General features: G+C 42.1%; 1 protein-coding gene across 6 annotated transcripts; it reads right to left on the bottom strand.

Moving 5' to 3' along the window:
• Nucleotides 1-55,332: 55,332 nt before the first annotated feature.
• Nucleotides 55,333-143,916, bottom strand: LOC140201120 (regulator of microtubule dynamics protein 3-like). Of its 6 annotated transcripts, none has more exons than XM_072264740.1 (7): nt 143,382-143,916; nt 126,029-126,215; nt 115,054-115,197; nt 78,351-78,558; nt 74,124-74,226; nt 63,179-63,239; nt 55,333-57,954 (listed from the first exon to the last, which is right to left on the bottom strand). In XM_072264740.1, exons 1-7 carry the CDS (start codon nt 143,596-143,598, stop codon nt 57,810-57,812), a joined length of 1,065 nt encoding a protein of 354 aa, XP_072120841.1. In that variant the 5' UTR covers nt 143,599-143,916; the 3' UTR covers nt 55,333-57,809. The 6 variants fall into 6 exon arrangements, with proteins under 6 accessions (XP_072120841.1, XP_072120849.1, XP_072120876.1 ...); XM_072264748.1 differs by having other exon boundaries at nt 55,333-57,724; XM_072264775.1 differs by having other exon boundaries at nt 55,333-56,746.
• Between the last annotated feature and the right edge of the window lie 263 nt (nt 143,917-144,179).

Genomic DNA, 144,179 nt, shown 5'->3' with positions numbered 1-144,179 from the left:
GCAGTTGTTTTATTAATTACAGCTCAGCATTCAACACCATCATACTCTCAGTACTAAATCAACAAACTCCAAAACCTGGGTCTCTGTACCCCCTCTGCAACTGGGTCTTGGACTTCCTCATTAGGAAAATTGGAAATAATATCTCCTCCTCGCTGACAATCAATACTGGCACACCTCAAAGATGCGTGCCGAGCCCACTAGTCTACTCTCTCTATACCCACAATTGTGTTACTAGACACAGGTCAGATGCTCTGTAAATTTGCTGAGGACACAACTATTGTTGGGGAATTTCAGACAGTGATGAGGAAGCATATAGCATTGAGATAGCGCAGCTTTTTAAGTGGTGTCACAACAACAACCCTGCACTCAACATCAGTAAAGACCAAGGAATTCATTGTGGACTTCAGGAAGGTGAAGTCGAGGGAATGCACACTAGTCATCAAGGAATCAGAACTGGAAAGGGTGAGCAGTTTCATATCCTTGGTGGGGGTAACATCTCTGAAGATCCATCCTGGGCCCGACATACTGAGGCAATTACAAAGAAAGCACAACAGCACCTGTATTTCATTTCAAGTCTGAGGAGATTTAGTATGTTACCAAAATCTATCTCAAATTTCTGCAGATGTATCGTGGGGAGCATTCCAACTGGTTGTATCACTGTCTGGAGAAGCCACTGCACAGGATAGGAAAAAGCTGCAGAAAGATGCAAACTCATCTTCATAAGGCAAACACAAAATAATCTGCAGATGCTGGGGTCAAAGCAACAGTCACAACACGCTAGAGGAATTCAGCAGGTCGGGCATCATCTGTGCAAAAGATCGGTCGATGTTTCGGGCTGGAACCCTTCGTCAGGACTGGAGAGGGAAGGAGCAGAGGCCCTATAAAGAAGGTGGGGGGAGGGTGGGAAGGTTCCAGGTGAAAAACCAGTAAGAGGAAAGATAATAGGGTGGGGGAGGGGAAGCAGGGAGGTGATAGGCAGGAAAGATGAAGAAAGAATAGGGGAAAACACAATGGGTAGTAGAAGGAGGCAGAACCATGAGAGAGGTGATAGGTAGCTGGGGGAGGGGGCAGAATGAAATAGGGATAGGGGAAGTGGGGGGAGGGAATTACCGGAAGTTGGAGAATTCTATGTTCATACCAAGGGGCTGGAGACTACCTAGACGGTATATGAGGTGTTGCTCCTCCGACCTGGGTTTAGCCTCATCATGGCAGTAGAAGAGGCCATGTATGGACATATCTGAATGGGAGTGGGAAGCAGAGTTGAAGTGGGTGGCTACTGGGAGATCCTGTCTGTTTTGGTGGACGGAGTGGAGGTGCTCGACGAAGCGGTCCCCCAATCTGCGTCGGGTTTCACTGATGTAGAGGAGGCCGCACCGGGAGCACCGGATGCAATAGATGACCCCAACAGACTCACAAGTAAAGTGTTGCCTCACTTGGAAGGACTGTTTGGGACCCTGAATGGTGGACAAACTTCCACCCAGCCCTCAAATTCACTTGGTCTACCTCGGACATTTCGCTCCCCTTTCTCGATCTCTCAGTCTCCATCTCTGGAGACAGACTGTCCACTGATATCTTCTACAAGCCCACTAATTCTCATAACTACCTCAACTATACCTCTTCCCACCCCACCACATGCAAAAATGCCATTCCCTCTTCCCAGTTCCTCCGTCTCCACTGCATCTGCTCCGAGGATGAGGTTTTCCGTTCCAGGACATCTCAAATGTCCTCTTTCTTTAAGGATCATGGTTTCCCTTCTGCTGTCATCAATGATGTCCTCACACGCATCTCCTCCATTTCCCGCACTTCGGCTCTCACCCCATCCTCCCGCCACCACAACAGGGACAGAGTTCCCCTTGTCCTCACCTACCGCCCCACCAGCCTCCGGATCCAGCACATTATCCTCCGCAACTTCCGCCACCTTCAACAGGACCCCACCACTAAGCACATCTTTCCCTCTCCACCCCTCTCCGCCTTCCGCAAGGATCGGTCCCTCTGTGACTCCCTGGTCCACACGTCCCTCCCCACGGATCTCCCACCTGGCACTTATCCCTGTAAGCACAAGTGCTGCACCTCCTCTCTTGCCACCATTCAGGGCCCCAAATAGTCTTTCCAAGTGAGGCAACACTTCACTTGTGAGTCTGTTAGGGTCATCTATTGCATCCGGTGCTCCCGGTGCAGCCTCCCCTACATCGGTGAAACCCGACGCAGATTGGGGGACCGCTTCGTCGTGCACCTCGGCTCCGTCCGCCAAAACAGACAGGATCTCCCAGTAGCCACCCACTTCAACTCTGCTTCCCACTCCCATTCAGATATGTCCATACCTGGCCTCCTCTACTGCCATGATGAGGCTAAACTCAGGTTGGAGCAGCAACACCTCATATACCGTCTAGGTAGTCTCCAGCCCCTTGGTATGAACATAGAATTCTCCAACTTCTGGTAATTCCCTTCCCCTATCCCTATGTCACTCTGCCCCCTCCCCCAGCTGCCTATCACCTCCCTCATGGTTCCACCTCCTTCTACTACCCATTGTGTTTCCCCTATTCTTTCTTCACCTTTCCTGCCTATCACCTCCCTGCCTCCCCTCCCCCACCCCTTTGTCTTTCCCTTTACTGGTTTTTCACCTGGAACCTACCAGCCTTCTCCTTCCCACCCTCCCCCCACCTTCTTTATAGGGCCTCTGCCCCTTCCCTCTTCAGTCCTGACGAAGGGTTCCGGCCCGAAATGTCGACCGATCTTTTCCACGGATGCTGCCTGACCTGCTGAGTTCCTCCAGCGTGTTGTGAGTGTCATCTTCATAAGGCCACGCCTCAGAAAGGCGGCATCCATCATTAAGACTCCCAGCACCCAAGACATGCCCTCTTCCTATTGCTACTATCAGGGAGGTAGTACAAGAGCCTAAACACTCAATGTTTTAGGAATAGATTCTTCCCATCTGCTATCAGATTCCTGAATGGATAGTGAATGCGTGTCCACTACCTCACTACTTTTTTCATTTTTCTTGTTCTTTTTGTCACTATATATTTACACACACACACACACACACACACACACACACACACACACACACACACACACACACACACACACACACACACACACACACACACACACACACACACACACACACACAGATTCCAAACAAGTGGTTTCTATGTCTGCTTACCATTATCAAACCAGTCTGGTAGTTTTCCGAAAGGTATTGCCAGAGCTTCTACAAAATAATATTTCTTTAAAATACTATTCTAATATACCATCAGATAAAGCAACTTATATTGGATCTTTGATTTAACCAGATTGACTGACTTCACTGAAAAAATTAGAGAACCCCCCCTAAAAAGGACCCGAAATCCTTCTTTTAGATCACATCTAACCATCAAAGATGAAAATCTGCTTCTTCATCTCAAAGTCAAACTGATTGTCATATGACAAATACATTATTGCACAGGTGCAACAAAAAAAAACTTGCAGCAGCATTATGGTACCATAGCATCATATAAGCAGTATTTACAAGAAAAAACATGAATTATACACTTCTTTTTTTACAAGAACAAAGTCCATTTTAGTGCAAAGTGATCAAAATCTTCAATATTGTATTCTATCATCAGAACATTACTTGAAATAAAGGGTTACCCAAAACCACAGACAGTTGAGAACCGGATGAATTAACAGCCTCCAGCTTGTTGAATTCACATTCTAAAATGGGAGACGTCAAAACATCAGTGGTAGTTTAAAACTGTTCCATTAATTCAGACATAACAGGTCTCCTCCAGCGAAAAATTATCGAAGACAGTTTATATTCATTTGACCCAGCTGAAACAGTGCTTTTGATTCAGTTTACATATGTGACCTTCCACAACATTCAAATATTTAAATTTCAGATTTTGGTAATGGTCTTGGAAAGGATTCAGTGTTTATTTTCAATTATATTTCTTCTTTCACTGAATAAACTAATTTGCTTAGCACCAAAAGCAGATAAACATAACATGTAACCTGTTACAGGTTAATGCAACATAACATGCAGCTGCTGTGTACCTTTTACTCATTAAGACTATAAGATATAAGAGCAGAAACAAGAGAAAATCTGCAGATTCTGTAAATCAAAGCTACACATAAAAAATGCCAAAGGAACTCAGCAGGCCAGGCAGCATCAATAGAAAAGAGTAAACAGTCAAGGTTTCAGGTTAAGTCCCTTCACGGGAGCAGAATTAGGTCATTTGGCCCATAGTGTCTGCTCCGCCATTTCATCATGACTGCCTTATCTCCTGCCTTTTCCCAGTATCCCTTTTTTTATAGGCATCCGTTAGTCTCCATGAGACCATGGATTTGTGCCTTGGAAGGTTTCCAGGGCGCAGGCCTGGGCAAGATCGTATGGAAGACCGGCAGTTGCACATGCTGCAAGTCTCCCCTCTCCACACCACCTATGTTGTCCAAGGGAAGGGTACTAGGGCCGATACAGCTTGGCACCGGTGTCATCGCAGAGCAATATGTGGTTAAGTGCCTTGCTCGAGGACATAACACGCTGCCTCAGCTGAGGCTCAAACTAGCAACCTTCAGATCACTAGACTGACACCTTAACCACTTGGCCACGCGCCAACACTTTATGCCCGGCTTAATCAAGAATCTATCAACCTCTGCCTTAGATGTACCCAATGGCCTCCATAGCCGCCTGTGGCAACGAATTCCACAGATTCACCACTCACTGCCTGAAGGAATTCCTCCTCATCTCTGTTTTAAAGGACATCCCTGAGGCTCTGTCCTAAGTCTTAGACTTCCACTCCCCCCACCTCCATAGGAAACATCCTCTCCACATCTACTCTACTAAGGCTATTCAACATTTGATAGGTTTCAATAAGGTCACTCCTCATTCTTCTAAATTCCAGTGAGTTGAGGCCCAGAGGCATCTAACACTCCTCATATGTCATTCCTTTCAACACAGAATCATTTTCATGAACCTCCTTTGAACCCTCTCCAGAGTCAGCAGATCCTTTTTTAGACAAGGGGTCCAAAACTGCTCACAATACTCCAAGTGAGGCCTCACCATGCTTTATACAGCCTCAACATTACATCCTTGCTTTTATATTCTAGTCCTCTCGAAATGAATACTAACATCGCATTTGTCTTCCTCACCACCGACTCAACCTGCATATCAACCTTTAGGGAATCCTGCACAAAGACTCCCAAATCTCTTTATACCTCAGATTTTTAAATTTTCTTTCCATTTATAAAATAGTCTAACTTTTATTTCTTCGACTAAAGGCACGGATGTCACGGACCGATTGCAGGGCATCCTCAAGAGTGAAGGTGAACAGCCAGAAGTGGTAGTGCATACCGACATAAATGACGTCAGGAAGAGGAGGAAAGAAATTCTGCAGCGTGACTTCAGAGAACTCAGAAGAAAGCTGAAAAGCAGAACCTCCAGGGTTGTTATCTCCGGTTTGCTTCCAGTTCCTCGTGCTGGTGAGGGCAGGAACAGAGAGATAGGGGATCTGAATGTGTGGCTGAGGAGCTGGTGCGGGAAGCAGGGATTTACATTCTTAGACCACTGGGATCTGTTTTGGGGCAAGGATGAATTGTACAGAAGGGATGGATTGCACCTTAACAGGCAGGGGACCAGTATTCTGGCAGGCAGGTTTGCCACTGCTACATGGGTATGTTTAGATTAAGTAGTGGGGGGGGGGCGGAGGAGAGGATATATAAGGATGGAGTTAAAGGAAAAGAGAGAATAAGGAAAGTTAAGAAAAACAACAGAATTAACGGGGCAGAAAGCTCAGGAAGGGATCGGAGAGTATGGCAAAGTGCAATAGGAACTGATGTGAAAGGTGAGGGGAGTAATGGATTAAAAGTATTATATATGAATGCACGAAGTATAAGAAATAAAGTGGATGAGCTTGAGGTTCAGTTGGAAATTGGCAAGTATGATGTTGTAGGAATAACAGAAACATGGCTGCAAGAGGACCAGGGCTGGGAAATGAATATTCAAGGGTATACATCCTATCGAAAGGACAGACAGGTGGGCAGAGGGGGTGGGGTGGTTCTGTTGGTGAGGAATGAAATTCAGTCCCTTGCGAGGGGCGACATAGAATCAGGAGATGTAGAGTCAGTATGGATAGAACTGAGAAATTGCAAGGGCAAAAAGACCCTAATGGGAGTTATCTACAGGCCCCCAAACAGTAGCCTGGATATAGGGTGCAAGTTGAATCAAGAGTTAAAATTGGCGTGTCACAAAGGTAATGCTACGGTTGTTATGGGGGATTTCAACATGCTGGTAGACTGGGAAAATCAGGTTGGTACTGGACCCCAAGAAGGGGATTTTGTGGAATGTCTCCGAGATGGATTCTTAGAGCAGCTTGTACTGGAACCTACCAGGGAGAAGGTAATTCTAGATTTAGTGTTGTATAATGAACCGGATTTGATAAGGGAACTCCAGGTAAAGGAGCCATTAGGAGGTAGTGACCATAATATGATAAGTTTTAAACTACAATTTGAGAGGGAGAAGGGAAAATCGGAAGTGTCAGTATTGCAGTTGAACAAAGGGGACTATGGAGCCATGAGGGAGGAGCTGGCTAAAGTTGACTGGAAAGATACCCTAGCAGGGATGACAGTGGAACAACAATAGCAGGTATTTCTGGGAATAATACAGAACGTGCAGGATCAGTTCATTCCAAAGAGGAAGAAAGATTCTAAGGGGAGTAAGGGGCGACCATGGCTGACAAGGGAAGTCAAGGATAGTATAAAAATAAAAGAGAAGTATAACATAGCAAAGATGAGCAGGAAGCCAGAGGATTGGGAAACTTTTGAAGAGCAACAGAGGATAACTAAAAAGGCAATACGGAGAGAAAAGATGAGATACAAAGGCAAGCTAGCCAAGAATATAAAAGCTTCTTTAGGAATGTGAAGAGGAAAAAAGTAGTTAAGACCAAAGTTGGGCCCTTGAAGACAGAAACGGGTGAATTTATTACGGGGAACAAGGAAATGGCAGACAAGTTGAACAGGTACTTTGGATCTGTCTTCACTAGGGAAGATACAAACAATCTCCCAGATGTAATAGTGGCCGGAGGACCTAGGGTAACGGAGGAACTGAAGGAATTTCACATTAGGCAGAAAATGGTGTTGGATAGACTGATGGAACTGAAGGCTGATAAATCCCCAGGGTACTTAAGGAGGTGGCTCTAGAAATCGTGGACGCATTGGTAATTATTTTCCAATGTTCTATAGATTCAGGATCAGTTACTGAGGACTGGAGGGTAGCTAATGTTATCCCACTTTTTCAGAAAGGAGGGAGAGAGAAAACAGGCTATTATAGACCAGTTAGCCTGACATCAGTGGTGGGGAAGATGCTGGAATCAATTATAAAGGATGAAATAGCGGCATACTTTCGATAGCAGTAGCAGGATAGTTCCGAGTCAGCATGGATTTAGGAAGGGGAAACCATGCTTGACTAATCTTCTGGAATTTTTTGAGGATGTAACTATGAAAATGAACAAGGGAGAGCCAGTGGATGTAGTGTACCTGGACTTTCAGAAAGCCTTTGATAAGGTCCCACATGGGAAATTAGTGGGCAAAATTAGAGCACATGGCATTGAGGGTAGGGTACTGACATGGATCATAAATTAGTTGGCAGACAGGAAACAAAGAGTAGGGATTAACGGGTCCCTTTCAGAATGGCAGGCGGTGACTAATGGGGTACCGCAAGGCTCGGTGCTGGGACCGCAGCTATTTACAATATACATTAATGATTTAGATGAAGGGACTAAAAGTAACATTAGCAAATTTGCAGATGACACAAAGCTGGGTGGCAGTGTGAAATGTGCGGAAGATGTTGAGATAATGCAGGATGACTTGGACAGGTTGGGTGAGTGGGCAGAAGCATGGCAGATGCAGTTTAATGTGGATAAATGTGAGGTTATCCACCTTGGTGGCAAGAACAGGAAGGCAGATTACTACTTGAATGGTGTCAAATTAGGAAAAGAGAAAGTATAACGAGATCTTGGTGTCCTTGTTCATCAGTCACTGAGAGTAAGCATGCAGGTACAGCAGACAATGAAGAAGGCTAATGGCATGTTGGTCTTCATAACAAGGGGAGTTGAGTATAGGAGCAAAGAGGTCCTTCTGCAGTTGTACAGGGCCCTGGTGAGACCACACCTGGAGTATTGTGTACAGTTTTGGTCTCCAAATTTGAGGAAGGACATTCTTGCTATTGAGGGAGTGCAGCGGAGGTTCACGAGGTTAATTCCCAGGATGATGGGACTGTCATATGTTGAAAGATTGGAGCGTCTGGGCTTGTATACACTGGAATTTAGAATGATGAGAGGGGATCTGACTGAAACATGTAAGATTATTAAGGGATTGGACACGCTAGAGGCAGGAAACATGTTCCCGATGTTGGGGCAGTCCAGAACCAGACGCCACAGTTTGAGAATAATGGGTAGGCCATTTAGAACGGAGTTGAGGAAAAACTTTTTCACCCAGAGAGTTGTGGATCTATGGAATGCTCTGTCTCAGAAGGCAGTGGAGGCCAATTCTCTGGATACTTTCAAGAAAGAGTTAGATAGAGCTCTTAATGATAGCGGAGTCAAGGGATATGGGGAGAAGGCAGGTATGGGGTACTGATTGTGGATGATCATCCATGATCACAGTGAATGGCGGTGCTGGCTCGAAGGGCCAAATGGCCTACTCCTGCACCTATTGTCTATTGTCTAAAGTGCATGACCATACACTTCCTGATAATGTATTCCATCTGCCACTTCTTTGCCCATTCTCCTAATCTGTCTAAGTCCTTCTGTAACCTGTCTGCTTCCTCAAAACTACCTATCCCTCCAGCCTTCTTTGTATCATCCGCAAACTTGGCCACAAGACCACTGATTCAGTCAACCTAGTCACTGACATGTAATGTAAAAAAAAAAACAGTCGCAACACAGACTCCCTGTGGAACTCCACTGGTCACTGGCAGCCAACCAGAAAAGGGTGCCTGTTTTCCCCCCATTCTTTGCCTTCTGCCAATTTACCAATGCTCTATTTAAATGCAGCCTTGTTACTCAAAGTAGTTTAATGCATATCCATTGTGACGATATCCTGAGTTATTCATTATGGACTGTGCTTTTAAAAAGAGAGAGAGAGCGCGTGCAGCTGTACAGCACAAACAACTTGTTATGTGCGTGTGTGTGTGCATATGTATATATATATATATATATATATATATATATATATAGAGAGAGAGAGAGAGAGAGAGAGAGAGAGAGAGAGAGAGAGAGAGGGGGGGGATGGGGAGAGAGGGGGGAGGGGGAGGTGGGGAGGGACGAAGACTGCTCACAGTTTGTTTGGGATCTCTGCAAGGACACTGCCAGCTTCTGAGTTCCTACAGAGAGAGAAGAGAGGAGCTACTTGATGGACAGCTGGTGTTCAGCACAACAGTACTTAAACTAGTGTAATTGCTTGATTTGCAGGACACTCAGATGCACTAAGGTGTGGTGAAGTTACTGCTATTCTGTTCAGGTGCCCATGAGTGTGGGACTGAGGATCGATTGTGAGGGATCCATCTGTGATTATTAGTGCGTGAAAGAGCAACCCTGTGGAGTCTACCCGTGTGTCTAACCTTTGCCTGGGTTGGTAGACTATCGCTTGAAGATGGTGCTCTTAAGTTGGTCAAGTTTGGCTAACTTGGAAGTTTCGGAGGACAATGGGAAGAATCAACGGCATTGGCTTACTCAGACAACCTCAACACCTCTCCCTCTCCATCACTACTCAACTCAATACCACAAACTGAACTGAATTTTACCCATCATCGTAAGACTGTATCCATTTACCCCTAGGCTTGAAGAAGCTTGGTTTTTATATTTCCACACTTACAGATAATCATTGCTAACCTGTTTGATATATCTGATTTTTTATTACTGTATTGCGTGGTTACTAATAAATACCATTAGTTAACAGCAATACCAGACTCCAAGGTGTTTTCCATTTCTGCTGGTTCTTTAACCCATTACAGGGTACGTAATACCATTAAGAGAATGATTAAAGAAACAGAAAAATAATCCAGAGGCTCTTGACATCAGAATTGATTCCAAACTGGAACATAACTAGAGGTATCAGGAGCTAATGGACATATGGCATATCAATATAATTCGATATGTTGCAGGCAGAGAGTGTAAATCTCCCCTGTAAACCAAGTAAATAACTTTGTTCAGTGGAAATCTCCAGTAACTAGAGGGGACCTTTACAGCACGTTCACACTAGGCACATTTTGTGTATCTGAGATCAAAAACGGAACTAATCAATTAAAATATATGTGGTTAATAATCTTGAAAAGATCTGCAGATGCTGGAAATCCAAAGCAACACGCAGAAAGTGTTGGAGGAACTCAGCAGGTCAGGCAGCATCTATGGGAGAGAGTAAATAGTTGACACTTCGGGCCATCAGGACTCTGTAGTTTATGTTCCTTTTGTATTAGGAAAGTGAAAATGATTTACTGTATACACTATGTGCATCAATTCTTATTCATTCCATTAGACTTTACAGTACAGATATATATTACCAAAATTATGTTAAAGGAATGCAGGACCTCAGTTGTATAGACTACAGGGGTGCAGGGCTTAGATTGGTTTCCTTAAAAAGGGAAGGCTAAGAGAATATTTAACAAAGGTGTTCAAAATTAAGTGCTTTGATAGAGTAAATTATATGCCCTAATGACAGAACTGGTGGTAATTAGAAGCAAATTTGAGATAACTGGCAAAGGAGATCAGAAAGTACTTTATAAAATTAGAACTCATTGTATGGTTTTTGAGAAGGTGGAAGTGAGCAAAACAATAATTTACTAAAGGAATTAGAATTATATAAATACATGAAACAGAAAGTTTTGAGGTTTGAGGAAAGATCAGAGAGTAAAGGCTAATAATATTTTGGGAGGAAATGCAAAGCAAGAAGATACTATTCAAAGATTCCATACAAATGAAAGTATATCAGAAAAGATCACCAAAATCAATGACTGTTCTGATTTAATAGAACAAGTAGTAATCGCTACTTAAAGTAAGAAATCATACATCAAAACCAACAACAATGTCTGAACATCTTATACATTTCCTAAATGTCTCCAGCATTCTCTATTTTTGCCTCAGATATAATGATTCATTGCATTCAGAAGGCAGTTCCTATGTCAGAATTAGACCTTCCATTATGAGAACTTCAGACTTGATGTCAACACTGAGTACTTACAAGGAGTTTTCGTCTCACTAGTATACCAGTGTACTGTCACCTTTGCTAATATCCCCTACCTATGAAACAAGATGTATGCAGATACTAAGATGGAGAACTCTGGGACATCAATCACAAGCTATGATTAGCTGCTTGATCAAAACATAGAATACAAAAATGCAGTGTAAAGATGCTTGTGAGGAAGGCCTTGCAAGATTCACAAGTCCAGAAGCGATTTTGCTCTATCTGAAACTAAAAGACTGCAGAATTTAGTATAATTGAATTGCATGGTAAGCATTTCCGTAGAGAGTTGATGGTAGTTACATTCAAACAAAGTAGAGTAGTAACAAGAACATTAATGAATTAGACAGGTTTCAATGACAATCTTGTAACTTTATGGTTACCATTATTAGTGAATTCTGCTTGCTCTAAATAATAATGGAAAAGTATCTAATGGAAGAAAGGAGATGGAAGAAAGCAAATCCTATGGAATAAAGAAGTTAAAAGCTTATGTCAAAAAGCCAAAGAAGAATGGTTAAACCAGGAATGTGAGCAAATAGAAAGAATCCCGATTACTGATCCAAAAATGTTACATCAACAAAGGTTACATCAAGAATATCACTGGTAAAAAGCTCCTCTGTTCTTCAGGTGGATGTTTAGAAGCAAAGGATAGTACCATTATCATGGAAAAAAATGAGATTATGAACAGATGGACTGAGTATATTCAGGAATTGTTTGAAGATGATCGAGGTGAAAAACCAGAAATTAAGAAAAACATTGAAGGTCCAAGTATTTTGAAATCTGAAGTTCGTAATGCAATAAATAAGATGAAGAAAGGAAAGGCAGCAGGTCCTGATGAATTAGTAATAGAACAAATTATCGCCCTTGAAGATCATGGAATTGAAAAACTTACTGATTTACACATATGAGACTGGAAGAGATGAAAAAAACCAGTACTTATCACTCTTCCTAAGAAACCTGGAGCAATAGAATGTGAATTACATAGCACCATAAGTTTAATTAGTCATATCACCAAGATACTTCAAAGAATTTTGATTATAAGAGCTAAAAGTAAGATACAAGCTGAAATAGGTAAAGAACAATGTAGTTTTGTGAAAGACAAAGGTACAAGAAACGCAATACTGATGTTAAGGATACTATCAGGACGAGCTATTCAAGTGCAAAAAGATTTGTTTGTTTTATCAACTAACAAAAGCACTTGATAAAGTGAAGCACAATAAGTTATTTGAAATAATATAGGAAACTCTAGATCTAGATTCGAAAGACCTCTGCCTAATCAGAAATCTGTACTGGGAACAAACTGCCGCTGTAAGAATAGGTAGAGAAGTGAGTCACTTTACGAAAATCAAGAGAGGTGTAAGACAAGATTGTGTTTTCTCCTTTGATTTATTTAATATATACAGTGAAACAATATTAGAAAAAATAAGGACATTTTGGGATTCAAAGTTGGCGGTAAAAACACCAATAATTTCAGATATGCAGATGACACTGTCTTAATTGCAAGTACGGAGGAAGAACTACAAAACTTAATTGATATAGTTGTTGAAGAAAGTGCAAAAATGGGTCTATCAATTGCAAAAAGACAGAATGTATGGTGATATCCAAAAAGAAGCAGAATCCTATCTGCAGGCAGAGAATAAAAGGGGAAGACATAAAACAATTACAGAACTTTTGCTACTTAGGAAGCTGGGTGACATCAGATGGCAGGTGTGACATGGACATCAAAAGAAGAATAGGGATGGTGAAAGACACCTTTACGAGAATGAAGAGTATACTGACCAATACTAAACTAGGCATGACAACCAGCCTCAGAGTACTGAAATGTTACATTTATCCAATTACGTTATATGGCTCAGAATGTTGGACAATATCTAGTAATATGAGGAAACGAATTGAAGCAGCAGAGATGTGGTTTTTGAGGAGGATGCAAAGAATATCATGGACGAAATAAATATCTAACGAGGATGTCATGAACAGAGCAAACACAAAAAAAGAAATAATGTATGAGATCATGAAAAGGCAACGTAACTTCATTGGACATGTGATTAGGAAAGAGGAGTTAGAATGCATGGTAATTTTGGGAAAGATTGAAGGGAAGAAAGCAAGAGGAAGACAAAGACAAATGATAATGGAGACAGCAGCCAGACTACTGGAAATGAATACCAATGAAATGATCGACTTGACCCGAAACAGGAGTGTGTGGGCCATGGCAATCAAAGCTCAAACTGGGCATGGCACCCGATGATGATGATGATGATGATCAAAGCGCTGCTCTTATAAATTAAGTGGTAGGTCTCCAAGCTAAAACAATAATATACACTTAGTGGGCACATGACTAGAATCAGGAGTGGAATGCAGTATGGTTTTCTGCTGTGTAGCCTACCACTTCAAGGTTAAACGTGTTGTACATTCAGAGATGTTCTTCCACACATCATTGTAATGTGTGGTTATTTGAGCTACTGTGGCCTTCCCGTCAGCTTGAAGCAGTCTTGCCATTCTCATCTGACATATCTCATTAACAAGGTGTTTTCGCTTACTGAACTGCTGCTCAATGGATTTTTTTCTTTTTCGCACCACTCTCTGTAAACTCTGGAGACTGTTGTGTGTGAAAATCCTAAGAGATCAACAGCTTCTGGGATTCTGAGATCTGATACCAACAATCACTCCATGGTCAAAGTCGCTTGGATCACATTTCTTCCCTATTCTGATTTTTGGTCTGAACAACAACTGAACTGTAAGTACATGGTGGCCGATTAGGAAAAGGGGAGGTGCAACGAGACCTGGATGTTATTATACACCAGCCATTGAAAGTGGGCATGCAGGTACAGCAGGCGGTGAAAAAGGCGAATGGTATGCTGGCATTTATAGCGAGAGGATTCGAGTACAGGAGCAGGGAGGTACTACTGCAGTTGTACAAGGCCTTGGTGAGACCACACCTGGAGTATTGTGTGCAGTTTTGGTCCCCTAATCTGAGGAAAGACATCCTTGCCATAGAGGGAGTACAAAGAAGGTTCACCAGATTGATTCCTGGGATGGCAGGACTTTCATATGAAGAAAGACTGGATGAACTGGGCTTGTACTCGTTGGAATTTAGAAGATTGAGGGGGGATCTGATTGAAACGTATAAGATCCTAAAGGGATTGGACAGGCTAGTTGCAGGAAGATTGTTCCCGATGTTGGGGAAGTCCAGAACGAGGGGTCACAGTTTGAGGATAGAGGGGAAGCCTTTTAGGACCGAGATTAGGAAAAACTTCTTCACACAGAGAGTGGTGAATCTGTGGAATTCTCTGCCACAGGAAACAGTTGAGGCCAGTTCATTGGCTATATTTAAGAGGGAGTTAGATATGGCCCTTGTGGCTACGGGGGTCAGGGGGTATGGAGGGAAGGCTGGGGCGGGGTTCTGAGTTGGATGATCAGCCATGATCATAATAAATGGCGGTGCAGGCTCGAAGGGCCGAATGGCCTACTCCTGCACCTATTTTCTATGTTTCTATGTTATCTATATTCGGCATAGCATTGTGGCCGAAGTGCCTGTACTGTGCTGTGGGTTTTCTAAGTTTCTATGTAACTGCTTGACTATATTTTGCATGCTCTTATGCATTGAAATTTGACCAAGTATAACAAGATTAGTTAGCAAGTTAAAGGATTAAAGACAGGGTAAAAGTAGTAGATTGAAAGTAATGGAAAGAGGGATACAAGCAAGAAGTCCAAGGATTGAATTCTGGACTTAGAGATCTGGTATTGATATTAATGGAAGAACCATTAAAGTCTAGGATAATTAAGATTCCAGAATTGGCGTGTCTTAGGGCTAAATAAGATATCAGGCATAAACATAGGAAGACTTTGGAGGAATGCAAAAACAAAGATGGGAAGATGATTCGTCAGGGATCAATGTAGGTCAACAAACACAAAGTGTGATTGGTAGTAGACATATTGCGGCCAGTAAAACCTGAAAGGTCCAAAGTTTAAGGGAAATACAGGAACTGTCAAGAACCAAAGCAGCAAGGCCTGAGAACAGAAAACAAACTGAGGTATTATACATTTAAATTAATGCCAATTACTTGACTGAAAAAGCACTATATAAAAACAGGTCACATTTACACCAGTGGTAATCTAGGAACAGTAATCAAGTTGTATGATATAGTTCCAAGACAACAAAAATGTTATTGGAAAAAAGCAGAAGAAATTTGTTACGAACAGGTGTAAAGAACTCTAAAAATCAAACACGTGCAGCATAATTAATCTCTAAATACTGTAGTTTTGCACTAGCCTGGGAAATCTGTACATAGAAAAATGCTAATCATAATTCAGTAATTAATAATTTAAACTAAATGTATTGATATAGAATCAAAATAGTACAATAAAAATTTGTGCAGTAATTGTTGTGGAAACAAAGCAGTTTACAAATATTTCCTTTATCCTTTAAATTTTCATTCACTTGCTGCTCCTCTGTCCTATTGTTGAAGTAACAGCTATCTGAAAGAAAATAAGAGAGCTTGCAAAAACTACTATCTGACAGCTTAATACATCAATTACAGAAAAGATAACATACAATTTACAAAACAGACTTCTTGTTTGTGATAAAATAGAAAGCAAATTGCTCTTCATATAGCTTAGGATTCATGTATAGCAATATGCAGTACTATGCCCTGGTTTAGATAATCAATACACAAGACATACATGCTAGTACAAACAGATGCAAAAGAACAGAAGAGTTGCAAGAAAGACTAGATCAACTCAAACTTTCAGTAATCAAAATGAATAAACAAGAATAGATGAAGAATGCACTGAAGGTATGATGTCTGAAATCATTTAAGCAGAAATATAATGAAACATGAAGGGACCTTAAATATGTTTTTTTTTCCAATTACTCTTGCTCATCTATTCTGTAATCAACTGTCCCTTCCAACTTTTTATGAATGGTTACAAATTAATATTACGTATTCTCAAATTGCACCATTGAAAGGAGCTTCAACATGTCTGCCTTTTGAGGGTATAGATGGTTTTCAGCCATTTTTCTAAATGAGATGTATCAGCCAGGAAAAATGCCAACATCTTGTACTCCTTGCAAGGCTAGCATTAGCGTAGAACATCCTGTGATATATACTGTACTGTATATTCTCTTGCAAATTAAAGAAAATAATTTCATGATAACAAGATAGATAAAAATGAACAAGCACTTTCAGTTTAAATTAGCTCATCTAAGAAGAGACATCACTCCATCACTGCAGTCAAATGCTTTCTAAATGATTAAAGGCATCCCAGTAGCCAGTGGGAGATGGAAAAACAGATTTATAGACGGATTATGGAAAGATGTAAAAGCAACAGTATTTTGTCAGTGCATTCAAGAGAGTTTCTCAAAACAGTACAAGGATAGTCCAATGAAAGTATGGACCGTACTGTATCTTATTTTGGGATATGACCCTGGCTGGAAGATTGGCCTTACAGTGTGAGAGAATTTTGGAAACAGTGATCACAACAAAATTTTAAGATAGTTATGAATAAGGATAAGACTGGATCTTCTGGCAGGAAAAACTAAAATTGGTGAATGGCAATTTATGGCATTTATGGACAGGAGCTGGGAGCAGTGGTTATCAGACTAGTCCAAATTTGACCTGTGGGAGTTGTTTAAAGTCTAGAATTCAGGATCAGCATGTTTCAGTAAGGAGAAAGGACAATGAAATCTGGGATAATTAGAATGATTGTGAATTTAGTCAAAAAAAAACATATAAAAAGTTGAGGAAGCTCTAATCAGGGTCCTTGAGGAACATAAAGGTAGCAGTAAAGAACCCAAGCAGAAGAATGGAAATGCCAAAAGGAGACATGAACCATTATTAGCAAGCAGAATTAAAGAAAATCCCAAGGCATTTTATACTTACATTAAAAGCAATATTATAACGAGGGAGAGTAAAGAACCACTGAAGGATAATTGAGGACATACGATATTAGATAAAAGATCTTTCAGATATACAGTATGTATAAAAAGTAAGAGAGGCAAAAGTAGACATAGGACCACTGGAAAATGGTACTCGAAAAGTAGTAATGAGGAACAAAGAAATAACAGATGCACTGAGTAAATATTTGTATCAATCTTCACTCCAGAGGACATTAGCAGCATGCCAGATATTTAAGAGAGTCAGTTATGAGTGTAGTTGCTATTATTTGGGAGAGGGTGCTTGTGAAGCCAAAAGGTCTAAAAGACACTTAAGTCACTTAGACCAGACAGAGTATATCCTGTGGTTCAGAAAGATGTAGCTGAAGACCGTGGAGGCATTGGTAGTGATATTTCAAGAATCATTAGAGTCAGGAATGGATTTTAGAGGACTGAAAAATTACAAAAGGCTCTCCATTTTTTAAGAAAGGAGGGAGACAAAAGACATGAAATTATAAATCTGGCTAACCAGCCTCAGTGGTTGGTGAGATTTTAGAGTCCATTAATAAGTTTGAGGTTTCAGAGTACTAAGAAGGATATAATGAGATGGGCCCAAGTCAACATGACTACACCTGACGAATCCACTTCTAAGAGCCAGACATCCAAAAGGGCAGATGCAATAAGCTGTATTGCAGGTATAACACGCAGGTGTCTTCCTCTAGATGAACACATGCTGGCTGAGCGCAGACTTGAACGTTGACTTGGACTCAGGGCCTGGACTTGGATTTGGCTGGGACTGGGAGCCTGGACTTGGACTTGACTTGGACACCGAGCCTGGACTTGGACTTGGCTGGGACTCGGAGCCTGGACTTGGACCGGACTTGGACACCGAGCCTGGACTTGGACTTGGACTTGCCCACCGAGCAACCAAACCAAAGGACAGACAATTCATATCGCGGCTCAGAGCAGCGGCAAACGGCCTGCAGTACTCAGCCAGACACAAGATGACAAAAACAAACAACAGACAATTCGTATCGTGGCTCGGAGCAGAGGCAAACGGCCAGCAATACTCAGCTGGTGGCAAGGCGACAAAAGCAAACAAAGACAGACAATTCGTATCGGGGCTTGGAGCAGCGGCAAGCAGCCAGCTATACTCAGCCGGACACAATTCGACAAAAACAAACAACGACAGACAATTCATATCGCGACTCCAGGTAGCACATGAAGCGGCAAACGACCAGCAAAACTCAGCTGGATGGCAGGCTCTCAACTTGACCCAGGAACTGCGGACAGCAGGCTCTCGACTCAACCCAGGAACTGCGGACGGCAGGCTCTTGACTGGACTTATTCTCCAGGAACTGCGGACAGCAGGGTCTCGACTGGACTCATTCTCCAGGAACTGCGGACGCCAGGCTCTCGACTGGACTCATTCTCGGTAGCCCAGAACAAGCATAGCCGCACTGCTGAGGTGACGAACCAGCAATGAATAGATGTAAGCTGGAGTTTTTATACTGTCGGTTCGAATGAGGATCAGGTGCCCTAATCAAGGAGCCCAGTGGAACACGGGGAAAAGGAAATTAACTGAAATTGGGAGTCAACGGACCGGACCATGACAGGACTAGATTATAAAAGGAAATATCTAATGCTGAAATTTCATAAGGCATTGGTCAGACCATATCTAGAGTAATGTGAACTGTTTTGGGCTCATATCTACAAGGATGTCCTGGCATTGGAGAGGGTCTAGAGGAGGTTTGTGAGAATGATCATGGGAATGAAAAAGTTAACATATGACAAGTTTTTAACACTTCTGGGTCAAAGTTTTGAAGGATGAAGGGGCATCATTTTGAAACCTTCTGAATAATCAAAGACCTGAAGTGGACATTGAGAGGATGTTTCCAGTAGCGGGACAGCCTAGGACAAGAGAACACAGCCTCTAAATACAAGGACATCAGTTTAGAACAATGATGAGGAAGAATTTCTTTAGCTAGTGGAGGTGAATCTGTGGAACTCATTGCCATAGATGGCTGTGAAGGCCAAATTATTGGGTATATTTAAATTGGAGGTTGATAGATACTTGATTAGTAACAGCATCAAAGATTAGGTGACGGAGGCACAAAAGTGGGCTTGAGAGGGAAAATAAATCAGCCATGGTTCAATAGAAGAGGAGAATCAATGAGTTGTATGGTCTAGTTCTATTCCTATGTCTCATGGTCTTATGCTTGGACTCAGAGCATATGGGCGAAGTACTTCACGTTAATGTTCAACAAGGAGAAAAAAATAGAGGATAATCAGATTAGTGTCGGTATGCTAAATGTGCTAGGGCATTCAAATCAAGAAGGAGGTGGTGCTGAGTGTTTTGAAGAGCAGCAAGACGTAAAAGTCCTTGAGGCCTCATGGTATACATTCCAGTACATTGAAAAAGGCAAGAGAAAAGACTGCTCGGGCTTTGATGAAGATCGTTGCATCTTTACTAGAGTGGGCAATGGTTTTTTTTGTTGTTCAAGGAGGGTAAAAAGGATGATCCAGTAAATTGTAGGGAGACTAGTCTTACACCAATGGCAGGGAAGCTATTGGAGAGGATTCTCAGGGATAGAATTTATGTGCATTTGGGGGGGTGGGGGGGGGAGAAAGGCCTGATTAGAGACAGTCAGCATTGTTTTGTGCCAAACAGGTCACACCTTACAAACCTGATTATTCCATGTGATTCCAAGTCACATGGAATCCAAGGTGACTTGGTAGCTTGCCCATTGAACACAGAAGGCAGTGGCAGAAATGTATTATTTTCACTCCAAGTTCATTACCAGTGGTGTTCTGTGGGAATCTGTGGGAATCAGTGTTGCGACCTCTGTTGTTTGTGATTATATGACTGGGGGAGCAGCGGAGAGCATAGAGGGATATAACAGAATATAGCTCACTTACAAATATGGACAGAAAGTATACAATTAATGATAGGGCCCTTAAGTGTGCGTGTCACCAAAGTAAAAATGAAATGAACATGTTTTCCTAGGCTCCCGTGTTTTTCTTTTGACTAGTTTTAGAGTTTGAAAACATAACAGTGTTGACGAAACAAGTGTTGAAATGAACCCAAGACAACTGAAGCACTGAAGCACAGCGAGGTGGTAATTTAAAAAAAGCACAGCTCCTGTTTTTCTTTGGAAGGGGAGAAAAACATTCACATTTTTAAAAAAGGTAGAAAATGAACAAAATTCATGGGTTCATAAACAGTGTGCAGCGGGTGATAATAATCAAACAAAGTAACAAAACAGAAATGGCCAACTACATTGGAAAGACAGATGCATTTGGTTGCACAATAGATAACTGGATCATGTATACTGAATGAATTGAGCAATATTTTGAAACAAATGAAATAGCCAATGGAAAGTGAGTGCTAATTTTGTTGAGCACAATTAGTGGAAGAGCATACAGTTTGATTGCTCCAACCAAACCAGCTGAAATGAGCTTTGCTGATATCATGAGTGTAATGCAGCAAAATTTATAACTTAAACTATTGTTGATTGTAGAACGCTTTAGGTTTCATAAGCGGAATCAAAAGGCGGGGGAGTCCATTTCAGTTTACATGGCTGAATTGAAGAAATAGTCTGAGCATTGCCAGTTCAGTAACGGCCTTAATGACGCACTGAGGGATTGTTTAGTTTGTGGAATCTTATAAGAAGGCATTCAAAAATGGCTCCTAAATGAAGCACAACTTATATTGAAAAGAGCAGTTGAAGTTGCTGTAGCAATGGAAACATCAGTCAGAGATACAAGTGGGTTGCAGTCAGGAACAAAAGTGGATGTGAACAAAATTGCAAAGTCTAAACAGAAACCTGCCTGGCCAAACAAATTGCGTTACCATCATGGCAGGGGTTCACATACATCAGACCAATGCAGGTTTAAAAGGCAAAACTTGCAGAAAATGCAAAAAAGTAGGTTACATACAAAGATCATGTTGGGCAGACAAAATAAATTGATTGCACAGGGAAGAGCAAAAGATAAAAAAATCAAGTTGCAGTATCAAAAAGAACACTAATTTGCATGCTGTTGATGAACAATCTGACAATGATGAGAATGACACAGGACTGACTAGTCTTGAGATTTACAACGTGAAAACTAACAAATAAGCAATATCACTTAAACCAGAAGTGAACTGCAAATTAATTAAAATGGAATTGGACACTGGCTCAGCTGTTTTTATTATTCCACAAAATGAGCTTGAATGGCATTTCAAAGCCTACAGATGTCCATTAAGAACTTATAGTGGAGAAAAGACAAGTCCTGTGGGAATGGCATTTGTAACAGTGAAGTACAACAACCAACAAGCCACATTCGGTGCGTATGCTGTAAAAAAAAGATGGCCAGTATTGTGGGGTCATGATTGACTGAGGCAACTACAACTTGACTGGAGATCCACCCACCATTTGTATGCCACATCCCCTGCAACAGAGTCAACTGAAGGCGAATTAAGAAAAGTACGGGATGCTGCCACATCAGTGCTTAAGGATGGAATTGGAAAACTCAGATGTATCAAGGGTAAAGTAGTCTTAAAGGAAAATACCACAATCAAGTTTTACAAAGCCTGTCTGGTTCCTTATACCTTCTGTGATAAAGTAGTCAGTGAGCTAGATCACATGGAAGCTGAAGTAATTCTTTCCAAGGTTGAGTGGTGCAACCAAGAAGGATGGGTCTGTCAGGATGTGTGGTTATTCTAAGGTCACCATCAACCCAGTACTGAAAGTAGATTAATACTTCCTGCTCAGTCTAGAGGATATCTTTGCAAACCTTTCTGGAGAAAAACACTTCAGCAAAGTGGACTTAGCTGTGGCCCACCTACAGACAAAGATGGAAGAAGAGTCCGAAGTGCTTCTCACCATAAATACTCACAAAAAGCTTTATCACTAAAATAGGCTTATTTTTGGAGAAGCATTTCCACCTGCACTCTGACAGAAAGCAGTGGACAAGGTGCTTGTGCAAAGCTGCCCATGCACTCAGTGTAACCTGGGTGACATATTGTGAGGATGACAAGGAACATCTCCAAAATCTCAAGACAGCGTTAAAAAGATTAGAAGATTATGGGCTCACAGCATGACACAACAAGTATGAATTCTTTAAACTAAGCATCATTTACTGTGGTCACACTATTGATGCACAAGAATTACACAAGAGTGCTGAGAAAATTCAAGTAGTGGTGAATGCCAAATGACATGTCACAGTTGGGGTCCTTTTTATGACTTGTCAATTACTATAACATGTTTCTGCCAAAACTGGCTACTGTGCTCTACCCCTTGAACTCATTACTACTAATCGGGAAGAAATGGCAATGGACAAAACAGTGTGAAGTAGCTTTCCAAAAGACAAAGGAAATGGCAAAATCAGGCACTGTACTCACACATTATGATACACATTGATCAGCGAAACTTGCCTGTGATGTCTTGCATTTATGGTATAGGTGCAGTCATGTCACATGCTGAGTGATGAAAGTGAACGCACCACAGCCTTTGTATCACATTCACTTACTGCTGCACAGAAAAATTGCACACAGTTTGACAAAGAGGCCTTGAATCTGGTTTGGAGTCTGAAACACAAACAACAGGAATTCTGCAGATGCTGGAAATTCAAGCAACACACATCAAAGTTGCTGGTGAACGCAGCAGGCCAGGCAGCATCTCTAGGAAGAGGTACAGTCGACGTTTCAGGCCGAGACCCTTCATCAGGACTAACTGAAGGAAGAGTTAGTAAGAGATTGGTAACTGAAGGAAGAGTTAGTAAGAGATCTCTTACTAACTCTTCCTTCAGTTAGTCCTGACGAAGGGTCTCGGCCTGAAACGTCGACTGTACCTCTTCCTAGAGATGCTGCCTGGCCTGCTGCATTCACCAGCAACTTTGATGTGTGTTGCTTGGGGTCTAAACATTTCAACTTGTACTTGTATGGGAGAGAGTTTACCCTCATTACTGATCATCAACTATTAATGTCCATTTTCAATCCACAGAAGGGTGGTCCATTTAAAAACAGCAGCACGATTGCAGACAACACACATCAAAGTTGCTGGTGAACGCAGCAGGCCAGGCAGCATCTATTGGAAGAGGTACAGTCGACATTTCGGGCTGAATGGGCTCTGTTTCTTGGTGGACACAATTACAAGGTCGAATTCATGAGGATGATGACTCGTGGAAATGCCGATGAATTGTCCTATACATCCTTGCAAACAGAAGTACCTGAAAATTTTACAAGAAAAGGACATTCCTCTCAATGTATTCTCCCTAATGCAAATCAGAAGTCTCCCTATTATGGCAGAGATGATCCAAAGTAAAACCTGAAAAGACTCCATACTGTCTCAGGTCCACATGACCACCCAAAGGGCTGAAATGTGCAGCAGAAATACCAGTTCCACCATTTTTGCCAGCACCAGGATGAACTTTCTCTTGATGGAGGTTGCCTCATGTGGGGATTGAGAGTTGTTGTACCATCCCTGCTGAGAGCTGAAGTGTTGGAGGAGCTACATGCCAGTCATCTAGGCATGGCTAAAAACTTTGTCTGATGGCCTGGGATAGATCAGCAGGAACAGCTTCCCATGAAGTGTTTGGATGCCAACACTTGCAGAAGATGCCACGAGCAGCTCAACTCCATCTGTGGGAATGGCCTGCATTGCCCTGGCAAGGATTCATGTGAATTTTGCCAGACCATTCACGGGCATGAATTTCTTGATATTAGTGGATTCAGCTACGGTCAGAAGTATTTTCACTACAGCCTCGCAGAATGTTGATATGTTGAGAAGCCTCATCTCAAGGACTGGTGTTCCAGAACACTTAGTCAGTGACAATGGACTAAAGTTTGTTGCGGAATATCTTCAGACATTCCTGAATGGAGTAAGACATATCATGTCTGCACTGTACCGCCCAGCTATAAATGGTGTGGCAGAAAGGTTTCTCCAGAGTCTAAAGAACACACGCCACGGCGAGCAATGTCAGATGAACATGCTATATTGACACTGAATCAGAAAATCGCCAATTTCCTCCTTACATATCGCAATGCTCCACACTCTATATCCAAAAACTCACCAGCTATGCTGTTCCTGGGATGTCCTTTGCGCTCACGTTTGGATCTCCTCAAATCCAATCTCAGAAGTATGCAGGACAAACAGCTGAGACAAACTGAAGACTGCTCAAAAAAGCGGATTCGATGTTTCACTCCTGGACAAGAATTCCTGATGAGGGACTACAGAGGTAATCAAAAGTGGGTACTTGGAAAGATTAAGGGACAGAACTGGACCACTTTCCTACACAGTGGAGATTGTGTCTGAGGTCATCTGGAAACAACATATTGATCAATGAGGAAAGCAGAATCAATTGTTAGAGAATAAAGGTGTCCAGAGCTTTCCGAACCACTTCCAGTAGTCCCAGAGTCAACTCCTACAATCTCCATTGGGGTGGCCCCAGAACCCGAGATTGTTTCACAGCCATGTCTCAGCTGCTAAGCAAAGTGACACCCACTGGTCAGAAAAGACATTATCCAACAAGAGTAAGAAATCCTTCAGAGCTATTATATCTTTAGGCCTGAATGGGACAATTTAAAATTTACTATGCTGTGGATGTATATATGACTAGAGAACAATACGCTTCATATTTGAGTTGAGATGCATTTTCTATTGAGTTGGAGTTTATAGCTAAGCAGAGAGGTGTATTGTGTATTTAATATTTCATATTTGAGTAATATTGGAAATATATTGCTTGATTGATCATTCTTTTACTTAAATCATTACAGGTAATATGTAAAAGAATGTGAATAAGATATGTCATTATGCCACCATGTCATAAGTGCATGCCTCAGTAAAGTAAGAACAAAGTAGACCTGTTTTCCTAGCCTCCCATATTTTTCTTTCGATTAGTTTTCGAGTTATAAAACATAACAGTCAGAATCTTTTTCCTATTATAGAAAGATCAAGTACTAGAAGACATGCATTTAAGCTGAGATGGGTAAGTTTAAAGGAGATGTTTGGGACATTTTTTTAAAAATATACAGTAGTGGTTGCTTGGTATGGGCTACCAGGGAGGTGCAAGCAGATCAAACAGCAGCATTTGAGACTGTTAGATAAACATGTGAATCTGCAGGGAATGGAGGGGTATGGATCACGTTTAAACATAAGCGATTTGGTATACTTCATGTTTGGTGCAGAAATTGTAGGCCAAAGGGCCTGTTCCTATGCTCTGCTGTTCTATTCTACAGTCTGACATTCACTCACACTCTACGTAGAAATTAGTTCTCTGTTATGGATTTCACAATCTGCCAGTCTGGTTTCAATCTACTATGCTATCACTAAAACCTGATAGATTGTAGACAGGGCGAAATCTGTATCATGTGGCAGCTCGCCCACGCAGCAAGTGAACCGGCTCCAGCAGTCGCTGGCCAGCCTGCAACCAGTGGCAACCGAAAGGGCTCTGAGAACGAGGCAGACCTCAGCCCGGGAGCCGACGTCACTTCCGCCCCGTAAAGGGCGGGGGTTGCTGGAAGCGGGTTACTTAAGCGCGCATCAATTCAAACAGTAAACAGTTCAACCAGACCCTGCTCGACTCAGTGTGTTGCTTTCGCTCGTCATGTATCAGCGCAACTACATTGGTGACCCGACGGTCCAACGGCATTTGGATCCAACATAAATGACTCGGCTCTGCAGAATGCAGTTTCCCTTAAATTGCCAACCTTCTGGACCACTCAACCCCTGGTCTGGTTAGAGCAAGTGGAGGCCCAGTTCCAGGTCAGGCAAATTGTCTCAGGCGCCACCAGGTATTACTACGTGGTGGGTGCCCTCGACCAAGAGACAGCGGGCCGCATTATTGACTCTCTGCATCAGCCCCCGGCAACAGACAGGTACGAGGCACTCAAGGCCCTGTTAATCCGCACATTTGGCCTCTCCCGCTGCGAACGGGCCGCGTGGTTACTGCATATGGACGGCCTGGGCAGCCACGTGCCATCAGCCCTGATGAGCGACGTGCTAGCACTGGCAGACGGCCATAAGCCTTGCCTGCTGTTTCTTTTCTTTCTTTTTCAATCTTTTTATTAATTTCAGCACCATAAACATTACAGAAAATACAAAGGTAGATACAGAGCAATTGGGATTACATTATTGATAATTAGTTTATACAAGTATAAACTATGGGAGCCCAAGCACGGGAGAATGAACCCTGGGCGCCCTCCCAAGTCTATGGTCAACACGTTCCTAGAAGGCAGCGGCGTGGCTAATGGAGATGAACTGAACACACTGATGAGGGAGAGGGAAAAGCGGAGAGTCCGTCATCGTACCCGACAATGGCCCCCTAGGCCTGAGTCGACGTAGTAGTAGTATAAACTGAATTGACACATCATTAATGAGCTTCCCAAAATCTCAAAAAGTATAAATATAATACAGAAAAATATAAAGAGAAAATATAAAAAATAATGAAAAAAGAAACAAAAATATATACCCCAAAAGAAATAAAAATCTAAACCAACTAGAAAAAAAACTAAAGGGGAAAAAAAAGAAAAAGAATGGGCTATTATGATACCTTAGATAAGAGCATTAGGGTCGTTAACTCCGCTCCTCTCCTCTTGCATTGAAGTAACAAAATAGAATTGGAACTGGCACAACTCCTCAGAATCCAGCTCCACCAAATGACTGCTTACCACCCGCAGTCAACGGCCTGGTGGAATGTTTCCACAGGCACTTGAAGTCAACCCTGATGGCATGCCTCCAAGCGCCAGACTGGGTGGATGAACTCCCCTGGGTGCTGCTTGGCATCCACACGGCACCCGAGGACCTGGCCGCATCTTTGGCCGAACTTGTTTACAGTGCCCCGCTGACAGCTCCTGGTGAGCTCGTGCCAGCATCCCGTAGCCAGGAGGACACACCTGCTAGGGTCCTAACTAAACTCCAGGAGTGGCTTGGAACACTTGCTCCAGTTCCGACGTCCCACCACAGAACAACACCCTCTTTCGTGCCCAGGGACCTACAACAGAGCGAGTATGTTTTCATTCGTCGAGGCGTGCACAGACCACCCCTGCAGTGACCATACGAGGGACCCTACAAGGTGGTGTACCATAACGGAGCGACCTGCGTTCTCAACATCGGTGGTAATGAAGAGACTTTTACCATTGACCGTCTCAAACCGGCGCATCTAGACCTTGAACACCCAGTTGCGGTACCACCCCCACGACGTTGAGGCTGGCCACCTAAAAGAACTGAGAGTGTGCAGGCTGTGGACTCTGCACCTCCTATCGCCGGTTCTGCGGGAGGGGGAGTCATGTGGTGGCTCGCTCAAGCAGCAAGCGAACCAGCTCCAGCAGTCGCCGGCGAGCCCGCAGCCAACGGCAACCGAGAGGGCTCTGAGAACAGGGCAGACCTCGGCCTGGAAGCCGACGTCGCTTCCGCCCCGCAAAGGGCAGGGGTTGCTGGGAGCAGGTTATTTAAGCACACACTGATTCAAACAGTAAACGGTTCAACCAGACCCTGCTCGACTCAGTGTGTTGCCTTCGCTCATCGCGTATCAGCGCAACTACAATATGACAAAATCCAACTGTTTGGGTCTTTGTGACATCCAGAATATGACAATGGAGTAGAAAGACACAAAGTCACAAATTGTAAATGGATGCCTGCTGGCCAAGCTCAGAACTGGAAAAAGAGTTTCAAAAGGCCAAAGATTCAATTGTATCACATGACTTATTTCCATGACTAGCCAACTGTATCCAAATTCAAAAAGCATCGACAATATTTCTCTTAATACATACAAGAAGCAGTCTTCCAAATACTATATCATTCAGATCCTCTGATTCTGGTGTTCTATGCATTTTAATTCCTACATCCCCATTACCATTCTGAGATATCAGTCCATGGCCTCCTCTTCAACCACACAGGCTGGAGTAGCGGCAGCTCATATTCCAATGACAGAGTACAGCTTTACTGTTACCATTGAAATGGTTGTATTATCTATCTCGAAGCCTCATCTATCTTGTCAATATTTCCATGTATTCTTCACTTTTTGAAGAGCTTTCAGAAACAGTCAAAAATGTTTTTTAAAAGTTTAAACCTACTATCATTGGTTAATTTGGTATAACATCTCAATTAGTATTTTGCATTTCTTATAGACCATTCCTTGATTGCGTCAACGACAGATGCAATCTCAATGGCTCGCCACACGGCTTTAGACCACCTGGACAACACAAACACCTGTCAGGATGTGTTCATCAACTATAGCTCAGCATTTAATACTATCATTCCCACAATCCTGATTGAGAAGTTGCAGAACTTGGGCCTCTGTACCTCCCTCTGCAATTGGATCCTTGACTTCTTAACTGGAAGACCACAATCTGTGCGGTGATAACATATCCTCCTCGCTGACGATTAACACTTCACCTCAGGGATGTGTGTTTAGCCCACTGCTCTACTCTCTCTACACATGACTGTGTGGCTAGGCATAGCTTAAATACCATCTATAAATTTGCTGACGATACAACCATTGTTGGTAGAATCTCAGGTGGTGATGAGAGGGCGTACAGGAGTGAGATATGCCAACTAGTGGAGTGGTGCCGCAGCAACAACCTGGCACTCAACGTCAGTAAGACGAAAGAGCTGATTGTGGACTTCAGAAAGGGTAAGATGAAGGAACGCATACCAATCCTCATAGAGGGATCAGAAGTGGAGAGAGTGAGCAGTTTCAAGTTCTGGGTGTCAAGATCTCTGAGGATCTAACCTGGTCCCAACATATCGATGCAGTTATAAAGTAGGCAAGACAGTAACCTCATTAGGAGTTTGAAGAGATTTGGAATGTCAACAAATACACTCAAAAACTTCTATAGATATACTGTGCAGAGCATTCTGACAGGATCCATCACTGTCTGGTATGCTGGGGGGGGGCGGGCGGGGGGGGGGGGTGCTACTGCACAGGACCAGAAGAAGCTGCAGAAGGTTGTAAATCTAGTCAGCTTCATCTTGTGTACTAGCCTACAAAGTACCCGCACATCTTCAGGGAGCAGTGTCTCAGAAAGGCAGTGTCCATTATTAAGGACCTTCAGCGCCCAGGGCATGCCCTTTCCCCACTATTACCATCAGGTAGGAGGTACAGAAGCCTGAAGGCAGACACTCAGCGATTCAGGAACAGCTTTTTTCCCTCTGCCATCAGATTCCTAAATGGACATTAAAACCCTTGGACACTACCTCACTTTTTTTAATGTACAGTATTTCTGTTTTTGCACGAATTTTAATCTATTCAATATACGTATACTGCAATTGACTTATCTATTTATTCTTCTATATTATGCATTGCATTGAACTGCTGCTGCTAAGTTAACAAATTTCACGTCACATACTGGTGATAATAAACCTGATCCTGATTCTGATGTTCCATTATCAGACAGGACAGCAATTTTTCCCCAGCTTTCACTCTGTGCCTTCAACTATATTGGTTATATTTAAATTTTTCCTCCAAGGTTTACAATTCATCTCTAACAATACATATTATTTTAAATGATGTCAAGTGCACAGCAAAAGAGAGACTACACTCAGTCAAGAATGCAATAGAGAGTTCAAGAATTGCAAATGACTGCCAAACCATGACCTCCCCCCTTTCAACTTCCCCAACACCCAATTTATGGACAGCTCTGTATATGAATAAAACATAAAAATCCATCTTTTTTCCACTGAATTTGTTCCACTGAACGGTAGAGTTGGTTTCCCCTCCCCCTCCCCCCTTTGCTTTTGATGCCATTCATTACAAATTGTGGCAGTATAATTTGCATCTATTTTCTGACTTATGAACAAAACCAGCTTAAGAAAATCTGTAAAAACTGAACCCATTCATTACCCATGTACACATTTTCCTATGATAAATTATTAAATCAAGCAGTGTGGGAAAAAAATGTGCGGTTGCGGCAGTAAAGGAAGCTCTGACTGGAAGGATAAAAAAATAGCTGTGAAAATGACAGGAATTAAATGTTTGGAACACGCAAGAGAGCAATTATTCTTCTGCTGGGATCTGCTGATACAACTGCCGGATTATTCAATTTCCATTTTTTAAAGGGGGATGGGATAAAAGGTCTTCATCAAGGAGACTTTATTTCCTCTCCTTTGACCACAGAAGACATTGTTGAAAACTTTCCTTTGCTGGAAAATAAATACTTGTAGGGTTAAAACCTTACACAGCATTACATTATGTCGGAGTATCCATTATAAAAATTTGAAAGTAAAAGGCAGTCAGGATTGTGGTACACAGCTTTAGTTCTTGGGATGAATGAATCCAGTAAAACTGGCAGTTTGTTTCAGTGAGATTATTTGAAGGACATTAGAATTCCAATCATGAAATCACTTGTTTTTATTGCCCAACTTCATTTCCCTGAATGTTTCTCAACTTTTTTTTATTCCACCACTTACTATACCATACACTCAGTTAACAGGGATGCAGGGTTGGCTTAGTTTCAATATATTAAAGTAATGCATTTGGTTGCATAAAGTACCCCATGGGATATTCGAATCTCGTAAAGAGAACTTTGTACAAGAATTGCTTCATCATTGGAGAAGAACTTTCAAGATAACTGCAATATGGCAATGCAGCACACCTCGTCATCATCGTGGCTATCCCTCGAGGTCGAGGATGATGGTCTTCGTTCTGAAGAAGTGGCCTACAGAGTGAAGACGACTGTGCGTGTACTTGTTTAACATGTACTTAATCTTGCACTCCAAGAAGTACACGATACTTCACAAATCAACCAATTGATTCCAATGGCATGGAAACCACGACGACTGGAGCTGATGGATTTGTTGCAGCCTTCATCCGCCTTCACAGCCATTGAGTTCGAAGTAACTTCGTCCGCCTGTTCCACCACTGAGGTCTTGGTTGGATTGTTCTTTGTCAGGGACCTCACCTTCGACCTTACCGCCATGGGTGACCCTACCAGGAGCATAGCTCCAGACATATTCTGTAGATGCTGGAAATCCAGAGCAACACACACAAACTGTTGGAGAAACTGAGCAAGCTAGGCAGCATCTATTTCAGATTGTGATCCTTCATCAGGACCTGATCAGCACAAATCTGCAGGCAACAGATTTGTGAAAAGGGGTGAAAAGACAAGGGAATCATGGAGGGAGTTATCCCTGCAGATAGTGGAGAGTGTGGGGTAGGTGAAGATGTGTTTGGTAGTAGGATCTCGTTGAAGGTGGTGGAAGTTGTGAAGAATGATGTGTTGGATGTGGAGGCTCATGGGCTAGTAGGCGAGGACTAGAAGAACTCTATTCCTGTTAAGATGGCAGGAAGGAATGAACATAGATATCAGAGAAATAGAGGAGATGCAGGTGAGGGCAACATCAATAGTGGAGGAAGGAGGACATGTCTGATCTGGAAAGGAAATCCTTGTCCTGGGAACAGGTGATTAAGGGACAGAATAAAGGGAATAGCAATTTTAGAGGAGATGGTGGGAAGAGGTACAGTCAAGATAGTCATGGGAATCTCTTGGTTTATGAAAGATGTTGGTAGACAGTTTGTCTCCAGAGATGGAGATAGATTAAGAAAGGGGAGTGGAGGGTCAGAAATGGACCAAGTGAATTCAAGGGAACGGTGGAAGTTGAAGGAAAAATTGATTAAATTGATGAGCTCAGCATGGGTGCATGAAGCAGCACCATTGCAGTTGTCAATGTAGTGCAGAAAGAGTTGGGGAGCAGTAGCATGGAAGGCTTGGACATGAACTGTTCCACATAGCCAATGAAAAGACAGGCATAAATGAGGCCCATAGCTACCTCTCAAGTCTAGAAAAAATGGGAGGAGCTGAATGAGAAATTGTTGAGGGTGAGGACCAGTTCTGCCAGACAGTGAAGAGTGTTGGAGCAGGGGAACTGGCTCAGTCTTTTTTTGAGAATGAAGCAGAGAGCTTTAAGCCTTCTTGATGAGGTATAGAGGTGTATAGGGACTGGATATCATCCATGATGAAAATGATGTGGTCAGAGCAGGGATTGAGCACGTTTGAAGTGTTGTGGATGCAGGTGGGAAAGGACTGAACCAAGGGGGATAGAATGGAGTCAAGGTACGTGAACATGAATTCAGTGGGGCAGGAGAAGGCAGACACTGTAAGCCTACCTGGACAGTTACGTTTGTGATTCTTGGGTAGGAAGTAGAAATGAGCCCAGCAGGGTAAGGTAACTGAGCTTGATGGCAGTGGATGGGAGATCTCCAGATTCAGTGAGGTTAGTGATGGTGCAGGAGACTGCAGCATGATGGTTCGGAGACTGCCTGTTCAATTTAAACAGGAGTGAATGTTACTCAAATAAACATGGTGCTTGTTAACTTATTGATGTCTCAACTTCAATGTATTGCATTGATATCCTTTCCTAACTGTACTAGTGTCCTGTATGTTAGTTAGTGTTAATTGTTTTTTTTTAACTTACATTTTTAAGTCAGAAATATCTGGGTTATCCAAATGATAAAATTCCATGATGTTGGAATGTAATTTTTGAGTGACTTTAACTGCTGAAATAATGCTAATAATTTTGTGCCTGTTATACAATTTAAACAAGAGTTGAATGCTATTCAACTAAACAAATTGTTTGTTAACTTATGAGTGCCTCAACTTAAGACCATAAGACATAGGAGCAGGATTAGGCCATTCAGCCCAAAGAGTCCGGTCTTCCATTTCATCATGGCTGATCCCAAATCCCATTCTATCCTATACACCTGCCCTCTCACCATATCCCTTGAATGCCCTGACCAATCAGGAATCTATCAACTTCCACTTTAAACATATCCATGTACTTGGCCTCCACCACAGTCTATGGCAGAGCATTCCACAGATTCACCTCTCATTGGCTTAAAAAATTCCTCCTTACTTCTGTTCTAAAAGGTCGCCCCTCAATTCTGAGGCCGTGCCCTCAAGTTCTCGATGCCCCCAACAGAGGGAACATCCTCTCCACATCCATCTTGTCTAATATTTTCAACATCCAGTAGGTTTCAATGAGATTCCTCCTCCCCCCCGCCCCACCAGCATTCTACTAAATTCCAGTGCATACAGGCCCGAAGCTGCCAAATGCTCCTCATATGTTGCCCCCTTCATTCCTGGAATCATCCTCGTGAACCTCCTCTAGGTTCTCTCCAATGACAATGCATCCTTTTGGAGATAAGGGGCCCAAAACTGTTGGCAATACTCCATGTGGCCTGACTAGTGTCTTATAAAGCTTCATCATTATCTCCTTGTTTTTAATGTGCTATTCCCCTTGAAATAAAAGCCAACATTGCATTTGCTTTCTTTACCTGAGACTCAACCTGTGAATTAACCTTCTGGGAATCTTGCAAGGCGACTCCCAAGTCCCTTTGCACCTCTGATGTTTGAATTTTCTGTCCATTTAGATGATAGCATGCACTATTGTCCCTTTTACCAAAGTGCATTATCGTATGTTTCCCAACACTGTATTCTATCTGCCACCTTTTTGCCCATTCTTCCAATTAGTTTAGTACCTGCTACAATTGCATTGTTTCCTCTGCACTACCTACCCGTCCACAAACTTTGCCATAAAGCCATCAATTCCACTATCTAAATCATTGACAAACAATGTGAAAAGTGGCTGTCCCAATGCTGACCCCTGAAGAACACCACTAGTCACTGGCCCCCTTTATGCTCACTCACTGCCTTTTGCCTGTCAGCCATTCCTCTATCCATGCCAGTATCTTTCCTGTAACACCATAGGATTTTATCTTGTTAAGCAGCCTCATATGAGGCACTTTATCAAATGCCTTTTGAGAATCTAAGTAAATGACATCCATTGCCTCTCCTTTGTCCATCCTCTTGTTACTTCCTCAAAGAATTCTGATAGATTTCTCAGGCAAGATTTCCCTTTACAGAAACCATGCTGACTTTGACTTATTTTATCATTGGTCTTCAGAAATCCTAAAACCTCATTCTTAATAATAGATTCCAACACTTTCCTAACCACTGAGGTTAGGCTGGCTGTCCTATAATATGCTCTTTTGTTTTCCTCCCTTCTCAAAGAGTGGAGTGACTTTTGCAAATTTTCAGTACACTGGGACCATGCCAGAATCAAGTGATTCTTGAAAGATCATGACCAATGCATCTGTTATCTCTTCAGCAACCTCTTTCAGGGCTCTGGAATCTAGTCCATCTGGTCCAGGTGTCTTATCCACCTTAAGACCTTTCAGTTTGCCTAACGCTTTTCCCTTTGTAATAGCAATGGCACTCACTCCTACTCCTTGACACTCATGGACCTCTGGCATACTACTAGTGTCTTCCACAGTGAAGACTGAAACAAAGTACTTATTATGCTCATCTGCCATTTCTTTGACCCTTCTACTTCACCGGCATCATTTTCCAGTGGTTCAATATCAACTTTCACCTCTGTTTTATTCTTTATATAACTGAAAAAACTTTTAGTGTCCTGCTTTATATTATCGGCTAGCTTGCTCTCATATTTCATCTTTTCCCTCATAACTTTTTTTTAGCTGCCTTTTGTTAGATTTTAAAAGTTTTTCAATCATCCAACTTCCCACTCACGAAGGGTCTCGGCCCGAAACGTCGACTGTACTTCTTCCTAGAGATGCTGCCTGGCCTGCTGCGTTCACCAGCAACTTTAATGTGTGTCGCTTGAATTTCCAGCATCTGCAGAGTTCCTCGTGTTTACATCTACAGAATATCTTGTGCCTAGAATAGAGCAAAGTTTATGCAACCATTATAAAAAGGCTGCTTGTAAAGGTAGTCTGCATTATGGTACACAGCTTAAGTTCTTGGCAGGAATAAATCCAGTAAAATCGCCCGTTTGTTTCAGTGAGGTTACCTGAAGGGCATGAGAATTTCAGGCATGAAATCACTATTTTATTACTCATCTTTATTTCCCTGAATGTTTCTTAACTATTCTTTATTTTTCAGTTTACTGTATCCAACTGTGATTTATGTTTTTTCTCATTTCTCCTTTTAAGCCCCTGTTCTGTTGGCAGTTTCAAAACTTAGGCCTCTGTACCTCCCTCTGCAGCTGGATCCTCAACTTTCTTATTGGGACACCACAGTTAGTGCAGATCAGTAACATCTTCTTGCTGACAATCACTAAAGTTACACATCAAAGATGCACACTTAGCTCACTGCTCTATTCTCGCTACATTACTACAGCTGAAATGCCAACTATAAATTTGCAAATGACACTACTGCTGCTGCCAGAATCTCAGATGGTGATGAGCTGGCATACAGGAGTAAGACAGATCAGCTGTTTGAGTGGTGTTGCAACAATCTCCAACTCAACATGAGTAAGACCAAGAAGCAGGTTTTGGACAGGATCTATCTTGAGCCTAACATATTGATGCAACCATCAAGAAGGTACACCAGTGGCTCTACTTCATTAGGAGCCTGAGGAGATTTGACGTGTCACCAAAGACTCTTACAAATTCCTACACATGTATGAAAGACAGCATTCTAACTGGTTGCTTCACTGCCTTGTATGGAAGCTCCAACATGCAAGATAAAAAAAAAAGGTGGCAGAGGATTGCAAACTTGTCAACTAACATGGGTACAACCCTCCCCACCATTGATGAAAAAACAGTGCCTCAAGAAGACAACATTGGTCATTTGGGACATGCTCTCCTCTCGTTACATCCATTGGGGAATAGTACAGGAGATTTAGGACCCACATTCAGCATTTTAGAAATATTTCCTCCACCATCATGCTTCTGAACTAGCCATGAACCACTGAACACCATTGCATTATTCATTTATTTTACTATACATTCATTTTTGTAAGTTATAGGACTTGTGTCTTGCATTCTACAGCTGTTGCAAAACAAATCTCATGACATATGTCTATGAAAATAAATCTGATTCTGATTCTGCAGCAGGTGTACGGATACAGCAGAGCTTCCCAGATGTAGTTATCCAGGATTCTAGTTCAACTTCCAATAAAAGTTAGCACATTATTTAACCCAAACAACCAGTACATCATACACTCAAGTTAATGTCAACATAACTTCTCCTAAACATTTTCTCCATAACCCTTTTGGATACTCATTCATCAGAGTTCATTCTTTCTTAGAAACAACACATTGTTCAACATTTTATTTTCAGAGAAAGTATTTCTTCAGACCTGCAAAAAAAAATACTTTTCTTTCACCTGTTTAAATTATACCTTTTCCAGAGTCCACATTCACAACAATGTGCTGCAGATCACTCTATTCATGCACAACTGAATCACCAAATGTGATGAGGAGAGGAGAAGATGGCGACGCGACACAGCACGCAGCGGCCACTCCAGTGATGAATATCTGTTATTTATCAAGTAGGATGCCATGCACAATCCTGATTTGATGGAGGCAGATGTGAGAAGCACGGAGGAACATCTGGTGAAACTTCTGAAATGCCTGTTTCTTTGCTGCTGCTTCTGTGCGATCCAGAATCTCCGAAGGAGAAGGCCCCAAGTCCTCGGCTGCTTGTTGCTCGGTGGCCAGGGAGGGGTCAAAGCGCTCGGCAGGGATGGTGCTCAATGTCAGAGGGCTGGTCGGAGGCTCCGAGTTTTTGGACAGACTCAGAGTCGGCTGTGGTCGGGTGCTTCCAGGATGCTGCATCGGCAAGGTTTGTGGCGCTGGAGGTTCATGGCAGGGAGAGTTTCTCCCTTCTACCATCTGCGTGAGATGATGGGGCTATCGGGACTTTGAGACTTTGTTTTACCATGCTCATGGTCTGCTCTTTATCAAATTATGGTATTGCTTTGTACTGTTGTAACTATATGTCATAATTATGTGGTTTTCGTCAGTTTTAGTCTTGGTCTGTCTCGTGTTTCTGTGATATCATACTGGAGAAACATTGTATCATTTCTTAATGCATGCATTTCTAAATGACAATAAATGAGGACTGAGCGTCCTCATAATCTAAAAAAATCATACTTATATCTGTTACATTGGGTGCAGATGTGTTACATATTTTAAGACTGTGAATCAATAATTTGCTCCTGAGGTGTACACACATTTTCCCTTGTAATTAACAATATTATGGAGTCCAGAGCAAGATGGTGCCAGTGAATGACAACGTTCAATGCGATGTTCTGCAGGCTATGTACAATACTTCTAAATATACCTCTCTTGAATTAGTCTCACAGCATGTAATTTCCCTTTAAGCAAGACACTTTTTAATCAACTTAATCATCTACAGATTTCACAACCTCAGAGGACCAAGCAGGTACAGCACCTTTAATCAGATGAAGCTTCATTGCCATGGCCGGAAACGAGTCATGGGGTAGGGGTGGGGGTCCTCCAGGCTGAAATACAGAGGGATGAAGCCCCCTCTGTGCAGCATCTTGAATGTGAAGTCGCTGGAGAACAAAATTGAGGGCCTGAGGGCAAGATTGCTGTATTGAGGGAAATGAGAGATTGTTGTGTTCTATGTCTGAGCGAGATGTAGCTTTCACGTGGCATGCCAGATACAGCTGTCTGATTTCTCAATTTATTGTATGGACTGAACTGCTGATTCAGAAAAAAGCAAAAATTGGAGCTATGTGTTTTATTATAAATTCTTGGTGGTGCTCCAATGTGGCGACTTTGTCTAACTCGTGTTCCCTCGACCTTCTACACCCAACAGTCAAATGCCATCTTGTTTTATTTAGCTCGTGAGTTCTCCTCCATAATCCTGACCACAGTTTACATACCACCTGCAGCAGACTATAATGAAGTGCTTGAAATACTGCATGATGCCATCTCCAAACAACCGTCCATCTCAATGCATTTCAAATCACAGTCAGAGATGTCAACCAGGCTTGTTTGAAGAGAATCTTGCCCAATTACCATCAACATATAACCTGCAGCACCAGGGGTCCCAACACACTAGACCACCGGTATACTCAGATAAGGGATGCCTCCTGTTCCACGCCAGAATATATTTCTGCAAATTGGATAAATTGGTCGTTCTTCTCCTATCTGCATACAGGCAGAGGCTAAAGCACAAAGCTCCAGAGATTAATATATCAGGAGTGGTTGCAGGAGGCAGAGGAGTGGCTATGGGATTGCTTTGAGTCAATGGACTAGTCCGTGTTCAAGGACTCATCTGTGGATCTGAATGAATACACCATGATTGTCACAGACTATAGTGAAACAGTTGTAGATGAGTGTGTCCCCTCAGAAACATTCAGAGTCTTCAAGAAACAGAAGCCCTTGATGAACCATGAGATCCGCAATCTGCTGAGGGCCATATCAGAAGCATTCAAGTCTGGTGACTAAGAAAGTTACAAGAGATCCAGGTACGATCTCTAGAAAGCCATCTCACAGGTGAATTGGCAATCCCATTCTAAACTTGAATCAATGAAGGGTACATGACAGTTCTGGAAAGGGTTGAATACTATCACCTCTTATAAAGTTATATCAAGTGACGCAAGTGACAACAGGGCTTCACTTCTGCCACTGAGATCTTTAGCTTCTTGCTTCAGCAGTCTGAGGTACCCACCAGCTTCAAGCAGGTTTCAATTATACCGGTGCCTCAATGATCATCATCCAGTAGCATGTATATCCACAGTGATGAAGTGTTTTGAGAGGCTGGTGATTAAACATGTCAACTCCTGTTGTAGGAAGTGACTTGGATCCACTCTAATTTGCCTACTGGAGCAACAGGTCCACAGCAGATGTCTTATCATAGGCTCTTCGCTCAACACTGTCACATCTGGACAGCAAAGATACATACATTAACATGCTCATTATTGACTATAGCTCAGCATTCAATACCATCATTCCCTCAAAACTAATCAATAAATTCCAAACCCTTGGCCTTAACTCCTCCTTGTGCAATTGGATCCTTGGTGTCCTCACTTATAGATCTCAGTCAGTTCAGATTGGCTACACCATCTTCACTACGATCTCCATCAGCACAGGTGCACTACACGACTGTGTATTTAGCCCCCTGCTCTACTTGCTTTATGTCTGAGTGGCTATGCCCAGTTCCAATACCATATTCAAGTTATCTGAAGTCGTCATTGTGGTTGGCCGAATCAAAGGTGGTGATGAATCAGCATACAGGAGGGACATTGAGTAAGAGATTGTTTTGGCACCACTCAGCCAGATTTTCAATGTCAGCAAGACCAAGGATCTGATTATTGACTTCAGGATAAGGAAATCACGTGTCTATGTGCCAATCCTCATCGGAAGCTCAGAGGTGGAGATGGTCAGCAGTTTTAAATTCTTTGTTGTTATTATTTTGGAGGACATGTCCTAGGTCTAGCATGCAAATACAATTACAAAGAAGGCACGGCAGCATCTCTACTTCCTTAGGAGTTTGCAAAAATCTGGCATGACATCTAACACTTTGACATCCTTTGACATATGTGCAGTGGAGAGTATATTGCATGGCTGTATCATAGTCTGGTATGGAAACACCAACGCCCTTGATGGAAAATAGTTGATATGGTCCAGTCCATCACAGGTAAAGTGCCCCCCCACCACCACCAATGAGCAAATCTATACAAAACATTCTCACAGGAAAGCAGCATCCATCACCAGAGGTCCCCACCATCGAAGACTTGCTCTGTTCTCACTGCTGCGATCAGGAAGATGACACAGGTGCCTCAGAACTCACCCCACCAGGTTTAGGAACAGTTATTACCCCTCACCCATCAGGCTCTTCAACCGAAGGGCATAATTTCACTCAACTTCACTTGCCCAATCATTGAAAGGGTCCCACAACCTATGGATTCACTTTCAAGGACTGATCATCTCATGTTCTCGATATTTATTGCTTATTTATTATTTCTTTCTTTTTGTATTTGCATAGCTTGTTGTCTTTTACACACTGGTTAAGCGGCCAAGTTGTTGCGGTCTTTCACTGATTCTATTATGGTTATTATTCTTTCGTGGATTTATTGAGTATGCCAAAAGGGAATGAATCTCGGGGTTGTATATGGTGACATACATGTACTTTGATAATAAATTTACTTTGATCTGTTCTCCCACCCTCCATTTTGGAAATATCCTCTCTTTGCAAAAGTGCCTTTGACAAGATATATGGCAATAAATACTAGGCACTTTCCTCACTTTTGCTTGGCCAATATTCTGTTGTATGCTTCAAAGCATGCATAAAAATTGTTTAGAGCATCAGGGAGGGAGGCATCACTGGTACAGTTGACTTTATTTTTCCTTGCATTGTCAGTAATGCAATGCCCTTGATATTTTTCATTGCTGCCATTAGTGTAGCTAAGCTAATTTAGCAACATGGGAAATTTGGGTATGCAGATTTGGATATCTTCATGTTGCACTAGATGAGAAACTTGGGCCTATTAAGAAATGTGAAATATACTAATTTTCCGACAATTACATGTTACAGAAATGCAACTTAAACACTTTGCAAGAACACAATGAGAACTTTCCATAGTCCAGTTCTCATGGCTTATGATTGTATAATGCACTATACCACACTCTATGTCTTTATTAATATGTACATACAGTATTATTTCCAAAATAAAAAGAAAAAGAAAAAACTCCTGCAGAGAGGGGGCTCTTGTTTCTGGGTATGATGTTTGCATAATTTGGGATATAACATTTTCTGCAAATAGATTATTGAACTGTGCTTTAAATATACAGCAAGAGTCCATGCAGAAGCCAAACTAAAGATACAATTCCATGGTGACCTAGTCTGAGGACAGTACCACTTTGGTGCAGATGTATCTGGAGAATCTGTTTTTCAGCACATCCTAATATTGAAGCAGTGCTGTGGAACAAAATACTTTAAATTTTTGACCTCTAATATTGAAACTAGACATCCACAGTTCAGTAATTGAAAACATTTAATAACAATGCCAAATAACATTCTCTTTGCCCTGTCACATCTCAGAACTTTAGCAAGCTTTTTTACCCCCATTTCTCCAACAGCCTTCCTGAGTGTATCTGAATGCTCGAGTACTAAATCAATTGCCCAAATGTCAAGTTTTGATCATAGTTGTAAACGCATAACTTCTATAAGACGTATTTTAAATTGTTGTCTTTCATATCCAAAGTATTCAATCATGTTACAAGAGTTTTAATGTTTTCCAGTGATGCAATTTCAATGCTATCACAGCAAATAATTTTCAAGACATTACAGGAAATCTGTACCTCTTGTCAACAAGAATTGCACAAAATCACTGATACGCCAACACAAAAGTGAGGGTGGTTATGTACTGAATTCCCATTCTACGGAATTTAGTATAAAATCTCATCTTCAACACTGACAGGCTAACAGAGTTAAAAGTACCGTTTTTCATATGGGACACTGAATCAAGACTTCGCCTGCCCTCTTAACTAAACATTAAAAACCTATGGCATTTATCTGAAAAGGAAGAGTGGATTTATTTCTTTCTTTCTTTCAAGCAACACTGACAGTTAATGATTACATTCCTGGTTGGAAGGCAAATGAAGTTCCTCAAAGCTTATTTTTACAAATGTAGACAATTTTACAAAACAACCAATTTTCATTGCTGGACAAATATCCCAGTGTAGTTGTGCATGATATTCACAGGCACAACCAACAGGCAACATTGAACAATGTGATGTTCTGGAAGTAAATGTTACTTTTTATCTTACCTCTGGAAATGATAGGTTTAAAAGCTCTTCTGCCCCTTAGTCCAACCATAATGTCAATAGAAAACTTAATATTCACTGGCAGATATATTGCCTGAAGCAGGTGCATTCCAAAACTGCTGACCTTAAATAATGCCAATATACTTACATGGTGTACTGGTGGCATCTGGTGGTAAAAACCAAGTACAACTAGAAAGACATTTTCAAAAAAAGAGCTGTGAATTAAATTTAAAACAACAGAAAATAACTCATCAATTAGTAACTTATAAGTACTGAAGACATTTGCCTAATTGGCTCATTTGAGAGGAAATCTGATTTGCTTTTTATGGTTGATTTCCAACCTGAAAGGAATAAGCCATATTATACAAACAGATGTGGTACGTAAGAAACTATCACATGCCCTCATCTGGGCCTCTCTGACCACTTCTCCATAATGTTAGTCCCAACCGCTGCTGAAAATGGAGAAAACAGTCAAAAGGACAAATACTGTATGGTCTAATGAGGCACACTCTATGTTTCAGGACTGTTTTGAACAGATCAACTGGCAGATGTACAAAGAGACTACCATACACAGAGTAGGCACAAACTTCGACGAATATGCCTCATCTGTCATCAGCTACATCAGAAAGTGCGTAGACAACATTGGTACCCCAAGAACGGTCATCTCACGGTCCAACCAGAAGCCCTGGCTGAACGCACAGGTACATTCCATTCTAAAAGCCCAAGATGCTGCCTTCAAGTCCAGTGACAGAACAGCCAGGAGAAACCTTATCTCAGTGTCAAGAGGGCAAAGACTGTCTATGCACAAAAAAAATTCAGGAACACCTGGCACATGTGGCATTACTGACGATGCAAGGAAAAATAAAGTCAACTGTACCAGTGATGCCCCCTCTCTGATGCTCTAAACAACTTTTATGCATGCTTTAAAGCATATAACAGAATACTGGCCACAAAAGCTACCCCTCCCAGGTGAGCAGCCACTGTCTGTAACAGCAGCAGACATGAGAAGAGCTCTACAGAGAGTCAACCCCCATAAGGCAGTTGAAGGTCGGAGGGGATGGTAAAGACCTGGCATGGATGAGAGCTGGGAGGCTTGGGGTGAGAGGAAGATGGAGCCTCTGAGTACCCAGGAGCTGACGATGGGATCTGAGGGAGACAGGGAGACTCTGTCCTCAGTAAGGGCTTCAGCTTTGTCCCCCTTCGCCCACACCTCAGCGAGTTCCGCGTTCGCCATGATGCGGAACTCCTCTTCTGCCATCTCCGAGCCTACTTCTTCGGCAAGGACTCTCCCACCCCCACCGATGACCCCTTCTCCCGTCTTCAACCCTCCTCTTCTTCATGGACACCCCGCTCAGGTCTTCTGCCTGCTCTGGATCTCTTTATTGCTAACTGCCAACGGGACATCAACCGTCTTGACTTCACCGCATCTTGTTCCCATTCCAACCTCACTCCTTCTGAACGCTCTGCTCTCCACTCCCTCTGCACTAATCCTAACCTATTAAACCCGCCGATAAGGGGGGTGCTGTTGTAGTCTGGCGTACTGACCTCTACCTTGCCGAGGCACAGCGACAACTCACGGATACCTCCTCTTATTTACCCCTCGATCGTGTCCCCACTAAGGAGCACTAAACCATTGTCTCCCACACCATCACCGACTTTATCCGCTCAGGGGATCTCCCATCCACTGCTCAGGGGATCTCCCATCCACTGCTACCAACCTTATAGTTCCAACACCTTGCACCCTGCCTGTCCTGGCAGACCTATTGTCTCAGTTTGCTCCTGCCCCACCGAACTCATTTCTGCATACCTCGACACGGTTTTATCCCCCCTTTGTTCAATCCCTTTCTACTTATGTTCGTGACACTTCTCACGCTCTTAAACTTTTCGATGATTTTAAGTTCCCTGGCCCCTACCGCTTTATTTTCACCATGGATGTCCAGTCCCTATATACTTCCATCCCCCATCAGGAAGGTCTCAAAGCTCTCCGCTTCTTTTTGGATTCCAGACCTAATCAGTTCCCCTCTACCCCCACTCTGCTCCGTCTAGCGGAATTAGTCTTTACTCTTAATAATTTCTCCTTTGGCTCCTCCCACTTCCTCCAAACTAAAGGTGTAGCCATGGGCACTCGTATGGGTCCTAGCTATGCCTGCCTTTTTGTTAGCTTTGTGGAACAATCTATGTTCCGTACTTGTTCTGGTATCTGTCCCCCACTTTTCCTTCGCTACATTGACGACTGCATTGGCGCTGCTTCCTGCACGCATGCTGAGCTCATTGACTTTATTAACTTTGCCTCCAACTTTCACCCTGCCCTCCAGTTTACCTGGTCCATTTCCGACACCTCCCTCCCCTTTCTAGATCTTTCTGTCTCTATCTCTGGAGACAGCTTATCCACTGATGTCTACTATAAGCCTACTGACTCTCACAGCTATCTGGACTATTCCTCTTCTCACCCTGTCTCTTGCAAAAATGCCATTCCCTTCTCGCAATTCCTCCGTCTCCGCCGCATCTGCTCTCAGGATGAGGCTTTTCATTCCACGACGAGGGAGATGTCCTCCTTTTTTAAAGAAAGGGGCTTCCCTTCTTCCACCAGCAACTCTGCTCTCAAACGCATCTCCCCCATTTCACGCACATCTGCTCTCACTCCATCCTCCCGCCACCCCACTAGGAATAGGGTTCCCCTGGTCCTCACCTACCACCCCACCAGCCTCCGGGTCCAACATATTATTCTCTGTAACTTCCGCCACCTCCAACGGGATCCCCACTAAGCACATCTTTCCCTCCCCCCGCTCTGCTTTCCGCAGGGATCGCTCCCTACACGACTCCCTTGTCCATTTGTCCCCCCAATCCCTCCTCACTGATCTCCCTCCTGGCACTTATCCTTGTAAGCGGAACAAGTGCTACACATGCCCTTACACTTCCTCCCTTACTACCACTCAGGGCCCCAGACAGGGCCCCTGCCAGGTGAGGTGACACTTCACCTGTGAGTCGGCTGGGGTGATATACTGCATCCGGTGCTCCCGATGAGGCCTTCTATATATTGGCGAGACCCAACGCAGACTGGGAGACTGCTTTGCTGAACACCTACGCTCTGTCCGCCACAGAAAGCAGGATCTCCCAGTGGCCACACATTTTAATTCCACATCCCATTCCCATTCTGACATGTCTATCCACGGCCAGCCTCCTCTACTGTAAAGATGAAGCCACACTGAGGTTGGAGGAACAACACCTTATATTCCGTCTGGGTAGCCTCCAACCTGATGGCATGAATATTGACTTCTCTAACTTCCGCTAATGCCCCACCTCCCCCTCGTACTCCATCCGTTATTTATTTTTATACACACATTCTTTCTCTCACTCTCCTTTTTCTCCCTCTGTCCCTCTGACTATATCCCTTGCCTATCCTCTGGGTTCCCCCACCCCTTGTCTTTCTCCCTGGGCCTCCTGTCCCATGATCCTCTCATATCTCCTTTGCCAATCACCTGTCCAGCTCTTGGCTCCATCCCTCCCCTTCCTGTCTTCTCCTATCATTTTGGATCTCCCCCTCCCCATCCCACTTTCAAATCTCTTACTAACTCTTCCTTCAGTTAGTCCTGATGGAGGGTCTCGGCCTGAAACGTCGACTGTACCTCTTCCTAGAGATGCTACCTGGCCTGCTGCGTTCACCAGCAACTTTAATGTGTGTTGCTTGAATTTCCAGCAACTGCAGAATTCCTGTTGTTTGCGTTTTTAAAAACAAGGCAAAGGAGATGTTTATTGACTTTAAGAAAACTCGTACCACTCACACCCTCTTTACATCAGCGGTTTAGCAATGAAAATTACAAGCAGTTTCAAAATGCTGGGAGTGAACATCACATACAACCTCTCATGGTCTCAAAATACATCCTACACAGTCAAGAAAGCTCATCAATGTCTCTACTCAAGTGTGGCTTAAGAAAGCTGGACTTGCACATCCATATTCACATCATACTACAGATGCACAATAGAGAGCCTCTGAAAAGCTGTATCACTGCTTGGTACGGAAACTGCAATGTGGCCTTCAGGAAGGATCTATAATGGGTAGTCTAAACTACCCAATGCATCACTGGCACCAGCCTACCTGCCATCAAGGACAAATATACATAAAGATGGTGGAAAGGGGCTAGTAACATCATGATCCCACATACCCTGCTCATGGACTGTTTGTCCCACTCCCATTTAGGGAGGAGGCTACATAGCATCCATGCCAGGAACACCACACTCAAAAACAGTTACTTTCCCCAAGCAGTAAGGTTGATCACTGCTCCACCACTACTTTATTATTTCCCTTATGTACAGCTTAGTATCACTTTATGGAAATACAATCAATTTATACAAGCTATCTCATGTATTTATATTTATTGAGATTTTTTTTACTTTATTGTGCTCTTTATCTTTTGTGGGTTTTTTTGTGCTGCATCAGACCTGCGGTAACAACTGTTATGTTCTCCTTAAATTTATGTACAGGAAATGACATTAAACAATTGTAGCCCCCCTGGCCACCCTCAGGGTCGCTCGGCTCGCTGTCGTCTAGGGAAACAGCCTCGGCCCCGCCAAACTGGATAATTCGTTTGTGTGGATGCTGTGTGAGGTACCCCAACCCGCCCAAATAACAGACAATACACCAGACGCAATTAAATGATTTACAGTTTATAGATATTACTGGAACTATATAATTAAAAGAGAATAAAATATAAAAGGAAAATAAAAGGCGCCACACTTATCAAAGTTCAATCTCTTCGTGCACAAAAACCGTTGGAGCTCAAGGACCTTCTTCTTCACCCTGCGATCCCCTCGGACCACCTCGACCGGCCGCCTGGGACCAATAACGGTGGTCGACCAGACGCTCCATACGAGTCCGTCTCCGTCTCCTCTCCTCGCCGAACGTCCCGCTCGGGGTCCAACCCCGTTAGCGGACTCACAGCACCTGGTCCATCCTCTGTCTCGTTCTCCCGCCTTCTGCCCCCAAACCCCCTCGCAAACAGTATCTTCAAATACACCAAAACCATAACAACTATCCCAATTGGTTAATAGCACCCTCTTATCACCCTCTAAACCACAATAAGCTGCTAGCGCAAACTTTCTCAGCGTTAAAGCACAACAAAGCTGCATTCCCCAGATTGACATAACAAAAACGCCATTTTAATTGGCCTCCGCAGTAACATAAAAATCGAAACCCCCTTACACTCTCCCCCCACCAAATAAAGTCATGTCCTCATGACTTCTAAATAACTCGCCACCCAGTCCTACAGACACACAACACACACATACACAGATACACACAGTGACAGTGCTCCCCAAACAGTGGACCTTACTCCCGTCCCACGGGCGCTAAATAGGCCAACCTATCTGGGAGCTTCTTAACCCTCTGAGACCTCCGCACCCCCTCACCTAAACCCAAAAGGCTCAGATACTACTAGGGATACCTCGGGCCTGCTTGCCAACTCCTCTCTCACTCAGGCCACCACTACAGCTCGGAGCCCCCAGTCCCGTGTCCAGGGCCCCGCCTCTCCTCCTTCCCAATCCTGCCGCAACTCAGACTGCCCACAGCTAGCCCTCCCCACTACACCTGACTCAGTGGGAGAAGGGCCAAAGGTCTCTTCCTCAATCACAGGGAATTTAAAGAAAGGCAGAATGTTCCACATGTGCAGCACATCATCCTTCGAATCCGTATCCTTCCTCATTCCCTCGATCGATAGCTGCTGGTTAAGTTTCTCCAAACTGGCACATTTAGCCGGGGCTACCCCTTCAGACTCCTGCAGTCGAGACGTCAGCTTCTTCAGGGACTCCCTCAACTCTCGTCACAGCCTCAGCAGTTCTGACTCAGGGTTCCTGGCCATCTCAATCTGGGACGCAGTTACCCCACCAGCTTCTTCCACCCTGACCTGAAAAGCAGCAGTTAAAGGATGTTCAGCCTCCGGTTGTTTCTTCCTGAGGGCGTCTTCCAGGTCAACTTTCAGTTTTTCCACTTCATTTAAACTCGCGATGGTCATTTTCAGGTTCCTTTCAAGCGTCCGCCTCCCTTTTTCGAGATCTGTCCTCCATTTCTTTACCTCCTCGGGAGTGTAGTCAAACTCCCCTCCCTGGGCTCTCGGTTTTCTGCTGACCTCAGTCAGAACACTTCCTTGATCTTCCCCAACTTGTAAATCTTCCAATCTGTTCTGAATGGACGTCTTGAGTTTCTGCTGATCCCTTCGAAGGTGGGTCATTGTTTCTTCTCGCTGGATTAATTCGTCAGTATATGACCGCAGTGCGGTGCAAATCCCCTCTCTTCCCTGTGTCTCATTCAGATTGACGACCTGGGTTTCCATCCCCCGGTCCACCACCGTCTGTCCCAACACCAGGAAGTTCAACTGGTATGTCGGGTCATTTTCCTCACATTGCACCAAACTCCTCCGGCCAAAAACTCCTCCACATTTGACACTTCGCTTCGGTCGCCCGGGCTCAGCCACTCGCCTCGCCTCATAGTCCCCCCAGGCGAATCCAAGCTCTAGGCGGTCATCCACATACGTCAAAACTCCACACACCTTCACTTCCCCCATGGTCTACCTCATGCCCCGCAGGAAGGATGCAGGGGCTCCGGATATGCCCTTGGGCATCTTTCCGGATCGGAAGAATCCTAGGGAACTAGTAAAAGCCATCTTCGGCTCAACAGCCGCACTCCTCAGGATCTGGCAACATCCACCCCTCAGATGCAGCACATTAAACCACGTCGCATCATCCCCACACACGCTGCCTTCATCTTCCACACCGCTAGGGTCCAGTTGCCGCGACCTCTCTCTCACTGAGGTGTCTTCAGCGGTCAACTCCCCTCCCTCGTGGTGGTTCGGAGCATCTACTAAGAGGGTCTCACCCTCAGCTACTTTCCCCAAGCCGTACCACCGCCGGGTCTCGTTTAAATTCGGTACTGGCTCAAGGCTGCTACACACGTCCTCAGAAGCAACTCGACACACTGGGTGCCCAGACAATGCCCCCATGAACTCCAGGGTCATTAACCAATCATCGTCTTCTGGATAACTACTGCCACTAGTACCCAAAGTCTCCGGTGCCCTTGCGGTTGTCAAGGATAAATGCTTCAGACACCGGTTGTAAAACGAACTGTACAACAACTTGATCTGTGCCCCGGGGTCGAGGATAGCTTTAGCATCGCTTCCCTCTATCCATAGCGACACCCTGGGGCATGGCCCCTCTAAGCCTTCAGGAATAGGGTCTTTTCCTTTCGGAAGTTCATCGGTATGTTGCTGGGAACGTGCTTCCCCAGAGACCCGAAGCCGTTCCCCCACTGGGCCCGACACCTAAGTTTCCCGACACCTCTCTGATCAGCTGAACAACTGATCCCCTGAAATGATCCCCCTGGTACTACAAGCAATTTAACCGCCCTCCTCGCCAGAGAAGACACACTGAAAACTTTCCCCCCTCTTTCAAATAACTGACAGCTGTCACTACGGTGTAAGTGAACCTGACAGCTCTAACACTGTCACCAGCCCGCCTACTCAAACTTTCAACCAATCCCTGTCGCTCTCCCGCAACCAAGCACTGCCACTCATCTAACAACTGAGAAATCCACTCCGCCCATGTCTCACGCGCCTCCGCCCCTCCTGCGGTGGACACTATCCCCAGTGCCAGGCGGAGCCTGCCAGAGCTAGAACATTTGTTCGCAGACTCTACCTCCAAATCAGACCACTCTTTCCTCTCTCTCCCAACTGCATGGACAGCCCCGAGTGCCACCTCTAACTCGTCAATGCTAGTCTGAACTCGAACAAAGACCGCACCCACAACGCATACAGCAATCAACAGCAAGTAACCCACAGAGACACACATTACAGATTTAAACAGGGCACTCACACAGCATACCAACAGACTCAAGCATCCCAGACAAAGCCCCCACAATGTAGCCCCCCTGGCCACTCTCAGGGTCGCTCGGCTCGCTGTCGTCTAGGGAAACAGCCTCGGCCCCGCCAAACTGGATAATTCGTTTGTGTGGATGCTGTGTGAGGTACCCCACCCCGCCCAAATAACAGACAATACACCAGACGCAATTAAATGATTTACAGTTTATAGATATTACTGGAACTATATAATTAAAAGAGAATAAAATATAAAAGGAAAATAAAAGGCGCCACACTTATCAAAGTTCAATCTCTTCGTGCACAAAAACCGTTGGAGCTCAAGGACCTTCTTCTTCACCCTGCGACCCCCTCGGACCACCTCGACCGGCCGCCTGGGACCAACAACGGTGGTCGACCAGACGCTCCATACGAGTCCGTCTCCGTCTCCTCTCCTCGCCGAACGTCCCGCTCGGGGTCCGACCCCGTTAGCGGACTCACAGCACCTGGTCCATCCTCTGTCTCGCTCTCCCGCCTTCTGTCCCCAAACCCCCTCGCAAATAGTATCTTCAAATACACCAAAACCATAACAACTATCCCAATTGGTTAATAGCACCCTCTTATCACCCTCTAAACCACAATAAGCTGCTAGCGCAAACTTTCTCAGCGTTGAAGCACAACAAAGCTGCATTCCCCAGATTGACATAACAAAAGCGTCATTTTAATTGGCCTCCGCAGTAACATAAAAATCGAAACCCCCTTACACAATCTTGAATGAAAGGAAGACCCAGAGGAACTACATTGGTTTGATCATAGCATCAATTCAAAGGAACAAGCAGTTAACTTTACAATGTCCTCCACAGTTTCACTGTAACAGTGAAGGGTTTGTGTCAACATAGGAATAAAAGTTCAAAAGATTAATTATGAAACACATTCACAGGAGCATATTTATCAATGTCTCAAGAGTCCTCCATTCTATTCCTGAGTAGAGTACTAATGTACCAGAGTATAAGAACTCTGAAAAAGTTGAAACAGAAGGGTGCTAAAATCTTCAACAATTTAGTCCCATGACATCAGTGAGTATGAGTAAGAAAACCCTTAGCTGATTACGAAGTATCACTCTCCCTCAGTTAATGAATTACTACTTCCAGTTGAATATCACTTGGAAGGATCACACAGGAAGACACTCCATGGAATGTAGGAGTTCAATGGGCATTTCTAAGAATAGTTTGATATACAGCCATTGAGCAAGCTACACTAAATTCTAAAAAACAAAGATACCTACTAAACTAATAACAGATAATAAGGGCACTACCACATAGAAAAAATCTATTTCATATTGACCACATTAATCAACCCATACCAGATGCAATGAATGAAAATATTAGTAGAAATAACCATTGTGCAGCCTTTGAAGAGATAAAGTTTCATTTTTACTCTGTGGATACCATTAACTACCAGCATGCTCTAATGTCTCTGTATTCCAGCACAATCTGCACCACATGACCTACTTGTCCCTTATCCTATATGAATAAGTACTTAAATTGATGAAACTACTACATAAATGGAGTTAAAGAAAGAGGAAGCAGTTGCACAAAATCCTCATCATCAACTGTCAACACCCAACAAAAGAGTGCAAAAGGTGAAATATGAAGTCTAAAGTTCTTATAAACATCTTTAGCATAAGTGCCCAGTGAGATATTAAGTGGTTAAACAGAAGACACAGCAAAACAACAAGTCTTGACAACATATTGACTGCAGTACTCAAGGCCTATTCTTCAGATTTATTCACACTTCCAGCAAGTGCAACTATTAAGACATCTATCCAATAAAATAGAAAATAACAAAAGACATCATTTCGCTTGCAAGTCCAATTTGCCTATCAAATTACTCATATTCTTGGAGTGATGAAAACTATAATCAATTGTGTAACTGAGGGAGAATCTTGACACAGCCTGCCTGCTGAAGCTCATTTTGAGCTCCTTCAAGGAAACTCAATTCAAGACTTCATTACTGCAATTTATTAGCCCAATGGTGGTATAAAACATGGTAAAAAGAGAAGGAGGACAGTAACTGCCCTTGACATCAAAAGATAAAATGATAAACACAATAAGCCTTGCACTTCAGAATAAACCTGGGATACAGGAAGATGGTTGCCATTTTTGGAGGTCGATCTCAGCCCCGGAATATTATTGCTAGTGTTGCTCAACATAGCTTCCACACCAGCCACATTCAAACATTTTATAAATTACTTACCTATAACTTCAGTATAGAGAATGCTTGTTTATGATTGCATGACTTTCAGTTTTATTTACAACTCTTCAGATAATAAAACCATCTGTTTCAGAATACTCCATGACTTGGCTGACATCCAGACTTGGGCTTAAAACATTCATCCAAACAAGAGTCATACAATGACCATGTGCAGCCTGAGCAGGTTTAAGCACTTGCCCTCCACGTTCAGTGGTATTACCAATGTTATCCCATTTCTACCTATATCAACTTCCAGAGGTTCAGCTTATTTAAGTCTCCATTTAGACAATTCAGGATATTAAAGCAGCAGACCAGAGGCCATATAGGGCAAGGCAACTCTCAACTCTATAAAAATCCTGGTCAAGGGTGTACCAGAAAATCCCATTAAGATTTCTTCAACAGCACTTTCAGACCCAAAATCTCTTTCACCTGAAAGGACACAGGCAGTGGACAGAATAGGAAAACTAAAACAGTAAAGTTCACATGGAAATACACCACTTCAGTGCCGATGGGTTGAAAAGTTGAATGTCACTACTAACTAGCAATATAGAAGTGGTTGAATACATGGAATGGAACAGGTCAAAATGATGATCCATACCACTTTTCTATGGACACCTGCAGATGGGCAGCAAATTACATGACAGAAATTCCACAAATGACTAAAATATTAAGGTTCTTGCTAAATAGAAACAATAAGTTCCTGATCATGGCTGGGCAAATTATTGGAGGATGGGTGATGGGAAAATAAGCTACAGAATGAAGAAAAATTGAATGAAAAATAAGAACATGTACAGATTGGCTGTAAAAACAATTATTGAATAGCATCCAATATACAGTGCCTATAAAAAGTATTCACCTCCCTTGGAAGTTTTCATGTTTTATTGTTTTACAACATTGAATCACAGTGGATTTAATTCAGCTTTTTTGACACTGATCAACAGAAAAAGACTCTTTCGTGTCAACGTGAAAGCAGATCTCTACAAAGTGATCTAAATTAATTATAAATATAAAACAATTTAATTGATTAGTAGTAGTAGTAGTAGTAGTAGTAGTAGTAGTAGTAGTCATACTTTATTGGTCCCAGGGGAAATTGGTTTTCGTTACAGTTGCACTATAAATAATTAAATAGTAATAAAACCATAAATAATTAAATAGTAATTTGTAAATTATGCCAGGAAATAAGTCTAGGACCAGCCTATTGGCTCAGGGTGTCTGACCCTCCAAGGGAGGAGTTGTAAAGTTTGATGGCCACAGGCAGGAATGACTTCCTAGGATGCTCTGTGTTGCATCTCGGTGGAATGAGTCTCTGGCTGAATGTACTGCTGTGCCTAACCAGTACATTATGTAGTGGATGGGAGACATTGTCCAAGATGGCATGCAACTTGGACAGTATCCTCTTTTCAGACATCACCGTCAGAGAGTCCAGTTCCATCCCCACAACATCACTGGCCTTACGAATGAGTCTGTTGGTTCTGTTGGTGTCTGCTACCCTCAGCCTGCTGCCCCAGCACACAACAGCAAACATGATCGCACTGGCCACCACAGACTCGTAGAACATCCTCAGCATTGCATAAGTATTCACCCCTTTCAGAAAAGTATTTAGCAGATGCACCTTTGACAGCAATTACAGCCTTAAGTCTGCATGGATTGGTCTCCATCAGCTTTGCACATCTGGACACTACAATTTTTCCCCATTCTTCTTTATAAAACTGCTCAAGCTCTGTCAGATTGCTTAGGGTTCGTGAGTGAACAGCCCTTTTCAAATCCAGCCACAAATTCTCAGTTGGAGTGAGATCTGGACTCTGTCTTGGCCACTCCAGGACATTAACTTTGTTGTTTTTAAGCCATTCCTGTGTAGTTTTGGCTTTATGCTTGGGGTCATTGTCTTGCTGGAAATAAATCTTCTTCCAAATCGCAGTTCTCTTGCAGACTGTATCAGGTTTTCCTCCAGGATTTCCTTGTATTTTGCTGCATTCATTTTACCCTCTACCTTCACAAGCCTTCCAGGGCCTGCTGCAGTGAAGCATCCCCACAGCATGATGCAGCCACCACCATACCTCATGATAAGGATAGTGTGTTTTTGATGATGTACTGTGTTTGGCATACACCAAACATGGTATTTAGTCCAGTGGTCAAAAAGCTCAATTTTGGTTTCATCAGACCATAGAACCTTCTTCCAGCTGACTTCAGAGTCTTGCACATGCCTTCCGGCAAACACTAACTGAGATTTCATGTGAGTTTTTTTTTTCCCCAACAGTGGCTTTCTCTTTGTCACTAGTAAAGCACCTAGGCAACCACCACCATGCTTCATAGTAGGAATGGTGTGCTTTTGATGACGTGCTGTCTTTAGCCCAATGGCAAAAAAGCTCAATTTGGTTTCATTAAACCATTAAGCCTTCTTCCAGCTGGCTTCAGTCTCCCACATGCCTTCTGGCTAACTAGCCAAGATTTCATGTGGGTTTTTTTTTTCAACAGTGGCTTTCTCTTTGCCATTGTCCCATAAAGCTGCAACTGGTGAGGCACCCAGGCAACACTTATTGTATGTGCAGTCTCTCCCATCTCAACCACTGAAGCTTGTGGCTCCTCCAGAGTTGTCATAGGTCTCTTGGTGGCCTCCTTCACTAGTCTCTTTCTCACACGGTCACAGTTTTTGAGGATGGCCTGCCTTAGGCAGATTTACAACTGTGCCATATTCTTTCCATTTCTTGATGATTCACTTAACTGTACTCCAAGGGATGTTCAGTGCCTTACAAATTTTCTTGTGTCCATCTCCTGATTTGTGCTATTCAATAACCTTTTTGCAGAGTTGCTTGGAGTGCTATTTTGTCTTCATGGTGTAGCTTTTACCAGGCTACTGACTCACCAGTTGCTGGACCTTCCTGATACAGGTGTATTTTTACTAGAATCAATTGAAACACCTCAACTCCACACAGGTCTCCAAAAACAGATCTCCATTTAACTAATTATGTGACTTCAAAAACCAATTGGCTGCACCAGTGATGATGTGGTGTGTTATATTAAAGAAGTGTGAATACTTTCAATCAATTATTTTGTGTTTTATATTTGTAATTAAGATCATTTTGTAGAGACCTTTTTTTTCACTTTGACACCAAAGTTTTTTTCTGTTGATCAGTGTCAAAAGAGTCAAACTAAATCCACCGCGATTCAAAAACAATAATATGAAAACTTCCAAGGGGATGAATTTTTTTTTATAGGCACTGTAGGTCCAATGAGAAATATCAGAGGTATCTATTTTTGATCTAATAGCATGCAGCTTAGGATTTACTTTGCTCCAGAACTGAGCCTCTTGGCGCAGAACAAAATTTGACTGCAGAGGAAAGATCTGCATCTTAATTCTAGAAATAACCATAGAGTTACAGAGGGGAAAACACTGCACTTGCCAATGAAAACAATCAAGATTAGCAATGAACTTGGGGAATTAATGGGAAATGAATAAGCGATAGAGAGCAACCCCGAGTCTGCCAAGTAATTTTTAATTTTAAAACAAACTTGGAACTTGATAAGATCATATCTCTTTCCCTTTAATATTGAACTTAAACAAACAAAATCAATCCAATTGAAGAACATGACATGTTAGTCACATATTCATTTAAATTCACATCAAAACTGATTTAAACCAGATCAGTCCAAAATAAGAAAATGTACTACAAAAAGTATGTTATAATCATATCATGGAATGCAATAATGGCATACATATATAATAAGGTACAAAATCTCTATTGTTCCTTGTATCTTCAGCAAAGCTATACTATAGCTGAAGTAATAATACAGTACATGCAGGATTCTTTTTTTTTGCTTTCATTAACTCATAACAGCTCCAAGGATTCAGGTAGAATCCTGACTTCAGGTGCTGTGTGGGATTTACACACACTTCCTAAATTCGTGTGGGTTTCTTCAACATAACAAATAGTTGCTGCAAGTTAACCCTTTATAGAGATAAATGACAAAAAATAAAGGGAACTAATGGCACACAAGGCAGAATAAACTATAGGCCTACAGGGAAAGAAGAGGAGGAGGATTGGGACTGACAGTAACTAAGTTTTAAGGAAAACTGAAACTAGTCCTTGAAGTAAAGCTCCACCATATACAAAATTAAATATAGAGTATATTATGAATATTCAAAATGAATACTTTTATTCTCTGATATGCACATGCCTATGAAGACAATTCAAAGGATGAAATCAACATAAGAAGTGGTAGGAGTAGGCCACGAGCCAGTTTTGACATTCAATAATATCATAGCTCATCTGATCTTGGTTCTTGTTCCACTTTTCTATTTGTTCTCTGTAATCCTTACAGAGCAAAATCTATCTCAACTGTGAATAAATTCAAATACTCCAGCCTCCGCGACTATCTGCAGAAACATTTCATAACTTCCTGAGAGTAGAAATTCCTCTTCATCTCTCAAATGGATTACATCTCCCTTCTGAAACTATATCCCCTTGTTCTAGACTGTCCAAGAAAGAAAACATCCTCAATGTCTGGATTGAAACAAAAGACATAAAATACAACAAATAAATGCACGCAGAATTAGTTCTTAGGTCTGGATGGCAAATTAATATCGTATTTAATGAATTGGGAAATGATAGAAAATGTTTCATAGCAAACAGTAAGCAACTTTAAGTTCAAGTTTTTTGTCATTCAGCTGTATATATGTACACAGTTAAAATGAAGCAAGTTCTTTTGAGATCAAGGTGCAAAACACGACATATATCACATACAGCACATAAAAAATATGAACACAATAACATTAGCATGTAATAAAAATAATTCCGTAGATGTACAAGTTGACACAAGGTGCACATATGACAGATAGTTAAATATACCACAGTATAATGTTACTGGTGCTGTCATAATAATGTGTACTGGGGGTAGTAGGGTGTTCAGAAGTCTTACAGCCTGGACGAAGAAGCCTTTACTCAGCTTAACAATTCTCATTCTTACATCGTGGTACCTTTTCCTGGATGGTAGCAAGTCAAAGAGACTGTGAGATGAAAGGGAAGAGTTCTTGACGATGTTGATGGGTCTGCAAATGCAACACTTTTAGTATATGTCCTGAAAGGGGTGGGGAGAGAACAGACCCCAATGATTCACTCAGCAGTTCTCACAATCTGTTACATGGATTTGTGATCACATGCCTTGCAGTTCCCATATGAGACAGTGAAACCGTTGGGCAGAACACTCTCGATGATATTCTCGAATGTGGTTAGAATGGGGGCGGGGAGCCTCACTCACCTTAATCTTCTCAAGAAGTGGAAGCTGTGTTTTCTTGACTAAAGAGGAGGCCGTGTGATCCTCCTTGATGTGTACTCCAAAAAACTTAGTGCTCTTAACTCTTTCCACAGAGCAGCCATTGATGTGTAGTAAGGAATGGAGAGTCTGCACCCTCCTCAAGTCCACAATCATCTCTTTAGCCTTGTCCACGTTGAGACTCAAGTTGTTGTGTTCATTTCAGTCCACAAAACACTCTACCTCTTCTCTAAATGCTGACTCATCTTTGTTACTGATGAGGCGAACCACTGTTGTGTCATCAGTGAATTTAATGTGGTTAGAAATGGATCTATCACAAACAGGCAGTCCTGGGGGCTGGGGGGCAGTACTCACTGTGATAGAATTAGAAATGTTGCTGTCAACATGAAATGTCTACGGAATCTCCATCCAAGATCTAGTTACGGAGGGAGGTATTGAGACTTTTTACCCACTAGTTTCTGAGGAATAGTCATATTGAATAAAGAACTGGTCAATGAACAGCATTCAGATATAGGAGACACCATTCTCTAAATGGGACAGGCGTAAGTAGAAGGCAGAGGCAATCATATCATTGGTGGACTGCTTTGGGCAAAATGCAAACTGGTAAGAGTCCAATGTAGTAGACTGGCTGCTCAAAGCACCTCATTATCATTGAGGTCAGTGCCACTCAACAGTAGTCATTACGGCAGGTTACCATCAGCCTCTTGGGCACTGGGATGATGGTGGAGGTCTTGAAGACTGCAGGGACAATGAACTGTTTCAGAGAGACGTTAAAGATATCCATGAGAATATTTGCTAGCAGGGCTGCACAGTCATTCAACACCTGACTAGGTCTGTTATCAGGCCCCACAGCTTTGTGTGGATTGACCCTGACGAGGGCTTCCTTGAATCAGCTGTGGCCAGAGATTCCTTGGGGGGTGGGGGGGCGTCTTTCTCAACAGCACACTGTTCAATGCATCAAACAGTGTATAGAAGACATTCAACCTATCAGGAAGAGAGGTATCACTGTCATTGAAGTGCACGGTGATGTTATAGTCTGTTATGGAATGAATGCCCTGCCACATTTGCCAGCTGTATTTGGTATCACAGAAATGGTTGTACATTTACAGGAGTAAGGAATTGAAGCTGGAACTGGATGAACTCTGATTCATTTGGGAGGTTGAAGGGGGTGACAGATAGAACATATGGAGAGATAGTTATACCCAAGGTGCAGGACACAGAAAACTGGGTGACAATCAGGAAGGAGAAAGGAGTTAAGGAGCCTGTACAGAGTAAGTACCCCTGTGGCCATCCCCCTCAACATGTTTATTACTTTGGTTACTGTTGGAGGGATGACTTAACAGAGGCAGTTTACAGTGGTCAGTTCTCTGGCATTCAGTTTGCCTTGGACTCAGAAGGGAAGGGGTTAGAAGAAGCACACTGTGGTGATGGGGAATTTGTTAGGGGAATGGACAGGAGGTTCTGTGGGTGAGACAGAGATTCTCAAATGGTATGTTGCCTCCAGGGTGCCAAGGCCCAAGACATCTCTAATTGAGTCCTCAGCATTCTTAAGTGGAAGGGTGAACAGCCATGTAGGCACCAATGACATTGTTAGGATGAGTGATGAGGTTCTGCATAGGGAGCTTGGGGAGTTAGGTGCTAAGTAAAGGGCAGGACCTCCAGGGTTGTGACTTCAGGATTGCTACCCATGCCATGTGCTAGTGAGGCCAGACCTAGGAAGATTATAAAGTTTAATACATGGCTAAGGAGTTGGGGTAGGAGGGAGGACATAAGATTTTTGGATCATTGGGCTCACTTCCAGGGAAGGTGGGACTTGTACAGAAGGAATGGTTTGCACCTGAACTGGAAGGGGACTAATAACCTAGCAGGAAAGTTTACAAATGCTGCACGGTAGAGTTTAAACTAGAGTCACAGGGGGATAGGAATCAGAGTGCCAGAACAGTTAATGGAGAGGTTGTGGAGGCAGATCCTGGTAAGATCTCAGACAAAGTTAGGAGTCAAAAGGTTGAGAATAGTGCGACTAGTGTCCTGAGCTGCTGATATTTCAATGCAGGAAGTATCACAGGAAAGGCAGATGATAGTGCTGAGCATGGAAAGCTAGTTTATAAACTGAGGCAATGTGTACTGAGGAGAGGCTTTTGAAGAAGCAGAGTTGCGTCAACTCAAGATGACTTGCAACGTAAAGGGCAGACAAAATTAAAAAGGGTGAATATAGGACTGAAGGTGTTATATTTGAATGTGCGCAGTATACAGAATAAGGTAACTGAACTTATACAGTAGCACAGTTACAGAATGGCATGCATAATGTTGTAGACATCACTGAATCATGGCTGAAAGAAGATCATAGCTGGGAGCTTAATATCCAAGTATACACAATCTATCGAAAGGACAGGCAGGAAATCAGAGGGGGTGGTGTTCCTCTGGTGGGAAAAAAAAATGAAATCAAATCTGTTAGAAAGAGGTGACATAGGGTTGGAGGGTGTTGAACCATTGTGTATATAGCTAAGGAACTACAAGGGTAAAAAGACCCTGAAAGGAGTTATATACTGACCACCAAACAGTAGAGTGGATGTGGACTATACATTACAACAGGAAATAGAAAATGTATGCCAAAAGGGCAATGTTACGATAGTCATGGGGGATTACAATATGCGGGTAGATTGGGAAAATCAGGTTGGTGCTGGATTCCAAGAAGGGGAATTTCTAGAATACCTATGAGATGGTTTTTTAGAGTAACTCGTGGTTGAGCCCATGAGGGAATCAGCTATTCTGGATTGGATGTTGTTCAATGAACCAGAACTGATCAGAGAAAGCTTAAGATAAAAGAATCCTAAGGGGAAGTGATCATAGTATGATTGTATTCACCCTGAAATTTGAGAAGAAGCTATATCCCAAAGAGGAAGAAGTATTCTAAGGACAAAATGACACAACTCTGGCTAACAAGTGAAGTCAAAGCCAAGAAAAAAGCCAAAGAGAGGGCATATAATAGAACAAAAATTAGTGGTAAGTTAGAGGATTGGGAAGCTTTTATAAACCAACAGAAGGCAACTAAAAAAGTAATTAAGGTAAAAATGGAATACGAAAGTAAGCTAGCCAATGATATTAAAATGGATACCAAAAGTTTCTTCAGATACATAAAGTGTAAAGGAGAGGTGAGAAGGGATTTCAGACCGCTGGAAAACTATGCTGGAGAAGTAGTAATGGGGGACAAAGAAATGGTGGATGAACTGAATAAGGATTTTGCATGTCTTCACAGTGGAAGACCCGAGCAATATAGTGGAAGTTCCAGGTATCAGTTGTCATGAAGTGTGTGAAGATACCATTTCTAGAGAGAAGGTTCTTGGGAAACTGAGAGGTCTGAAGGTAGATAAGTCATGTGGACGAGATGGTGTACACCCCAGGGTTCTGAAAAAAGTGGTTGAAGAGATTGTGGAGACATTTGTAATCACCTTTCAAGAATCACTAGATTCTGGAATGTTTCCAGTAGATTGGAAAATTGCAAAAGTCACTCCATTCTTCAAGAAGGGAGAGAGGCAGAAGAAAGGCAACTGTAGGCAAGTTAGTCTGATCTCAGCAGTTGGGAAGATGTTGGAGTTGATTATTAAAGATGAGGTCTCAGGGTACTTGGAGGCACATGATAAAATAGGCCATAATCAGCATGGTTTCCTCCAAGGAAAATCTTGTCTGACAAATCTGTTACGACTTCTTTGAAGAAATAACAAGCAGGATAGACAATGGAGAATCGGTTAGTGTGTACTTGGATTTTCAGAAGACCTTTGACAAGGTACCACACGAGGCTGTGAGCCCATGAAATTACAGGAAAAATTCTAGCATGGATAAAGTAGTGGCTGATTGGCAGATGCCAAAGAGTGGGAATAAAGGGAGCCTTTTCTGGTTGGCTGCCCATGACCAGCAGTATTATATGTCAATGATTTGGATGATGGATTGATTGTTTTGTTGCAAAGTTTGCAGATGATATGAAGATAGGAGGAGGGGAAGGTAGTTTTGAGGAAGTACAGAGGCTACAGTAGGACTTAGAATAGGAGAATGGGCAAAGAAGTGGCAGATGGAATACGGTGTTGGATATTGCATGGTCATGAAATTTATAGAAGTAATGAAAGGGTGGATTATTTTCTAAATGGAGAGCAAGTACAAAAACTGAGGTGCAAAGGGACTTGGGAGTCCTTGTGCAGGATTCCTGAAAGGTTAATTTGCAGGTTGAGTCTGTGGTGAGGAAGGCAAATGCTATGTTAGCATTCATTTCAAGAGGACTAGAATACAATGCAAGATGTAATGTTAAGACTTTATGAAGCACTGGTGAGGCCTCACATGGAGTATTGTGAACAATTTTGGGCCCCTTATCTTAGGGATGTGCTGAAATTGGGGAGGGTACAAAGGAGGTTCACAAAGATGATTCCAGGATTGAATGGATTGTCATATGAAGAGTGTTTGATGGCTCTGGGCCTGTATTCACTAGAATTCTGAAGAATGAGGGGTGACCTAATTAAAACCTATCGAATGGTGAAAGGCCTTGATTGAGTGGAAATGGAGAAGATGTTTTCTATAGTGGGAGAGTCTAAGACCAGAAGACACAGCTTCAGAATAGAGGGGCATCCTTTTCGAACAGAGATGAGAAGGAATTTCTTTGGGCAGAGAGTAGTGAATCTGTGGAATTCTTTGCCACAGGCAGCTGGGAGTACAAATTTTTGTGTATATTTAAGACAGAGGCTGATAGATTCTTAACTGGTCAAGGCATGAAGGGATAAAGGGAGAAGGCAGGAGATTGGGGCTAAGAGGAAAATTGGATCAACCATGATGGAATGGTGGAGAAGACTTAATGGGCCAAATGGCTCAAATCCACTCCTATATCTTACAGTCTTATGGTCTAAACCTGGCATAAGGACACAAGTAACTCTGTGGCCCCTCAGATCAGCACTATATTCAATAAAATTTCAAGGTTGTAGACAGGTCATTTTCTGCATGGAGGTCGGTGACCAGTGGTGTGCCTCAGGGATCTGTTTTGGGACCCTTACGCTTCGTGATTTTTATAAGTGAACTGGATGAGGAAGTAGAGGGATGGATTAATAAATTTGCTGATGACACAAAGGTTTGAGGTGTTGTGGATAGTGTGGAGGGCTGTCAGAGGTTACAGCGGAACATTGATAGGATGCAAAACTGGGCTGAGAAGTGGCAAATGGAGTTCAACCCAGATAAGTGTGAAGTGGTTCATTTTGGTAGGTCAATTAAGATGGCAGAATATAGTATTAATGGTAAGACTCTTGGCAGTGTGGAGGATCAGAGGGATCTTGGGGTCCGAGTCCACAGGATGCTCAAAACAGCTGCGCAGGTTGACTCTGTGGTTAAGAAGGCATATGGTGTATTGGCTTTCATCAATCGTGGAATTGAATTTAGGAGCTGAGAGGTAATGTTGCAGCTATATAGGACCCTGGTCAGACACCACTTGGAGTACTGTGCTCACTTCTGGCCACCTCACTACAGGAAGGATGTGGAAGAATAGAAAGGGTGCAGAGGAGATTTACAAGGATGTTGCCTGGATTGGGGAGCATGCTTTATGAAAACAGGTTGAGTGAACTCCTCCTTTTCTCCTTGGAGTAACGGAGGATGAGAAGTGACCTGAAAGAGGTGTATAAGATGATGAGAGGCATTGATTGTGTGGATAGTCAGAGGCTTTTTCCCAGGGCTGAAATGGTTGACACAAGAGGACATAGGTTTAAGATGCTGGGGAGTAGGTACAGAGGAGATGTCAGGGGTAAGAGAGTGGTAAGTGCGTGGAATGGGCTACTGGCAATGGTGGTGGAGGCGAATACGATAGGGTCTTTTAAGAGACTTTTGGGTAGGTACATGGAGCTTAGGAAAATAGAGGGCTATGGGTAAGCCTAATAATTTCTAAGGTAGGGACATGTTCAGCACAACTTTGTGGGCCAAAGGGCCTGTATTGTGCTGTAGGTTTTCTATATTTCTATGTTCCTAACTGATCCTATACCTCATCACTTTCCTATCTGCTGGTCTTTCCTACAAAAGATTCTAAAAACCTGAACAATTGAAAATCTGCAGTCTCTACAGAACTTGTAATATTTACATTCCATTGAATTAAGATTTTTTTTTGAATCCTAAAGAAAAAAATATTCTATTCTGATTTACATGCAGTGAATATTCCTGTTTCCAGTATGGAGAGTTTTGTACATACCACTTGTGGCATTCTGCACTTGAATCATCCAGCTGAAGACCAGATTTTGCTGCTTCTTTTCCTGAATGAAAAATAACAAGACAGACATTTATCAGATGGAAAGTGAGCACTCCACAAGCTGAATTCATCATTGCTAAATTCCTTGAATTTGACAAATTTCAGGGCTACATCCAAAAGTGAATCATTCATACAAATAACAATTTGACATAAATTATGAGTTTTCAATACAAAAATCTAAATCTTTGTTTCAGTAAGATTGAACATTATATTAAAATAATGTTCTCAAAGAGTTGAAAAGCAATCTCATATTGTTCTTAAAAGTGTGAAACTTTAAATTAACCAACCCAAGATTCCCTCACAACTGACAACAGCGAAGGTGGGATTCAATAGGATTTTCTTCAAACCTGCTGTGTACATACATCTATTGATGCTTCTGGACACATCTTCAGTGATGTTCCTGGAATCATCGGGTGTTTTGAGTCTTTCAACATCATACAACCTCCTCCAGGTGACCCAGCCGGGGCGGATCAGACCCCAGCTTGTGTCCAGATGGCTAGCTAATTATGACCCCATGGCTCCCCTCTTTTGAGCCACAGCCATCTTGAGGCGCTCTCTGCCGCATCGGTGGTACTGCGGATGGCTCTCCTCTTCCTCTCTCCCTCGATGCCCAAAATGCTGAAGGCCCTAACTAAAGAACGGGCTATGAATCCCCTACAACCAACCTCCACTGGGAGACACCTTGCTCTCCATTCAGCCTGCTAACAGTTGCTGACCAGTCCTGCGTACTTGGAGAGCTTCCTTTCAAAGGCCTCCTCCAAGCTATCTTCCCATGGGACTGTCAGCTCCAGCAGCACCACTTGCTTAGTAGACTCAGACACTAGGACAATGTCTGGTCGCAAGGTGGTGGCTGCGATATGGTTGGGGAACTTCAGCTGCCCTTCGAGGTCCACCAACAGCTGCCAGTCCCTTGCAGAAGTCAGAATGCCTGCAGATGTTCTTTTGGCAGGTATTGGCTGCTCCCCAGCTCTGACAAAGGCAATGGTCTGCTTGGAGGGTCGGGATCGCTTCGCCCACTCAACTCCTGCACTGACGGCTTCAGCGATGGTCTTCAGGACCTGATCATGTCTCCACCTGTACCATCCCTCACCAAGTGCCCTTGCACAGCCACTGAGGATGTGCTCCAGAGTCCCTCGCTTGGAGCACAGTGGGCATGCAGATGACTCTGCCGTGCCCCATGTGTGAAATTTACTAAAAACAGAAAAAAAAACTCAGTGGGTCAAACAGCATCTGCAGAAGCAAATGGATGGTTGATATTTTGGGTGATAGCCAATATAAAGAGCTGAGAAAGAAGGATTATACAAGAACTGGTAGGTGATTGGTGGAACCAAGTTAAGTGGTGGATGATGGGCAAATGGAGTTAGGCGGGTGACAGGGCATGAAAAAGAGTCTGAAAGGTGATAAATGGAACTACTGAAGGGAGAGATTATGGGAAGATAGAACCAGATTGCAAAGCATACATATCTAGGTAACACAGAGAGAGAATAGAGAAAGCTGACTTCCTTGCTCTAACTTCTCATCTTTATTTCCAGTCCTGATGTAGGGTCTCAACCCGAAAAGTCAACTGTTTACTCTTTTCCATAGATGTTGCCTGGCCTGCTGAGCTCCTCCAGCATTTTGTGTGAAAATTGGAAGTAACATTATTACACAAGTTGGCAATTGATTGCAGATCAGGTGACAGCAAAGAAAAAGAGGTCAGTTCTCAAATCCATTCACTTTGTTTTGAGAATGATATATCAAAATATTTTCCTCATGATGACAGACCAAAGGGATAGGAGAAGCAAAGAGATTTTGGTTTGCTGTTCAGAGGGACATGGTTGTCTTTGTATGTGAATCACTTAAAGTTAACATAGTGAAGCATACATTCAGGAAGGCAAACAATAATATGTCCTTTATTGCAAGAAGATTTCAATACAAAAGTAGAAATGTACCGCTCTAATAATATAGCGTTTTGACAAGAATGCATCTGGAATATTGTGTGCAATGCTGGTCTCCCTACTCAAGGAAGGATATACTTGCCTTAGGGGAAGTGCAGAAAAGTTCCATCAGACTTATCTCAAGATGTGGGTTTGTCACATGAAGGATTGATCAGACTGAAGCTAAATATTCAATTATAGAAGAATGAGAGGTAATCTCATTGAAACATATAACATTATCTCAAGGCTTAGCAGGGTAGATGGAGAGATGTTTGGCCTGACTGGATTATTGAGAACCAATTGCAGCAATCTCAATATAAGGGGCTGGCCATTCTAGGTAGATGAGAAGAACTTCCTTCACCCACGGAGTGGAGAGCTTTGGAAGTTTCTACCTAAAAGTGCCATGGTACTCAGTTGCTGAGTATATTCAAGACTGAGACTGAAAGATCCTGTATTTTAAGGGAGTCAAGGTATATACGCTTAGAGCTGGAAAACGCACTGAGATAGAGTAAGAGGCAGTACTTTAATGATGGTGAAGTAAGCAAGAAAGATGAATAGCCTATCCCGCCTTTATTTCTTGCTCTTGTATGCGATGAACCCAAAAAAAAACCCTGAAAGCTGGTGTACAAATACAAATGTAATAAAAAATAACAATTCAATGGGTAAAATATATTATAGTTATATACTGTAAATGCACATTTGGAGTAGCCCATTCACTTTCAGAGATCCATTCTCAGGCCGGACAGAGAAAATTTCCATTCCAAGTATTAAACTTCTGAATCTGAACTTCAATAGTCTCTGCTAGGAAATAAAACCATTAAGATCTAGGAGCAGAATTCAAAACAAGAGAAAATCTGCAGGTGCTAGAAATCCGAGCAACATACACAAAATGCTGGAGGAACTCAACAGGCTAGGCAGCATCTATAGAAAAAAGTACATTTGACATTTCGGCCTGAAACAATGATTGTACTTCTTTCCATAGATGCTGCCTGGCCTGCCGAGTTCCTCTAGCATTTTGTGTGTTGCTTGGAGCAGAATTAGGTCTTTCTTCCCATCGAGTCTACACCAATCTATCCTTCCTTCCTTCCTTGAGCCCTTAACTCCTGGTGGAGTCGTCGGGGCGCCATCATGACAAGCTTTGCACCAGTCTGTTCCATCTGTCGCAGATGTGTGCCAGAGCCTGCGTCACTGCAATGTCCATTCTTTCCTGTCCATTCTTTAATGTTGTCCATCCATCTTTTCCTCTGTCTACCTCTCCTTCTTTTCCCCTCCATAGTTCCTTGTAGAACAGTCTTTGCAAGGGCACTGGATCTTGTTACGTGGCTATACCATCTCAGCTTTCTTTTCACCATTGTGAGAAGGTCTTCATGAGGGCCAATGTGGTGCTGGATGGTCTTGCGGACCTGCTCATTTGTGATGTGGTCCAAGTTTGAGATGCCCAAGGTGTTGCGATAGCATCTCATTTCCAATGCCTGTATCTTCCTCTGTAGCTCTGCTGTGAGGGTCCATGTCTCACAAGCATACAGGAAGATGGAGAATACCAATGCACACAGGAGTCTGATCTTGTACTTCATGGTGATATTGCTGTCCCTCCATATTGTCTTGAGTTTGGATAGTGCCGTCATTTTCTGTGCAGTTCTTGCCAGGACTTCTGGTCTTGATCCTTCATCACTGATGATTACCCCCAGGTATCTGAACTGCTGCACTGTCTCAAGTTTCTGACCATGGGCTAAGATGTCTGTTGTGATGCCACCGTTGGCATTTGCCATGAGCTTGGTTTTCTTGGCACTTATTTCCATTCCAAACTTTATGGAGGCTCTGTCAAGATGGCTGACCAGGTTGGCCAGTTCGTCCTCTTTTTCTGCAAGTCCATCAATGTCGTCAGCAAATCTTAGGTTTGTGATGTTCCTCCCTCTGATGCTGACTGTGCCCACATGATCTTCAAGAGCAACACTCTTGATTCGTTCCAGGAAGATGTTGAAGAGAGTGGGGGAGAGGAGGCAGCCCTGATGGACTCCTACAGAGGTATGGAACCACTCTCCGATGGTGCCCTGAGCGAGTACTGCACTGGTTGCCTTGGCGTACATACAATCAGCTTCTGCCTCATGTTGAATTTCTTCATGGTGGCCCATAAGGCATCATGCCAGACTCCGTCAAACGCCTTCTTGAAGTCTATGAAGATGTGGTAGAACACTCTCTGGTGCTGAAGGTGTTTCTCACAAAGGGTGCGGAGGTTGAAAATCTGCTCAGTGGTGCTTCTGCCCTTATGGAAGCCTGCTTGTTCCTCAGCAATTGCCTTCTGCCTGAGGACTCAGTCTGTTCAAGATAATTCTGAGCATTACCTTGCTTAGATAGTTTATCAAACTGATGGTACGGTAATTCTGGCAAAGTTGGAGATTGCCTTTCTTGGGAAGCACAGTGATCAGCAACTGAGTCCAAGGTGTGGGCCATTCACCTGTCTGCCAGATCTTATTGCAGATGGTGGTAAGCCTGTCTATCGTGGCCTCTCTTCCATGCTTCAGCAGTTCAGTAGGGATGTTGTCAACTCCTGCTGACTTCCCGCACTTCAGTGATCGTATTGCAGCTTCAACTTCTTCATGCATGATTGGATAGTCTTCCTCATTGGAAAATTTCTGCACATTCAGCACGCTTGGATCCCCTTTGTTCTGGTAGTTGCACAGTTCTGAATAGTACTCTGTCCACCTTTCCATTATTTCCTTTCCTTCTGTGAGACTTCTGCCATTTTTGTCTTGGATGGTGTTAACTTTGGCTTGTTTTTCTTTGGTAAGATCTTTCACCAGTTGGAATGCCTCCTTTGTGTTGTTGTTGGAGAGACTGTCTCCAATGTCCGCACATTGTTCAGCTATCCATCTTTGCTTTGCTTCCTTCATTTCTCTCCTGATTTCCTTGTTGATTTTCCTGTATTCTGTTCTTCCCTCTGCTGTGTTTTTATTTTTCTTTAATTTCCTTCTTGTGTCACACATATCACACAACCATTCTATCATGGCTGCTTTATTATCCCTCTCAACCTCACTCTCCTGACTTCAACCGGTAATTTCTGACGCCCTTACTAATCAAGAACTTAACAACTTCCACCATAAATATACCCCATAACCTGGCCTCCACAGCCATCTATGGCAATGAGTTACAGAGATTCACCACCCTCTGGCTTAAAAAAAAAATCCTCATCTCATATCTTTGTATTTTGAGGCTGTGCCTTCTGGTCCTAGCACAATTGGAAACATTCTCCCCGTGTCCTCTCTGTCCAGCAAAGACAGAATGGAAGAGAGGCAGATTCGAGGCCCGTCCACCTAAACCAAGAGCAAGGTTTAATCAATCTAAACGCAAGGCCAATTTGGAAAGGTTGGGAATGGGTCAAAAAGTGATGCTGGGGTCCAAGCCGAAAGCTTATCGATGTGACAGGGCCCGGGTCGTAGTGTGAGAAACAACCTGATGTTTGGACAATTTAAACGCTAGGCTAGTTGGACTGAAAAGGCAGGGTGTCAGGACAAGAGGCATGGGTCAGGCCGATTCTGCTTGCTGCTCTGTGATATTTACTCAGCTCTGTGCTGACCTGAAGCTGAGTCTGAGGCCTGCTCTGGGTTCCATGCCTGAAAGTTCTTCGATATTTACTCAGTTCTGCACTAACTGAGACAGAGGCTGTGACGTGCTCCAGGCTCTGTGACGCTTACTCGGCTCTGTTCTGAACTGAGGTATGCTCCAGGCTTTGTGTCTACAGACTCACTTTTATTCTGAAAGCTATTTGTTTACTTTTATTGTTTCCCTGATTTGTTCATTTTTCCTGGGTGTTTGCGGTCTGATTTTTTTAATGGGTTCCTTTGGGTTTCTTTGTCTTGTGGCTGCCTGCAAAGATATGAATCTCAAGGTTGTATAATGTATACATATTTAGATACTAAATGTACTTTGAACTAGAATTCTTAAGTCCCTTTGCACCTCTGGTTTCTGAATTTACTTCCCCTTGAAAAGAATATTCTATGCCTTTATTCGTTCTATCAAAGTGCTTGACCATAAACTTCCTTACACTCTATACCATCTGCCACTTCTTTGCCCAGTCTCCTAATTGGTCCAAGAACTTTTACAGAATCCCTGCTTCCTCAACACTACCTGCCCCTCCACCAATCTTTGCATCATTCACAAACTTGGTCACAAAGCCATCAATTCATATGTGAAAAGGAACAGTCCCAACACTGACCCCTATGGAACATGACTGGCACTGTCACTAGCAGCCAACCAGAAAAGGTTCCCTTTATTCTCACTCTCTGCCTCCTGCCTGTCAGCCAATCTTCTGAACATGCTAGTATTTTTCCTGTAATACCTTGGGCTCTTATCTTGTTTAGCAGTCTCACATGCAGCACTTTGTCACCTTTAGAAAATCCAAGTAACTCTGCTTTACCTACCCTGCCTGTTATTTCCTCAAAGAATTCCAACAGATTTGGCAGCCAAGACTTCCCCTTAAGGAAACCAAACTGATTTTGCCCTACTTAGCATGCGCTTCCAAGTACGCTGAATAATGAACTTAATAATGAACTCTAATATCTTTCCAACCACTGGAGTCAGGCTAACTGGCTTATATCTTTTGTTTCCCTCCCTCCCTTACTAAAGAGTGGAGGGACATTTGCAATTTTCCAGTTCTCTGAAAACATTCCAGAATCTAGTAGTTCTTGAAAGATCTTTAATATTGGCTCCACAATTTCTTTAGATACCCATTTCAAAAACATGGGGTGTAGTCCATCTGGTCCAGGTGACTTATGTACCTTCAGACTTTTCAGCTTTCCAAGCACTTTCTCCATACGATCATTCATTCACTTAAATAAATAAATCACAGGCATTCTCTCAAGCAAATCACAAAGCCTTGAATCTTGCAAAATTTCTTTCACAGAAACATAGAAACCCTACAGCACAATACAGGCCCTTCGGCCCACAAAGTTATGCCAAACATGTCCCTACCTTAGAAGTTACTAGGGTTACCCATAGCCCTCTATTTTTCTAAACTCCATGTACCTATCCAAAAGTCTCTTAAAAGACCCTATTGTATCCGCCTCCACCACTGTTGTTGGCAGCCCATTCCAGGCACTCACCACTTTCTACGTAAAAAACTTACCCCTGACATCTCCTCTGTACCTACTCCAAAGCACCTTAAACCTGTGCCCTCTTGTGGCAGCCATTTCAGCCCTGGCAAAAAGCCTCTGACTGACCACACGAGTGGTCGCCAATCTTTTTAAGCCCAAGATCCCCTACCTTGGCCTTAGTGAAAGGCAAGATCGACCTACTAAATCGTTTAGAGAAAAAACAGCTCAGGTTGTACTTCGAACTTGAGGCCTTTTATTTGGGCTAATTGTATTTGAATTACATAAAATGCTTTTATCAAACTTTCAAATTAATTCAGCCAAGAAAACACTGTAACTAGCATATCAAACAGGCCATAGCTGTCCTTAAGAATATTACAATACTTCACATCTTTAATTCTAAGTTTCACTATTTAATTTTATTTCAACACGAAAAATAAATGAACAAAAATTGACTGTTGTGCTCAGTGTGATGACTGGGGCTGAATACTTTCTGCTAGTTCCCTGAAATTTGGCTCATAACTACAGATAGCCAGTGTGAGACAGTCTGTGAGGTGTCTGTCAGTAAGGCAACTCCTGTACTTGGATTTAATAATTTTCATCTGTGAAAATGCAACTTCACACAGATAAGTTGACCTGAAGTAGGCACTAACTTTTAGTGCAAATGTGGTGAGATGAGGAAACTTCTCCCTGCTGACAAGCCCCCAAAAGTCACCGTCCCTTGATCTTGCTTTAAGCGCGATTCATTTTGCAAATCAATTATTTCCATTTCAATATCACTTGGCACACCAAATACTTGCTGGAATTCCGCTGCTATCTGTTCGATATTGATCGGCAGAAATGGGTTTGAAATAAATGCAGCAATATCTTTCATGACGTTTAACTCCCCAAAACGCTGATCCAACTCTATTACCAGTTTGTTTAGGTAAGCACAGTACTGCTCAGGGTGAAAAGCATTTTTTTCCTTGATGGCTTGCAACATTTTCTCCAAGTTGGGAAAGTGTGTCAGCCTCCCGTTCTTTAAATTTGAAATCCAAATACCGAGCTTGGCCTTAAACGCATTTACTGCACTTATCATGTGGCGCAGGTGTCGGTCCTTTCCCATGAGCTTGTTGTTAGGTGCGTTTAATTTAGTCGTTAGGTCTGTCAGAAACCCTAAATCCAGTAGCCATGCATCATCTAACAGTTCCTCGTGCTCATCATTTCTTGTCGACAGAAAAGTCTTTATCTCAGGCAGCAAGTCAACAAATTGTTGCAGCACTTTGCCGCGACTTAGCCACCGAACATCAGCATGAAGAAGTATGTCTCTGTAAGCGGCATCGAGTTCATCCAATAACACCTTGTAAAATGTAGCTTGTCTTTTTTATGTATACCTTTTAACTATTTCTATGAAACTTCAGCTAATTGGAGCCAGGATGCACTGCTCCCGATGTGTCTCAATTAACCAGAATCCACTGCACTAGCCATTAGATTCTTGAATTAGTAAGGGCATCAAAGGTTACAGAGAAAAGGCAGAAGAATAGGGTTGGTAGGAAAAATAAATCAGCCATGATCAGATGGTGATGCAGACACGATGGGCTTAAGAGCCCATCTGATCCTCTGCTCCTATGCCTTGAGGTCTTTTTCTTTATATACTCTATCCCAATCTGAAATCTCAATCATCCCCTTGTCTCTATAGATGCTGCTTGATCTGTGTTCTTCCAGCAGCTTGATCTAGATTCCAATATCTGCAGTCTCCTGTGTCTCTAACCTCTTTGTAATGTACTTCTCAGTTCTATTCATCTCACAGCATGTAGATGAGCGAAAGTACACAGAAGCACAAATAATAATACTGAAGGTCATTTATACTAAGGTAAGTTACTTTTTTGAAGAATAATTTGTTCTACATGAGAAGAAAAGACAATTTCTTTTTTTTTGGCATGTGCCTGCGTGCATGCGAGTCTGTGCGTGTGCATGCGTCCATGATTATGTCTTTTTCATGGCTTTTTACAAGGTGCAGAGCGAGAGAGAGACTGTGTGGCGCGCCACTCCTCACACAGACATTTTCTCAGTATTTTTCGCTTTTATCTTACGAGGTCGAGTTGTGATCTCGACACTCAACCCGGCACGGATGGAAAGCGAACTCGGGAATGGACCCAACTGGTTTCGAACTCGGGAACCTCTGCTCCCGGGTCCGGCGCCAATGTCATTGCACCACCAGCCGGCCTGGTAAGAACAGACAATTTCACAGGCGCAATCAACAGCTTCTTGGATTTGACAACCAAAGCTTACTCTTCCCCCTTCACTGGACCCAAGAAGCACTCCACATGATGACAAAATTAATCATAAGTTTAAAACAACATTTTATTCCCATCACGTGGCATCACAAGGAATAGTAATAGGAATAGGAATAAAACTGACAAACTGGAACAAATACAAATGGAAAAATGGTTCTCTTAATTAAGTTTGTCTCACTTTTGTTTCACTACTTAAACAAAACATTGCATATAGTGTAAATTGAGTAGAATTACAGCTTTGCCATTACCCATCTCTGAAGATGCACTGACCATGTTTCAGAATCAGATTTATTATCACTGATATATTTCAAGAAATTTGTTTTGTAGCAGCAGTACAGTATAAGACAGAAATTACTGTAAGTTACAATAAAAATAAATAGTGTAGTGAAAAAGAGGAATAGCAACGTAGTGTAAATGGATTCATGGACATTTCAGAAATCTGATGGCAGAGGGGAAGGAGCTGCTACTAAAAAACTTTTGAGTGTGGGTCTTCAGGTTCTTGTACCTCCTCCCCGATGGTAGTAATGAGAAGAATGCATGTCTTGGTGGTGAGCGTCCTTAATGATTGATGCCACCTTGAGGCATCGCCTTTCAATGATATCCTCAATGGTGAGGAGGGTTGTGCCCATGATGGAGGTGGCTGAGTCTAAAACCCTTCGCAGGCTTTTTCATTTCTGCACATTGAAGCCTTCATAGCAGGTGGTGATGCACCCATTCAGAATGCACCTGTAAAAATTTGCTAGTATTTAGTAACATACCAAACTTGCAATTATATATAGCCACTGCCGTGCCTTCTTCTTGATTACATCAATATATTGGGTCCAGTATGGATCCTCCGAGCTGTTGGTGCCCAGGAACTTGAAGCTGCTCACTCTTTCCACCACTGACCCCTCAATGAGGATAGGTGTGTGCTCTCCTACCTACTCCACAATTAATTAATAGTTCACAATTAATTCCTTGTTCCTTAAGAGTACAAGGTTGTTGTGACACCACTCAACCAGCTGATCTATCTTGCTCTTGTATGCCTCATCACCAGCTAAAATTCTGCTAACAACAGTGGTTACATTGCTAAATTTACTTGAGCTGTGTCTGGCCACACAGTAGTGGCTGTAGAGAGTAGAGCAGTGGGCTAAGAAGGCATCTTTTAAGTGTACCTGTGTTGACTGTCAGCAAGATGATGTTATTACCAATCAACACTAACTAGAATCCAGCTGTAATGGCAGCTACAGAAGCCCAGGTTTTGAAGCTTGTTGATTAGTACTGAGGGGTTAATGGTATTAATTGACAAACAGCAGCCTAACGTAGGTATTGTTGCTGTCTAACTGGTCCAAGGCTGAGTGGAGGACCAGAAGATCATGTTCCCTGTAGACCTGCTGTGGCTGTAGGCAAGTTGCAATGGGTCCAGGTCCTTGCTCAGGCATGTTTTGACCAAATTTGTCCATGAGCTTCTCGCATGCTCAGATAATGATCTTCCTAGGTTCCCCAGGCTCAATTTGTCCTGATAACAAGATATAGCTCAGATACTATGTTTGTTTAAAGTCAGCTGAATTACCCAAGGCAGCTTCGTAATGTCCCTTAAACAAGATGCAGTATCAGCCAAATAACTTACCTAGATCTAAATAGGATATCTTCTCACTTTCATTTATGGACATCTCTTCCATGTCAAAGTAGGCTCGAGCCAGTCGCCAACAGAAATTTGGCTTCATATTGTACTGTAAATACAAAAAAGTATATTTAATTTTTTTCAATAACACATTTGAAATCAAATTTAGCTGCTAGAGAATAGAACTAATTCTTTTGCTCTAAAGAATGTTATTGACCAATCATAATGATCTTGTACTGTATTGACAGATTTTTAGATCCAGACCACCATTCAGTGGGTTTCAGTTGTTAACTAAGTCAGAGAAAAGCAGGAGCTTAATTAAAGACAGCCAACAGTCTAACCACCTTGCAAGAAATGACACTTTATTAGGTACACCTGTCTGGTAACGCAAATATTTAATCAGCCAATCATGTAGCAGCAACTCAATGCATAAAAGTATGCAGACATGGTCAAGAAGTTCAGTTGTTGTTGAGAGCAAACATCAGAATGGGGAAGAAATGTGATCTAAGTGACTTTGAGTGTGGAATGATTGTTGGTGCCAGAGGTGGTTTCTTGGAAACTGGTGATCTCCTGGGGTTTTCACACACAATAGTCTCTATAGAGTTTACAGAGAATGGTGCGAGAAACAAAAAACATATAGTGAGTTCCCGTTCTGTCAGCAAAAGAATTTTGTTAATGAGAGTGGTCAGAGGAGAATGGCCATACTGGCTTAAGGTGGACAGGAAGGCAACAGAAATCAAATAACCACACTATACAACAGTGGCACGCAGAAGAACATCTCTAAACACACAACATATCTAACTTGAAGTGGATGGGCGACAGAGGCAGAAGAGCACACACATACAGAAGTACACTCAGTGGCTATTTTATTCAATACCTTCTCTACCTAATGAAGTGGCCACTGAGTGTAAATTACCATTTCCCATTAATTTATATTCCTTGGGGTACTGAAGTTTAGCTTACATTTATCAAAATAAACTACAGTTAACACAAATATGAATTAACAAGTTCAAGTTTAAGTATACTACCATTCAATCATACACATGTATACAGCTAAATGAAACATCGCCCCTCTGGGGTCAAGGTGCAAAACACAGAGCACAAATTGCTATGATCCAGCACATACAGTCACCAGATAATTTGAGCACAACTCCTTGTGTGGCATAGCCTGAAGATTGACAAGATGACACAAGAATGCACCTTGCACTTTATGTAATGCAACTGCCACTATATAATAAAACAAGCAATCATATAAATATGTGAAACAGCAGCAATAAAAGATGAGAAATACCCAGTGCAGGATAAGAGTATGTTAGTGAGTTGGGGAGTAAAAGGTGGCAGGACATTCAGACAGGGGTATACATGTGTATTGGATGGTAGCAGAGTGTTAAGAAGTCTGCTTAAAGATGGGCTACAGCAGCAGAAAACCAGGACGGGTTTGACTCTTGAACCTAATAAAGTGGCTATTGAGTGTATGTGCTGAATGGGGGGTGGAGGGGAGAAAACCTAACTATGTTTTCAGTAGTACTTATTATCTGCTGCAAGGTCTTGTGATCTGATACATTACAATTTCCATACCAGACGGTGATTTAGCTGGTCAGGGTCCTCTCCATTGTGCTCTGATCAGATGTTGTGAGAATTGGGGGGGGGGGGGCGGGGGGGCAAAGAGCCTTGCTTGCCTCAGTCTCCTCAGGAGAGTGGGGGCACTACTGTGCTCTTTTGGCAAAAGAGGTAGTGTTAGGGATCAGGCGAGATCGACAGTAATATGAAGGAAGTCCTTAACTCCGAGTGAAGTCATCGGGACGCTGTCATGACGATGTTTTTTTTTTAAAGCAGGTTTTCTTATTTTTATGAGGCCGAGTTGCTAGCTCAATGCTCAACCCAGTACAGATAGAAAGCGTGCAAGAGAGCCGGCCGGATTCAAGCTCGGGAGTTTTCACTCCAAAATCCGGCGCTGATGCCACTACGCCACTAGCCGGCCTTTGACAGTAATATGCACGTAAATAAACTTCATGCTCCTCACTCTGTCCACGGAGAAGCCGCTGATGTGCAGTACGGAGTGGTCAGCCTGCACCTTCCTGGAGTCCACAATCATCTCTTTAGTGTTGTTCACTGTGAGACTCAGGCTATTGTGTTTACACCAATCTACAAACTGAACATGCAGCCCTAGAGATCACCAGTGCTCAGATGATGGAGCCAGAGATGTTGGAAGTAGAATGTACTGGAAACAGTCAACGTTCTAGAGAGAGCGAGAGCACAAGAGCAAGAGAGCACGCGAGAGAGAGTTGATTGAAGCTAGAAAATAGATCAGTAAATAGCAAATTTATAAGATAGCAGCAATAAAGATCTGCAATCATTGAACAAAAAGTGAGTTTAAGTACTTAATTTGAAGAGGATTGTTGTTTCCCCCCCCCCCCCCAGTCTCCACTGAGCTTCGTTTATATGTTGTTGAGAGATAAAAGTGGAACTATGAGGGAGGATTACGGTGACAAGCAACTGGAACTTTAGGCTGTTTTATGATTTTGGTGTACAGAGGTAACAAACAGTTATGATACATTGTCCTCCCACATTTTAGAACTAAACACATGACAAAAAGCAACAAGAAACATGCACATCAACATAAGTGCATGAATCACACTACAGAGACACTACGATCAGGATGGATCATGTTGTAGTCTGACGCTGACAACCAACCAAGTAATGAAATCCGAAGCATTACAAATGGAGCACAGTCTGTGGATGACACAGTAGCATAGCAGCTAATGTAACACCTTAGTGCTAGAGGCTGGGGTTCAATTCCCACCTGTCTGTAATGAGCTTGTACATTCTCCCTATGACTATGTGGGGTTTCTCTAGGTTCTCCAGTTTCTTGCCACATTCCAAAGGCATAGGCGTTAGTAAGTTATGGGCATGCTATAAATGGCAACACTTGCAGACTGACCCAGCACATCTTAGATTGTGTTAGTTTTTGATGCAAATGACACAGTTCACTGTATGTTTCGACGTACATGTGACATGTAAAGCTAATCTTTATCTTTAGGCAGTTTGTTAGAAGTCTAGCATGACGTCTTGCACAAGCCAGAAATCTCCAACAGATATCCCACTCATCCTCTCAGTCAGATAATTGGAAGACAGTGTCTACAACTGAAGAATCGAATTAATACCAAATATTGTACATCTACTGTATAAAAGAACTAGAAAAATCAGCTGGGAATCAAACAAATCACTATCCAATTACTTCAACTACAAATTGATGAAAGAAATTAGGCGGGGTAAAATTGAAATAAACCATCACTAATAGTGCAACAGTTCTGTGTTTAAGACATAACAATCTGGAAAAAGAAGAAACCAGAGGACTTCTTCCATGTTCTGAACTATGTAAAAACAAAAGGCAACACCTTCTGAGGTGTAAATGAAAAAGAGAAAGACAACTACATTTTAAATAGTTTACATAAAACATGCAGCAACATTCCAATCAAGAATTCGGTATATATCCTCCATAGAAACAGAGAAAAAGGTAACAGATCTATGTAATTTTTTTCCCAATTACCTTATCCAAACTCCTTTATCCTACTCACCCTCATTCTCAGTATGTTATAAATTTTATGTCACCATCAATCAAGACAATCAGAACATAGTTGTTCATGGGCATTACACGTGTCTCGTTGCAAGATAGATAGCAATCCCATCAAGATTAATTCAATTACAAACTGAACCACAAACTACGGTCTTATACAGCTTACCCAAATAATGGTAAAATTCAACTTCAGTACAAAGCAAATTATTTTCTTAGAATACAGTTCCAAATCTGCTTTGCTAATACTGTTAAGAGTAATAGTTGCTCATTTTCTCACCTGGGACTGATTGTTAGAAAGGGCACAAGATGAATGGCTACATTAACTTGCATATTCTTATAATAGCAACCAGCAATGCATTGTAATTGAACACAGGGCCATAGCGAGATTAAACATTAAGAAAAAGTCATTCTCAATCCCAGTCACTATTTAATCCATTTGCCAGAAGTGTGCCTCCATTACAGATGACAATTTAATTCATAATTGTGTTTCAGCACTATTTGATTGATTATTGAGCAGGAGAATTCAGTCATAAATATAAAGTGACTATAATTATCAACCAGACAGGACCAGAATGGGCAATCTTTCTGGTCAAAGAGGAAAAATTGGGATTGACCAGTTGAGTATGCAAATTTGAAGGTAAGGTAAAAATACTTACTGTGGATTTCTTTTTCAAGAGCATCTTAAATCCTTTTGCCTTGTCCATATTTGAGCCTTCATGTAAGCTATCTGTAATACTTAAAAGTTGAAAGAATTCATCCACCTTTTTAGAAGATAGTCTTGGATCAGATGGATCTTTTTGGTTAGCTTGTTCATCTGCTGCTTTACCATATTCATAATCAGAATCTCCATTAGCTGTAGTATACCTGGAGAGAACGAATATGAACTATAGAGTAAATGTGCCAATTCTTCCTATTTATTTATTTATTTATTTATTGATTGATTGATTGAGATACAACACGGAATAGGACCTTCTGGCCCTGTAAGTCATGCTGACCAGCATCCCCAATTTAGCCCTAGCCTAATCATGGGACATTTACAACAATCAATTAATCTACTAACTGGTACGTTTTTGGACTGTGAGAGGAAACCCATACGGACATGTGAAGAATGCACAAACTCTTAATAGGCAGTGATGGGAATTGAACCTTGATCACTGGCATTGAAGAGAGTTGTGCTAACCACTACACTACCATGCTGCCTCAAGATAAGGTCTATGCTACTCCTCCTTCCAATGGTATTCAAAATTTGAAACAAGAGTAATATGACATGAATAACAAAGCAGAAGTAAATTCAAAGGAAACAGTAGAACCTGTGATAGTAACTAACACAATAGCAAACACGAGTAAAATTATCTCCAAACAGGAGATCATCATTATCCCACAGGACTCTTTAACTAGGGGCCAGAGAGGTGGTGCAACAACCCTTGATGAGTTGTTGCTCTACCTCTGAGTAGTACACAATGCATTCACAGTTTAGCAACTTCGAAGAAGTGGCAGCCTAGGCAGTAAAAGATGTGCAGATCCAGAGAATCTGCTTCATCCTAGATTCAGGTGTTGTTTCCATTACCCTTTACACTCTGGCATGCTGTCTAGATGGAGCACAGCCCCTTGGTGAATCAGGAGGCAATTACAATAGAACAGAGTTTCACACCTATAACATCCATTGCATTTGTTTGACTTATTTCAAATCTAGATGCCAGATTTCATGTGGAAATGGATGGCTGTATTGTCCGATGATCTGATTTGCAAATAGTTTCACTTTTGTCCCCAGGGTGATTTTAACATCATTAATCGATCAACTGAATAGAATTGTGGCTAAAACACCACCCCATGAAAAACTTGCATCAATGCCCTATGGCTGAGATAATTGGCTTCTTAACAAAGTCAAAGTAAATTTATTAAAGTAGAATTTAAACGCAAACAACAGGAATTCTGCAGATGCTGGAAATTCAAGCAACACACATCAAAGTTGCTGGTGAACGCAGCAGGCCAAGCAGCATCTGTAGGAAGAGGTGCAGTCGACGTTTCAGGCCTCACTCAGGTTGGAGGAACAACACCTTATAGTCCGTCTGGGTAGCCTCCAACCTGATGGCATGAACATCGACTTCTCTAACTTCCACTAGGCCCCACCTCCCCCTCGTACCCCATCTGTTACTTATTTTTATGCACACATTCTTTCTCTCACTCTCCTTTTTCTCCCTCTGTCCCTCTGAATATACCTCTTGCCCATCCTCTGGGTCCCCCCCCCCTTGTCTTTCTTCCCGGACCTCCTGTCCCATGATCCTCTCGTATCCCCTTTTGCCAATCACCTGTCCAGCTCTTGGCTCCATCCCTCCCCCTCCTGTCTTCTCCTATCATTTTGGATCTCCCCCTCCCCCTCCAACTTTCAAATCCCTTACTCACTCTTCCTTCAGTTAGTCCTGACGAAGGGTCTCGGCCTGAAACGTCGACTGCACCTCTTCTTACAGATGCTGCTTGGCCTGCTGCATTCACCAGCAACTTTGATGTGTGTTGCTTTACTAAAGTAGATTCATTTTATTAGAAATATAGACATAGAAAACCCACAGCACAATAAAGGCCCTTCAGCCCACGATGCTGTGCCGAACATGTACTTATTTTAGAAATTACCTAGGGTTACCTATAGACCTCTATTATTCTAAGCTCCATGTACCTATCCAGGAGGCTCTTAAAAGACCCTATCGTATCCACCTCCACCACCGTTGCCGGCAGCCCATTCCATGCAGTCACCACCCTCTATGTAAAAAAAAACTTGCCCCTGACATCTTTATTGTAGATATTTACAAAAAAAAATAGAATTAATGAAAAACTATACATAAACAAAGACTGATAAACAACCAATGTGTCAAAGACTAACTGTGCAAAAAAATACTGAAAATATGAGTTGTACAGTCCTTGAAAGTGAGTCAGTAGGTTATGGGCTCCATTCAGAGTTGAGGTAGGTAAAGTAATCCACACCAGTTCAGTAGCCTGATGGTTGTAAAGTAATGGTGGAGTGGGATCCAGGCTCCTGTGCCTCCTGCCCATTGGTAGTAGAAAGAACAGAGCATGGCCTGGAGAATGGGGGTCCATGATGATGGATGTTGTTTTCTTGTGGTAGACTTGTAAATGTGCTCAATCATGAGGAATATGTTGCCGTGATGGACTGCACTATATCCACCACTTTCTGCAGACTGTTCTATTACTGGGCGTTGATATTTCCATAGCAGACCATGATGCAACCACATCACATTGATGTAATGCAATGTATAATAAGTCCATCCAATAGGGATCATCCCTATGATCTCCTTACTGATGTCGTATGTGGCCCCTTTGGTGACTAACACAATCAAATTCTATCTTAAGATTAAGGGCAGCCAAACACATCTCAGTTTTGAAGTTACCTATGAAATCAGACAGAAGTTGGAGGATAGATGTTGCAAAACAGCTGTTTGCCAACCCTGCAGGGAGCCTACCAGAAAAGACATACTGCAATGATTTCACAGCACTTAGCTGGGAAGTTTTTCTGATAGCTAAATTATTGAAAAAAAAATCTGAGCAAAAGAATTAATCTACACTTTGAAAGGCAGGGGTTGATCAATAGTAGTTGACATGGCCTTGCTGCTGAAAAATTCTGTTGACTAACCTTGACTTAGCAAAATAAACCTTGGCTTTGCAATTCGCCTACCGGAACAACAGGTCAACAGCAGATGCCATCTCCCTGGCCCTACATTCCTCCTTAGAACACCTGGAGAATAAAGATGCATACATAAGGCTCCTTTTCATTGTCTACAGCTCTGCCTTTAATACCATCATTCCAAATAAACTGATTCCTAAGCTCTGGAACTTGGGCCTTAGCACTCAGATCTGCAGCTGGATCTTCAACTTCCTCTCAGACAGGACCCAGGCTGTAAAAATACGGGACAAGCTCTCCTCTATAACCACTCTGAGCACCGATGCCCCACAAGGCTGTGTACTCAGTCCCCTGCTGTACTCACTGTACACGCATGATTGTGTAGCCAAGTTTCCATCAAACTCAATATAAGTTTGCTGATGACACAACAATTGTAGGCTGTATCTCAGGTAATGATGAGTTTGAGTACGGAGGGGAAATTAAGAACCTGGTGGCATGATGCAAAGACAATAACCTATCCCTCAACATCAGCAAGTCGAAGGAATTGGTTGTTGACTTCAGAAGGAGTAGCAGACCGCACGACCCAATTTTACATCGGTGGTGCGCAAGTGGAACAGGTCAAAAGCTTTAAGTTCCTTGGGGTCAATATCACGAATGACCTGACTTGGTCCACCCAAGCAGAGTTCACTGCCAAGGAGGCCCACCAGCACCTTTACTTCCTGAGAAAACTAAAGAAATTTGGCCTGTCCCCTAAAACCCTCACTAATTTTTATAGATGCACCGTAGAAAGCATTCTTCTAGGGTGCATCACAACCTGGTATGGAAGTTGTCCTGTCCAAGACTGAAAGAAGCTATAGAAGATTGTGAACACGGCACAGCACATCACACAAACCAATCTTCCGTCCTTGGACTCACTTTACACTGCACGCTGTCGGAGCAGTGCTGCCAGGATAATCAAAGACACGACCCCCTCCTGCCAACACGCTTTTTGTCCCTCTTCCCTCCGGGAGAAGGCTCAGGAGCTTGAAGACTCGTATGGCCAGATTTGGGAACAGCTTCTTTCCAACTGTGATAAGACTGCTGAAAGGATCCTGACCCGGATCTGGGCCGTACCCTCCAAGTATCCAGACCTGCCTCTTGGTCTTTTTGCACTACCTTACTTTCCATTTTTCTACTTTCTATTTATGATTTATAATTTAAATTTTTAATATTTACTATCAATTTGTAATCCAGGGAGCGGGAAGCGCAGAATCAAATATCGCTGTGATGATTGTACGTTCTAGTATCAATTGTTTGGCGACAATAAAGTATAAAGTAAATTGAAGAGGATTATGTAGTCAATGTAAAATTTAGTAAGGCCATTGACAAGGTACTATATGGAAGACTCGATCAATAAGTGAGGACTGATGAAATCCAAGGCAATTTCGCAAACTGGATCCAACATTGACTTAGTAATAAGAAACAGGTTGTACGATTGAAAATATGTGACCAGTAGAGGCTCATTGGGGTCAAGATGGGACTCTTACAGATTTGGATGTGGATGCAGGAGCTATAATTAAGTTTGAAGATAACACCAAGAGAATAATTTTAGGTTACAGAATTACATTGATCTGCTGTTAAGATCATAAGACTATTAACCACTGGAGCAACATTAGGCATTCGGCCCGAGTCTGCTCCACTATTCAACAGCAGCTGATTTATTTTCCCCCTCAACCCCATTCCCCTATCTTATCCCTAATCTTTGACACCCTTACTAATTAATAACTTATAAACCTCCACTTTAAATATACCAAATCACATGGTTTCTACAGACATCTGGGGCAATGAATCTCTAAGATTCACAATACTCTAGCTAAAGAAATTCCGTATCATTTCTGTTCCAAAAGGACATCCTTCTATTTTGAGGCTGTGACCTATGGTTTAGACTCTCAAACTATTTGGTGCTTTCAATATTCGACAGAAGGTTGAAGGGAGAAGGAGATGAGTTATTAACTTCAAACTTTCTGCATAATCACTCAGACTTGAACTGCATGTGCGTGTAAGAGCTGTGTAACTCATCTCCTTCTACCTTAAGCCACGAACTTATCAATCACCCCTGCTGGGGACACTTTTTGGAGGTCCAAGATCCGTATGCTCCACAACCGCTGGACTAAGTGTGTAAATGTAGGAGGGAACTATGTTGAAAAATAAATGTGCTAGGTTTTTTAAAATTGACTCCTTCTACCTTAGGCCACAAACTTATCAATCACCCCTCGTATCTTAGCCTCAAACCCTTCAATTCCATCAGCTGGATTATTAACATAAAACCTGAAAAGTAGCTAACCTCAAACTGACCCCTGCAGAACACAACTAGTTACCAGCAGCCAACCATGGAAAGCCCTCTTTTTTCACAGCATTACATCTATAATTGTTGTGATGTGATTGCATCACGGTCTGGTATTGCTAGTCAGCCAACCTTCTATCCATACTAGTTCTTTTCTTGTAATACCATGGGCTCTTTATCTTGTTTGGCAGCGTCATGTGTGGCACCTTTTAAGACCTTCTGAAAACACTATACAACAAAGATTTTGGGCTGCTGATCATGGAAATCATCACAAAATGTCACTATCATGCATCATTTTTTTGAAATTGTCTATATATGTTATTTAAATTATCATGTGTGACACCAAGCAGAGCTACCAGACAGATGATGTCAATGAGAGAGATAATGGAAGACAATGGAGAAACATTCAAAATGCTATTAAGAGAGAAGAGCGAGATTAACCAGGAAGAAACACAATTCAGATATTGACAGACCAGTTGCTTTGAACTTGAACTGTTTGAAGTTTGATGGACAGGTGATACCCCAGCAGGGGGATAAAAAGAGCAGGTTTGCTAAGGCACAAGACACGCCACGAGACCCTGGAAAGAGCAGTGTGCCTCCACAAGTTGGTGGTAGTGTGGAGGATCGGTTTGCAGGAACCGATCAGACGCTCACAGGGTAGAAAGGTACGATCGGTGGGAACCTGGGGAGTGTGTCCGCCCTTGCCTGGGTGCCAGGTTCACCGCGGAAGAATGATCATATCCGGAACAGAGGGGTCACAGTCGGTGACCACAGCGGGATTAGAAGCCATCAAAAGGTCTGCCTGAAACCAACTGCATCTCTCACTCTCTCTCTCCCCAACGGTACAACAACAGCGACTACTTCGAACGGCACTAAACTGAACTGAACTCTGTTTCACTTAAGATTGATCATTTTACCACTAGGCTGCAATAGAGATTGGTTGATTCCTATTACCCCAGTTCTGTGTATATGTCTATAATATCATTGCTAACCTGTTACATTTATATCCTTACGATTAGTGTACTGTATTACTTATTTCTTTAATAAAACTTTATTAGTTCCTAGTAATCACAGACTCCGAGCGTTCCATTTCTGCTGGTTTGGCAACCCAGTTACGGGGTACATAACATAAGTGGGGGCTCGTCCGGGATTTTGAAAGCCAAAATTGGGACTGGGTAAATTGATTGGGTTAAAATTCCCCAAAGAAAAAAAAAGGGCAAACAGCAGAAATGGAGATTGAGGAATTTCTAAAGGCGCCGACCTTGGAGGCATTAGAGAATGCCAGGAAATCAGAATTGGCGACTGTTGCAAAACGGTTGAATCTTTTTAAGGGGAAGCCAACAATGAGGAGAGCGGAGATGCACAGAGCTATCATTGAGTATTATGTATCTAAAGGTGTGTTTCCCCACAGGGAGCTGGAGGTGGTGTCTATGAGCAAATCTGGTGGAGAAGCAGTGCAGCTGCAGATGGAAAAATTAAGACTTGAGCACGAGTTCCGAGTAAAGCAGTTAGAACAGGAAGAGAGAGTACAGCAGTTAGAATGGGAAGAAAGAGAGAAGGAAAGGGAGTTTGAGCTGGAGAAGTTAAGGATGACGCTAGAGAGGGGCCAAATGCCGAACCAAGGTGGAGGGTTCAGGGCGACCCAGGAGGTTAGGTTGGTTCCCCTATTTGAGGAGGCCGATGTTGATCGGTACTTTCTACATTTTGAAAAAGTCGCTGCAAGTCAGGACTGGCCGAGGGATAAGTGGGCTGTTTTACTTCAGAGCGTACTTAAGGGGAAGGCTCAACAAGCTTACTCGGCGTTGTCAGCAGAAGATGCCCAGAGGTATGATGTGGTGAAAGAGGCTATACTCAGGATTTATGAGTTGGTCCCGGAGGCGTACCGGCAAAGGTTCCAGAATGTGAGGAAGCAGTGGGGCCACACATATTTAGAGTTTGCCCGTGAGATGCAGATGTATTGTGAGCGTTGGTGCGCCTCGAAAGGGATCACTGGGAATTATGACAGACTGCTACAGCTAATACTGATCGAGCAATTTAAAGATTGTGTCCCTGAAGGTATGAGGCCCTATCTAGATGAGAAAGAGGCAGAAACCTTAGCCATGACTGCTAAGTTAGCGGATAAGTATGCGTTAACACACAAAGCAAAGTTTACCCCGAGTAACAGCTACCAGAAGGGTAGTCAAGAGGGTGGAGATAGTCCGCCGGAAAAGCCAGAAAGTAAGCCGGGGACTAGTGAGAAGGATAAGGAAGACAGGAAGCAGTTTGGTAGGAAGTCTCCTGGGGTCGTATGCTATAATTGTGGGAAAGCCAGTCACATTGTGTCCAGGTGTTTTGCCCCAAAGAAGGAGATGGGGAAAGGAAAAACGATGACTCTGACTGGCTGCATTGAGCCGGCAAACAAACCGCTAGGGGAGAAGAGGTCTGATAGAGCTCAGGAAGGGCGCGAGAAGTTTATTTCGGCTGGATTGGTGTCGGTGAAGGAGGGGTCAAACCCAGTTCCAGTACGGATCTGGAGAGACACTGGGGCTTGTCAGTCATTGATCTTAAGGAGGGTGTTAGACTTCAGTTCAGAGACCGATACTGGGGAGGTCAGTGTGATAAAAGGCATTGGGAAAGGGACTGAAGCAATACCTTTGCACCAGATACACCTAAAAAATGACTTGGTCTCCGGACCGGTCACAATAGGGGTGAGGCCCGAATTACCGATGGAAGACGTGGAGGTCTTACTCGGTAACAACCTTGCAGGTGGAGATGTGTACCCAGCAGTAAAGCTGACGAGCAAGCCTGCCAGGACTGAGGACCCGCCCATGGACTCACAGGTTTATCCCGTTTGTGCAGTAACTCTGCGCATGTCCAGAAAGGCTGCCAAAGCGAATGTAGATTTAGCTGAGACGTTTTTACCAGCCTTGTACCAGGAGAGGTTAGAAAGTGAGAAGAAGGAGCATAGTGGAGCGGAAGGAAGTGAGGGAGTTGAGGTAGATTTATCATTAGCGAGGAAGGAATTTATACAGGCACAGGAACAAGATGAGGAGCTGATGGTTTTGACGGAGACAGCTCTCTCCGAAGCAGAAATAAAAAGGGAACAAGTGGGCTATTATGTGAAGGAGGGAGTACTGATGAGGAAGTGGTGATCAAGTACCGTGCCCGCAGATGAGGAGTGGGGGGTGATACACCAGGTGGTAGTGCCAAAAATTTATAGGGACGGGATTTTTAACCTGGCCCACAAGATCCCCCTCGGTGGACATTTTGGGGTGAGGAAAACAGTCGATAGAATTATGAAAGAGTTTTACTGGCCGAACATGAGGAAGGATATTATTGAATATTGTAGACGGTGTCATTCCTGTCAGGTGGTAGGAAAGCTGAACCAGGTCCTGCCTAAAGCGCCCCTTTGACCGATACCCGCTTTCGGGGAACCTTTTTCCTGAATAATTGTGGATTTTGTCCGTCCTCTGCTCAGAACTGCGAGTGGGCGAGAGTATGTGATGACTATGATGTGCGCCGCCAGCAGGTTTCCGGAGGCTGTGCCTCTGGCAAGCGTCAAGGCTCCCGCAGTGGTAAAGGCGCTTGTGAAATTTTTCACTATGGTGGGGCTGCCAAGGGAAATCCAGTCAGATCAGGGGAGTGTCTTCACATCTCACACATTCTGACGGATGTTAGATGAGATGGGAGCAAAGCAGATTTTGGCCTCCACGTACCACCCGGAGTCCCAAGGGGTGTTGGAAAGATTCCATGCAACATTAAAGACCATGACTAAAATTTATTGTCAAGAGAACACTAGGGACTGGGATGATGCCTTGCCTCTTCTGTTATTTGCCATAAGGGACACGGTTCAGGAGCCATTGGGGTTCAGCCCATTCGAGCTCATCTTCGGTCATCGGCCCAGAGGACCCCTGACCTTACTGAAACAGCAATGGTCCAATCCGACCGTACAAGTCAATGTGATTAATTATGTTTTAAAATTTCGTGAGAGGCTTTAAAGGGTCTGTGACCTTGCCAAAGAAAATCTATGACACTCCCAAACTAAAATGAAACAGTGGTATGATAGACGTGCCCGCGAACAAGTGTTTCAAGTTGGCGATAGGGTCTTAGTTCTGTTTCCAGTGGTAACCAACCCCCTCCAGGTGAGATTCCACGGCCCGTACAAAGTGATTAAAAAGATAGACTCTTTGAATTATGTTATCGAAACGCTGGACAGACGTAAGCCAACCCAATTAGTACACATTAATATGTTAAAAGCTTACCACGATCAGAAAGCAGATCTAGTCGGCATTATCACGAAAATTAATGAGACTGGGGGTGCCAAATGATAAGGGGAAAACCCATCTTGAAAAGATAAATATGGTGCCGACTAGATTGGAGAACTCTATTGTTTTGGCCAACTTTGCTGATAAGATCTCTCACTTAACCCCTGAACAGAGCGAGCCGCTGATAAAGCTAATTAACCGGCATGCAGATTTATGTCCGGATGTCCCGAGACGATGCAAGGGGACGGTACATGATGTTGCTGGCTGATTATTGTTGGACACCTAAGCAAGAAATCTCAGACACTAAGTACAAGTGAAAATCATCATTGCAATTTTCTTGTCCTCCTGAACCAATCCAGAATCTAGTGAGTCTTGAAAGATCATACAATGTCACAGCAGTGTCTTCAGCTATGTCTTTCAGAATAATGGGCAGTAGTCCATCTGGTCCAGGTGATTTACCTACCTTCAGATATTTCAGCTTCCAAAGTAATCTCAACTACATTCACTTATGCCCAATACTCAAATTTCTGGCATGCTGCTGGTGTCTTCCACAGCGAAGACTGATACAAAATATTTATTCAGTTCATCTGCCATCTTTGTCCTCTATTACTAACACATCAGCCATCATTTTCCGATGCCCCTCACACCTTGCCGTTATACATCTGAAAAAACTTTTGGTACCAGCTGTTATTATTATGGTTAGCATACCCTTGTATTTCATCTTTTCTGTCCATATTACTTTTTTGATACCTTTCACTGGTTTTTAAAAGCTTCCCACTACCTTTTTCTATATTGCATGTCCTCTATTTTGCATTTTTGCTGTCTTTGACTTCTTTTGTCAATCATGGTTGCATCAAGCTCCCTTTAGAATGCTTCCTCTTCTTTGGGATGAACCAATCCTGTGTCTTCTGAACTACTCCCAGAAACTCCAGCCATTGCTGCTCTACCATCATCCCTGCTAGTATCCATTCACAATCAACTTTGGTCAGCTCCTTTCTCATGCCTCTGTAGTTAACTTTACTCAACTGTAATACTGATATATCCTATTTTAGCTTTACCCTCTTAAACTACATATTATGATTGCTGCCTCCTAAGGGTTCTTTTATTTTATGTTCTCTAATTAAATCTGGTTCATTACATAACACTCAATCCAGAATCGCCTTTTCCTTAGTAGACTCGACCACAAGCATCTCTAAAAAGGTCTCTCAAATTCCTTCTCCTGAGGTTCAGCAGTAATCTGAATTTCCCAATCTAGCTGTATATTGAAATCCCCCATTACCATCATAATATTGCCCATTTTACATATACGATAAAATATAACTGTTCTATTTCCTGTTGTAATTTGTATCCCATATTCTGGCTACTGTTCAAGGGTCTGTATATGACCCCAAACAGGGTGTTTTTTTTAAAACCCCTTGCAGTTTCTTAATTCTACCCACAAGGAATCTACATCTTCTGATCTTATGTTACTTCTTTCTTGGGATCCGATTTCCTTTTTTTTTAAAACCAATAAAGCCACTCCCACCCTCTCTGCCCACCAGTGTGTCTTTTTGATACAAGTATGTCCTTGGATATTAAGCTCCCAGCTGTGATCTTCTTTCAATCATAACTCTCTCTCATGCACTCCCCTTCCATTTTACTCTTTCCATACTTTTCCCAAGCCGTTGAACCCCACCCTACTACTATTTAGGTTGGGTTAAAGCCATAGTTACGTGATTCACCAGGACCCTGGTCCCAGCATGGCTCAGATGGAGCTAGTCCCATAGCAACAGTTCCCTCCTTCCCTTGTAGTATCGATATTCCACAAATTTGAACCCACTTCTCTCACACGAATCACTGAGCCACGCATTTAGCTCTCTGATCTTATTAACCTTGCCAATTTGCTACAACTCAGGTAAAAATCTAGAAATAATCATATTTGTGATTCTGCATTTTAATTTAGTCTCTAGCTGCTCAAATTCATTCAACAGAACCTCTTTCCTGTTGGGCAGGCTCAAGACTGAGGCTCTTCCAGCACTATCTCTTGAATCCCTCTGCTTGCCTCATTCATAGTCACACCCTTTTGTCCCCGGCCACAGACTGCATTTGAAGTTATAATCTAATGGGTTAGGTGCCTTGCCCTGATGCAACACAGTGTTTGAAGCTCAGATGTCACGGCATCATCTAAGAGCCTGCGTTCCTTGAATAATCAACACTTGGTCAGCAGAAACCGCAATAAGGTCCACCAGCTCTCACATCATGCACCTATAACACATCACCTGATCATGCATTCCTACTTTATTTAATTAGCTGTAATTTGGTACTTTTTTAGTCAACTACGATAAAATATAACTGTTCTTACCAGCTACACACCTATAACTCCTTGCTGAAGCATCTTGAGCCAAAGCTTCAGACGTTAGACTCCAACACTGTCCAACTCACACAATGGCTGATGCAACGTGGCACCTGGGACCGTGGCCTCCACTGCTTCTCATCGAAGCCTCTTGAGCCAAAGCCTTGGTCCCCCACTCTAACCTTGTCCACTCTGACAATGGCTGATCCCACAATGGGCACTCTGTGTAAACTTCACTTTTTATTGGCCCAAATGATGTTCACATGCAAGGTGACTTGCTATTTTCAGTGGGTTCTGCTCTCGTAAAGTTAAGTTGGATGGAGCAATGGTTGATTGAAGTTTATCTTGCTACATGTGAGATGATGCATTTTGGGAGTCTAATAAGTATACAGCGTACACCACGAATAGTACAGCCCAAGGGAGTGTAAAGGAACAGAGGAACCTAGGTGCACAAATGTACATATCTTTAAAGGTGGCAGCACAAGTAGATAAGGTGAAAGAGGCCTATGAAATGCTAATCTTCATTAGAGGTAGCATTGAAAACAAGAGCATGGAAATCATGTAACAAACTTACAAAACTTAGGTCAGGCTACAATCGGTAGTATTATATATAGCTCCTACAACCATATTATAGTGTTACATACCTCAAGGAGATCTTGTGATTTTTTTTTGAGAGAATGATGTAATGGTCTTTTGGAGGTCGCCTGATGTAGTTTTCCCACTGATGTGAGGTCACGTGATGACATGTTCACCCTCAACCCTATTCTCCTGCCTTTTCCCCATAAGCTTTGACATCCTGCCTAATCAAGAACTTATCACCCTCTGCTTTAAATATACGCAATGACTTGGCCTCCACAGTTATCCGTGGCAATAATTTCCACAGATTCACTACCCTCTAGCTAAAGAAATTCATCCTCATCTCTGTTCTAGATTGACGTCCTTCTATTCTGAGGTGGTACTCTGGTCCTACATCCACACACTATAGGAAACATCTTCTCCACATCCACTTTATCTAGGCCTTTCAATATTTGAAAGGTTTTTAATGAAATCTCCCTTCATTCTTCTAAACTCCAGTGAATACAGCCCTGGAGCCATCAAATGTTCCTCATACATTAACCCTTTAAATTTTCGGAATCATTCTTGTGAACCTCCTCTGGACCCTCTCAAAGGCCAGGACATCTTCTCTTAGATAGGAGGCCCAAAACAGTCCACAATACTCCAAGTGTGTTCTGACCAATGCCTTATAAAACCTCAGCATCATATCCTTGCTCTTACATTTTTGCCCTCTTGAAATAAATGCAAACATTGTATTTGTCTTTCTTACCACCAACTCAACCTGCAAATTAAACTTTAGGGAATACGCCACAAGGACTCTCAAGTCACTTTGCACCTCTAATTTTTGAATTTCCTCCCCATTTAGAAAATAATCTACATTTTTTTTCCTTCTACCAAAGTGCATGATCACACACTTCCTTATACTATACTCCATCTGCCGCTTTACCCATTCTCCCAATCCATCCAAGTCATTCAGCAGACCTCCTGCCTCCTCACACTGCCTGTCCCTTCACCTATCCTTATATCATCTGCGAACCTGGAGTCAGCCATCAATTCCATCATCTAAATCATTGATATATAGCATGGAAAAAAAAAGAGTGGTCCAAATACCAACCGTTCGAGAACACCACTAGTCACCGGCAGCCAACTAGAACAGGACCCCCTTATTCACAGTACTTGTCTCCTGGGGGTGTATGGGGTGTCAGAGAGGGGTAGCACCTCTGGTGGGGGTACATGTCACGTCCTTTTCCTTTTCCAATATTTTTATTAATTTACATATAAGAATACAGGAAAAAAGTAGACATCAATACATTATACTAAATCGCATATAAAGACTCCTTACCCTATATTCATACAAGTTAATCAATTTGTAACATTGAAATATAGTAATTTTATTATATAAAAAAAATCTAACCCACGACCAAGACCGAAGCTGATTAGGAAAGGAAAAAAAGGGAAAAAAATTATTAGTCATTATCTGTGCTTTAACAGCAAATCAAAGGTTTTGAAAATAATTCAGAAAAGGTCCCCACAATGTTTGAAAGTCTTGACTAGATTCAGAGATTGAACATCGAATCTTCTCTAAATTTAAACATGACATCACATCACGTAACCATTGGGCGTAAATAGGAGGGGCCGCATCTTTCCATTTAAGCAAAAGGGTCCTTCTGGACATAAGAGACATAAAAGCCAAAATGTGCAAGTCAGATGACTCCAAAATAATATACTTTCCTCCAACAATACCAAATAAAGTGGTCAAAGGATTAGGCTTAAAGTTTACTTTAAAAAGTATCGAGAAAGTTTGAGATACTTCTTCCCAAAATTTTCCAAGACTCAGGCATGTCCAAAACATATGAATGAGTGAAGCTTCTCCATTATTACATTTATCACAATACGGAGGTATATCGAAATAAAAATGAGACAACTTATCCTTAGTCATATGGGTCCTATGGACCACTTTAAATTGTCGGAGAGTGGCGAGCACATAATGATGAAGTGTTAACCAATTTAAAAATTTGATTCCAAGTTTCCTCAGAAATTGAAGTTTGTAAATCTTGTTCCCAAAGATTTTTAATTTTATCTAAAGGAACACTTCTCAATCCCAGCAGCATATTATAAATATTAGAAATAGATCCATTATAAAAAGGTTTCAAATTAAAGATTACATCTAGTAGATTCTTATCAGGACTTTTAGGAAATGTACTTATTTGAAACCATAAAAAATCTCTTATTTGTAGGTACAGGTGTCCCCCGCCTTTCAAACGTTCGCTTTACGAAACCTCACTGTTACCTGTTTTCGTTAACAGAAGGTGTTTTCACTGTTACGAAAAAAGGCAGCGCGCAGTAAAAAGCAGCGCGCGCCCCGAGTAGCCGCTCTTCCCCCAGATTCGGAACTGCATTCTCGCCGGCACTGCTTAAACACATGCCTGTGAGCAGCCGTTAGCAAGATGAGTTCTAAGGTATTGGAAAAGCCTTAAGGAGCTCATAAGGGTGTTACACTTAGCGTAAAACTAAACATAATTAAGTGTTTCGATCGTGGTGAACGAAATAAGGACAAAGTGAGTTTGGCTTGGGGAAGTTGACGAAGATGATGTTGAAGAGGTTTTGGCATCCCATGACCAAAAACTGATAGATGAAGAGCTGATGCAATTGGAAGAGGAAAAGATAACAATCGAAACCGAATACAGTAGCAAATGGACCGAAAGTGGAGTTGTCCAGGAACTGAACGTGAAGCAACTGCGTGAAATTTTCACTGCAATGATAAAGTACAACTTTAATTTTGAAGGGGTACGTCAGTTTAAGGCATATTTGCAGGATGGTTTGAGTGCTTACAAAGAACTGTATGATCTAAAAATGCGTGAGGCTAAGCAGTCAAGCAAGCCTTCCACATCAGCCACAGCAGATGATGAACCTCGACCTTTGACATCGAGGCAGGCAGACATAGAAGAAGATGACCTGCCTGCCCTGATGGAAACAGATGACACCCCAGTGTCCCACCACCCCAATCCCCGGGCCGCGGACAGATACCGATCCACGGAAAATGCAGGGGTAGCCGGGAGGCACCCAGAACATTTTTAAGAAAAAAGCCGAAATAAACAAGCTAATTAATTAGGTTTATTTTGGCTTTTTTCTTAAAGATGTGCTGGGTATGTCCCGGCTACCGCTGTACCCCTGCATGCTTCGCGGATCGGTATCAGTTCGCTGCCAGGAGGGTGGGTACCACTGCACCACCCCAACTTCCGACGAATCAGCCTAACACACCATCATCAGTGTGCTTAGCGCTGTCTTTCCGATTCCCGTCAGTGACACTACACTGTACATACATTATTTCTACTTTACATAGGCTGTGTATTTTTGTGTGTTATTTGGTATGATTTGGCAGCTTCATAGCTTAAAGGTTACTGGAGAGCGCTTGCGCCATGTTTCTGCCGAGAGCGCTTGCATGAGATTTTCACTATGGAGAACAGTGTGGCAATGATTGTGGAAAAGTATTTCTACTTTATATAGGCTGTGTATTCATCATATCATTCCTGCTTTTACAATATGTTACTGTTATTTTAGGTTTTATGTGTTATTTGGCATGATTTGGTAGGTTATTTTTGGGTCTGCGAACGCTCACAAATTTTCCCCATATAAATTATTGGTAATTGCTTCTTCGCTTTATGACATTCCGGCTTACAAACCGTTTTATAAGAACGCTCTACCTTTGGATGATGGGGGAAACCTGTATCAAAAAAAATGAGTTTTGGGTAAACTATATTTAGTTGACAGTTGTTCAAATGAAAAAAGACTTCCCTCTACAAACAAGTCCTGAAAGTATTTAATACCTAATCTATCCCATTCTTTAAAAGCCACATCAATCATAGAGGGTTTTAAAAAAAAATTAGACAAAATGGGACTTGAAGGAGACAATCTCAATAAGCCAAAGTATTTTTGGAATTGTATCCAAATTCTTATAGTGTGTTTAACTACCAGATTATCAGTTAACTTACTCAGAGACAAAGGGAGTGAGGATCCAAGAGGAGAAATAATAGGGAACTTATTAACAGAGTTAGCTTCTAAAAAACCCACATTGAGCAATCCTCATGATTTATGTAATATAACCAGAATGTAAGATTTCTTATATTAACTGCCCAATAATAAAATCTAATGTTTGGTAAGGCTAATCCTCCATTCTTTTTATCTTTCTAAAGATGAATTTTGTTTAATCTAGAATGCTTATTCTTCCAGATATAAGAAGATATAATAGAGTCAAGGGAATCAAAAAAGGACTTGGGAATAAAAACCGGCAATGCCTGAAAAAGATATATAAATTTAGGTAATATATTCATTTTGATAGAGTTGATTTGACCAATCAGAGATAACGAAAGAGGCGACCAATTTGATAGTATCCTTTTTCTGTGATTCAATAGGGTAAGAAAATTTTCTTTAAATAGACACTTATAGTTTTTAGTGATTGTTACGCCTAAGTAGGTAAATTGATTTCTTATAATTTTAAAAGGAAGGTTAGAACTTGTTGGTATCAAATTGTTCAAAGGAAAAAGTTCACTTTTATATAGATTTAATTTATAACCTGAGAACTGGAGAGTAAAGAAAGCACATGGGGTAATGAAGTCTCAACATTAGAAATAAATAGCATCAAATCATCAGCATACAGCGAGACTTTATGAATAGTGTCTCCCTTAAAATACCGGTGATATCAATAGATTCTCCAAAGGCAATGGCTAAGGGTTTTAAGGCTTAGTATGAGGAAGGGGCTAGAAAAGGTGCCCTAAACATTGCCTGCTTCATTACACCCTGGCCAGTTTACCACGTCTGGTGGGGATCCTATCTTGGTGGTCAAACACAACAATACGCAAGGTGACACCGCTCACCATTGGTACTTGGAACGTGCGCACTATAGGACAACCCTACAGCAAACAGACCAGAAAGATGAACAGCTTTAGTTGCCGGAGAGCTTGCAAGATATAACATTGACATTGCAGCCCTGAGTGAGACTCGCCTTGCCAACATAGGTCAGCTGACTGAAACTGGAGGTGGATACACTTTTTTCTGAAGTGGTCGTGGCAGCAATGAGCGTCGTGATGCTGGAGTTGGATTCGCCGTCAGGAGTCACCTTGTTCGGAAACTTGCCAGTCTCCCCAAGGGTGTGAACGACGGGCTCATGACACTACAGCTTCCGCTACAGAATAGAAGTCAAGCCACCCTGATCAGTGCCTATGCCCCCACGATGACCAACCCGGACGAGACAAAAGGCAGGTTCTATGAAGAACTAGACGCCCTACTATTAGTAGTGAGCAGCACTGACAAGCTGATCTTGCTCAGCGACTTCAATGCAAGAGTAGGGTGCAATTCTGCAGCCTGGCAGGGAGTCGGGAGTCATGGAGTGCGCAAATGTAACAGTAACGGCCTACTCTTACTGAAGACCTGTGCAGCACACGACCTCCTCATCACCAACACAACTTTCCGCTTGCCTACCCGTAACAAGACCTCCTGGATGCACCCCCGCTCTAAGTATTGGCATCTTATCAACTATGTCATTGTCAGGAAAAAAGACAGGCAGGATGTCAGAGTGACCAAGGCCATGTGCGGCACTGAGTGCTGGATGGATCACAGGCTCGCTGTCTCCAAAATGAAGGTCCGCATCAGACCCAAGAGGCGACCACAAGGAAGCAAGGCAATGAAAAGGATTAATGTGGCCAGGCTGAAGAACCCCAGCATTGCTTCAGCACTGGTTGAAGATTTAGAAACCAAGCTTGCTGACCTACACCTTGCAGGCAGCGCTGTGGATGACTGGGATCGCGTCAGGGATGCTGTCCATTCATCTGCACTGAAGATGCTAGGGCTCTCTACCCACAAGCAGCATGACTGGTTCGATGAGAATGATGAGGAGATACAGGGTCTACTTGTTGAAAAGCAACCGCCTTCATCATGCCGATCAGTCTGCCGACCTCAGTCTCTCGGGAGTTCCCCCCTCCTGAGTATAGATGGTACAACTCTCATTACAGAGAAGGTTCAGATCCTGCAGAGATGGGCTGAACATTTTGAAGCCCTTGTCAACCAACCATCATCTATTGACAATGAGGCGATAGACAGGATTCCCCAGGTTGACGTCAACAGCGCCATGGATGACCCACCGGTAGTAGCCGAAGTCACGAAAGCTGTCAGCCAGCTATCCAGCGGCAAAGCCCCAGGGGCAGACGCCATACCTGCAGAGATCTACAAAGCCGGTGGTCCTGTACTTATACAGAAGCTCACCGATTTGTTCCAGTCTTTTTGGAAGCAAGGATCCATTCCTCAGGAACTTAAAGATGCATCCATCGTACACCTCTATAAGAGGAAGGGCAATCAACCAGTATGCGACAACCACCGAGGAATCTCGCTGCTCTCCATCACAGGAAAAACCCTTGCAAGGGTCCTGCTAAATCATCTGGTCACTCATCTGGATCTGGGCCTGCTGTCAGAGTCACAGTGTGGCTTTTGCAAAGGCCTATTGGCATGATTTTTGCCGCGCGCCAACTTCAGGAGAAATGTCAGGAGCAGAATTGCGAACTCTACACAACTTTTGTTGACCTCACGAAAGCCTTCGACACTGTCTGCCAACAAGGCCTGTGAAGGATCATGTCAAAGTTCGGCTGCCCCGCCAAATTAATTCAGATGGTATGCCAATTCCATGATGGCATGATGGCCAGAGTGCTGGACGGCGGAGAATCCTCTAGGGCGTTCCTAGTCACCAATGGTGTCAAGCAGGGCTGTGTGCTCGCACCCTCACTGTTCAGCATGATGTTTACTGCCATGCTGAATGATGTCTTCCAGGACAGTGATGCTGGAATCAGCCTCAAGTACAGAGTGGATGGGCTCTTCAACCTGAGGAGACTTCAAGCTATTACCAAAGTGAAGGAGACTGTTCTCAGAGACTTCCTCTTTGCCGATGACTGCGCCCTGTATGCTGGCTCGGAGCCAGAGATGCAATATGGACAAATTCTCCATGGCTTGTGACAACCTTGGACTCACCATCAACATCAAAAAGACTGAAGTCATGCACCAGCCTGCCGCTCATGCACCGTGCACAGAACCCAAAATCACAATCAAAGGACAAAAACTACAGGCAATTGACCAGTTTACTTACCTTGGCAGCACCCTCTCTCAAGCAGTGACTATTGATACAGAAGTTAATTGCAGAATAGCAAAAGCAAGTTCTGCTTTTGGTAGACTGCGCTCCACCGTATGGGAATGCCAAGGAATCAGTCCAGCAGCAAAACTGAAGGTCTACAGAGCTATGGTACTCACTACCCTCCTGTATGCCTGTGAAACGCGGACTGTGTATTGAAGGCATGCAGGACAGCTCAACCATTTCCACATGACGACTTTGCAGAATATTAGGCTTCAGATGGCAAGATAAAGTACCAGACACTGAGGTTCTCTCTAGAGCAAGTCTACAATCAGTCCACACATTGCTGATGAGAACACAGGTGGGCAGGTCATGTCATCCGCATGCCAGACGAGCGCATATCCAAGCAGCTCCTTTTTGGGGAACTCTCTGCTGGAAGACGCTCGCATGGAGGGCAGAAGAAACGTTACAAAGACACACTAAAGGCCTTTCTGAAGTCACTTTACATAGACACGACCACCTGGGAAACGCTGGCACAAAACCGCCCTACCTGGCGCGGCCTTATCCACAAGGGCTGTCAAGCTTACGAAGCAAGGCGCATTGCTGGAGCACAACATAAGCGCGAGCTGCGCAAGTCCAGAGCCACCAACACAACAACTGCAGTGCCTACACATGTCTGCCCAACACGTGCCAGGACATTTCATACCCGAATTGGCCTGACCAGTCATCTTCGGACACACCGCATCCAGTCTCAAAGTGACTAATGGTGTCAAGATCTTCATCGACGACGATGCACAAACAACAACTTGTCTCCTGTCAATCAGCCAATCTTCTATCCATGTCCATGTTCGTATCCTTCCTGTAATAGCATGGGTTCTTAACTTGTTAAGCAGCTTCACGTGTGGCACCTTGTCAAAGGCCTTCTGAAAATCCAAGTGATACTGACTCTCCTTTGTCTATCCTACCTGATATTTCCTTATAGAATTCCAACAGATTTGTCAGACAAGATTTCCCCTTAAGGAAACAATGTTGACCTCAGCCAGTTTTATCAAGTGCCTCCAAGTACCCTGAAACCTTATCCTTAATAATGGACTCCAACATCTTCACAACTACTGGTGTCAGGCTAACTGGCCTATAATTTCTTTCTTCTGCCTTCTTCCCTCTTAAGGAGCAGAGTGACATTTGCCATTTTTCAGTCCTCTGGAACCTAGTGATTCCTCCACAATCTCTTGAGCTATCTCTTTCAGAACCCTGGGATTCAGTCCAACTAGTTTAGGCAATTTATCTACCTTCAGCCCATTCAGCTCCCCAAGTACCTTTTACTTGGTAATAACAACTACACTCACTTCTGTTCCCTCAAACTCCTGAATTTGTGACATACTGCTACTGTCATCCACAGTGACGACCTATGCAAAATACTTCTGCCATCTGCTATTTCTTTATCTACCATTACTATCTCTCCAGCATCACTTTCCAGTACTCTCCCTTCCCTTTTACTGCTTACACAGCGCATCTGAAAAATCACTTTTGGGATCCTCTTTTATATTATTGGCTAGCTTACCTTCATATTTCATCTTTTCTCTCCTTATGGCTTTTTAGTTGTCTTCTGTTGGTTTTTAAAAGCTTCTAAGTCCTCTAACTTCCCACTAATTTTTGTTATATTATATGTCCTTTCGTTTGCTTTTATGCTGTCTTTGACTTCCCTTGTCAGCCACGGTTACTTCATCGTCTCTTTAGAATGCCTTTTCATCTTTGGGATGTATCAATTCTGCACCTTCTGAACTGCCTCTAGAAATTCCAGCCATTGCTGTTCTGCCATCATCCCTGATTGTGTTCCCTTCCAATCAACTTTGGCTAGCTGCTCTTTCTGAGGATGAGGCAGGGGATGTACCTCTTGTAGCAGTTTGTAAAATTCCATATGCTCCAGAACATAATGTACAGGTGCAATTCTACACTGTCATCATAGAGAGCATCTTAACATCGGCCATGACCTTCTGGTTTGGTACAACATCCTCTCACAATATACAAAAACTACTGCGAAGTGTCAGGACAGCAGAAAAGGTCATTGGCTGTAATTGATCATCACTGCTGGACTTGTGTGTCTAGGACAAATGCAGGCAGGAAAAATCAATGTATACATTACCCATCCAGCAAACTGACTTTTCCAAAAGCTCCTTTCTGGAAAGTGCTATGCGAAACAAAACACCATTTAAAAGTTACTTCTGGCGGGCAATTAATCTAATCACCTATTCTCGTTAGCCAACCCCCACCATCCTCTATCTATTGCCTCAGTCACTGCACTGCATTGTAAACAGTTTAAACTACTTTTTACAATGCTGTTTATAATGTAAATATTACTTTTTTGGCTTAATTAAGCGCTGCCCCAATTAGTTGAAGTTTTATGGAAATAGTTAAAAAGGTATTAAAAAAAGACAAACTACCATATAACTGAGTAACAAATTATGTATTTAAATCAAACACAGAACAAATTGGAACTCTGCCAATACTACTACAGCATTATAAAATTGTGCATTAGTTTGTGATGTTAAAGACAGGGGAGTTCATTCAATGTATGCTGCTGTGTTCTTTTGATTGACTGTAAATGAACAAAATCAGTGCAGACAACTAGGGCAATATTTTGACAAGTGCCAAATCTTTTTGTGCATCTTGGCAAGGGTCTGAATTCTTTTAAGTCGAAAATTATCAAAAATCCACTGCTTTTTGAATCACCATCCATCAGCCCAAATGGATAACATAACACAAGCACACACAACTGATGCTATTTAAAAACTGTCTCCTAAAACCCTCACTAATTTTTATAGATGCACCATAGGAAGCATTCTTCTAGGGTGCATCACAACCTGGTATGGAAGTTGTCCTGTCCAAGACCGGAAGAAGCTGCAGAAGATCGTGAACACGGCGCAGCACATCACATAAACCAATCTTCCGTCCTTGGACTCACTTTACACTGCACGCTGTCGGAGCAGTGCTGCCAGGATAATCAAGGACATGACCCACCCAGCCAACACGCTTTTTGTCCCTCTTCCCTCCAGGAGAAGGCTCAGGAGCTTGAAGACTTGTACGGCCAGATTTGGGAACAGCTTCTTTCCAACTATGATAAGACTACTGAACGGATGCTGACCCGGATCTGGGCTGTACCCTCTGAATATCCAGAAATGCCTCTTGGTTTTTTTGCACCACCTTACTTTTCCTTTTCTATTTTCTATTTATGATTTATAATATAAATTTTTAATATTTACTATCGATTTGTTCTCCAGGAAGCACAAAGCGCAGAATCAAATATCGCTGTGATGATTGTATGCTCTAGTATCAATTTTTTGGCGACAATAAAGTAGTGTCTAATGGCCACACAAGTGAATGTGACTGTTCGTCAACCAGTTAAATGGCATAGTGTCCTAAATAAACAAAATGAATCCTGGCCATATTTTCAATTCGTTTTTTGTTCATTATGAGTTGTTGCAAATAAGCTGCTGCCCCAATTAACCTTTGTCCTAATTAATTGGAATCCACTGCACACACAAATGTACAGTGGATTCTGGTTAATTAGGACACATCGGGACCAGCACATTTTGGCCCAATTAAGTGACTGTCCCAATTAACTGAAGTTTCATAGAAATAGTTAAAAAGTCATATTAAAAAAACAAACTGAGTAACAAATGTGTTTAAATGAAATACAAAACAAATTAGAACAGTACCAATACTTCTACAGTACTATAAAACTGTATTAGCTCCTACTATTTATTGACAGAGGAATTCATTCATGTCTTGTTATTTTGACTGTAAATGAACAAAATCAGTAAAAACACTGGTGTAGCAAAAATGGACTGCCTTCACAGAATGCTGTTAATGATTGTATCCTCAAAGTCTTCATTTTCATTGTAATATTCAAGATTATTACCAATACCTTTAAATTCTTCATAACTTGGAAGTAGTGAAATCATTTCACTTTCAGTCCTAGATATTTCTGTCATTTCCCAAACCTGAATTCTTGCTGAAACGACAACTGTACTTTCTTCACATAGATGCTGCCTGACTTGCTGAGTTCCTCCAGCATTTTGTGTGTGTTTCTTGAAACAGTGATGAGCAGAATAGTTTTGAATTTTCTTACTACTCATTTCTCACCAACTATCAGTGATAAAAGTCACTGCTTTTTGAACACAGACACACAAAACTGACACTATTTAAAGACTGTTTGCTCGAAGCATGGTGTATGTCTAATGGCCATGCAAGTGCATGCGATTAATACTAACTAGAAACTGTTCGTCAATAGTCTCCTGCCCCAATTAAGCAGCACAGTATTCCAAATAAACAGCTACCCAGATTAACCCATGGCCCAATCAACCTAAATTCACTGTGTACGGTGAATAAAATTGATTCTTATATCTGTTAAGAAGCACAGCAAACTAATGATTTCACTCTAAGCACTGCAGGTACAAGGTATTAATTTTATTTATATTGAGTTGATCTAAAAATATTTAACTGTTAACAATTTGTTTACATTTAATGAACTGTAGATTTGTTTTTGAACACATGAATATTGGGACATTTTATTGTTGAGTGAAAGGTGGAATTCCGGGATCATGGCTTAATTTGTTTTCAAATCAATTTGAGAGTGGGCCTGTTAGTTTTGATAGGAAAATTCCTCTGCTGTACCTCGCCTTGTCTACCTGCTGGAAACTCAGCACGCCAGTTGAAAACACCATATTCAACAAATAGGCATCTATTTGCTGATCCGAATATCCCCATGCCTATTTTTTAACAGTGCAAGAAACAATCCACAAGGTTTTCTTTTAATACTTGTCCTTGCTCCTGTTTCCTGTCAATAAGTATCACCTTCTAGTCCATTTCCATGTTGTTCACTTCAACATGGTAGGTTTCTCAGTTTCCCATTCTCTAATTTCTCCAAGCCACTTTAAGATATCTCTCATTCTGACACAAAGTATTCCATTATCATGAGACTCTCAATCCGTCTTACAAAGAGTCACACTGCATAGCCTTCTGTTCCAAATGTATTAGCTGACCTTTTGACAGCCTTCATCCTATCAACACATTGCGACTGATCAATTGCATCAGTTGCTTTGGATCCTTACTCTTAATTGCTGCATTTTCTTACTCTGTACAATACTGGTGAAACTATAAAACTGTTGTAAAAACCACCTGAATTTGGCCAGAAAAGTCAATACTAGTGGAGATAACAGACAACGTAGCCCATCACAACAGAAACTTAATCAAAAAATAAGAAAAATGCCTGGTAAAGGTTCTTATAATAATTGCAAGGGCCACAAACCTTGCTAGACTAATTTAAGGGATGAGTTCAGAGAAAGAAACAATGAGTTTCTAAATTGTTTCTAAAACGATGTCATAAGATCAACTGGGGCAGGCTAATCTTGGGTAATGATACAAAAATTAGTTAAAAATCTCATAATAATGGATCTTCTAAGTAAAAGTGCTAACTATCTGACAATTTGTTTTTACAAGAGATATTTAGTCTTGATATTAAATAAACCCAGTTGATCTGGGTGGATTGGGACATTAGATTAAAAGGTTTCCCAGTGGAAAAAAGTTTGAAAATCTTTAACTACCATGCACATCACTATAAAATAAAAAAATCCATGAGTAAAGTGATCCAGCTGATCACAAATTTTCTAGCACCACTGCAGATATTTGGATATTAAAACTGCAAAGAATGTTGCAAGTGTGGCGCGAGGAAGACCAAAGGCACCTCAAAGGGATTTAGCCAAATAAGATATTGAAGAAGAATATCATTTGTGAAAGCATGGAGACTTAATCCCCGGTTAAAGAATAGCAAAGCAATTTTATTTAAACATAGCAGGAAACTTGTAAATAGTGTATAGCAAGCTCTTGGAGGGTTGTTTCAAGAGTATTAGGTATTGGTCAGGCCACACTTGGAGTACTGAGAACAATTTTGGGCCCCTTCTCTAAGAAATGATGGAAAGGGTCCAGAGGAGTTTCACGAGAATGGTTCCAGGAATGAAAGGGTTAATGTACGAGAAGCATTTGATGGCCTTCAGCCTGGAGTTTAGAAGAATGAGATGAGATCTCATTGAAACCTATCAAATATTGAAAGGTTTGGATAGAGTGGATGGAGGTAGATGTTTCCTTGAGGATGAGTGTAGGACAAGAGGGCACAGCCTCAAACTACAGGGACATCCATTTGCTGAAAAACGGCTTCTTCCCTAGGGCAGTTGCGCAGCTGAATAATGATACACCCCAGCTTGCCAATACCCTTCAAGTATTATTGACTACCGAAGTCACTAGTTGCATGTAAAATGGGATTTTTAAAAAAATATGCTGTACCACATGATTTGTAAATATCTGTTTTGCAGAGACTGGAGTAGCGCTGTAACCTCATTGTCTTATGCAATAACAATAAAATTCTATTCTATTCAAGAACAGAGATAAGAAGAACTTTCTTCAGCTAGAAGGTAGTGAAATATGTGGGACTCATTCCCACAGGTGGCTGTGGAGGCCAAGTTATTTAGTTCTTGATTAGTCAGGGTGTCAAAGGCTATTGGGAGAAGGCAGGAAAATGGGGTTGAGAGGAATAATAAATCAGCCATGATGGAATGGTGGACAGACTCAATGGGACGAATGGCTTAATTCTTCTCCTATGTCTTATGGTCTGAGAGGGAATGTTGTCATACATCAAGAATGTAGGTAAAAGTAACTCCATGCAGTTGGTCAAAGTTCTGCTGTAATTGCATAGGGCTTTAGCAAGAGCATTATTTGAAATACTGAGCTAATTTTTGCTCCTCCTACCTAACTTAATATACACATGCATTGCAATCAGTGTAATACAGATTCAATAGAATGATTCCTGTCCCAAGAGAAGTGAGCACCTAATCTTAATTAAATGTGAAAGAGTGATAAATGATACTGAGATGAAAAAGGATTCTAAGAGGTATTGACAAACAGAAGTCAAGAGACACTTTTCTACAGATGGCTAGTTCAGAACTATCCAGTTGTAGAAAATATTCTTAATTTTTACATCTTCTGATGATATAATATGGTTAGGCTTTGAAGAGTTATTTTTTGGAAACTAGGAGAATGAGGAAATAGGATCAAGGAGGAAAATGGAATAGCTACAGAATAAATCATCACCTTATTGAAAGGCAGAGCAGGCTCAAACAAACACATAACCTGCTCCTGACAAAGGGTCTCGGCCTGAAACGTCGACTGCACCTCTTCCTAGAGATGCTGCCTGGCCTGCTGCGTTCACCAGCAACTTTTATGTGTGTTGCTTGAATTTCCAGCATCTGCAGAATTCCTGTTGTTTGCTCCTGCTTCTGTTTCTTTTGTTATACCCTTGTCTTTCAGAGAAGGAAATCTACCATCCTTATAGGTCTGGTTTATAATTGATTCCAGACACAGCGATGTGATTAACTTTTAACTCCCATCTAAGAGACCAAACTTCTAGTTTAGGACCAATGAAAGGCTTACAATAAATGTTGTCTTGCCAAAAAGAATGTCATTTTGGAAAACAGCTTGCTTATTGAGAGCAGGAAATCTGTATCAAAACATGATTTTCAAAACCAAAAACTATGAATATTAGCAAAAAACAGGCTCATGAAAAACAGCACGAGAATCTGTCTTAAATATAAACACCTCAATTAATCACTGCTGAAAAACTTTTAATTAATCTCTTTATTGTGGAAAAATTGAACTTTAACACATTCATTTGCTCACTTTCACAGTGAGAAGCTAAGAAGGAATTTAAAATGTGTCTCTTGCTACTCTAAGGTTTTAACATATGAGGGAACAAAAACACTGCACTTCCCAATGGAAGTGACTAATATGTGCAGCTCAGGCACACATCTTTACTTTCTCACTACTGCCCATTACGCAGCTGGCACTTCTGGCAGCAACGAAGGTCCTCCATCTCTGGCAGTGTAAATTCCGGGTGGAAACTCAGAAATAACATCATAGTCAGATGTAGAAGGATTCTTCATTGCTGTTTCTGTAACAATTTTGTTTTATCTGTCAGGGTTGTTAACCCTGAGCTGAACCCCCCCCCCCCAACCAAACCTGGAGGACCAGTGGACCACTCTTAGTCTGGCACTTACCCTTTGCCCTGTTTGCCATGGGTGACCCTACAAAGAATCAAAACATTAAGTCCCGACTCCAGCCAACATAGCTCTCCAGGTCGCTGAGGCATAAAACCTCCAAACTACAACAAGAATGTAGTCCTCTTGAAGCACACATTGCACTATATCCATATTTTTTTCTTATGAATCTGTTATTTTTTTATTACTAATTTGCAAAAAATATAAATTACAGAACCATAGCACATAGAAATAGGCACTTTTAGTTCACTTCTTCCATGCTGTGATGCACATCTATGCTAATCCCATTTGTCCAGTTAGGCTCATCTCCCTCCATGTCTTTACTGTCCAAGTCTTATAAACATTGTAATTGTACTGGTCTCCATCACCTCCTCTAGTTAACCACCATTGTGTATATGAAAAATATCCTTATATCTTCTTTTAAATTTCTCCCCCATCATCTTAAATTTGAGATTTTTTTTAAATGCAAGACTTCATGAAAAATGATTTTATCTATGCTATCCATGTGCCTCATAATTTTATAAACCTCCTTAAGGTCACTCTTCAGCTTCCCACATTCCAATGAGAATAAACCCAGCCTATCCAATCACTCCCTATAACTACAGCCCTCCATAGTCTCCACTCTGCCCAACTTTCCTTTGATCCATATCTTCTTGTATCTTTGAGTAACCTTTGTTATCTATGACTCCAGAATTTTTTTTGTCTTGTCTGCAAACATACTAATCTCCTACATTCTCAACCTAATCAGGTTGAAACTCTCTAATCCAGCATTCCATAGTCCGGCAACTCCCATGATCTGACAGGTTTTGCATGGGGGTACACATCTCTTCAATTAATTAATTTTAAGTAAAATCTAAATGTAATTAAAATCAATACTAATCTATGGCTATTTAATCTATCAATGTAACTTTTGCAATCTCAACTGACTATGATCTCAGCTGACAGCATTCCCAACTTCCTGGAATGTTTATGTGAATGACCCAGGGAATGTCAAAACTTTATAAGTACATTTATCCTGCTCAGAGCAAAATGACTGGGGCAATTTCTGTGGTCCAGAGATGCCAGACTTGAATGTTTCAGCAAACAAAGATACCACCACCAATCAATCCCTGTTGTTATGATCTTCCAGTCAGAAAAGCACCCATCCATCACTATCCTGTCTCCCATGCCAAGCCAGTTTTGAATCTAGTTTGCCAAAATGCTTAAAATCCTTTATGCCTTAAGTCATCGGACAAAATCTTAAATACTTCCAATTTCAAATTGCATAAACCACAAGCACTGGAAATAACTGACAATTCCTTCCCACTCCACAAAGAATTCCCATTCTGGCCAAACTCTTCACTCAGACTATTTAAATACATTCTGTGCAACAGCAAGAACTGGTTTATGCATCTTTGTTGTCAGAAATGATATAGTTTTTGGCTTACAATGAAGACTCCCTCTTCAGAAAAACTCTGTTATGCCTTTAAGAAGTAGTTTTAAGTTTGCTGAAATTAGTTTTTTCACAATTTTTTAAAATTCAAGTTCAATTCAAACTGTTAAACTCAGATCTATTATCCATGTATTAATTTCCACTCTGAACAGATTCTCAACTTAATACCAGTTAAGATAATTTATACTCTATAGTCAAGGATATGCAGAATCAAAGTTTATAGTAGGAAATCAGATGAATCTGGCCAACATTCACTTTCAGAACAAAGTCTCTTTCTGTAAATGAACAACGTTCTACTTCAAAGGTTTAACTATTCGAATTCTTTAAAAGATGCTTCAACTACGTCATGGTCACTAAGTTTCAGTGCAAAGAAATTCAATCTAACCTCTGTCTGACAATTTCGCTTAGTAGCCTGTAGTGACCAACACTACAGAGGAAGTGGTCTTTCCATAATTATTAGAACAAAACCTCACAAATTTAAAAAAATATTTTTTTTGATTTCTCATGGTGAAAGAACAAATGAATGCATTATAGTTTAATGTTTCCACTATTAAAGAACATTTATTGATAGCATCCTGTAATGTTTTTCTGTAGTGATTTTATGAGATATTTGATACACAGACATTAATTCACATCCTGTTTTCAAAGTTGAGCAGAATATTTTCAATTCTTGGTTTTGAAAATTATGTTGTGAATACAGATTTCCTGCTTTCATAACCTCACAATAAGAAAATTATTATGCAAATAAAGAAATGATTAGAAATAGAAGACTGGGCTACATCAGCAGCTTACTATGGGTAATGGCAAGAAAATTCAATGATTCCCTCTTGTTCTCAATTTCCTACAAAGTGAACATTGAAACTTGCATAACAATTGCAAAAGTGGATGGATTACAATGGAAAGGTCAATGGGATAATAAAATTACTGATGGAAGTCAGTTACCAATGCCAAATAAAAAAATGAAAACTCCCCCTATAGGTCATTTTATTTTGGTTTCTGATAAGCAGCACTGAACAACTATTACTGATATATATACACACACACATTTGACATTTCTCAGTCAACTGTAAAAATGAGAGTGAGAATGAGAATGTTTTGCATTAATGCACATCAAAATCAAAGAGCTAAACACATGCAAAAATCAGTATCAGCATTGATATTAAGTGAAACTAAAATTATAGAGGGAAACTAATTGAACAGAATACCTCAATTTCTTGTATTCTGTCTAAATTCATTGATTATTTTGCCCGGTAATCAGCAATACTTTATCCAGTTAATGTTATTCTGTCAAATGCATTGCATCCATTAAGTCATTAATAGGATCCCATTCTTATCATCTGATTTTTCCCACTTTTGAAAGATCAGAATCAGAATCCTTTATTATTGCCAAGTACGTGGGCACATACAGGGAATTTGATGCTGGTTTCCCTGAGCTCTCGCTGTACAGAATCAAAAAGCAAACAAAACAATCGTGCAAATAATCCTGAACTATATACAATGAGGTATACCTGTGTATGGACAGGTGGACTTGGTTTATAATAGACTAAAATTCAAGTGTTCATAAGACTGATGGCATATGGAAAGAAACTGTTCTTGTATCTATTTGTCCTGGCATACAGTGATCTAAAGCACCAACCAGAAGGAAGGAGTTGGAACAGGTGATGTCCAGGGTGTGATGGGTCTACAATGATGCTGCTTGCTCGCTTCCTGACTCTAGATGCATATAAGTCCTGGATCGAGGGTAGCTTCACATCAATAATCCTTTCCGCAGCCCTGACAGTTCTTTGGAGTCTATTCTTGTCTTGTTTGGTAGCTGATCCAAACCAGACAGTGATGGACGAACAGAGAACAGACTGGATCATTCCTGAATAGAATTGAATCAGCAGCTCCTGAGGCAGGTTGTACCTCCTGAGTTGACACAGGAAATACAACCTCTGCTGAGCCTTTTCGATCAGAGTGTCCACGTTGGGTGTCCACTTCAGGTCCTGGGAGATTGTGACACCCAGAAACCTGAAGGTCTCCACAGCAGACACAATACTAGTGAGTATAATGAGTGAAAGATGTACAAATCAGGAGTGGATCTTCAGTTCATTTACTTTCTATATGTAAGACTAGCACTGTGGACAGTCTGGCATATATTTAAAACAAAAATCATACATATAAAAAAAATTCAATTACATAATATGCCCTGTGCACATATCCAAAGTCAATGTTATGCCTTGGTGGCAAACTGGAAACCTGTCCCTACATTTATCAAAGCAAGACTTTTAACTGTCTATATTTATTGTGAATCACAGTTGACCTGGTTCAAACATGAGTGTAAGAAATACTTTTCTACTTGTTATCTGTATTCTCTTCCTGCAGATATTGACACAATTGCTAGCACAAATTTCCTAAGCACCTTGCCAAAACTGACACTGATCATATCAGCATTTGGTTCATCAAAAAGTCATTGGTCTGTGTTCCAAACTGAAACCAAAGCTAGATTTCTTCTGCTAATTGTTCTGTCCCTAACCTCTAAACTAACTGAGATTAATAACCACTACTCAGGCCAGATAGAGAACCTGGAACTTAAGTAATACTTATGGCTTTAAACCAGGTTACATAATGATTTATGACTAATGATTTAGAGTCTGAGCTGACTGTAAGCTTTAAGACATTTCAGTAGATCTTGCAGCACTGTGTTAATTCAATACATTAAAACTACGTCAGTAACAAAGAAATTTGATCAGATTTTAGCAATTAAGGAACAGCAATCTAAACATTGTTTATCATTTAAATCACTTCAGTATTAGCTAAGCTAAATGCTTCTATGTGGTAACCAACTTTAAAAAACATTTAAATCAGCGGTTAATCACTTTCATGATGTGAACAAAAGGCCAAGTATTAGTTCATCTTACTCACTGCATAACCCTTAAACGCAAACTCTCACAAGAATCTAATTCAGACAATAAGTAGTAAAACCATCACTCAGAAGACTGCAAATTCAAAATAAGTAACAGGATGGCAGAGGGGTGCGAATGGGGTTGTGGGTACATCTATCCATGTGCACTGCATGTTACTCTCATAAATAATGGAAATGTTCTGCCAATGTGAAAATAATTGACTCCATAATGAAAGACATCAGTAAAATCATAACTAGTTATTTGCACACTATTGATGGATTAATACCAGAAATATTGCTGCTGTGAGCTACAGGTAGTAATAGAAAAAGAACCAGAGAATGAAAGATATTGGCACAATCCAGAGAGGTGTTAACAGCAAGGTATTTGTTATGATGTAGTAGATGCCATTACAGCCCATGAAGTTGATGTCAACTTGCAGAGCAATCACATCGTCCTGGAACCTATTTTTACCAAGAGTCCCAGCAACTCCCTCCACGTCTCAGCAGTCACTTACACACTAGGGGCAATTTACCATGAGCAATTAACCTAACAACTTGCAAGCCTTTGGGATGTGGGAGGAAACCACAGGACCAAGTAGAAATCTATACAGTCAAAGGGAGCATGCGCAAATCCCACACATAATACTGAAGATCACGATTGAACCCCAGTCACTAAAGCTGTGTTGAAGCAAGTTGTACTGCTGTGTAATCTTAAATGGGGGGGGGGTGGAGAGTGAAAAACAGAGGGGATAGGATCACAACTTTTTTTTAAATGTTGCCTGTTTAAAATGTAGAGGTGACTTTTTGCAACTTATACCAGGTATTTATTTCCTTCTCACTCAAATGGTTAGACACTTTCTCAAAGGGCGGTAGAAGTGGTGTCATTGAATATACTTAGTACAGGTTCAAATGGAAATTAAGCAAAAGGGGTGAACATTACCAGGGTAGGCAGTAATGTGCTTAAATTACATCCATATCAGCCACGCCCTATTAAACATCATGCAAGCAAAAGAGGCTGACATAATCTCTGAATTCAAATGTTCTGCTGCAGAACACTATAAAAAAAAACTGCCTGGAATTTCACAGGAGCTTTCTCAAAATGACCCAAATAGATTAGATTAGATTCAACTTTATTGTCATTGTGCCAAGTACAGATACAAAGCCAATGAAATGCAATTAGCATCTAACCAGAAGTGCAAAAGAATAGTGTTATTTGCAAAATAACTGCAAATAAAAAATAAGTGCTACAGTATACAAATATAAAAGTACTGAGACAGTACAATATGGGTGCAGTACTGCTTAACGCTGTGATGTGAGGTTCAGCAGGATCACAGCCTCAGGGAAGAAGCTCTTCCTGAGCCTGCTGGTGCAGGAGTGGAGGCTCCTGTAGCGCTTACCAGATGGGAGGAGAGTAAGAAGTCCATAGTTAGGGTGAGATGCACCCTTGATAATGCTTTTCGCCCTGCCCAGCCAGCATTTATGGTAACACAAGGAAATCTGCAGACGCTGGAAATTCAAGCAACACACAGAAAAACTGCTGGTGAAACGCAGCAGGCCAGGCAGCATCTATAGGAAGAGGTACAGTCGACATTTTGGGCTGAGACCCTTCGTTAGGACTAACTGAAAGAAGAGATAGTAAGAGATTTGAAAGTGGGAGGGGGAGGGGGAGATCCGAAATGATAGGAGAAGACAGGAGGGGGAGGGATGGAGCTAAGAGCTAGAAAGTTGATTGGCAAAAGGGATACGAGGCTAGAGAAGGGAGAGGATCATGGGACGGGAGGCTGAGGGAGAAAGAAGGGGGGGGCCTTCTATATATTGGTGAGACCCAACACAGGCTGGGAGACTGTTTCGCTGAACACCTACGCTCTGTCCGCCAGAGAAAGCAGGATTTCCCAGTGGCCACACATTTTAATTCCACGTCCCATTCCCACTCTGATATGTCTATCCACGGCCTCCTCTACTGTCAAGATGAAGCCACACTCATGTTGGAGGAACAACACCTTATATTCCGTCTGGGTAGCCTCCAAACTGATGGCATGAACACTGACTTCTCTAACTTCTGTTAATGCCCCACCTCCCCTTCATACCCCAGCCCTTATTTATTTATTATTAATTTTTTTTCTTTCCCCCTTTTTTCCCTCTCTTTTTTCTCCCTCTGTCTCTCTCACTATAACTCCTTGCCCATCCTCTGGGTCTCCCCCCCCTCCATTTCTTTCTCCCTAGGCCTCCCATCCCATGATCCTCTCCCTTCTCTAGCCTCGCATCCCTTTTGCCAATCAACTTTCCAGTTCTTAGCTCCATCCCTCCCCCTCCTGTCTTCTCCTATCATTTCGGATCTCCCCCTCCCCCTCTCAAATCTCTTACTATCTCTTCTTTCAGTTAGTCCTGACGAAGGGTCTCAGCCTGAAATGTCAATTGTACCTCTTCCTATAGATGCTGCCTGGCCTGCTGCCTTCCACCAGCATTTTTTGTGAGTGTTTATGGTAGATGTTCTCAATGGTGGGCAATTGGGTGCCGATAATCCGCTAGGAATACCCCTATATTCACTCACAACACGCTGGAGGAACTCAGCAGGTCGGGCAGCATCCATGGAAAAGATCGGCCGACGTTTCGGGCTGGAAGCAAAGAGTTCCGGCCCGAAATGTCGACCGATCTTTTCCACGGATGCTGCCCGACCTGGTGAGTTCCTCCAGCATGTTGTGAGTGTTGCTTTGACCCCAGCATCTGCAGATTATTTTGTGTTTACGATCCCCTATATTCACTAGTGGAAAATTGTGGCATGTACAATTTGAAGTCCATAACAATAGGCTCATCATGAACATTAAAATCAACCAAAGGGATAGCATAGCAGCAGTCCCTTCCCACCCCATTACCATCCCAGAGGCCCCAAAATGCATATATACATATCAAATGGTCAAAATCTAATACCTGCAATTATAGTGAGGAAGACTGTTTAAAAACCAAAATGGTGCACGGAGTATATGATATTACAGTCTGGAATCTTGCCAAAAACAAATCTAAAGCCTTGCATTGTTCCTATCAATGGAAAGATCTCTGACTTTGGTGGATGGACACAAGATGATTATTTTTGCCTTCTACCTTATTCAAGATCTTTCCTTTGTAGTTTCCCCATCTACCAACCATAACCTCCTCAACTGCATGTACTCAAATATTTCCACCAACTCTACTTAGTAGAAAATACTTAGCCTTCAAGTTAAAATTCTAATATTTTTGGATTCTGATGAAAAGTTATTGACCTGAATAATGCCTTACTCTCCCCAGAGTTTCCTAACCTTGGGTAGGGATACTTGTTAAGAGATCGAATCATCCAAACTTCTGACTTCATCACCTGACAAGGATTCCTGATGATGTCTTTGAAATAATGCTTAGTCCATTTCTTAAAATAAAGTCTAATTCTCTACCTTGATACCCACAAATGCTGAAGAATCTACAGGTGAATCTCAATTCAAAGGCTGTCTATTTCTACGTTTCCTTCCAATGCTCCTTGGAAGAAATAATCGTTTACTATTAAACTTGTGAATCATCTCATTTCATTCACCCTTTCCTCATTTCCATTCCTAGTGTTGCTCATTTACCTCAGCAAGACCTTCCTGTTCTAACTCCATATACCTCCATTCTCTTAATATCCAAAAACGCATCGATCTTATTTTAGACATATTTAACAATTAACCTTACACAAATCATTTGGGTTGAAGAAGTTCCTTCTTAAGGTGTTTGTCATTTAACACCGAGTTATTTGAGTTTGTGACCCCGGTTTGATACACTTCAGACAAGAGAAACATTATCCCTGCATCAATATTACTGGAAATACTCAGCAAGTCAGACATCAGTGTTGTGGACTTCAGAAAGGGTAAGATGAGGGAAGACGAGGGAAGACATACCAGTCCTCAGAGGGGTCAGAAGTGGAGAAAGTGAGCAATTTCAAGTTCCTGGGTGTTAATATCTCTGAGGACCTTACCTGGTCCTAAAATATCAATGCAGCAATAAAGAAGGCAAAATAGCAGCTATATTGCAGTGGGAGCTTAAGGAGATTTGGTATTTCACCTAAGACATTTGCAAATTTCTATCGATGTACTGTGGAAAGCATTCTAACTAGCTGCATCACCATTTGGTATGGAGAGGCTACTGCACAGGATCAAAGTAAGCTGCAGAGAGTTGTAAAATTAGTCAGCTCCATCATGAACACTAGCCTCCATATTATCCAAGACATCTTCAAGGAGCGGTGCCTCAAAAGGGCGGCGTTCATTATTAAGGACCCCTCTGACCAGGACATGCCCTCTTCTCTTTGTTACCATCAGGAAGGAGGTACAGAAATCTGAAGGCACACACTCAACGATTCAGAAACAGTTTCTTCCCTTCTGACATCCAATTTCTGAATGGACATTGAACCCATGAACACTACCCTCGCTACTGTTTCCTTACTTCTGCTTTTGCACTACTTACTTTAAAAAAAAGTCAATGGGTTCTAATGAAAGCTCATTGAACTGAAACATTTTTTTTTCATTTCTTAACCAGCTAAATATTTTCACTCTCTTCTGCTTTTACAAATAGCCCACTAGTACTCAGGCTGAAAATAAAGCAGTGTAAACGTTATTATAATGGTCACATACGCCTAACAGTATGAAATAATATTACTGAATAATTTTGTATTTCTCAGTCCATTAACTTGAAATGCACATAGGCGCACATTTGATCACAATTCAGTGTAATACTTCACTCACCCTTCTTCACTCTCTGTTTCAGCATTGCTCTTAGTCCTAGTGTTGGCTGTGAAATAGATGGAATTTGATTGAACAGAATTACTTCTTTCTCTGCTAGATCCTGTTTTCTTCGCTGGTACTTTATGGTATCGCTCTAAACTTGACCTTTGTTAAAAAGAACTTATCTTAGTGCATAATCTTCTTACACACTATCTTACATAAGAGCCTGCATAATACTAGAAAGGAAACTTCCTATCTTAGTCTGGAGAGTCTTAACTTCCTAATGAAGACAAGTTGCTCATTAGAACCTTGATAAAAGACACTATGGAGACTTTGTTAGAAGTAGCTTTCATTTAATTAAGCCATAGCAACTAAAATGTTGAATATTCTTCTTTAAAACTAACTTGTAGTTTTGGAAAAGGTAGTCAAACAACATTAAACTGCATGACACCCATCAACCTGATTTTTTTTTTAAATTGCCAGTTATTTAATATTTCATGTTGGAAATACTTGAGTGTTTAAATTCATAAGAATATTTCTGTCAAATGTTTTAAAAGGAACCTAAAATACTATTCCTTCTTGCACTCTGAATTTATGAAACAGTGTGACACAGTGGCCAGGTTTGAAGCACTCAAAACAGTACACTTAATTTTGTTCTATGTTTGGATATTGCCAACACCCATTGTTTGAAATGTAGAAGCAAACCATTGCAAAGATAGCTCAACACATTAAAAACTGGAGGAACTCAGCAGGTTGGGCAGCATTTAGTAAGGTAAGTGGACAGTCAACTGGTCCACGTGAAAGATCTTGACCTGAAATGTCGGTTTCCTATTTCACTCCATTGATGCTGCTTGACCTGCTGAGTTCCTCTAGCACTTTGAGCGTTGCTCCAGATCTCAGCATCTGCAAGTCTTGTGTCTCTTTTGCTAATTGCTGCCCATTTATAAAAACAACACAAAGAAAATGGGCTAGATACAGGCAAGGCACAGAATTAACCTCAGCAACACAGCATAAAACATCAGGAGTAGGTTAAATGCATCATAAGCTTGAAACATAATCTGCAATGAAACATTTAATTTTAAAATTACATTAGTTAGACAATTTAATCTAATAAAGATCTGAAAATGAGCAAAACACTGCATGTGAAAAAGTGTTGGCAGAAAGATGCGGATAGCGGGCAGTTGAAATTTAAAATACAAACATTATGTATTCATAACCAGTTTGCAGGACAACATCTTAGAAATACTTTTGACAGCAGTGGCTGATCTCAGCAATCAAATATCCACTTGGAAACTGATTTTTGGTTAGTGGAACTTATAATTTGTACATCAATGTCAGACAAGTGAAAGAAGCAATTGTTATCCCCAAGTTACAGAGAATGACCCTGCTTGGAACACTCTTCTCTTACCGATTCCAGACAGATCCCAAATTGCTTTCTCTTAATTTCCACAATCTGTATCCAATCTCTAGTTCAAAACACAAGGGAGCCTGTCACTGGCAATATGTGAAAATGCAGCTGTGCAAACCAGATGCCAGCAGAATCCTTCACCTGATTTAGTTATTGAAAGAAGGGATAATTCAAATGTGTTATTTAAACCATCTACCTAAAGATGCACCCGGTCCCATTTTTTTTTATTAAGATGCTGTGTTGATAAATGAATGTGGATGTTAAATGTACTTGCAAGAATGAGAAACCGAAAGGAATAAGTATTAGTCCAAAAAAAAACTGTATTAAAGGAGTTGGTGAGCTTGAAAGCTGAAATGTTCGAAGAATCCAATCATTTTATTGAGGGTGTTAAAAAGAATGATTTTAGAGATAGTGGATGCGCTGGTTATCTGCAATTGTTCCTGTGGATTGGAGAAGAGCAAATATGATCCTACTATTTAAGAAAGGAGGGAGGGAGGAAATAAGGAATTAGCAACCTGTCAGTTTACTGTTAGTAGTAGGGAAAATCCATTAATCTATAATGAAGGAAGGAATGATAGAACACTTTGAAAAGAATAACAGAATTGTGCAGAATCAACATGGACCTATAAAAGGAAAATTGTGTCTGAGTAACCTACTGGAATAGATAAGAGGGAACCAATGGATGTCATGTATTTGGGTACTGGAGGGCTTTGTACCAGGTGTTACAGGGGAAATTAGTTCACAAGGGTAGAGCACATGAAAGATGGAGCAATGTACTGACATAGACTGAAAATTGGTCATCAGACAGAAAGCCGGAAGTTTTTTTTGAGCAGCGGCCAATCAGAGATCTGAAGCACGAGAAGATGTAGCTCACTCAGGTTTGCCGAATGAGTACATAAGGCATAGACTCATAGTAGCTTGGCATTTTGAACAGTGGACAATCAACAATTGGGATTAATTGGCAAGAACAAATTAAAATAAGGCAAGGGCAAGCAGAACAGCCATCTTTGGAGCGGACAGATTTAGAGTTGAGATTTTGAGGCTTTAGCTCTTCAAGGAGGAGGCTTGTATGAAAAAAAAAGTTGTAGGTAGATTCTTCCCAACCACGCCCCCCCCCCACACACACAGTTTATTTATTGTTTTCCTTCTGCTACTCCCATACTATAAAAAGACTAGATGGGATTAACTTTGTCCAATGTGTTCAGGAAAGTTTCCCTCATCAGTACGTAGAAATCCTGACAGGAAAGTGGGCGATACTTAATCTCCTATTTGGGAATGAGAAAGGGCAGGTGACAGAAGTTTGTGTAGGGGAACACTTTATATCCAATGATAATAATGCCATTGGTTTTAAAGTAAATATGGAAAAAGGTAGGTCTGGTCCTTGGGTTGAGATTCCAAATTGGTCAATTTTGATGGTATCTGAAAGGATAGGCTGTTTTCTGGCAAAGTTATACATGATAAGTGGGAGGCCCTCAGAAGTGAAATTGAGAGTACAAAGGCTGTATGTGCCTGTCAGAATAAAACAAAGATAACAGGTTTAGGGAACCTTGGTTTTCAAGATATATTGAGCCCCCGGTTAAGAAAAAAAGAGGTGCATAGCAGGTATAGGCAGGTAGGAACAAATGAGGTACTTAAGGAGTATAAGAAATGCAAAAGAATACTTAAGAAATAAATCAGGAGGGCTAAAAGAAGGCACAAGGTTGCGTTAGCACATAAGGTGAAGGATAATCCTATGGGATTCTATTGATATGTTAAGAGCAAAAAGATTGCAAGGGAGAAAATTGGTCCTCTGGAAGAGTAGAATGGTTATCTATGTGCTGAACCAAAAGAGACGGAGGAGATCTTGAATTGATTTTTCTCTATTTACACAAGAGAAAGACACAGAGTCTATAGAAATGAGGCAAAGCAGCAACAACTTCATGGACCTTATACAGATTACAGAGGAGGAGGTGTTTACTGTCTTGTGGCAAGTATGGGTGGATAAATTCCCATGGCCTGACAAAGCATTCCCCCGAACCTTGTGGGAAGCAAGTACAGAAATTGGAGGGACCCCAGCAGAGGCTAATGTTCTGCTGTTTAGAAAGGGTCTAAAAATAAACCAGGAAATTATAGACTGGTGAACCTGACTTCAGTAGTGGGAAAGTTAATGGAAGGTATTCTAAGGGACCAGATTTATGAGTATTTCAATAGACATGGACTGATTAGGGATAGTCAGCATGACTTTGTGTGTGTAGGTCATGTCTAACCAATCTTATAGAGGTTTTTCAAGGAAATTACCAGAAAAGTGGATGAAAGTATGGCAGTGGATGTTGTCTATGCAGACTTTAGCAAGGTATTTGACAAGGTTCACTCTGAGGAGTGCTGTAGAACAAAGGGATCTGGGAATATAGGTTCATAATTCATTGAAGTAGTGTCACAGGTAGATAGGATCATAATTAAAGCTTTTGGCACATTGGCCTTCATAAATCAATGTATTGAGTACAGGAGATGGAATGCTATGTTGAAGTTGTATAGGATGTTGGTAAGGCCTAACTTGGAGTATTGTGTGCAGTTTTAGTTACCAACCGACAGGAAAGATTCAAATAAGGTTGAAAGAGCACTGAGAAAATTTACTAGGTTGTTGCTGGGACTGGAGGATCTGAGTTATATGGAAAGATGGAATAGGTTAGGACTTTCTTGGAACATAGAAGATTAAGGGGAGATTTGATAAGATATACAAAATGAGGGATAAAGAGAGGCAGGCTTTTTGCACTGAGGTTGGGTGGCACTACAACTAGAGATCATGGGTTAAGGGTGAAAGGTGGAACGTTTAAGCGGAATATGAGGGGAAGCCTTTTCACTCAGAGGGTCATGAGAGTGTGGAACCGAGCTACCAGCGCAAGTGGTGCATTCAACCTCAACTTCAATGTTTAAGAGAGATTGGACAGATACATTGATAGTAGGGGTTTGGAGGAATATGGTCCCAATGCAGATCGATGGGAGTAGGCAGTTTAAATGGTTAGGCAAGGACTAGATTAGTCAAAGGGCCCGTTTCTGTGCTGTACTCTTCTATGCCTCTAAGAGTGGAATTACACGGATATTTCTCAAGGTGGCAGGATACTAACTAGTGGGATATGGTTAGTAATAACCATCAGTGTTTGGGCCCCAACCTTTCACAATCATAATCAATCATTTGGCTGAGGGGAAGAAACATCAGATTTCCAAGTACCCCAACAATAATAAACTAGATGGAATGCAAGTATAGAGGAAGACGTAAAGGAGTTGTGGACGAACTAAGTGAGTGGACAACGAGGAAATAAATTCTTACGTTTACCATCATGAAGTGCTTCAAGAGCTGGTCATGCCTAGACAACTTCAGCCCACTGCAATTTACATACCACCAAAACAGGTTATGGCAGATGCCTTGGCTTTACACCCATCTCGTGCATTTGGATTGTAAAGACACTTAGGTTAGATTATTGTTTATTAAATACAGTTCTGCCTTTAATACTATAACACCAAACTCAGTTTTGTGAATCAACACCTCCCTCTGCAACTGGATCCTTAACTTCTTGAGCATTAAGTAAGGATAGGCAGCAACACCTTGGGCAATTATTATGAACACTGGCATTCCACAAGGTTATGTCCTCATCCCTTTACTTTACTCATTATACACTCACAATTGTGTGGCCATATTCTGTTCTAACTCCATTCACAAGTTTGCATATGATACCGTCATAATGGACCACATCTCAGATACTGATAAGTCAGAGTACATGAAAGAGCTGAGAGCTTTGCAACATGGTGGCATGACAGTTTCCTTCAGTGTCAGCAGAAAAAAAAGATGCTAATTAACTTCAGAAAGGGGAGCATTGCAGATCTCCTGTCTATCTCAATGGTGTTGAGGTTGAGAGGGTCAAGAACTTCAGGAAATAGGAAAACTCGCAAATGCCTTTAATTTCTCAAAAGTTAAAAGAAATTTGGTACATCTCAGTTGACAATTACTAATTTTTATAGATAACATTCTATCTGTTTGCATTATGGATTGGTATGGCAACTGTTCTGCACATGACTGCAAGAAACCATAGAGACTTACGGACACAGCTCAGTACATCACAGAAACCAGCCTCCTTTCCATGGACTCTATTCTTCTTGCTGTCTCAGAAAAGCAGCCAGCATAATCAAAGATTTAACCCACACCGGACTTCCTCTCTCTTCCACTCTTCCATCAGGCAGAAGAGACAAAGACCTGAAAGCTCATACCTCCAAGCTCAAGGACAGTGTCTCGCTCATTGTTAAAAGACTATTGAATACTTCCCAAGAATAACAAGATGGTCGCTTGACCTCACAACCTGCCTCATGGTCTTGCAGATAATTGTCTACCTGCACTGCAATTTCTCTGTATTTTGTTACACTTTATTTAGTATTCTATTATTATTTTACTTTATACTACCATGATGCACTGTGCAATTCAAAGATTCAAAGTACATTCATTATCAAAGTATGTATGCGGTTATATCACCCTGAGATTCATCTTGCCATAGACAGCCACAAAACAAATCGTGCAAATGGCAAAAAAATGAGCGAAAAACACATAATATAAAACATCTCAGTCATTAAATCAGTCTAGGAATGTTCAGTTTAGTTCAATTCACTTCAATTCAATTCAGTGCTGTGTTGCCTATTGATTGCAGCCCACAGAGCCAGTCTGCCCAACAATATCGTAATAAAAAAGGAGTAACCAGAAACCAGAAAAATCATAACATAAACTACAGAGTTCAAACCACGTCAATTAAAACTTGCCCAAGACTCCAGCACCATTGAGCAAAAGGGAGATAGAGGCCAGTCAAATGCAGACACCTTCCTCTGGGAGCAGCAAACAAACCTGGTCAAACACCAGTAGACAGCGCTGAACACCCACTTGCTTTCCGCTCTCGTCCTTATTGATTTTAATCTTGCTCGACACTTTAATCAGCTAGATCAGCAAAAAATTAGTCGATCATGGTCTCGCATCTCATCTCCAGGCTTCTTTGCCTCCAGGCCACATACTCTGCTCGAAACCTCACCAATCTCCCTCGGACACAGCAAAGCACTAGATTGCTCAATTGGCCCAAAGACACTCCATCAAAATGTAAAGCACAGGTTCCAGTAGTAGCAGAATCATATTTTAAAGAAATAGTAGTAAAAGCACTAGTTTCGTGATCTGTCTGAAGGATGTCACCTTCGGTCACGTTGTGCTATCTTCTTCCAACCTGTATAATTAATTGATCAGTATGAACGATATGTAAGACAAGCTTTTCACTGTACATGTGACAGTAATAAACTAATTCCAAACAATTCTAATATGGCTACAATGAAGAACAATTTGAGGTTATCCACTTTGGTGCATTTAACCGAAAAGCAGATATTTATTATAACACGGGGTTGGACGGTGTTGATATTAAAAGTTCCTCTAAGTCTTAGAATTAGAGGGTACCCATTTAAAACAGAGATGAGGAGAAATTTTTTTAGGCAGAGGGTCGTGGATTTATGGAATTCATTGCCACATACAGCTGTGGAGGCCCAATCATTGAGGGTGTTTAAGGAGGAGATTGATAAGTATCTAATTAGTCAGGGTATCAAGGGATATGGGGAAAAAGCTGGAAATTGGAACTAGATGGGAGAATAGCTTAGCTCATGGTGGAGTGGCGGAGCAGACTCAATGGGCCAAATGGCCTACTTCTGCTCCTTTGTCTTGTGATCTTGGTTGATAGAATCCAAGACCTTGACATACAATTAAGCTTCCATTCCAGGAATATTTTAGGCCTGATAATTTTCTTCTCTATCAGCTGGTCATTCTCATCAATCTATTCTTGTCCTGTTTGATAGAAAAGCCAAGAGTCCTTTCATAAATTCCAGAACCCATCAAAACTGTTACGATGTATATGTTGCTGGCACCTTTGCAGTCGGTCATTCAGAAGATGTAATTTTATAGACATCAGATGTTTGTAGCAGTTGTGTTACCATGTTAGCTTATGTTTGTTCCTTTGACAAACCAAGGCTGATCTCCAAGTATTTTGTAGACAGAGGACTGTGCTGATGTTAACCTTCTTGACCCTTTATTGCTGATCAATGGCCTCCCTTGCCACCATAGCTTTGAAGTTGCCCAGGTGGATTAATTTGTCTTCCTCTGGGATATGGACCACTATCTTTCCAAAGATGAAGTTACTCCATATTGGAGTACCCTAATCCTACAATCATACAATGTTTACAAATTACACAGGGGATTGTTCAGATGTTGTGCAAACTTATTCTTGTTCAGATGCTATTCAAGTTTCACTCTGAAGACGGTGTTTCTGCTCCAAGTTGTCCTCCTAACGAGAGCATAACCTCTGATTAAATTGGACATCTCCTCCTGTCATGTTTTGCTCAGTGTGCCAAAATTGAAGTGTCTGAATTTACAAATGATGATAGCAGAACATATTCAGATCTCTCACTGTTGGGACTGTGTCATAACATTTCAGGCCGCAAATTTCATTTTGTGGAGTTGAAGTTGCCTGGGCGTGATTTCTCTCAACAGGACCAGCTATTGTGAGACCAAACATACACTAGGCAACCTTTTGGCAGAGCACTTGCTCTCAATAAACAACAGCAATCCTGAGCTTCTGGTAGTACATCACTTGACTTCCCTTTCATATCCGTCTTCAGTTCTTCCACTACCATGGTAAGGCCAAACGTGAACTAGAAGAGCATATTCTGCTTGGGAAGCCTACAGCCCAACGGGATGAACACTGAATTTTCATGCTCTCAAGTCCATCCCTTCGTTCACCTTTTTCATTCAGTAAAATGTAAAGAGGATGGCACGGAAGCCTGGCAGTTAAGGTAATGCTATTACAGTGTCAGTGTCCCTGATTCAGTTCTGTCACTGTCAGTAAGGAGCTTTTATATTCTCCCTATGACAGAGTGGGTTTCCTCTGGATGCATCAATTTCCTCCTGCATTCCAAAGAAGTCCAGGTTAGTAGGTTAATTGGTCACATGGTTGTAATTGGGCTGCATAGGTTCATTGGGCCAGAAGGTCCTGTTACCATGCTGTATTGCTAAATAAAAATAAAGAAATATAAAATTAAAAGATACAAAGACGAGAAAGGCGGCAGATGCTGAAAATCCAAAGCAACACACACAAAATGCCGGAAGAACTCAGCAGGTCAGGCAGCACCTGTAGAAATGAATAAATAATCAACATTTCAGGCTGAAACCCATCTTCAGAGCTAAGGAAGGGGGAATATGCCTGAATAAAAAGGTAGGGAGAGGGGAAAGGAGCTTCCAGGAAGGTGATGGTGAAGCCAGGTGGGTGAGAAAGCTCAAGGGCTGGAGAAGAAATAATCTGATAGGAGGGCGGGTACTGTACTCAGAATGTGTGTGGCACAATTGGCAGGTGTTTACTGACATTTTTAATCTCACCTTCTCCCAGTGTAGAGTGCCCTCCTGCTTCAAAACATCCACCATTGTCCCTGTACCTAAAAAGACCAACTGAACAACTGGTGTCCTGTCGCACTCACCTCAATAATTAGCAAATGCTTTGAGAGGCTGGTCAAGGACTACATCTGCAGCATGCTACCACCTGCACTGGACCCATTACAATTTGCCTACTGACACAACTGATCGACAGATGACACAGTAACCACAGCTCTACACAGCGTCCTTACACATCTGAAGCATCCCCCTTCTCATGTGAGAATGCTGTTCTTGGGCTACAGTTCAGCATTCCACATCATAATTCCCTCCAGGTTCAACAAGGTGGTCCGAGACCTCAGCCCCATGCCTTGTGCAGCTGGATCCTGGACTTCCTGTCAGATCGCTGGCAGGTGGCAAGATGGGCTCCTTCACTTCTGCCCCTCAACACAGGAGTCCTCCAGGGCAACACACATCAAAGTTGCTGGTGAACGCAGCAGGCCAAGCAGCATCTGTAGGAAGAGGTGCAGTCGACGTTTCAGGCCGAGACCCTTCGTCAGGACTAACTGAAGGAAGAGTGAGTAAGGGATTTGAAAGTTGGAGGGGGAGGGGGAGATCCAAAATGATAGGAGAAGACAGGAGGGGGAGGGATAGAGCCAAGAGCTGGACAGGTGATAGGCAAAAGGGGATACGAGAGGATCGTGGGACAGGAGGTCCGGGAAGAAAGACAGGGGGAGGGGGGACCCAGAGGATGGGCAAGAGGTATATTCAGAGGGACAGAGGGAGAAAAAGGAGAGTGAGAGAAAGAATGTGTGCATAAAAATAAGTAACAGATGGGGTACGAGGGGAAGGTGGGGCCTAGCGGAAGTTAGAGAAGTCGATGTTCATGCCATCAGGTTGGAGGCTACCCAGACGGAATATAAGGTGTTGTTCCTCCAGGGCTATGTCCTAAGCCCCCTCCTTTACTCTCTGTACACTCATGACTGTTTGATTGATTGGCCTTATCTCAAATAATAATGAGGCAGCCTACACAGAAGAAGTCATCACCCTGACACATTGGTGTCATGAAAACAACCTTTCCCTCAATGTCGCAAAAACAAAGGAGCTGGTTGTGGGCTACAGGAAGAACAGAGACAGGCTCACCCCTATTGACATCAATGGATCTGGGGTTGAGAGGGTGAACGGCTTCAAGTTCTTTGGTAACACATCACCGAGGATCTCACTTGGTCTGTACATACTGGCTGTGTGGTGAAAAAAAACACAACAGCACCTCTTTCACCTCAAGAGGTTGAAGAGGTTTGGTATGAGTCCCCAAATCCTAAGGATTTCCTACAGGGGCACAATTGAGAGCATCCTGACTGGCTGTATCACTATCTGGTATGGGAACTGTACTTCCCTCAATCGCAGAGTGGTGTGGACAACCAAGCGCCTCTGTAGATATGAACTTCCCACTATTCAGGATATTTACAAGGACAGGTGAGTAAAAAGGGCCAGAAGGATCATTGGGGACCTGAGTCACCCCAACCACAAACTGTTCCAGCTGCTACCATCTGGGAAATGGTACAGCAGCATTAAAGCCAGTACCAACAGGCTCCAGGACAGCTTCCTTCACCAGCCACCAGACTGATTAATTTACACTGACACAATTGCATTTCTAAGCTATATTGACTGTTCTGTTGTATATCTTACTGTACATACTATTTATTACAAATTACTATAATTTACACATTGCACATTCAGACAGAGATATAACGTAAAGATTTTTACTCCTTATCTATGTAAAGGATGTAAGAAATAAAGTCAATTCAATAGGAGAAAAGGAAGGAGAAGGAAGGAGAAGGGGACCAGGGAAAGTAATGGGCAAGTGATAAGAAGAAAAAGGTCAGAATGAAGAATCCTATTAGATTCTTTCTTCTTCAGCCCTTAACCTTTCCCACCTATCTGGCTTCACTTATCATCTTGCAGCTAGCCTCTTTCCCCTCTCCCCAACTTTCTATTCAGGCATCTTGCCCCTTCCTGCTAGGTTCCGAAAAAGGGTCTCGGTCTGAAATGTTGACTGTTTACTCTTTTCCATAGATGCGACCTGACCTGCTAAGTTCCTCCAGCAACATGTGTGTGTTGTACAAGATACAAATGTTATTGTGCATGGGAAATTTTTAAAACAAAAAAAAAATTACCTGACATCGTCGACAATGTGATCTGTCATCCCATTCAGGCACTCCCGAAGTTCTATCACCTCTTCTTTTAGTTCTCTCACACATTGAAGTATTACATCTAACTGTTCCCATATTTCTAGCTGCTGTGCTTTCAGTGTTTCATAGTTGCTGTAATTATCTGCCAATTTTGTTCGACTTTCCATCTTTACTAAACAAAAAAAAAGTAAATGGTTGAATAACATTAAATATGCTGTTAATCTTTTATTTAATGTGAAGTTACAAAAGAACTAAGATTTATATTCATTTAATGACACAATATTTGCATTGACTTACTGGCCCATTAAGTTTGAGTGTTTTTCGCTATAAAAAAATTCTCAAATGTCACTGTTTTTACATACAAGAATAAATGGAAATTTCACAACAGCAATTCTCAGACCAATGGGTGTAAATTTCAGCATGTTTTTTTGGCTTGAACTATCAGGGTCAAATGAGAGTGCACGACTTTCAGTTTAACAAGTCTGAAAGCCAAACTGTGCTTTCACAGAGGGTAATGGTGGAATTATCCTATTTATTAACTAATAATTGCCTTGGGTTATTAGAGATATGAAGCCTTCACTTTATACCAGTTTGGTACTTATTGTAATAATGATGTGAGACAAGGTTTCCACGACATTGATGAAGGACATCAAAGGAAGAATGACAGCTGTCAAAGGCAAATAATTATGAATTGATGAAAAATTTTAGGTGACATCTACTTGATGTTAGTACACCTACCTTTTTGCTGAGTGTTTAATGACAATTTAAGAAAATAATCAAATGTTGTGTCACATATGATCCCTAGAATTTAAAGTGCCACAATTGTATTATTAGACTATACAAGCTGCATCAGTTTGAATCAGTGTCTTGGGATGAAGCTTAATATTACACAATAGTCACACAATAGCACCTGATGTAATGGCAAACAAGTGATTGATGCTGAAGGAGTTGGCAATGGTTGCACCAAAGGCACTTTCCTGAGGTACACCTGGTGAACTCATGAACTACAATATTGATATCCTAATGCACATCAGTTTTTCTACAGTCTTCTTCCAATATTATAAATTCCAAGTCCATTGCCTTCAGATTCCATATTTTTAAAAAAACTCAGTCACTAAACTCATCCTTCTCCCTGTATAACATTATCAGATTATTCACAATTGGTCACCTATCCAACTCAGAGAAAAGCTTCTCTTCTCACATCCTCCCCATTATTAAACCCATTAATTAACAATTTCATGTAATGATCTCACATGCCATTAAAGCCGTCAATTCTGCCTTTGACAAAAGTAGTTTAAGCTATTCCAGTTTTTCAAGTTAGCCTCTTATCCTTTGCCCTCTGGAAATCTGGGTTCATCCAAATCCGAAGAGCAGAGCTTAAACATAAGACAAAAAAATTTTGCCTTGTTTTAAGATCTCCAGAATGTTTTGTCAACATCTCCCTGAAATTTTGAGCTTTTGCGCATCAATTTCCTTTACAGCATCATTGGTGGCCTCCTCCAGCTGAGGCTTTGCACAAATTGCTTTCATAATCACTGTACCATTCTTCCATTTATATGCTCCTGTGCTGTTTCCTATGCTAAAGGATATAAACATAAATATAACCTGTTAGTGCAGGATGAGGCTGGTGCTCTGCTCAATTAGCTTTCAAATACACCATTGACAAAGACAAATTTGTTTCGGCTTTCCTCTGACATTCAGTTCAGATATTCATGTTTCTAGAAAAGTAGGGATAAAGTCTGGAGCCCAGTGGCTCAACAAAACATAAAACTGGAAGAATTCAGCAGCTCAGTCAGCATCTGTGGAAGCAATAGACGTAAATTGGCATTTCAGGTTGAGATTCTGCATCAGGACGAAGAGTCCAACTGTTATTGTTGTTTGGGTAAATAGATTACAACCATTTTCATGGGAATTTTGAGGAACTCTGCCCCCACGCCCAGTCTAAGGTTGATATTTGGGATGAGATAGTTGTAGCATCAATATATGTTCAAGATACATTGAGGCAACAGGCCTGAACCTGTCTTTGACATCACTGCTTGAGTTCTTGATCATGATCTTATTTTGAAAGGAAGGGAGACCATTGAAGCCAAGCCTGATAAATGTCAATACATTGGTTTATGCAGCTAAGTCATTTGGTTGCCAAGAAATTAAAAATCTGCAAAACATCAAACAGCAACAGGTCAAGGTCAGAGGAAGTAAACAAAACTTCGTGGATGAATAAATGGAAGCCATTATTTTGTGAGATTGTTCCTGCATCACCATTTTGTGAACTGGTTCCTGCTCAGCAATGGCTAGAACAGGGTAATGGAAAGTATATATAATCAAACCTCTACTGGTAACCTGCAGACTTGTGAAAGAGCAACCTGTGTCTGAACTGAAGTAATCTGAGCTCAGTGTCTGAGCTGATCTAGCTGTAACTGGTCTATGATGAACCAACTCAGGAAAAATCAAGGAATGTTAAAGGCAATACAAACCTAATCAGGCTAGGCCAATTGTCTCTGCCTGCTCCTGCCCCACTGAATGCATATCCTCATACCTCAACTCAGCCTCTCCCCAACTATATCTGTGACACATCACATACTCTCAATCTCTTCATTTAATTTCAGTTCCCTAGCTCTGGTCTCATTTTCTCCATGAATGTCCAGTCCCTAAATGCTTCTATTATCCATCAAGAAGGTCTAAAGCTCTCTGCTTCTTTCTCAATGAAAGAACCAACCAGTTTCCCTCCTCCCCCACCTCCCTCTTCCGTAAGGCAGAACTGGCCATCACCCTAAACAATTTCACCTTTGGCTCCTTGTACTTATTCCAGACTCGAGGGACACCCACATGGGCCCCAGCTATGCCTGCCTATTCATTGGCTACGTAAAGCAGTTCATATTCCAAGCCATATTCTAGTAGTGCTCCCAAGTTTTTCCTGCTCTATATTGATGACTGCATTGGTGTTGCTTCATGCTGAGCTTGCCAGTTTCGTTAACTTTGCCTCCAACTTCCACCTACCCTTAAATTCACTCGATCCATTTCTGATACCTTCCTCCCCTTTCTCAATCTCTGTCTTCAACTCTGGAGACAAGGTGCTGACCAACATCTTTTTATAGGCGTACTGATTCTCACAGCTATCTTTGACTATACCTCTTCCCACCATGTATCCTGTAAAAATACTATTCCCTTTTCTCAGTTCCTTTGTCTCCACTACATTTGTCCCCAGAATGAGGCTTTCTTTCCCCAGACATCCACACTCACCCCATCTTCCTACCACCTTAATCGTCCTAACCTACAATGAGCCTCCACTTCCAACACATCGTTCTTTGCAAATCCGCCATCTCCAAAAGGATCCTACCACTAAACACATCTTTACCTCCCCCACCCCCACTTTCTGCAGGATCACTCCCTCCATGATTTCCTTGTCTAGTCATCCCTCCCCACTAATTTTCCTCCCGGCATTTATCCTTACAAGCAGCCAAAGTACTACACCTCCCTCACAATTCAGGGGCCCAATCAGTCCTTCCAGGTAAGGGAACACTTCACCTGCAAATCTGCTGAGGTCATCTATTGTATCTGATGAGGCCTCTTCTACATCAGTGAGACCTTCATAAATTGAGGAAATCACTTCATTGAGCACCTCCACTCCATCCATCAAAAGTGGTACTTCCCAGTGGCCCAACATTGGAATTCTGATTCCCGTTTCGACATGTCAGTCCATGGTCTCCTCTTGTGCCACAATGAGGCCACCCTCATTGTGGGTAACCTCCAACCCAATGGCATGAATATCGATTTCTCCTTCTGGTAAAAAAAAAACTCCAACCCCCCCCACCCCTCCTCTTCTATTCCCCACTCTGGCCTCTTACTTCTTCTAACTTGCCTATCAGCTCCCTCTGGTGCCACTCCCACCCTCCCTCTCCAGTCCTGAAGAAGGGTCTCAGCCTTAAATTACAACTGTTTGACCATTTCCATAGAGGCTGTTTGACCTGCTGAATTCATTCGCATTTTGTGCATGTTGCTTTGGAATTCCAACATCCGCAGAATTTCTTATGTTTAACAAAGGCAAATCCTTATTAGTGAGAAGAGCAATGAAGCAATCTGTAGCCTTGGGTCAAGGTGAATGAAAGTGAATGTAGGCTCACTAGATAAACTAGAATCAAGAGAATTGAAGTATAACCATGCAGAGCTAATAAAAGAGAAAAGAGATGAAGGATTTCAGATGTAGAGCAGTGAAAGCTCCAGAGCTAACTTATTGCAAGGAATACCCTCATGCCTTGGACAGGAAGAAGAAAGACTCAATAGGAAATTCCTATTTTGGTGTTATAAATTGGAGAGGAGGGGAGTGGTCTGGGTAAGTATTAGTACAAAAGAAAGGATAGTATTCAGGAACCCAAATCACTGGCTCAGAGTCAACATAACTTATGTGGATATTTGCCTTAATACAATAAATTGTGAGTTTTGAATTAACTAAAATTTGTGTGGTCATTTACCTAATAAGAGCTATACATTTGCCAAAGAAATGTATAAAACTATTTAATAATTCTTCATAACAATTTTAAATACAACTTAGTTAATAATACTCTCATCTGAGTAGGCTATGAGATTAATTTATACACAAGTTTTGGCATAAAGTCTGAATCGACATTATAGTTGATTACTGAAAGAACACTACTCTGTCAAAATTAGAATTAGAATTAGATTCAGGCACGTTCTTTCCCTCTTATCAATGTTAAAATAATATTTCAAAGAAAAGACAGCAATATTTCAAAGCAAAGCAGAGTTCACCTCAGTGCCATGGCCAACATTTATCTCATGCTGGAGTGTGTGCAGAGGAGATTCACCAGGATGTTAACCAGATTTGAGGATTTTAGTTGTGGGGAGAGATTAGAAAGGCTAGCCTTGGTTTCCCTGGAAAGAAGGAAGTTGAAGGGTGAACTGATAGGCTCATGAGAGGAACATATAACCTTATGAAACACATAGAAATAGTTCACAGACAAAATCTTTTTCACTAGAAGGGTTATCAAAAACTGATGACTATGAGACTGCTTTGAGTTGGTAGATTGGGCTATGTGCAAGGACTCAGAGGGCCCGATTGAATATGCCACTGTTGCTATAGATTTATAAAGGCACTCGAGGACAAGCATCCCCACAAAATCATTCAGTTTTCCCAAGCAGAAGCTCTGGATAAACCAAGAGATTTGCAAACTGCTGAGGGCTAGATTGGTGGTGTTTCAGGCTGGTGATCTGGGAAAGTACAAGAGCTATACTCTAGAACAACCTCCAGAAGGCCATTTCCGGTGCAAAGCGATAATTCTGGACTAAACCTGAATCACAGGGGGATGCTTGACAACTATGGGAAGGCTTGAATGCCATCACCTCCTACAAAGCAAAACCAAACAACATAAATAGCAATGAGATTTTGCTCCCAGATAAGCTCAATGCCTTTTATGATTGATAAGACATAGAGGCACATTCATGAATCCCCACAGCCCCCAACAAACCTATTTTCTGAGGCTGACAGGACAGCATCCTTCATGAGGGTGAATCCACAGAAGGCATCTAGCCCAAATGGCAAACACTGCCGAGTATTGCAGACCTGTGCTAATTGACTGTCTGGTTTATGGACATCTTCAACCTCTCACTTTGGCAATCTGAGGCGGCATGGTAGTGTAGCAGTTAGAGTAATCACTTTACAGTGCCAGCTATCATTGATTGGAGTGCAATTCCCACTGCTGTCTGCAAAAAGTTTATACATTCTCCCCACGACCATGTGTGCTTCCTCCAGGTGTTCCCTTTTCCTCCCACATTCCAAAAACAAAGGTTTGGGTTAGTAAGTCCAGGGCATGCTATGTTTGCGCCTTAAAGTGTGCTGACACTTGTGCACTGCTCCCAACCTAATCCTCAGACTGTGTTGATTGTTGACGCAAATCAATTCATTGTACTGTATGATTTGATGTACACGTGACAAATAAAGCTAATCTCCCTTAATCACCATCTGCTTCAAACAAGCATCAATTATACATGTGCCCAAGAAGAATGTGCTAATCTATCTCGACGACTATTGTCCAGTGGCACTTATATCTACCATGATGAAGTGCCTTGAGAGGTTGGTCATGAAGCATATAAACTCCTGCCTTAGGAGTGTCTTGGAACTGCTTCAATTTATCTACAATCACAACAGGACAACAACAAATGTCATTTCATTGACTCTTTACACTCAACTTTGGAACACAGACAAAAAAGAATATGTCAATATATCATTGACTGCAGCTCCGTATTCAACACTATCATCACCAAGCTCCAAGACTTGGGCCTCGCTACCTTCCTGTGCAAGTGGACTCTTGATTTCCTCATAGGTAGACTCTCCCATTCTCACCATCAGTACAGGTGCACCACAGGGCTGCCTGTTTAGCCCTGTTCTACTCACTTTATACGTGTGATCGTGTGGCTAAGGAGACTGAAAATCTGGTTAAGTGGTGCCTGAACTACAACCTGTTACTCAGCATCAGCAAAATCAAAGTGCTGATTATCAACTACAGGAGGAAGAGGCTCAAGGTCCAGGGTCCACAAGGCAGTCCTCATTAGGGGAATGGAGGTAGAGAGGGTCAGAAGCTTTAACTTACTTAGCATTTACATATCAGAAGATCTGTCCTGGGACTATCACAAAGAAGGCACCTCAACTTCCTTAGAAGTTTGCATAGATTTGGCACGTCACCAAGAACTTTGACAAACTTCTATTGATGCACAGTGCAGAACATGCTGTTTGCATCACAGCCTGGTATGAAAACATCAATGCCCAGCAACAGAAAAGACTACAAAAAGTGGTGGATACAGCCCACTCCATTACATGCAAAACTCTCCTCACCACTGAGTATATTTATGTGGAACAATGCCACAAGAATGCAGCATCCATCAAAGACCCCCACAATCCAGGCCATGCCCTCTTCTCACTTTAGGCTCCACATCACTAGATTTAGGACAGTTACTACCCTATAACCATTAGACTCCTGAACCCACCATGGATAATTTCATTCACCACTACTTTGAACTGAATCTATGGCCTATAGATTCACTTTCCATGACTCTACTACAACTCATGCTCTCAGTATTATTTTTACTTGCAGTTTGTCTTGTTTGCACTTTGGTTGTTTGCTAGTCTGTTTATATATAGTTTTTCGGTAAAATTGTGTTGTATTTCTTTTTTCCTGTAAATACCTGCAAGAAAATGAATCTCAAGATAAAATACTTTGAAGTTTAAGGTGAAAGGAAGATGGTTAAAGATCTGAGTGATAAGTTTTTTTTAAAAAGAGTGGCTGGTATCTGGAATGCATTGTCAGAAGAGGTGGTGGAATATAGGCAGGTAGGAACAAATGATGTACTTATGGAATACAAGAAATGCAAAAGAACACTTGCACGAGGGCTAGAACACATAATGAGGTTGCTCTAGCAGATAAGGTGAAGGAGAAGGAGATCTTAAATAGATTTTTTGCATCAGTATTTACTCAGGAGACAGACACAGAACCTTCAGTAGTGAGGCAAGGCAGTAGCAAGGTCATGGACTCTATACAGATTATAGACGAGGAGGTGTTTGCTGTCTTTAGACAAATTAAGGTAGATAAATCCCCAGAGCATGACAAGCTGTTCTCTCAGACCCTGTGGGAGGTGTGCAGAAATTGCAGAGGCTCTAGCAGAGATATTTAAATAATTCTTAGCAAAAGGTGAGGTACCAGAGGATTGGAGACTAATGTTGTTCCACTGTTTAAGAAAAGCTCTAAAAATAAATCAGACCTAACATCAGTAGTGGGAAAGGTAATGGAAGGCATTCTAAGGAACCATATATGACAGGAACTGGTTAGGGATAGTTAACATAGCTTTGAGAGTGGTAGGTCATGTCTAACCAATCTTACAGAGTTTTGAAGTAGTAACCAGGAAAGGGGATGAAGGCAAGGCAGTGGATATTGTCTACATGGACTTGAGAAAGACATTTGACAAGGTCCCGCATGGGAGGTTGGTCAAGAAAGTTCAGTTGCTTGACATTCAACATGATGTAGTAAATTGGATTAGATATTGGCTTTGTGGGAGAAGCCCAAGAGTAGTAGTAGATGGCTGCCTCTCTGGATGGAGGCTGTGACTAGTAGAGTACCGCAGGGATCGGTGCTAGGTCAATTGCTGATTGTCATCTAGATCAATGATCTGGATGATAATATGGCTAACTGGATCAGCAAATTTGTGGGTGACACCAAGATTGGAGTGTAGTGGATAGCAAAGACTAGCAGAGCTTGCAATGGGATCTAGACAAGCTGGAAATATGGGTTGAAAAATGGCAAATGGAATTTAATGCAGACAACTGTGAGGTGTTGCACTTCGATAGGACCAACCAGGCTAGGTCATATACAGTGAACTGAAGGGCACTAAGGAGTGCAGTAGAACAAAGGAACTAAGGAATACAAGTCTATAATTCATTGAAAGTAGCAACACGGGCAGATTGGACCATAAAATCAGCTTTTGGCACATTGGCCTTCATAAATAAAAATATTGAGTACAGGTAATGAGATGTTATGTTGAAGTTGTATAAGAATTGGTGAGACCTAATGTGGAGCATTATGCAACACACATAAAAGTTGCTGGTGAACGCAGCAGGCCAGGCAGCACCTATAGGAAGAGGTACAGTCGACGTTTCGGGCCAAGACCCTTCGTCAGGACTAACTGAAAGAAGAGATAGTAAGAGATTTGAAAGTGGAAGGGGGAGGGGGAGATCCAAAATGATAGGAGAAGACAGGAAGGGGGAGGGATGGAGCTAAGAGCTGGAAAGTTGATTGGCAAAAAGAATATGAGAGGATCATGGGACAGGAGGCCTAGGGAGAAAGAAAGGGGGAGGGGGGGAAGCCCAGAGGATGGGCAAGGAGTTTAGTGAGAGAGACAGAGGGAGAAAAAGGAGCGAGAGAAAAAAAATAATGGAAGTTAGAGAAGTCAATGTTCATGCCATTAGGTTGGAGGCTACCCAGACGGAATATAAAGTCTAACTTCCATTAATGCCCCACCTCCCCTTCGTACCCCATCCGTTATTTGTTTATTTTTTTCTCTCTCTCCTTTTTCTTCCTCTGTCCTTCTCACTATACTCTTTGCCCATCCTCTGGGCTTCCCCCCTCCCCCTTTCTTTCTCCCTAGGCCTCCTGTCCCATGATCCTCTCATATCCCTTTTGCCAATCAACTTTCCAGATCTTGGCTCCATCCCTCCCCTTCCTGTCTTCTCCTATCATTTCGGATCTCCCCCTCCCACTATCTCTTCTTTCAGTTAGTCCTGACGAAGGGTCTCGGCCCGAAACGTCAACTGTACCTCTTCCTATAGATGCTGCCTGGCCTGCTGCATTCACCAGCAATTCTTATGTGTGTTGCTTGAAATTCCAGCGTCTACAGATATCCTCGTGTTTGTGGAGTATTATGTGTAGTTTTGGTCACCTATTTACAGGAAAGATGTAAATAAGTTTGAAAGAATACAGAGAAAGTTTACGAGTATGTTGCCAGGACTGTTGCACCTGAGCTATGAGGAAAGATTGAATAGGTTAGGACTTTATTCCTTGAAACGTAGAAGACTGAGGGGAGGTTTGATAGAGGTACACAAAATTATGAGTATAGATAGGGTAAATTCAAGCAGGCACTTTCCACTGAGGTGGGGTGAGACTCCAACTCGAGATCATGGTTTAAGGGCAAAAGGTGAACACAAGGGAAAGCCTCTTCACTCAGAGGGTCATGAGAGTGTGGAATGAGCTGCCAGTGTAACTGGTGCATGCAAGCTCGATTTCAATGTTTAGGAGAAGTTTGAATAGCTACGTGGATAGGAGGGACATGGGCCAGTCATAGGTACAGTAGATGGGACTAAGCAGTTTAAATGATTCAGCATGGACTAGACGGGTCAATGGGCTGTATACTTTTATAACTCTATGACACCAGTACTATATGCATGAGACACTGCTTCAAAAAAGCAACATCTATCAAAGATCCTAGCTATCTGGGCCGTGCCACCTTCTCTCTGCTACTGTTGGATAGGAGGTACAGAAGGCACAGAAGGCTGAAGCCCCCTGATCACCAGCTTCAAGAGTAGCAACTTCCCTTCAAGTGAAAGCGATAAAGGGCTGGAGAAGAGGGAATCTGATAGGAGAGGACAGAAGACCATGGAACAAAGGGAAGGGGGAGGAGCACCGGGGGGGGGTGATGGGCAGGTAAGGAGATAAGGTGAGAGAGGGAAATGGGAATGGAGAATGGTGGGGGGAGGGGAGCAATACTGGAAGTTCTGGAAATGTATGTTCATGCCATCAGTTTGGAGACTACCCAGATGGAACACAAGGTGTTGCTCCTCCAGCCTAACCGTGGCCTCATTGCAGCAGTAGAGGCTATTTACTGGCATGTCGGAATGGGAAGGAGAATTAAAATGGGTGGCCACAGGGAGATCCAGAACCAAGATGTCCTCCTCCTACAAAGAAAAGGGCTTTCCTTCCTCCACCATCAATGCTACCCTCAACCGCATCTCTTCCACTTTCTGCACGTCTGCCTTCACCCCATTCTCCTGCCACCCCACCATGGATAGATTTCCTCTTGTCCTCACCTACCACCCCACCAGCCTCCAAGTTCAACGCAAAATTCTCCACAACATCCCCCAACTCCAACAGGATCCCACCACCAAGCACATCTTTCCCTCCCACCACTTTCTGCTTTCCACAGGGATTGCTCCCTACGTGTCTCCCTTGTCTATTCGTCCCTCCCCACTGATCTCCCTCCTGGCACCTATCCTTGCAAGCAGAACAAGTGTTACACTTCCTCCCTTAATACCATTCAGGGCCATAAACAGTCCTTCCGGGTGAGGCGACATTTCACCTGAGTCTATTGGGGTCCTCTACTGTATCCGGTGCTCTCACTGTGGCCTCTTGTATATTGGTGAGACTGACATAGATTGGGAGACCACTTCGCTGAGCACCTACACTCTGCCCGTCTAAAAAAGCAGGATCTCCCAGTGGCCACCCATCTGAATTGGATTTCCCATTCCGACGTGTCAGTCCATGGCCTCTTCTACTGCCACAATCAGCCCACTCTCAGGTTGGAGGAGCAATACCTTATATTCCGGCTGCACAGCCTCCAACCTGATGGTATGAACATCGATTTCTCGAACTTCCGATAATGCCCCCCCAACTATTCCCCGTTTTCCTCTCTCACCTTATCTCCTTACCTACCCATCACCTCCTTCTGGTGCTCCTTCTCCTTCCCTTTCTTCCATGACCTTCTGTCCCCTCCTATCAGATTCCCTCTTCTCCAATCCTTTATCTTTTTCACTAATCAACTTCGTAGCTCTTTACTTCACCTCTCCCAGTTTCACCTATCACCTACTACCTTGCACTTCTTCCACCCCTCCCTCCACCTTCTTACTCTAACTTCTTGTCTTTTTCTCCAGTCCTGATGAAGGGTCTTGGACCAAAGCGTTGACTGATACTCTTTTTCATAGATGCTGCCTGGCCTGCTGAGTTCCTCCAGCATTTTGTGGGTAGTGCTTTGTTTTTATTTGTTCTAATTGTGTTTTCTTGTAAAATCTGTATTTTTTTTGTGAATTCTGCTTTATTATGCTATGTGCCTGAGGTGTTGTCACAAGTAGGAATTTCATTGCACCTGTAAACAATGAAAACTTGACTCTGACTTTGAACTTGGCTGCATAATATCTGCATACAGTACATTCCAGATTCTCACCGCACAGTGTATAAAAAAAAGTTATTCCATTAAGTTTTTCTTTTCCCCTTTATACCCATGACCACAGTCCCCAACTCTCCTCTGGCCACTCAGTGTTCACTTTGCCCAGACCTCACATATCATTTTATATACTTTGATCAAATTTCTCCTCAGCTTTCACTTCTTTAAGGAAAACAAGCTTAGCCTCTAATTAATACTTGCGACTATAGCCCTTCATTGCAGGAACGATTCTTGCAATTTTTTCTGGCTCCTTGCCAATGCCCTCATATCGTTCCTATAATGAGGTAACCAAAATTGAATGGAATTGACCAAAATTGTTCCAGTTGCAGCCAGATGTGTGTTCTATAAAGGTTTGGCATGATCTCCTTGCTTTTATACTCTCTGCTTCTATTGATAAGCTCCAGTGTATGCCTGATAAACAGCTTTCTCAATTTATCCTACCTCTTTCAATAATTGTGAACCCAATAGCCCCGATCTCTCTGCCCCAAACCCCTTTTAGAATAGTATTCTTTAGCACACATTAGTTCTTACATCTGTTTCTGAGGATCCATCCACTTTTCAAATTGCTCTAGTTCAAAAATGAAACATTCATAATATCCATTGCCCACAGTTCATCCAACTTTCTATTCATGTTATCAATATCCCTCTCATCTAAATGCTTCAATTTTGCTGATGTGACAACATAACAAAAACTCTTTCAAAGACCATGAACATCACATCAACTAAGTTACCCTTATCAGCTTATCAAAAATACTATCAAATTGTGTTTAATTATTTTTTTCCTTAAAACTGAACCAGCTTGCTTTAATTAATTCTTTTTCCTTCCCAATCATTTTGAATGTCTTCAGAAAGTTTTGCCATCTATAAATTTGCCAGTCACACAATTGTTGTTGACAGAATCTCAGATGGTAATGAGGAGGCATACAGAAGTGAGATAGATTGGTTGGTTTAGTGATGTCACACAACAAACTTGCACTCAACATCAGTAAGACCAAGGAATTGATTGTGGACTTCAGGAAAGGGAAGTCGAGGGAAACACACCAGTCCTCTAAGCTACCACTAGTGGAAGGATGAGCAGTTTCAAGTTCCTGGGTGTCAACATCTCTGAAGATCTATCCTGGGCCCAACATATTGATGCATTGTGAAGAGAGCACACCAGAGACTATATTTCATTAGGAGTTTAAGGAGATTTGATATGTCACTAATGACACTATCAAATTTCTACAGATGTACCGTGGAGAGCATTCTAACTGGTTGTTTCACCATCTGGTATGGAGGGGCCACTGGACAGGGTCAGAAAACACTGCGCAAAGCTGTAAACTCAGTCGGCTCTGTCATGGGTACTATGAGGACATCTTCAAAAGACAGCACCTTTAAAAGGTAGTATCCATCGTTAAGGACCCTCACCACCGAGAACATGTTTTTCTCTTATTACTACCCTCAGAGGTGGTACAGGAACATGTAGACACACTTAAAAGTTTTAGGAACAGCTTCTTTCCCTCCACTATCAGATTTTTGAACACAAAGAACACATGAATACTAACTCACTATTTATGTGTGTGTGTGTATACATACACATATACAATCTTATCCTGATTTATAGTGTATTTTAAGTATTACACTATACTGCTGCAGCAAAACAAATTTTATAACATATGTCAGTGATAATAAATCTGATTTTAATTCTGAAACTAAATGGCCTAAAGTTGTTGTGCTTCTCTTTAGTCCCTTTTCCCATAAACCAAGGGAGTAGTACTTACTACCAGTCCTTATCTACCTCCTAGCACCAGCACTTTATCTAACAAGCATTAAAAGATTATGGTCAGTGTACTCTGAATTTCCTTTTGCAGCCAAGGTTAAGATGCACTTTTGCTTTTCTTTCCCCACTTCCTTTAAGCTCACTCCAGTAACTGTAATATACAATATAACTTAGGCCACAATGTCAGTGGAATACCTCTGATAATGCAGCAAAATTAATGAAGGCCTTTTTGATGTATGTACTTAAAAGAACCCATGACACACCAAATCCAAATATATTTCTCATTCTGCACCTTCAAGTAGATTGAGTATCCTGTCATTATTAAATTGACATTTGAAGGGTTTTCCAAAGCTGCTTGCAGACCAAGAGCACATTCCAAATTATTCACTCTTTTGCTTTAGAACACATAAGGTAGTGTTAATGTAAGATCAGGTTTACTTTTTTGTATCCCTAATTGAATAGATCCCTACAAATATTAAGTAAGTGACAATATCACTAGCTCTTCAACTTGCTGACTAGATTTTGTTTATATGATTCATAATAGCATCTTTCAAGTAATTGTTGTAAGTTAAAAGGAAATCAATTGAAGTTTGAACATTGGGTTGCCTACTTTATTAATATTCTATCACGATCAATGACATAGCTGACTGATTACATCACACGTATGAAGAGAATAAATTAGAAATTTTTCAAGCGCTATTTAAAAAAAAAAGTCATGTTTTTGTAAAATAATGCTGCAGAATCAGTTATCAGGTTGCCATTGATATAGTCCAGAGTGAGAAGTGAGATGGTGAGTTAATATGGGAGATTTATATTTATTCATAGAATTATGCACAAGCCTGTACTGTATGGAACATTAAAGTATATTATGTGTAGAGATACAGGGAGAAACTGTATGCATCGATCCACCTAGATCATGCCATACATAAGCACACTGAGGCAGTAAAGAAATAGAATGCAGAACATATATTGCACTTACAAAGAAAAAAAAGTACACATAAACAAATAAAGTGCAAGAGCCACAATGGGTAGATTGTGAGAGCAAGTGCATGACAGGCAAGTTCCAGAGGCTGATAACAGCAGGTTAAGTGTCCTAAAGTCTCTTCTATATGCTTTCAGACTTTTATATCTTCTGCCTGACAATGAAGGAAGTAGTAAGAATGACTGGAGTGGGATCCTTGATAATGTTTGCTGCTCTCCCAAAGCAGCAGGAAGTACAGATGGAGTCAACGCAAGGGGAGGCTGCTTTAAGTGATGGATTGGGCTGCATTCATTACTTTAATTATCTCAACTTCATTTTGTCCTCCTGGATTCAGTCACTTTCCACCTACATCTATGACACTTTGCGTGGTCTCCACCGTTTCAATAACATTCAGTTCCCCACCCCTGACCACCTCACCTTCGCCACAGACACCTAGTCCCTGCATCTTCAATGCCCCATCAGGAAAGGCTCAAGGTTCTCCACTTCTTTCATGACAACACACCAAACCAGCTCCCCTCCACCCCCACCCTCCTCTTTCTGGCAGAACTGCTACACACCCTTGCAGCTTTTCTTTTGGCTCCTCCTACTTTTTCCAAACCAAAAAGTTATCCATGGGCCCCATGTATGCATGCCCTTTTGTCAGTTACGTGGAACAATCCATGTTCCAAGCCTACACTGGTAATGCTCCCCAACTCTTTCTCTACTAGTGAAGATTACATTGGTGCTGCCTTCTGCACTCATGTGGAGCTCATCAATTTCATCAACTTCACCACCAACTTCCACCCTGCCCTCAAATTTACTTGGTCTATCTTCAACAACTCTCTCCCCCATCTTTATTTGTCTCCATCTCCAAAGACAGATTATCTACCCACATATTTTACAAACCCATTGACTCAGTTATCTTCACTGTACTTCTTCCTACCCTGTCTCTTGCAATGGTAGTCAAAGGAGAGTCAGTGTATGCTGTTTACTTGGATTTTCAGAAGGCCTTTGACAAGATGCCAACATGAAACTGCTAAGCAAGATAAGGGCCTAAGGTATTACAGGAAAGATACTAGCATGGACATCAGATTGGCTGAGAGTGGGAATAAAGTGGTGCTTTTCTGGTTGGCTATTGCTAACCAGTGATGTTGAACAAAAGTCTACTATTTTTCATATTAAATACTTATGATATGGCTCTGCATTAAACCTGTTTCTGCACCTCTTCCCTTACCACCATTCAGAGCCCTAAACAATTATTCATTATTTTAGCTAAGGCACCACTTCATATGTGAATCCAGAGTCATTTATTGCATGTGTTCCAGGTGCAACCTCCTCTACACTGCCAACACAGAGTGAGAGAAAGCATCATGTGAGTGCACCATCAAATACCTTCCCTCTGTCCAATGTAACAGCCAGAACCTCTTGAAAGCCTGCTATTTGAATTCCTCTTCGCATTCCCATAAATACATGTCTGCCCATGGCCTTTTCTACTGCTATGTTGACACCAGTTCAAATTGGAGGAGTAACACCTCATATTCCATCTTGGTAATCGCCAATCCTACAGCAACATCAATTTCTCCAACTTCTGGCAACCAGTCCCCGCTGTTCCCATCCCCTACTTTACTTTCCTTCATCGCTTTTACCCCTTTATCTCTTCTCTTTACCCTCTTGCCTGTCTTGCCTGTCAACTACTTCTTCCTCCTTCTGCTTCCACACCCTCTTCCTTTTATTCCACAGGATACTAAAAGTCAAAGTAAATTTATTATCAAAGTACATACATTTCACCATATACAATTCTGAGATTTACTTCCTTGTGGGCATACTCAGTAAATTCAATAGCCATTATAGTCAATGAAAAACTGCACATATCCTCACCCTCTGACTACACTTCTTCCTACCCTATTTCTTGCAAGGATAGTCAGAGCATCAGTATAAAGTGCAAAGTCCATACCAATCCTGTTACTGCCTGTCCTACTAGCCTCTCCTATCATGTGCCTTCTTCAGCCTTTGCCTCTTCCACCTGTCACTTCTCAACTTTTCATATCATTCCCTTCACACCTTCCCTCTCTTACTTGAATTCATATATCACCGGCCAGCTTATGCACTTTTCCCTCCCTCACCTTTTCATTCTGGCTTCTGTTCTTTCTTTCTTTCTAGTCCTGATGAAGAGTCTCAGCCTGAAGTGTCAACTGTTCATATCGCTCCATGCTACAACCATAGACTGCAAGATACAGGAACAGAATTAGGCCATTTAGCCCATGGATTCTACTTCCCCAGTTCAACCATGGCTGCTTTACTTTCCCTCTCAACCCAATGCTCCCATCTTCTCCCTATACCCTTCACCTTACTAATCAATAATCAACCTCCTTTTTAAATATACCTCCACATCCATTTGTGCCAATGAATTCCACAGATTCACCACTCTCTGCTAAAGAAATTCCTCCTCATGTTGCTGCCTGTTTTGCTCAGTTCCTCCGGTATTTTGTGTGTTATTCCAGATTTCCAGCATCTGTAGTCTCTCTTATAAGATTCTCTGCAATTTGTTTCTGGTCTTGAGCACTGTATACAGTACTGGGAATTCTAATTACCTTTTTTAGGTGAAACATATGCACTAGATCAGTTCCCCATATTCCCTTCCGATCATATTTTAAATGGACTACAAAACAATTGAAGCATGTTTGTAGAGTTGAAAATGCCCTATTTGAAGAGAAATTGTTGAATATTTTGTTGCGAGAAACTCCCAATATGAACAACTACAATAACTTGAAATGGGGAAGAGAGTGCATAGGTTAACAGTACAGAATGCAAACAAAGCGGATACTATTTACGGGAAGGGACGCTTATTTATACAACAGGATGAATATAGCCACACCAACAATGACCCACTCAGCTTTATCGCTCACCTTCTTGGCCCCGTACTGCCGACCGTCTATGTTTCAGTTCACTCCAGGCAAACTCCCGTTTTTTCTGGAAGTGCCTCCTTCCCCATCCCTTAGTATAAGCCAGGTACACGAGACCGAAGCCGGCCATTGCCCCTATTCCCAACCCGAGACTAATGCGGGGCCTACAGACGATTAGCTCCTCACTCATTCCACTGCTGGCGCTCCCGATGATTCTCATGGTCAGGAGCGGCAGGTGGAACAGGGATGAAGACGCTAGGCTAGCCCTACACCTGTCCTTGCCCGGGAAGCCCCGCCCCTCCCTCCTCACGTGACCGGCCCGCACTCCCGCGCCAAGGTGCGAACGCCGCTCGAGTTAACAGTCGCGCTCGCGCCGGCAAGAAACAACCGTTAGCGCCTTCATCACCCGGACATCCCCTGACAAGAACCGGTGGCTCAGGTCCCTACAGGTCACTGTGGTATTTCTGCTGCCCGCCTCGCCCTTTCCCCCGGTCGTGTCATCGCTGCAGTACTACTGCACGCTACAGCTCACGCGCGGCGGTCGGGAAAACGGAACGGCCTCCTTTGTACTGCCGAATAAAGAGTCCTCCCGCGCCCCGCGCCCCCCACCCCCCGGAACTGCTGGAGCTCCAACATAAGTTCCGCACCGCCCTGCTCCTGTCTCTGTTGTCAAGTGTCACAGCAGGGAGCCGGTGTCTTTCAGGCAGTACTAGAACATTGATGGTTTACCCATTTCACATTCCTAAACACATTTGCCGCGCTGGTTTACCAAGATGAAAACAGAAGTCCTGAAAATCTGAC

Source organism: Mobula birostris, chromosome 1 (assembly GCF_030028105.1).
Source record: "Mobula birostris isolate sMobBir1 chromosome 1, sMobBir1.hap1, whole genome shotgun sequence".
Lineage (NCBI taxonomy): Eukaryota > Metazoa > Chordata > Chondrichthyes > Myliobatiformes > Myliobatidae > Mobula > Mobula birostris.
The sequence above is the reverse complement of the archived record's forward strand: the minus strand, read 5'-3'. Positions and strand labels throughout refer to the sequence as shown.

Coding starts and splice junctions, on each gene's coding strand:
- LOC140201120 (XM_072264740.1), bottom strand. CDS start 143,598: ATGAGAATCATCGGGAGCGCCAGCAGTGGAATGAGTGAGGAGCTAATC. Junction 115,198..126,028: donor CACATTGTCGACGATGTCAG/GTAATTTTTTTT, acceptor TTTTTAACAAAG/GTCAAGTTTAGAGCGATACC. Junction 57,955..63,178: donor AGTGCAGAATGCCACAAGTG/GTATGTACAAAA, acceptor TCTTCCTGATAG/GTTGAATGTCTTCTATACAC.